This window comes from Hemitrygon akajei, chromosome 8 (assembly GCF_048418815.1).
Source record: "Hemitrygon akajei chromosome 8, sHemAka1.3, whole genome shotgun sequence".
NCBI classification, from domain to species: Eukaryota; Metazoa; Chordata; class Chondrichthyes; order Myliobatiformes; family Dasyatidae; genus Hemitrygon; species Hemitrygon akajei.
In genome coordinates this window covers 694,639-816,534 of record NC_133131.1, presented here as the reverse complement: position 1 = coordinate 816,534, position 121,896 = coordinate 694,639, and the positions used below count along the sequence as shown (strand labels likewise).

Below are 121,896 nucleotides of genomic sequence, written 5' to 3'. Positions count from 1 at the left end.
CTGGTCTGTACACACCAGCTGTGTGGTGAAAAAGGCACAACAGTAGCCTCTTTCAACTCAAACAGTTGAGGAAGTTTGGTATGCCCCCCAAATTGTAAGAACTTTCTACAGGGGCACAATTGAGAGCATCCTGACTGGCTGCATCACTGCCTGGTATGGGAACTGTACCTCCCTCAATTGCAGGACTCTGCAGAGAGTGGTGCGGACAGCCCAGCACATCTGTAGATGTGAACTTCCCACTATTCAGGACATTTACAGAGACAGGTGTGTAAAAAGGGCCCGAAGGATCATTGGGGACCCGAGTCACCCCAACCACAAACTGTTCCAGCTGCTACCATCTGGGAAACAGTACTGCAGCATAAAAACCAGGACTAACAGGCTCTGGGACAGCCCCTTCCACCAGGCCAGCAGACTAATTAATTCATGCTGACACAACTGTATTTCAGTTATATTGACTGTCCTGTTGTACGTGCTATTATGAATTACTATAAATTGCACATTCAGCTGGAGATGTAATTTATAGATTTTTATGCCTCATGTACGTGAAGGATGTAATTAATAAATTGAATTCAGGATAAAGGGCCCAAACTGCTCACAACACTACAAATGCTGCGTGCCCAATGCCATACGAAACCTCAGCGTTACCCCCTTGCTGAGAGGGGAATGGATCAGCCGTGTAGGATGGCAGAGCAGACTTAATACTAACATATGCCTTCCTTATCACTGACTCAACCTTTAGAGAAGGACTTCCCAACAACCTCTCCCGTTTGCTGGCTCATCTGGATCTAATCCAGCTGTTTGTCCCTGCAAGTGACCAAAGTGCTGCCCCTGCCCATACACCACCTCTCTCACCTCCATTCAGGGCCCCAAAGTGGGGCAAAACTTCACCTGTGAATGTGCTGGGGTCATCTATTGTATCCCTGCTCCTCTACATTGGTGAGACCTGTCATAGACTGGGAGACCGCTTTGTCGAGCACCTCTGCTCCATCCATCACAAGCAGAATCCCAGTGCCGAAATATTTTAATTCCCATTCCAATTCTGACGTACAAGTCCAAGGCCTCCTCTTGTGCCAGCTCACCCTCAGGGTGAAGGGGCAACATTATATTCTGTCTGGGTAGCCTCCACCCTGATGGCATGAACATCGATTTCCTCTTCTGGTAACCCCCCTCCCCATCTGTCCATTATCTTCTATTCCCCACTCTAACCTATTCTCATCTGCCTATCACCTCCTTCTATGGTCCTCTCTTCTCTATCAGACTCCTTCCTCTCCAGCCCTTCACCTCTCCTTCCCACCTGGGTTCCCCCTATCATCTTCCAGCCATCCTCCTTCCCCCACACCTTTTTAATTCCCCTTTCCATTCCAGTCACGATGAAGTGTCTCTGCCTTAAATGCTGTTTATTCATCTCCATAGATGCTGTCTGACCTGCTGAGTCGCTCCAGCATTGTGTGTGTTGCTCTGTAGAATCTCACGTTTATGACTTGCTTTGAAGCCATGGTTGGCTCGTCCATTGCCATTTTTATTTTATTTTGTGATACAGCATGGAACCGACCTTTCCAGTGCAAGGAGACAGACCGCCCAGCAACCCACTGATTTAACCCTAACCTAATCACGGGACAATTTACAATGACCAATTAACCTCCTGTCTGGTACATCTTTGGACTACGAGGTCACAGGGAGAACATACAAACATATTACAGAGGAGAGTGGAATTGAACTCTGACCTCCAACACCCTGAGCTGCAATAACTCACCCACCCTCAGGTTTGTCTGATCCTCATTCCGTTTATTTCCAACAGCTGTCAGGAAGAGACTCGGGGGGGGGGGGGGAGGAGACTTCCTGTGGGTTACTGTGGATGTGCCAGGAGGGGAGGGGGGGGAGGTTACTGTGCCCTGGGACACGTGAGCTCTCATTGCCCACCCCCGGCCAAACCAGAGGGCGGGCCTGAGAATACAGGTTTGTCCCTTTAAGACAGAGATGAGGAGGAATTTCTTTAGCCAGATGGTGAATCTGTGGGATTTATTTACCACAGACAGCTGTGGAGGCCAAATCATTGGGTATGTTTAAAGCAGAAGTTGATTGGTTCTCAATTAGTAAGAATGCCAAAGGTGACGGAGAAGTTGGGAGGATGGGGTTGAGGGGGATCTGGGACCAGCCATGATGGAATGGGCCGAATGGCCTTATTCTGTTCTCTGTTGTATGGTAACGAGGGCAGGTTATTCACCCAGCCAAGGCTTAATGTCACCACAATAACACTTTAACATGCACAGCCTTTATTATATACAACAGGAAACATTCCCCTCCAAATGTAGAGGAGGGAGATCTCCTCCATACAGAAGCATCTCAACATGGACCATAGCAGAGAAACACAGCTCTGTACAACGGATAAATATTTCACACGATGTTTCACTGATTCCAGGTCTCACTGTGTCAGGGATCAGCAGAGAACTCATGCCTTGAGACAAGCCAACCAAACACCTCCAATCACATCAAACTGTTGGAACAATCGAGCTGGTGCACATCAGATGGATGATCATGGTCAGGTCTTCTCTCCAAACTAGAGATGCCTGATTTGGAATGTGGGGTTATGAATGCTGAGGTCACTGGAGAGCCCAAACAGTCTCCCCACCCACAACCATTAATTCCTGCTTCGTAGTGACACCCCGGGCAGACGGAGGCCCAGTGCTCCAGACGCATTAGGCTCCCAGGTCATCTCCCAGATACAACAGGAGTCCCTTCAACTCTGCAGAGCTCGACACCACCTCAGGCACCGAATGGAGTGTCTGAAACACAAAGGCAGAGGAGATTCACTAGAACAATTCCAGGAATTAAAGATGGAAGTGTTAGTGTCGGAGGAGAGTTTAACGGCTCTGGGGCTGTTTAGAAGCATTCTGACGGGGGGGGGGGGGGGGGAGAGGAGAAGAATCTCATTGAAACCTATCGAAAGCTCTAGATATGCCTAGGTGTGGAGAAGATGATTCATGTAGGGTGGGAGTCTAGGACCAGAGGGCACAGCCTCTGAATTAGAACAGAGATGAGGAGGAATTTCTTCAGCCCAAGAGTGGTGAACCTGTGGAATTCATTGCCATAGATAGCTGTGGAGAGCAAGTCTTCGGGTATCTTTTAAAGGAGAGGTTGACAGGTACTTGATCAGTCAGGGCATCAAAGCTTACGGGGAGAAGGCAGGAGAGTGGGGTTCAGAGGGATAATAAATCAGCCATGGTGATCGTGAGCTGGGAAGTGTGATGTTGTGAATGAAAGCTGGTCTGGGGGTGTGGGGGGCAGCCTGCACCCTATTGACCCCGGTGCTGGAAGAGATGTGTGGCAGGCAGCAGCTGCACTGAAGCTGTCTGTAGATTGCACCCTCTTAATTGGATTCTAATTTTGGAATCTCACAGTGAAGTAGGCAATCAAATCATTATTCTGGGAACTCCCTAGCCCCCCTCTCACTTCTAATATCTAACAAATTTAATTTAAGTGATGTACAACTAATAATAGCGAACGCCCGACGAGGGGTCAGTGTGCGTCGATATCAGAGATTGAGCTTTGTGGCTGAACACAAGACCACCACTGTCTGCAATAGGTATCGGCTCATTATTGTCACATGTGAAAACCTGTCATGTATACTGTTTAGAATCAGATCTACTTATCAAAGTGTACACCAAAACAAAGTGAAAAGCCTGGGGGCAGCCTGCAAGTGTGTCAAACATGTCCACAATGTTCAGCAGAACAACTGTAAAACAAGCCCCTTCCCCACCCACTCACACACACACACTGACCTCCAGTCCTTGGCCCCGGACTCTATATTACACAGCAGTGAGTCAGTAACAGCGACAGAGGAAATGCACTGCAGGCAGACAACGGCTCAGTGACCACAACGAGGTCAGGAGCGAGATGCTTTCAGCCAGGGCGAGGAGAATATTTGTGAACCTCTACACAAGAGGCCACAGAGGCTCGGTCACAGTACAACGCGAGATAGGTTGGCAGGTGTCTGGTACTGTGGAGATCCCTGGTTGTGGGGCTGTACTGGAAGGGAATTGAGATTGGAGTACAGAGCAGACAGGATGGCCCGAACGGCCTCTCCCCACCACAGCCCTGGTCACCAGCGGCTGGACCCGGGAGAGCAGAGCCCTCCGAGACACGCTGGCCACAGAGGAAGGGCGGGGGAATCTATCAGCACGAGGTCTGAACTCAAGGGTTAGACAAACACAGACTCGTGAGACAGAGTCGAGACAACCACCACCATCACTCCGAGAGCTACCCTGACATTTCAGGGAAAGAAGCTTTGGGTTAGGTCGTGAGACAGAGTCGAGACAACCACCACCGTCACTCCGAGAGCTACCCTGACATTTCAGGGAAAGAAGCTTTGAGTTAGGTCGTGAGACAGAGTCGAGACAACCACCACCGTCACTCCGAGAGCTACCCTGACATTTCAGGGAAAGAAGCTTTGGGTTAGGTTGTGAGACAGAGTCGAGACAACCACCGCCATCACTCCGAGAGCTACCCTGACATTTCAGGGAAAGAAGCTTTGGGTTAGGTCGTGAGACAGAGTCGAGACAACCACCACCGTCATTCCCAGCAGCTTTGGACCCGTTATCTAAAAAGGATATGCTGGCAGGGGAGAGGGTCCAGAGGAGGTTCATGAGAATGACTACAGGAATGAAAGGGTTAACGTATGAGGAGCATTTGACTGCTCTGGGCCTGTACTCACTGGAATTCAGAAGAACTGACGGGGATCGCATTGAAATCTACCAAATACTGAAAGGCCTAGACAGAGTGGAGGTGGAAAGCATGTTTCCTACAGTGGGGAGACTAGGACTGGAGGGGACAGCCTCAGAATAGAGGGACATCCCTTTAGAACAGAACTGAGGAATTTCTTTTTGCAGAAGGTGATGAATCTATTGAATTTGTTGCCACAGATGGCTGTGGAGGCCAAGTCATTGGGTAGGTGAAATTGGATAGGTATATGGACAGGAAAGGAATGGAGGGTTATGGGCTGAGTGCGGGTCAGTGGGACTAGGTGAGAGTAAGCGTTCAGCACGGACTACAAGGGCCGAGATGGCCTGTTTCTGTGCTGTAATTGTTATATGGTTATATATTTAAGGTGGAGGTTGATAGGTTTTTGATTAGTCAGGGTGTCAGATGTTAAGGGGAGAAGGCGGGAGAGTGGAGTTGAGGGGGATAATAAATCACCTGTGATGCAATGACAGAGCAGACTTGATGGGCCGAATGGCCTAATTCTGCTGCTATGTCTAACGGAGTTTAGAAGATTGAGGGAGGATCTCATTGAAACCCATCACACATTGAAAGACCAAGATCGAGTGGTTGTGGGGGGGATGTTCTCTATAGTGGGGGAGTCTAGCATCAGAGGGAACTGACTTGGAACAGAATTGAGGAAGAATTTACTTAGTCAGAGGGAGGTGAATCTGGGGGAGTGGACTGACTGCTGGCTGGGGCTCAGCTGAACCCCTCCACACCGCGAGGGACAGCGGTTGCTGCACCGTCGAGACTGAGCACCTGGGGTGGAACAAAAAGGCTCTGGGTGTTGATAACTGCCCTCCTGCAGACCCCACCCCCCACTCCATAGGAGAGGAATGAGGCCATTGGGCCCATCAAGTCTGCTCCATAGTTTTGTCATGGCTGATCTATTATCTGTCTCAACCCCATTCTCCTGCCTTCTCCCCGTAACCTTCAACAGCCTGACTAATCAAGAACCTCCACTTTAAATATGCCCAATGACTTGGCCTCTATTTTGACGCTGTGCCCTCTGGTACTGGACTCCCCCAATTTAAGAAACATCTAGGCCTTTCAATATTTGATAGGTTTGAATGAGATCCGCCCTCATTCCTCTAAACTCCAGTGAGTACAGGCCCAGAACCATCAAACGCTCCTCACATATTAATCCTTTCATTCCTGGAATCATTTTCATGAGCCCTCTCCAACATCAGCTCACAACTGCTCAGAGAACTCCGAATGAACCTTACAAAGCTTCAGCAGCCCCACCCCCCCACCGTTCCCAGACACTTACATTCCTGACATGCTCGATCATCTGGTCCAATTTGGCCACCTCCGCCTCTGCCTTCTGATTGTTCTCCTCCAGAATGGTTCGCTAGGAGTGGGGAAAGGAGACATTACTGACCGGGAAGGCCATGTCCGTACCCCAACACACCGGAGCAATCTGCCAGCAGCCTCACCAACCCCAACTTGGGAGGGGGGCGGGGGGGTCGCAGGGCTGGCACTGCAAACTCAGCCAGCTCCATCATGGGCACCAGCCTCCCTGGCATCGAGGACACCTTCGAAAGGTGATGCCTGAAAACAGCAGCACCCATTGCAAAGGAACCTGTCACCCAGGACGTGTTCACTTCTCATTGCTACCGTTAGGGATGAGGTACAGGACCCTAAACACACTCAGCATTTGAGGAACAACTTCTCCCCCTCCACCATCAGATTTCTGAATGGACAATGAACACAGCCTCATCATTTTTGCTCTTTTTGCACAACTTATTTAATTTTTTTAATATATAATTCTTATTGCAATCTATAATTTTTATTATTTATTGCAATGTTCTGTCGCCACAAAACAACAAATTTCATGACACAGACAGGTGATGTTAAACCTGGCTCAGATTAAAGATGAGTTTTATTTGTCACATTTACATCAAAATGTACTGTATAGTGACATGTGTTGTGTTAAATCAGATCAGCGAGGAATTGTGACTGGGCCAGTTTGTAAGTGTCACCACGCTTCCAGTATCATCATAGAAAGCCACAGCTTACTAACTAACTAACCGGTACATCTTTAGAGCACCCAGAGGAACCGCACATGGTTACAGGGAGAATGGACAACGTCCCTACAGACAGCAGCAGGAATTGAACTCGCGTGTGGGTGTGGTAATGTATTATGCGAACTGCTACGGTACCGCGCTGCCCAATGATCTCACACTGAACTACAATGTGACACTATTGCAGCTCGGGGCATCAGAGTTCAATTCCTGTCACCGTCTGTAAGGAGTTTGTATGTTTTCCTCGTGACAGCCAGGGTTTCCTCCCACAGTCCAAAGACCTACCGGTTAGTAGGTTAATTGGTCATTGTAAATTATCCCATGGGTTAAATCGGTGGACTCCCGGCGGGCTGAAAGAAATACAGTACAGAATAGGCCCTAACTACATTTTAAAAAAAAGACAATTTTGCCCAAGTGGTCGGGAGGAGTTAGGACAGGTGCCTGATACTTGGAACAAAGAGAGGATTATAGAGACGAGATGCTGAGGCATTGGAGGAGTTACTTGCCCCAGCGGTATGAGAAAGGGTATCTCCCAGAGGCCAGCAGTCTGATCCACCCTCCCGGCAGTGGAGATGAGGAGGGAAGCCATGGGTTAACACCCTCGCCCAGCTGAGTGCAAGGCCAGGGAGAAGGTTTGCAAGTTGATGGGGTGAGTACGAAGGCCTCTGCGGAATTGTGGCGACCCTTGTGGGCTCCCCCAGCACATCTGGGACCATGTTGGTCATCCACGCAAATGACGTGTTTCAAAGTGAAAAATAAAACTAATTTAAATCTGTTTATCTTTAAAAACAATTTAGTTTCAATTTGGAGGTTAAAACTAACGTGATTAGGGAGATTACTGTGTGTTGTCCTTCACGAGTCAGGGGATTGAGTTCAAAAGCTGAGACGTAATGTTACAGCTCTGTAAAACTCTGGTTAGAGCACATGGAATATCCTGTCCAGTTCTGATTGCCTCATTACCGGAAGGATCTGGAAGCTTTACAGAGAGAGCAGAGGCTGATCCATTTTCCTCTCTGCTCTCCAGTCTCCCGTATCCCTTCATGCCCTGACCAGTCAAGAACCTATCAATCTCTGCATTAAATATACAGAAGGATTGGCCTCCACAGCTGCTCCAGGGCCTGTCCTGATCCCTGTTGTCTGAATAATGATGGATCCCAGTGCAGGGAGGCCGGGTTCACAGATAGAGAACAGGTTCACCACTGAACGAGCAGGATAACTCTGGGGGAACTGAGAACCAAACAGAGAGCTGGGCCACCAGCCTGACACACCAGGTAGTACGGGTTCACCACTGAACGAGCAGGACAACTCTGGGGGAACAGTACAGAGAGCTGGGACACCAGGCAATCAGACGTTACTCACGTGTCTGATCATCTTCTCCCTCAGTTGCTGCATATCGCTGTCCTTTTGCACGTAAGCCCCCCGCAGCTTCCGCACCTTAAACAGCACAATTCAAGAAGTGACACCTGTGACTTCCAGTGAGTATAGGTGGGGTGGGGGGTGGACAGCCACACCACCCTTTGAAGTCCCATATTGTTAGACCCCACCCCCTCATGTCTGCACCCTTCGGCCGCGGTCCAGAGCAGCTGAGCAACACACACAAAATGCCGGAGGAACTCGGCAGGTCGGGCAGCATCTCTGGAGGAGAACAAACAGTTGATGCTTCTGGCCAAGACCCTTCAGGACAGGAAAGGAAGGGGGGAGGGGGGAGGACAAGTTGGCAGGTGATGGGTGAGACCAGTGAGGGGGAAGGTGGGTGGGTGAAGTGAGAAGATGGGAGGGGATAGAAGGAAGGGGTAAAAGGTTGAAGAAGGGATCTGATAGGAGAGGAGAATGGATCACAGGAGAAAAGGAAGGAAGGGGGCACCAGAGCGAAGTAGTGAGCGGGTGAGGAGAAAGGAAGGGGTGAGGGGGAACCAGAATGGGGAATGGATAATGGGGGGGGGGGGGGGGAGTCAGAGAAATTGATGTTCATGCCTTCAGGTTGGAGGCCACCCGGACAGAATGAAGAAACAACACCTCATTCTGATTCTTCAGCCTGAGAGTGATGGTAGAGGCAGCCATGTCGGAATGGGAATGGGAAATCAAATTGAAATAATGGGCACGAGGAAATCCCCAAACAGATCAATTAGCCTTGATGCAGGGGAGGCCACCCCTGGAGCACCAGATACAATAGGTGACCCTGACAGACTCACAGGTGAAGTGTCGCCTCACCTGGAAGGACTGTTTGGGGCCCTGACTGCTGGTGGGGGAGGAGGTGTAGGGGTAGGTGTAGCACCTGTTCCACTTGCAGGGATAATTGCCAGGAGGGAGATCGGTGGGGGGGGGAACGAGTGGAGAAGGGAGGCGTGTAGGGAGTGATCCCTGTGGAAAATGAAGGGGAGATGATGGGGTTGGTAGTAGGATTCTGTTGACAGTGCTGAAGTATTGAGAATGGTGTGCTGGTTATGAAGGCTCTTGGGTGGTATGCAAGGACAAGGAGACCCCTCTCCCTGTTATGGCAGTGGGAGGATGGGGGTGAGAGCAGCTGCCCAGGAAACGGAGGAGATGCAGGTGAGGACAGCATCGAAGATTGTGGAAGGGAATTCTCGGCTCCTCCAGTATCTTGTGTGCGTTACTCTACATACCAGTTTCTGCAGAGCCACTTGCGTCTCCGAAGAGTCTGCTGAAGGAGCAGGAGTCCGCAGAAAGGCATAGGCTGTGAAGACCGACTCAGCCCCTGACATTTGCAAAACGGTCTCACAGTCCTCAGTCTACATGAAGAATTTCTCCTTCTGTGGGAATGGCAGTGAATGGCCACCTGGAGGGATTGCTTAGTAACCCACGGGTCAGACATCATTGGACACCCCACCCGGGAGAGATTGGCTAGTAACCCATGGATCATGAGCTGGTACATGCTGAGAACCCAGACGTTATCGGACACCCCACAAGTGTTACCTGATGTTGCAGCTCCACCTTCTCCTGAAGCCAGCCCTTGCCTGGAGCATCGCCAGGGGTCTGCAGTTTGGCAAACTCTTGCCGGAGGGTGCTGGTCTCCGTCTCCAGCTGCTGCAGCTGCCGCCTCAGCTCCACGACCTCCTGCTCCATAGCCTGATCCCAGAATGAAAGGGTTCATATTTCAGAAGCCTTTGATGGCTCTGGGCCTGAACTCACTGGAGTTTAGATGAGGGGAATCTCACTGAAACCTGTCGGATTTGAAAGGCCTCGATAGAGTGGATGTGGAGAGGATGTTTCCTATAGAGGGGGAGTCTAGGACCAGAGGGCACAGATAGAGTGGATGTGGAGAGGACGTTTTGTGTAGTGAGGGAGTTCTGGACCAGAGGACACAGATAGAGTGGATGTGGAGAGGATGTTTCCTATAGAGGGGGAGTCCTGGACCAGAGGGCACAGATAGAGTGGATGTGGAGAGGACGTTTTGTGTAGTGAGGGAGATCTGGACCAGAGGGCACAGCCTCAGAATAGGTGGCCGTCCCTTTAGGGATGAGGAGGAGGAATTTCTTTAGTGGGGGGGGGGGGGTGAATCTGAGGAATTCATTACCACAGATGACTGTGGAGGCCAGGTCATTGGGTATATTTAAAGCGGAGTTTGATAGGTTCTTGATTAGTCAGGGTGTCAATGGTTACGGGGAGAAGGTAGGAGAATGGGGCTGAGAGGGTTAATAAATCAGCCATGATGGAATGGCAGAGCAAACCCAATGGGCCAAATGGCCTCATTCTGCTCCTATGTCATATGAAAGCAGGACAGAGAAGTGTAGACTGAGTGGTTAGCTGGAGACTTTGTCCTAGGGTGGAAATGGCTCATTTTAAGGTTTTTGGAGGACAGCACAAGGGGGATGTCAGAGGAAGGTTTTATACACATGGTGGGTGTGTGGAACACACTGCCAGGGCAGTGGTGGATGCATTAGAGACATTTAAGAAACTCCAGATAGGAGTATGGACAACAGAAAAATGGAGGGTGTGTGGAACGGAGGGATAGTTTAGGTGGCCTGTACTGGGCTGAGCGGAGTGCACGTTCTCTAGAACCTTACCAGATACTGTGTGTGTTCCTCAAGATTGGAATCCAACATTTCATGAAATTTGACGATGGTCTGTTTCTGATTACTCAGAGTTTCCTCCATGTCACACTTAGTCTGCAAGGGAAGGAACACTGTCACTGGATTTTGTCAGCCCTGCTGATACGGATCTACAGGTTCTTTGCACGTCAAGAATGAGGCAAAAATACTCGCTGGTTATGACTGTTTTATTAAACATTACAAGAACAAAGAACGAATGAAAAAACAAGACTCCACCCATGCATCTACCCCAGGACCACCAGACTCAAAAACAGTGACTTTCCCCAAGCAGTGAGGCTGATCAACACCTCCACCCACTCACCCACCCCTCCAAACCCTCACCCAGCACTACTTTATCATTCACCTTATGTACAGACACTCCTGTGCCCAGCATCACTCTATGGACATACAATCAATCTGTGTATAGAAGCTATCTGATGTATTCACATTCATTGTGTTCTATATCTTATTGTGTTTATTTATTGTAACTTTTTCTCAATTCTCCTTTAGATACAGGTACTGTAAATGACATTAAACAGGAGTACTGGACACCCAGGCTGGCAAAGGCATGGGGGAATTAAAGAGACAGGGCAGAGGGGATGGCCAAGGTTAGTACTCTGTGCGTGTGCATTGTGTACACAGAGAATCCACAACTGCTGCCAAATGTGTGCACAGAAGATGCTGGTACCCCGTCAGACAGAATAGTTAACAGATGGAGGTACTTCATGTTGGATCAAACTGTTTAATTCTTAGATTAGACTGTTTAATGATTATTACCTTTGCAGTTGAACAATTATCTGCTTGTATTTTATATAATTACTTACATACAAGTAACTGCTTACTAGTGGTCACAATATGTATATGTAAGTTATACAAAGTATAATTCTAGAAAGCTCTGGAAGCTTCTTTCTTCTGCATTATTTAAATAAGAGCTACAGTATCTCACTGGTTAACTACAAATTTGAAAGGAATTTTCCTCATCTATAAAGGCGTTGCTCCATGTTGGCTGCCACCCTCTTCAATTCTTTTGCTTCTCCAGTATTTCCCTTTGCTTGGCTGACATCTATCACTGTCCACTTCATTTGTTTCTTTGTTCTATCAACTCTTAAGTGCCTTAAGGTTGTTATAGCTGGGGGTGGTAATGGGGATAAGTTCCCACTAACTATTAAATGCTCCCAATGGCGTGCACCTCAAATAGCCTCTGACAGCCAAGTCCAGTTCCCGGCCTTCATGTGTGGCTGAGCTATCAAGTCTGGCAGAACCGTTTCTACTGACAGGAGAAGGGGCAGTTTCGGGCAATTGGTGCACTAAAACCAGTTGCTTCAGGCAGATGGTTGGCAACTCACCAGGAGAAGGAAAACTCAGATCTCAAACCCTTACTGCCTTGCAGCTATACCCACTCATGGGAAAGACTTCGGGAGTAAATTCTGAGCAAAAAATCCAGAGCTGGAGTCCCTAAGGCAGCCCTACATTGAGTTCAATGCTGATGGGTAACTCCTGCGACACTGATGGTACCAGCCCTACATTGAGTTCAATGCTGATGGGTAACTCCTGCGACACTGATGGTACCAGCCCTACATTGAGTTCAATGCTGACGGGTAACTCCTGTGACCCTGCTGGCACCGAACTGTATCGGTATCTGCCGTTCCTCTGGGTTCATCAGACGTGTGGAGAGGGGGAACTTGCTACACAGCAACAGCTTGTTCTCCAGATCGTACTGCCCAGGCTTGCGTATCTAGACAGCTAGGACACAATATCCATGGTCAACTCTGACCGACGGAGGCGTCGGAATCAACTCTTAATAAAATGATCAAGAAGCAACCAGTTTTGTGCCTCTTTCCTGACGTCTGAAAGTACCCTGGATGAAAACATGAGAATCCAGCACTTGTCAGGTGGAACAGTCTAAAGATGGTGCTACCCTGTCACGAGAGGCTTCATTCTGCACCATATTTCTTGGCAGAAGGACAAGTATGTACACCTGCCCGCACCAATTCTGAGCTGGCAGACAGCTGCATCCCCCACTGAGAGGGTACATAGACGATTCTTACCTTGACGTGTGCCTGTAGATCACGGGCCAGTTGACGGTTCTCTGCCTCAAGTTCGGCCACGCGGTCCTGCAGACTGTGCAGTTCCAGCTGCTTTTGGCTGCTCCTCATGTTCTGTTGCTCTCGGCCATCAACGCTGAGGAGAAATCCAGCCAGGGAGATGTTCAATCCCCCACCCACAGAATACGGTACATACTCACATTTGTTAATGCAAATATCTAGTGTGGCAGCACCTCAATGCATAAAAGCACACAGGTATGTGTTGTTTGACCAAATATCAAAATGGGGAGGAAGTCTGATCTAAGAACTTTGACTGTGGAATGATTGTTGGAGCCAGAGTGGTTTCTGTATCTCAGAAACTGTTGATCTCCTGGGATTTTCACACACGACAGTCTCTAGAGTTTACAGAGAATGGTGTGAATAACAAACGACATCCAGTGAGAATGCCCTGTTAATGAGAGAGGTCAGAGAAGAGAGGCCAGATTGGTTCAAGCTGACTGGAAGGCAATAGTAACTTAAATAACTGTGTTACAGGAGTGATGTGCAGAAGAGCACCTCTGAATGCACAACACGTCGAACCTTGAAGTGGATGTGCTCCAGCAGCAAAAGACCACGAGCGTACACTCAGTGCCCACTTTCTTTGGTACAGAAGGTACACAACAAATGGCCACTGAGTGAATATTGCTACAGCAATCGATAGTACATTCTATGTATTGCACCAGTTTGCTGACGCAAAACAACAAATTTCACCACATATTCAGTGACAATAAACTGGATTTAGATTCTAACTTACACCCAGACCATCACAATCCAACATTCCTTCCTCCTTGCATTCTCCTTGTCCTGCAAAGTCTGTATCCTCCACTGCACAGGACCCCTGCCCTAGTCTACACCCAACACCTGGATAACTTTGCAGCCACGGTGTGAATCTGGGGGTAATTCTGTACACATATCGTGGAGAGTATGCTGACTGGCTGCATCACCGTCTGGTATGGAGGGGCCACTGCACAGGATTTTAAAAAGCTGCAGAGAGTTGTAAACTCAGCCGGCTCCAGCATGGACACTAGTCTTCCCAGCACGCAGGACACCTTCAAAAGGCGATGCCTCAAAAAGGTGGCATCCATCATTAAGGACACCCATCACCCAGGACATGCCCTCTTCTCATTGCTACCATCAGGGAGGAGGTACAGGAGCCTGAAGACACACACTCAATGATTTAGGAACAGCTTCTTCCCCTCTGCCATTGGATTTCTGAATGGACAATGAACCCATGAACACCACCTCACTATTTATCTTTTCTGCTCTTTTTGCACTAATTAATTTTTTTAATATACATACAGTGCCTATAAAAAGTATTCACCCCCTTGGAAGTTTTCATGTTTTATTGTTTTGCAATGTTGAATCACAGTGGATTTAATTTGACTTTTTTGATACTGATCAACAGAAAGAGACTCTTTCGTGTCAAAGTGAAAACAGATCTCTACAAATGATCAAAATTAATTACAAATATAAAACACAAAAGTAATTGACTGCAGAAGTATTCACCTCTTTCAAATGTGTATTTGGTAGATACACCTTTGGCAGCAATTACAGCCTCAAGTCTGTGTGGATAGGTCTCGATCAGATTTGCACATCTGGACACTGCAATTTTCCCCCTTTCTTCTTTACAAAACTGCTCAAACTCTGTCAGATTGCGTGGGAATGGTGAGTGAACAGCCCTTTTCCAGTCTGACCACATATTCTCAATTGGATTGAGGTCTGCACTCTGACTTGGCCACTCCAGGACATTAACTTTGTTGTTTTTAAGCCATTCCTGTGTAGCTTTGGCTTTATGCTTGGGGTCATTGACTTGCTGGAAAACAAATCTTCTCCCAAGTCACAGTTCTCTTACAGACTGCATCAGGTTTTCCTCCAGGATTTCCCTGTATTTTGCTGCATTTATTTTACCCTCTACCTTCACAAGCCTTCCAGGACCTGCTGCAGTGAAGCATCCCCACAGCATGATGCAGCCATCACCGTGCTTCACGGTAGGGATGGTGTGTTTTTGATGATGTGTGGAGTTTGGCTTACACCAAACATAGAGTTTAGTCTGATGGCTGAGAAGCTCAATTTTGGTTTCATCAGACCATAGAACCTTCTTCTAGCTGACTTCAGAGTCTCCCACATGCCTTCTGGCAAACTCTGGCTGAGATTTCATGTGAGATTTTTCGACAGTGGCTTTCTCTTTGCCACTCTCCCATAAAGCTGTGACTGGTGAAGCACCCGGGCAACAGTTGTTGTAGGCACAGTCTCTCCCATCTCAGCCACTGAAGCTTATAACTCCTCCAGAGTGTCACAGGTCTCTTGGTGGCCTCCCTCACTAGTCCCCTTCTTGCACGGTCACTTTTTGAAGATGGCTGCTCTAGGTAGATTTACCATTGTGCCATATTCTTTCCATTTCTTGATGACTGACTGAACTGTACTCCAAGGGATATTCAGTGGCTTGGAATTGTCTTGTATCCATCTCCTGACTTGTGCTTTTCAATAACCTTTTCATGGAGTTGCTTGGAGTGTTCTTTTGTCCTCATGGTGTAGTTTTTGCCAGGATACTGACTCACCAGCAGTTGGACCTTCCAGATACAGGTGTATTTTTACTACAATCGATTGAAACAGCTTGACTACACACAGATCTCCATTTAACTAATTCTGTGACTTCTAAAAACTTCTAAAACTGGCTGCACCAGTGATAATTTGTATCATATTAAAGGGGGGGGGGGTGAATACTTATGCAATCAGTTATTTTGTATTTTATATTGGTAATTAATTTAGATCACTTTGTAGAGATCCATTTTCACTTTGACACAAAAGTCTTTTTCTGTTGATCAGTGTCAAAAAAGCCAAATTAAAGCTACTCTGATTCAATGCTGTAAAACAATAACATGAAAACTTCCAAGGGAGTGAATACTTTCTATAGGCACAGTTTTTCTTACAGTAACTTATAGTATATTTTAACGTATTTGCGCTCTACTGCTGCTGCAAAACAAGACATTTCACAACTTATGCCAGTGAGTTAAACCGGATTCTGAGGCCACTCCTTCCTGAGTTGTGTAATGTTGGATTCACTGCCGCCTCACCCCGACACCCCCCCCACACAGACTTACATCTCCAGCCGCAGTGCCTTCACTTGCTGCTGTAAGGCACTCTCCGCCTGGCTCTGCACGTCCAGCAGTCTGCCGAGTGCTGCCCGCGCCCGGGTGACGCGCACCAGCAACGTGTCCTCTCCACCTGAGGCAGGAAAGGGCAGAGTCTGTCATAGGGTGGGGGTTTAGAGACTACTTAGCCTACCACCCCAGAGGAAACATGGTGGGGAGAAAGATCAACCTCTGGGCCAGGGGCAGCGGAACTTCGAAGTTCTTCAGGTTGCAAGACCATAGCTCCCGATTCCTGAAGGTTATTGTAGCCAGGGAGGGTGTGGTGGGGGATTTGTGGTGATGAGCTCCCACAATCTATTAAATGCTCCCAATGGCGTACATTTCAAACAACCTCTGAGAAACAAGTCCAGCTCCTGGCCTTCGTGTGTGGCTTAGCTACTAAACCAAGCGGAACAGAGGAAGGGGCAAAGGCAGCTTGCTGGCACCTTAAAACCAGTCGTTTCAGGCAGATGGGGCTCGTCAGCTCAACTAGAAGGAAAACTCTGATCTCAAACCTCTGTTGCCTCACAGCTACACCCATTCACACGGAAGGCTTCGGGAGTAAATCCCAAGGGAAAAATCCGGAGCTGGAGTCCCTAAGACAGTCGCCCACTGAACACAGACCCTACGACCCACAACGTTGTGCCAACCACGTAGCCTGCTCTAGAAACGGTCTAGAATTTCCCTAGTGCATAGCCCTCTATTTCTCTAAGCTCCAAACATTGAGTTCAACTCTGACTGGCAACTCCTGCGATGCCTCTGGTGCCAAACTGTATCGGTCTCTGTCGTTCCTTTGGACTCATCAGCTGTGTGGCGAGGGGGACGTGCTGCATGAGCAACAGCCTGCTCTCCATATCATACTGTCCCGTCTTGTTTACTGACTACTGCTTCAAGTAGACAGCTAGGATGCAATCATCCATAGTTGGTCCTGCCTATTGGAGGGCCCCTCTCTCTCCTGTTGCTCCCCCACAATGGTGACACAGGTAAAAAGGGTGAAAGAGCCCTCAGCAGACTGAGAGATTGAGCGTGAGGGTTGCCACATCATGTTCCAATGGTACGTGGGTTAGATCTGCACGCAGATCTTGTGGGCGTACTCAGTAAATCCAACAACCAGAGTAGAATCACATTCAAGAGGGCAGACAACCAGTGTGAAAAGACAACAAACTGCAAATACAAAGAGAAAGAAATAATAAATAAATAAATAAATAAATAAATAGACAATAAGTATTGAGAACATGAGATGAAGAGTCATTGAAAGTGATTGTGGGAACAGTTCAGTGATGGGGCAAGTGAAGTTGAATGAAGTTATCCCCCTTGGTTCAAGAGCCTGATGTTTGAGGGGGTAATAACTGTTCCTGAACCTGGTTGGTTGGGTCCTGAGACTCCTGTACGTCCTTCCTGATGGCAGCAGCAAGAAGAGAGCATGACCTGGGTGGTGGGGTCCCTGATGATGGATGCTGATTTCCTGCGACAACGCTCCGTGTAGGTGTGTTCAATGGTGGAACGGGAGGGCTTTACCCATGATAGATTGGGCTGCAACCACTATGTTTTGTAGGATTTTCCATTCAAGGGCATGATGTTCCCATTCCAGACTGTGATGCCACCTGTCAATATACTCTCCAACACACACCTACAGAAGTTTGGCAATGTTTTAGATGTTGTGCCGAATCTTTGCAAGCTGCCAAGGAAGTAGAGGTACTGATGTGCTTTTTTCATAATTGCCCTTACACACTGGGCCCAGAACAGTCCCCCGAAATAACAACATCAAGGAATTTAAAGTTGTTGATCGTCTCCTCCGATGAGGACTGGCTCACGGACCCCTGGTTTCCTTCTCCTGAAGTCAATCATCAGCTCCTTGGCCGTGCTGACATTGAGAGAGGTTGTTCTGACACCACTCAGCCGGATTCTCAGCCTCCCTCCTGTATGACGAATCAGCATTCGTCACCACCTTTGATTTGGCCTATGACAGTGGTGTCAGCAGCAAATTTGAATACGGCATTGGAGTTTGCTTAGCCGCACAGTTACAAGTGTAAAGCAAGTAGAGCAGGGGCCCAGCACACACCCCGTAGTGCTCCTGTGTTGGAGATTGTGGAGGAGATGTTGTTGCCTATCCAAATTGACTGTCATCTGCAAGTGGGGAAATCAAGGAGGTACTGAGGTCAAGGTCTTGGAGCTTATTGAGAGGATGATGGTATTGAATGCATGAAGATGAAGAGCATCCTGATGTTTGCTGTCCAGATGTTCCAGGGTTGAGTGAAGGCATCTGCTGTGCTGGTGGGCAAATGGGAGCGGATCCAAGTTGCTTCTGAGACAGGAGCTGAGTACGTAGGTGCTATTGAGCGACAGTCATGGAGGCAGGCATCATCGAATTCTGCCTGAAGCAAGTGGATACCTCAGCCTGCCGAAGTGAGAGGTTAAAGATGTCAGTGAACACTCCAGCAGTTGATCAGCACGGCTCTTTGGCAGCTGGCCCAGTGTGCCACCTGGTTCATCCACCCTGAAGGCTGCTTTCATGCTGGCCTCAGAGACTGAAATCACCGGATGGTCAGGGGCTGTGGGAGCTTGAGATGGTTCCTCCATTTTTTTACAGCCAAAAGTGAACATAGAATGCATTGAGCTCATCTGGAAGCGGAGCCCTGCTGTCGCCTTGTTACTTGATTTAACTATACGAGAGGTGAGAGTATTCAAGCCCTGTCACAACTGTCGAACATCCATCACTGATTCGAGTTTAGTCTGGAATTGCCAAAAGGCTTTCCGGTGATCATACCTGGACTTGTTGTAACTTCCCTGTTTTCCAGAGCTGAATGCCTCTGATCTGGCCCCGATTGTGGAGCTCCTGCTTCACCCAGGGCTCCTGATTGGGGAAGATCTGAATGATTTTGTGGGGAAACACTCGTCTGTGACTTTTTTTAAAGTCTGTAACAACCGCGGTGAATTCATTCAGATCCTCTGATGAGTCCAGTCCAGTGACTCGAAACAATCCCGTAGCCACTCCTCTGCCACCCACTTACTGTCCAAATCTCTGGACTTGCTCTGCAGGTGTGCAGGCAGGAGATGGATAGCCAAGCGATCCGATTTCCTGAAATGCAGTCGGGGCTTGGAACGGGAGGCATTCCGTATCTTAGTCTAACAGTGGTGTCGTGTGTTGGGACCTCTGATGCTGCAGGTTAAATGCTGATTGTAATTGGGCAGGGATTTCTTCACACAGACCCTGACCATGGTTAGAAATACTTCAGGGTGAACTGTTCCTTGCTTGGAGATGACATCATATAATATCTCAAACACTTGATGACTTCCCTCCATTCTTTCATTCACTACCATCCGGACTAGGACTGTCAGGGTCTTCCCTCAGACTGTCAGATGAATGAATACCCTGTCACCACCGATGTCAAAGAGCTGTTAAATGTTTACCTGTGCATTTTGAATTATACATTAAATTATTTCTGGTAATATTTTATTCTGTGCTGTGTGTGTGCACCAGGGCCCAGAGGGACATTGTTTTATTTGGTTGTATATATGTATAGACAGATGACAATAAACTTGAACTTGAGATGCCCACGGGTAGAACAGTTCTGGTTACTACACGACAGGAAGGGAGCAGTAGCAAAGGAGAGAGTGCATAACAAGTTCACCATGACGTTAACAGTTTCTCTCATCACAGGTAACGCCTGACCTCGCTGCACTGGCTGCTGTATTAATTTTCTTCAAATCCTCCCTCCACACTCAGGAACAGAGTGAGGTTCTCTTCACTCCCAGGGTCAGAGACAGAGTGAAACTCCCTCTACACCGTCCCATCACACACTCCCGGGGTCAGACAGAGAGTGAAGCTCCCTCCACACCGTCCCATCACACACTCCCGAGGTCAGACACAGAGTGAATCTCCCTCCACACCGTCCCATCACACACTCCCGGGGTCAGACACAGAGTGAAACTCCCTCCACACCGTCCCATCACACACTCCCGGGGTCAGACACAGAGTGAAACTCCTTCCACACCGTCCCATCACACACTCCCGGGGTCAGATACAGAGTGAAACTCCCTCCACACCGTCCTATCACACGCTCCCGGGGTCAGACAGAGAGTGAAACTCCCTCCACATTGTCCCGTCACACACTCCCGGGATCAGATACAGAGTGAAACTCCCTCCACACCGTCTCATCACACACTCCCGGGGTCAGACAGAGAGTGAAACTCCCTTCACACCGTCCCATCACACACTCCCGGGGTCAGATACAGAGTGAATCTCCCTCCACACCGTCCCATCACACACTCCTGGGGTCAGATACAGAGTGAAACTCCCTTCACACCGTCCCATCACTCACTCCCGGGGTCAGACACAGAGTGAATCTCCCTCCACTCCGTCCCATCACACACTCCCGGGGTCAGACACAGAGTGAATCTCCCTCCACATTGTCCCGTCACACACTCCCGGGATCAGATACAGAGTGAAACTCCCTCCACACCGTCTCATCACACACTCCCGGGGTCAGACACAGAGTGAAACTCCCTCCACACCGTCCCATCACACACTCCCGGGGTCAGACACTGAGTGAATCTCCCTCCACACTGTCCCATCACACACTCACGGGGTCAGACACAGAGTGAAACTCCCTTCACACCGTCCCATCACACACTCCCGGGGTCAGATACAGAGTGAATCTCCCTCCACACCGTCCCATCACACACTCCCGGGGTCAGATACAGAGTGAAACTCCCTTCACACCGTCCCATCACTCACTCCCGGGGTCAGACACAGAGTGAATCTCCCTCCACTCCGTCCCATCACTCACTCCCGGGGTCAGACACAGTGTGAATCTCCCTCCACTCCGTCCCATCACTCACTCCCGGGGTCAGACACAGAGTGAATCTCCCTCCACATTGTCCCGTCACACACTCCCGGGGTCAGACACAGAGTGAAACTCCCTCCACACCGTCCCATCACACACTCCCGGGGTCAGACACTGAGTGAAACTCCCTCCACACTGTCCCATCACACACTCCCGGGGTCAGACACAGAGTGAAACTCCCTCCACACTGTCCCATCACACACTCCTTGGGGTCAGACACAGAGTGAAACTCCCTCCACACTGTCCCATCACACACTCCCGGGGTCAGACACAGAGTGAAACTCCCTGTACACCGTCCTATCACACACTCCCAGGGTCAGACACAGAGTGAAACTCCCTCCACACCATCCCATAGCACATTCCTGGGGTCGGACACTGAGTGAAACTCTCTCTACTATCCCACCCCACATTTGCGGGATAGGGTTTGATACCCCCCTTTAAGTAGCAGGCAGTGGCCATGACCCTACCTGTGGTGTCCGTACTTGCAGGCTCAATCGGAGCAAAGGCACTCTGTTCACTCCTGAGGTCACTGCGAGGTGCTCCCTGATGCTCTGGACCTGACAGCCAAGGAGAGGAAGGTTAAGGCCGAGTTATGCAGTGCACTTCCTGGTGCCTCTATAGACCCTCACACCCCACTGCCTGTGTGCAGGCTCCTACGACACAGCACTACACCCAGTGGCTCAGGGTTTGAATCAGGCCGATCTCTCCCTGCACAGCCCTGGAAACAGCAGGGGGGGTCGGCTGTGGGCAAAACCACCACCGGAGACCACCGATACCAGGCACTGACATTTTGACAAGGGCCTGACCCCCAGCCCATTCACCACCTAGTGACCTGCCTCCTCACACACCCCTCCCCTTCCTCTCCCGCCACCCTCGTCCACTTTCAGTCCTCACCTATACCCCTACCCTTCCCTCCTCAGTCTTCACCCCACTCAGCCTCCTCCCCCTCCAAACCCACCCTCCCTCCTGTCCTACCATGGAAGTGATGGGCCCAGTGGTTGTTAGCTCTCTGATTTTGTGAGCACCCAGCCACCTCCAGCCCGTCCCCGGGTCTACCTGGACACGACCGGGCCTCCTCCTCTGCCGCAGCTGCCTGTTGGTCGGATTGGAGAGCTGGGGCTCGTGGTTCTGCTCTGTCTTCACCCACCATCCGAAAGAGATCCTTGGGCAAGGAAAGCAGTGGGAGTTGGTCACAGGTGGCGACATAGCACCTCGCTTCAGAAAATGGCCGTCAGCAACAGGTTGTAAGCCTCTCTGAACCTGGGACCCCACAGCACTCGGACCAAGGCAACAACGGGACCCTGACAACATTCTCATCCACGTCCCAGGACCCAGGCATTCCTAGCACTTATGGCCCATTCCTGAATTCCTTGGAACCAAGTGGCTTGCTAGAACAGTTCAGGAGAGTGACAGAGAATATAAAACCATATAGTACAGGCTCTTCAGCCCATAATGTTGCACCTACCTTTTAATCTACTGTACGATCAATCTTACCCATCCCTCCTACATAGCCCTCCATTTTTCCGTCATCGATCTGCCCATCTCAGAATCTGAGGCTCCTGTGTGTCAGCATCTCTGCTGATCTATCCTGGGGCAACATACTGATGCATTTACAGACGGGCAACACCAGCAATGGGATCAAGAGGCGGCTGAGGGGATTTGGTTTGTCAGCAAAGAAGCTCACAGATGTCTACAACTCCCGAGGAGATCACTGTGACTGACCGCATCACAGTCTGGTATGGGGGGTGAACAGGATCAAAGCAAGTTGCAGACTGTGGTAAACTCAGCCAGCACCCGCCTCAAAGTTAAACAGTTCAACAGAAGAGTCCAGCACAGTACAGGCCCTTCGGCCCACAGTGCCTGCCAAGTTTTAACCTACTCCAAGATCAATTTCCCTCCCACACAGCCTCCATTTTTCTATCATCCATGTGCCTGTCTAAGAATCTCTTAAATGTCCCTGATGTATCTGCCTCCACCCCCCCCCCCCCGCCCCAACAGTGCGTCTTCTGAATGAAATGACAATTAGTGGCTCCAGGGTCTCCACCCCAGACAAGTCAGGTGTGTGTCAGCTCCGGAGCCAGACCTACCTGTTGCCAGATCTTCAGGTAAGTCTCGGCTGTCCTGGAGGCTGCTTCCATCTGACCTTCCATGTCCAGGATGTTCACGGTGGTCTGGCTCATCTGCTCCCCCATCTCCATCAGCATCTCTCGTGCATCCATCTTAACGGTGTTCAGCTCTGACTGGAGGTGGTCACGCTGAGCCCTGTTGAGGGACGTTTTGTCACTGGCACCGTGATGACATGGGGACGGAACCGCGCCAAGTCCTGATCCCCTCTGAACAATAGCCTTTACCCTCCGAGATTAAACCCCAGCGGCAGACTGCTTAACGAGTGGCCACAGCAGGGTAGCAAACGCTCTACAGTGCCAGCGAGCCGGGTTTAATTCCCACCGCTGACTGTACGTTCTCCTCCCGACTGTGTGGGTTTCCTCCCAGCAGGCCAAAGCCAGTGTTAGTAAGCTGTGATCATTCTGTGTGGGTGCTGGAAACGTGGGGACAGTTGCGGGCTGCCCCCAGCACATCCTCAGACTGAGGCATTATTTCACCCTATTTCTCACCTCCTCCCTCACCACCACTCGCGGATTCAAACAGTCCTTCCAGGCGTGAATCTGTTGGGGGTCACCCAGTATACCCGGTCACTGGTGAGACCCAGTGCTGATTGGAGTGGGTGGGTGGGTGGGTGGGGGCCACTTTGTCGAGCACACTTGCTCTGTTAGCCACAAAAGGCAGGATTGCCCAGTCGCCACCCATCCCAATTCGGTTTCCCATTCCGACACGTCGCCCACCCATCCCAATTCGGTTTCCCATTCCGACACGTCGCCCACCCATCCCAATTCGGTTTCCCATTCCGACACGTCGCCCACCCATCCCAATTCGGTTTCCCATTCCGACACGTCGCCCACCCATCCCAATTCGGTTTCCCATTCCGACACGTCGCCCACCCATCCCAATTCGGTTTCCCATTCCGACACGTCGCCCACCCATCCCAATTCGGTTTCCCATTCCGACACGTCGCCCACCCATCCCAATTCGGTTTCCCATTCCGACACGTCGCCCACCCATCCCAATTCGGTTTCCCATTCCGACACGTCGCCCACCCATCCCAATTCGGTTTCCCATTCCGACACGTCGCCCACCCATCCCAATTCGGTTTCCCATTCCGACACGTCGCCCACCCATCCCAATTCGGTTTCCCATTCCGACACGTCGCCCACCCATCCCAATTCGGTTTCCCATTCCCATTCCGAAATGTCAACCCACGGCCTCTTCTACTGCCATGGTGAGGCCAGTCAGGTGACACCTCATATTGCGCCTGGGCCACAGCCGACGGGAGTCACGACGTGGGTCCCGCGCCTCCTGCGATTTGCACACGACCACTCACCGTAGCTCCTCACACTGCAGGTTGCGACTGTGCAGAATGCGCATCTGCTCACTGAGCTGACCCTCTGTCTCTGCCAGCTGCTCCCGGCAAATCTTCAGCTCCTGCTCCAAGAACTGGCAACAAGCAGAGAGAGGTTCAGAGATCTCCCCAGACCACCCACCCCACCCGATTCTCCTCTGGCACCAGACAGATCCTGCAGACTTCATCTACGCCCTCCCCAGCGCACAGCGACCCTTGCCTTCTGCCGTAGGGTTAAGCACCCACCCAGTGGGAGGTGAGAGGGTCTCCCATGTGAGGCCTCGTCTATGAGATATGTGTTGGCACTGGAGAAGGTCCAGAGGAGGATCACAAGAATGATTCCAGGAATTAAAGGGTTAACTATGAGGAGCATTTGATGTCCCTGGGCCTGTACTTGCTGGTGTTCAAAAGAACGAGGGGGGGATCTCATTGAAACTTACTGAACATTGAACAACATAGATAGAGTGGATGTAGGGAGGATGTTTCCTGTAGTGAGGGAGTCCAGAACCACAGGGCACAGCCTCAGAATAGAGGGACATTCATTTAGATCAGAGATGGGTGATGAATCTGTGGAATTTATTACCACAGACAGCTGTGGAGGCCAAGTCATTGGGTATATTTAAAGCAGGTTCTCGATTAGTCAGGGTGAGGCTGTCAAAGGTTACATGGAAAAGGGAGGAGAATGGGGCCTGCGACTAGCAACCCCTTCCGTAAAATCCCAGAGCCACAGAAACTCCAAAGGACTCATCCCCGGGAGAGGGAGGAGCTCTCAAGATGGGCTCCACCTGGGGACAACTTGAATGGCTGGCCCAGGTCAGAGGACACTGACGAGCTCCTGTCGGCCCCCTGTGCGCCAGTGGGGGTGATGGACAGGGGTCTCTGGTGAGCTGGTTTATGCCCCAGTGGGGGTGATGGACAGAGGTCTCTGGTGAGCTGGTCTGTGCCCCAGTGGGGGCAATGGACAGAGGTCGCTGATGAGTTCGTCGGTATCCTGTACCCCAGTGGGGGCGATGGACAGGGGTCTCTGGTGAGCTGGTTTATGCCCCCGTGGGGGTGATGGACAGGGGTCTCTGGTGAGCTGGTTTATGCCCCAGTGGGGGCGATGGACAGAGGTCGCTGATGAGTTCAAGTCGGTATCCTGTACCCCAGTGGGGGCGATGGACAGAGGTCGCTGATGAGTTCAAGTCGGTATCCTGTACCCCAGTGGGGGCGATGGACAGAGGTCGCTGATGAGTTCAAGTCGGTATCCTGTACCCCAGTAACTTCAGTAACAGGATGAAGTGCAGAGGGAAAGCAGGACAGATCAGCAGGATGGCATTAACGGACGACACCGTGTGCAGGGGCTCGCTAACACCATGAGAGGTTCAGACCCATGACCCTCAGAAACACCTTTCCCCAAACACTCAGAATTAGAGCACGGCCCAGTTTCCAGAGCGCCACAGGAATTCAGAACACCGCCCAGGAGTGTGGCTCCTAAGTAGGCCAGGCTAAAACTGGCAGCAGCCTGTCCCGTGAGGAGGGAGGGGCACGAGCTCAGAACGACCTGGGCTGATTGGAGGCTTCAGCATCCCCTGGTGGTGTGATTTTAATCAAGTGAAAAGTGCAATTTGGAACGAGACACTGGTGAAACAAGTCAGTGAGATCAGGGGGAGGAGGGCAGGGTCTCATATGTGAGGCTGGTGGGGGTGATACTTAGTGTGGGTGTACATCCTGGGGTGTGCAGGGAGGGTCTCATTGTCACACAACACTGTACAGGCCAAGTCATCGGGTATTTATAAAGTGGGGGTTGATTCGCCAGGCTGTCAAAAGGTGATGGGGAGAAGGCAGGAGAATGGATAATAAATCAGCCATGATCAAATGGCAGAGCAGACTCGATGGGCTGAATGGCCTAATTCTGATCCTATACATTATGGCCTCTCCACGGCCCGTGGTCACAATCTCATGCCTGGTTCCCAAGGCAACCGCCCAGCCATAAAAACCCTTCCTGACACCACACACGAGGCAGAGAGACAAGGATCTCCGCCCGTCGAGCCAGCTGGAGACCTCTGCCCGAAGCGACAGTGGGACACATTGACAGAGCTTCAGGAAGGAACTGGACAGGGAGGGAGCCACAGGGACCTGCTAGCACAGACTAGAGGGGCCAAAGAGCCTCCTTCTGTACTGGGGAGACTGTTTTCCATAAGAATTAGGCCACTCAGCCCATCAAGTCTGTGCCACCATTCGATCATGACTGGTTTTAGTTCAGGTTTAATTGTCATTCAATCATACATGAATACCCAGAGTACAGCCAAACGAATCAGTCCTAACAGTCATACACAGCACAAAGCAGTTAAGATAGCTGTAAAATACAGTCACACACAGAAAGTACAGTCCAAGTCCCCAACTCAGCAGTCTGCAGCCCGATCTCTGCCGAGCAAACACTGGGGGCAGCTCAGACTCCGGCATGGATACCTCACCACACGGCCTCTGGCACCCTGATGGAGCACAGCTGCTGGACGTCCCAGCTCTCCTGGGCGGCTGTGAACAGGCGAACCGTGGCTTGTGGCCTCGTCCTTGTCACGACGCTCCCCCCCACCACCCGCCAATCAGCGTTCCACGTTAGCAATGTCCAGCAAAGTCTTGCCATCACAAGAAAAATGACTAAGACAATCGTTCACGGTTAGACAGCACACCACCTTTGTACACCAACTCCTCCCTGACACTGGCAGCAGGATCCAGCTTCACCTCAGTTATCTTACTAACCCTGTCCACCCCATTCTCCCGTAATTTCCATGTAACCTTCACTCAGCAAGAACCTATCAACCTCTGCTTTAAATTACCCAATGACTTGTCGTCCGCAGCCATCTGTGAAGGATAGCTCATCTCACACTCTGCTCAGGTCATCACACAGTGCATCGGGGTAAAACAGTAACGAAGGGTAATAGTTGCAGAGAAAGGGCAGTGCAGGCAGAGAGCAAGGAGCAAGGCCCTAATGAGGTAGATTGAGGTCAAGAGTCCATCTTATGGTACTAGGGGACTGTTCAATAAACTGATAACAGCGGGGTAGAATCTGGCCTTGAACTGTGCTTTCAGGCATTTGTATCTTCTGCCTGAAAGGAGAGGGGAAGTGAGAGAATGTGCGGGATGGAAAGGGTCTTTGATTACACTGAGTGCTTTACCGAGGCAGTGAGAAGTACAGACATGGAGGGGAGTTTGGTTTCTGTGTTGTGCTGAGCTGTGTCCGTAACTCTCTGCAGTTCCTTGTGGTCACAGACAGAGCTGTTGCCGTACCAAGCTGTGGTGTATCCGGACAGGGTGCTTTCAATGGAAGTTAGTAAGGGTCGATAGGACATGCTGAATTTCTTTTGGCTCCTGAGGAAGTAGAGGAATTGGTGAGGTTTCTTGGCCATAATGGTTAGACCAGGACAGGCCGTTGGTGATGCTGTCAAGGAAGGAGTGGGAGATGTGGGTCTGCTCCTTCCCTGTGGCAATCTCTAACCGTAGACACGGACCCCACAGCCCGGTTACCTCGCAGTTGTCCGAGATCAGGGCGGCCTGTGCCCGAACGTCAGACAGGTCCTGCAGCTCCTCGTTCCTCGACTGCAGTGACTGGGTCAGGCTGAGGATGCGGTCCCGTGCCTCCGTCAGTGCTCCCTCCGCACACTCCTTCTCCCTCCTCAGACTGGGTGTGGGTATGAAGCAGCAGAGAAATCAGACATGGAGAGAGAACATTTGACCGTCACACCTGCCCACCATTCCGTACCACCGTGCTGAGCCCCGCCAGACTCACCTTCTTCAAAATGCTGGAGGAACTCAGACAAGCAGCGTCCGTGGAGAGGAATAAAGGGCTGACGTTTCTGGCCAGGACCCTTCCCATCTCGATGAAGTGTCTTGGCCTGAAACATCAGCTCTTCAATCCTCCCCACATACGCTGCCTGATCTGCCGAGTTCCTCCAGCATTTTGTGAGAGCTGCCCCGGATTTCCAGCATCTGCAGAATCTTGTGTTTTGGACTCAACACCTCTTCTGTTCCATAACAGGCAAACAGAATTAGGCCATTCAGCCCATCAAGACTGCTCTGCCATCCCATCACAACTAATTTATTACCCCTCTCATCCCCATTTTTCTGCCTTCTCCCTGTAACCTTTCATGTCCTTGTTAATCAAAAACCAATTGTCGTCCGTGTTAAATATACCTGATGGCTACTTGTCCTCCACAGCCGTCTGTGGCAATGAATTGCACAGATTCACCACCCTCTGGCTAAAGAAATGCCTCCTCATCTCCGTTCTAAATGGACAGCCCTCAATTCTGAGGCTGTGCCGTCTGGTCCAAGACTCGCCACTAATGGAAACATCTGCACATCTAGGCCTTTCAATACTCAGTAGGTTTCAGTGAGTTTCCCCTCATTCTTCAAAGCTCCAGAGCCATCAAATGCTTCTCTTTCATTATTCCCATAAATCTCCTCTGAAGCCTCTCAAAAGCCAGCAGACCCTGTCTCAGATATGTGGCCCAGAACAGCTCACAATACTTCAAATGCTGTCTTCATGACGTTACCATCAGGAGCCTCAGGACTCACACCACCACGTTCAGGAACAGTTATTACCCCTCAGCCGCCAGACTCTTGAACCTGGGGATAACCACTTACCCCATCATTGAAATGTTCCCACAACCTCTGGACTCACTTTCAAGGACTCTCACCTCATGTTCTCAATACTTATCGATTACTTATTGTTATTTTTTCTTTGTAGTTACACATTTGTTGCCTTTTGCACTTTTTTTGTCTGTGTTGGTTAAGTCATTGAGTGACAGCTGGTCAGTAACCCACCTCTCCATAAACCTCCATTCCCCATTTGTCAAACACCCTTTATCAGGGCCTCCTGCACGCCGGCTGCCTGATGCAAGCGTCTGATCAGAGGCAGCAACCCCCAGGCTCAGCAAATTTTTGCCAATCTGCCCCAGATTTACCAGCGGAGAGACCCCGGCAGCGGAACATATCCCGAAGTAACTCCAGGGTTGCACTGGAAGTAGGAAGCACGGAACACGGTTACCTTTGCACAGTTTCCTGCAGGGAGTCAATCTCCTTGTTCCGTTCCTCAGAGGCCTGCAACCTACAGAGGGGCAGGAAACAGACAAAAGGGTAGAAAATGTAGAATGTACAGTCACAGTGTGAGGGAGTGGGGTCCGGAAAGACAGGGCACAGTCATGGGAGAGGGGACAGTGGGAAGATCAGGGAGCACAGTCACAGGTGGCAGGAAGGTCAGAGGATGCAGTTACGGGAGGAGGGACAGGAAGGTCAGGACACACAGTTACGGGGGGGGAGGGACAGGAAGGTCAGGACACACAGTTACGGGGGGGGAGGGACAGGAAGGTCAGGACACACAGTTACGGGGGGAGGGACAGGAAGGTCAGGACACACAGGTACGGGGGGAGGGACAGGAAGGTCAGGACACACAGGTACGGGGGGAGGGACAGGAAGGTCAGGACACACAGGTACGGGGGGAGGGACAGGAAGGTCAGGACACACAGGTACGGGGGGACAGGAAGGTCAGGACACACAGTCACGGGGGGGCAGGAGGATTAGGACACAGTTACGGGGAGACAAGAGGATTAGGATACACAGGTACAGGGGGAGGAGTCAGGAAGATCGGGATACACAGGTACAAGAAACGTTCACTGAAACACTTCCTTTGCCACAGTGCCGTTGCAGACTCACCTCTCCTGCCTCTCAGCTAGAGTGGCCTCTGAGAGTTTGAGTGCAGCCTCTGCCGTTGCCAGCTCCACAAAGTAGCAGCTGTTTTCCTTCATCAGCCTGTCCCGGTCCTGCTCTACTTCCACCAGCTCCTTGGTCAGCGCAGCCAGGCCTGGGAAAGGAAGCAAAGGGTTAACCAGGGCCACCATCGACACAGACCGAGACTCCGGTCAGGCACTGTACACATTACAGATGTAAAGACTGGCTTTATCCATCACAAGTGAACATACAAGAAAAGCATCGTCTGCCTCAGCAACCAACAGTCAGAGGGCAGCCCGCAAGTCTCACTGCACTTGTGGCCCCGACATAGCATGCCCACATCTTACTGATCCTAACAGCAGCTTCGAGAGGAAACACACGTGATAATAGGGAAAATGTACAAATCCTTACAGACTGCTGTGGGAATTGAACCCCGATCACGATTGCTGGTGTTGTACGTCGTTGTGCTAACCACTCATCACACTACAAGAAAGGCACAGCTGCCCAGGAGACTGTGCTCAGACTCACCGGGCCTGGGATGGAAGATGGAAGCTAGAGACTGGCCTGGAGTCACTTTCATTGAAGCAGGAGACCGTGGGGTAATTCGTCCGTATGACAGGCTGGGATAGTCAATGGCAAACAGCCACTTCTCTGAGTGGAGGGTCAAATGCCCAGGGGCAGAGACACAGGGAAGGGTTACAGGAAAAAAGAGAGGGGAGGGGTGGCCTGGAACTGTCTGAAAGGGTGGGAGAGGTAAGAACCCCATCACAGCGACCACCTGTACGACCTGCAGAGTCACACAGCCAGAGCAAGAGACACGAGAGAGCAGGAACCTCTCCCTGGGGCGTGACCTGCCACACTGCCGTCAATAACTTCTTCCACTTGGTCTGTAGCTACAACCCCTTTTTTTTAAAGCAACTATAAATTTAATTTACACAACAAATACACAAAATAGAAACATTCAGTATGTACAAGAGTAAATAATTTTAATTCAAATTAAACTATGATCATTTCTGTCTATAAAACAGTCCATTCCCTCAGTGGGGGGGCCACTGCTCATTGAAATTCCCCACTGTACCCACTGTGACCACATGCTCCCTCTCCAAGGACAGCCGGGCACCAACATACCCTCAGAAGAGGGGCAGACAATGGGCCCTGGCAAAGCCCTCAACTGTCTGTTCTGAATGGCCATCTTGTCCAGACCCAGGAGCAAGCCCTGAGGAGATCCTCCTCGCCACCCGCCCCCACCCGAACCGGGTCCGTATAGGAGGATCGTGGGGCTGAAGTGATCCAGAACCCGAGCAGCCCCTTCAAACACTCAAACAGGGGCTGCAACCTCTGACACTCCGTGTACACTGACTCCCCCCGGCCACAGAACGGACAGGGGGACGGGTGTCAGTGAACCTGCTGTCCGGGACTGCCCAGTGCCACACCTTCCACCCCAGGTCCCCAGTGTGCGGGGAAGGGCCCCTGTGTACAGATACTTCCACTGGGGGCCCCCTCCGCTGCCGGATGGTAACACGGACGGTCAAGGTGAGTCCGGTCGGCAGACGGCGGCGAGGATGAAAGCTGTGCAGGAACAGCTCGTACAAGAATCGCTTTGAATCGTCACGGAACCGCACGGTGGGCATCCCCATGAGACGACTCACGTTATGCAGGACCCTCTCCCGCGAGGTATTCTGAGGCCTGGGTCCGACGAGCACTTCTGGCTGACCAGGTGTTAGTGCAGGTAGGAGCCCTCTAGTTCCCTGAGCCCCCTCCTCACCCAAGACCCACCATAATAGGATTGGGAACAGTCCCCAGCAGCCAGAGCACCCTGCCTGGAAGAGACAAGTCCTCATACCCTCAACGGTTCTTGGTAGAAGTGAGGCAGTTCCCTCAGACTAGTGTGGCTGGTGCAGGCAGGGTCCCTGGCAGAGAAAGTGTGTCTCCAGTGTGCCAGCTCGGAGGGCGGTCATTGTACGGGTATCTCTGCAGGGTCCTGAGGTGGAGAGCCGCCAGCTGGGTGCGGACACACACCAATGACTGACCACCCTCCGCGATCAGAATACTCAGCACCACAGAGAGACCCAATGCCTCCTGTTGCCCCAGAAGTCCACCGGCCTCTTCTGGATCCTGGATACAAACACCATGGACAGGACTAAAGTAATCAGCTGGTACCCTATCATGGAGGTGACCAGCTGATCGGTCACTAATGCCCTCCCTGTATGAGATCACACAAAAGAGGCCGAACAGTGTACCAGCCGGGCAGAGATCTTTGTCTCCAATTCCTCTCCTCCGTCGAGCTCAGGTAGACCCCCAAGTAGAGGAGGTGTGTGGTGCTCCACAGAAACGGCCTCAACCCCTCTGGTAGGGAGTCCACCTGCCACTGACCCACCAGGAGGCCCGAGCCCTTCTCCTGTTGGCCCTTGCAGAGGACGCAGCTGAGAAAACCCGCTGGCATTCTCACACCCACTGCAAGTCAACGGGGTCGGTGACCACGAGGAGGGTGCTGTCAGTGTAAGCCGACAGGACAACCTCCGTGTCCGGTTCACGCAGAACCAAACCCGTTAACCTCCCGCAGAATAGGCACAGGAATGGCTCCAGGCAAACAGAGATCAGCTGTCCTGACGTTGAGCACCCCTGGCACACTCCCCTCCCAAAGCACAAGGGCGCCGTCAGGGACCCGTCAACCTTAACTAGGCACTCTGCAGCGGTGGACGTCTGACGGTATTGCTGTCTGACACGACGATGCCCTCACAAACTCCAACAGCATCTGCCAGGGCTTTTACAGGGGCATTCCTACTGAACGGAGGATGCTGTACAGCGTTCTTCAAAGTCAGCAGCTCGAACGGGCGGTCCTCTTCATGAGCTGTAACCCCCAACCCCGCAGCCCCTGCATACGACTTCAGCACAGACATCTTAGAGCTGCACCGTGCCGTGAATTCAAAAGCTCAACGTTACCGCTGGGATGTTACACCATTACGCCCAGTGCAGCACCAGCAAACAGTCCAAAAAGGAAGAGTTCGGAGATGGGATGGAGTGGAGTGGACAGGCAGGGAAGTCTGCGTGTGAAACCCTCAGTGCTGTCTGTGCAGCCACAAACAATGAAGCCGTCTCCCGGGGCCAGTCTGCTGTTCCCTTGGTCACTCCAAAGTCCCGTCCTGAGCTAGGCACTCCGAACGGAAAGGGTTATCCACTGTTACAAACACAATAAATCTGTCCCCACTCCTGGCAAAGTTAGACTCTGCACTTCACCAAAACAAATCCTTCCAGCAAGGACAGCGTCTCAACCTGCTGCCCAGGTGATAGTCCACACTCCCAAAGTCTCCAAAACCACTCTTTGGCAACTTTAGGAGAGAGAACTCCAAACGTGTGAACCTCTCTCAGTACCCCCCCGCCCCAATAACACCCCTCCCTCAGTACCGTCCTCCCTCAGTCCCACCCCTCCCACAGTGCGACCCCCCCCCTCGGTATCACCCCTCACACAGTGTGACCCTCCCTCAGTACCACCTCCCAGTGTGACCCTCCCTCGATAATGTGGGCCCTCCTTGGTACCTACCAGAATTGAGCTGCTGTTTCTCCGCAGTGAGCTGCTTCACCGTGCCCACCGCCTCACGCAGCCTTCCCATGGAATTCTCCAGTTCCTGGTGCATCTGGGACAAAGGAAATGTCCAGTTTAATCTGAGGCAAGGCTGGCACCCCAACTGAGAACCCACTAAAGACTCCTGAACCTGTTTGTTTTTGATGAGGAAGTGCAGTGATGGGTTAGTACATGACACGGAGGTTGCTGGAGTTGTGGGTGGTGTAGGACGTTGTAGATTACAACAGCACAACAGAGCTGGGATGAGAAGAGGCAGTTCAATCTGGAAATGTGTGAAGTGGTGCAGACTGCAGGGTTGTTAATGTGGAGCAACGGGAACCTCGAGCTTCGTGTCCATGGATTCCTGAGTCGCAGCACAGCTTGACAGGCTGGTTGGGAAGGTGAACGGTGTGTCGGCCTTCGTTAGTTGGGGGACTGAGTTCAAGAGCTGCAGGTAACGTTGTAGCTCTATAAAACCCTGGCTGGACCACACTGGGATATTGTGCTCAGTTCTGGTTGTCTCATTATAGGAAGGATGTGGAAGCTTTAGAGAGGGTGCAGAGGAGATTGACCAGGACGCTGCCTGGATTAGAGAGGGTGCAGAGGAGATTGACCAGGATGCTGTCTGGATTAGAGAGGGTGCAGAGGAGATTGACCAGGATGCTTCCTGGATTAGAGAGGGTGTAGAGGAGATTGACCAGGATGCTGCCTGGATTAGGGAGGGTGCAGCGGAGATTGACCAGGATGCTGCCTGGATCAGAGAGGGTGCAGAGGAGATTGACCAGGATGCTGCCTGGATCAGAGAGGGTGCAGAGGAGATTGACCAGGACGCTGCCTGGATTAGAGAGGGTGCAGAGGAGATTGACCAGGATGCTGCCTGGATTAGAGAGGGTGCAGAGGAGATTGACCAGGACGCTGCCTGGATTAGAGAGGGTGCAGAGGAGATTCTCCAGGATGCTGCCTGGATTAGAGAGGGTGTAGAGGAGATTGACCAGGATGCTGCCTGGATTAGAGAGGGTGCAGAGGAGATTTACCAGGATGCTGTCTGGATTAGAGAGGGTGCAGAGGAGATTGACCAGGATGCTGTCTGGATTAGAGAGGGTGCAGAGGAGATTGACCAGGATGCTGCCTGGATCAGAGAGGGTGCAGAGGAGATTGACCAGGATGCTGCCTGGATCAGAGAGGGTGCAGAGGAGATTGACCAGGACGCTGCCTGGATTAGAGAGAGTGCAGAGGAGATTGACCAGGATGCTGCCTGGATTAGAGAGGGTGCAGAGGAGATTGACCAGGACGCTGCCTGGATTAGAGAGGGTGCAGAGGAGATTCTCCAGGATGCTGCCTGGATTAGAGAGGGTGCAGAGGAGATTGACCAGGATGCTGCCTGGATTAGAGAGGGTGCAGAGGAGATTTACCAGGATGCTGCCTGGATTAGAGAGGGTGCAGAGGAGATTGACCAGGATGCTGCCTGGATTAGAGAGGGTGTAGAGGAGATTGTCCAGGATGCTGCCTGGATTAGAGAGGGTGCAGAGGAGATTGACCAAGATGCTGCCTGGATTAGAGAGGGTGCAGAGGAGATTGACCAGGATGCTGCCTGGATTAGAGAGGGTGCAGAGGAGATTGACCAGGATGCTGCCTGGATTAGAGAGGGTGCAGAGGAGATTGACCAGGATGCTGCCTGGATTAGAGAGGGTGCAGAGGAGATTGACCAGGATGCTGCCTGGATTAGAGAGGGTGCAGAGGAGATTGACCAGGATGCTGTCTGGATTAGAGAGGATGCAGAGGAGATTGACCAGGATGCTGCCTGGATTAGAGAGGGTGCAGAGGAGATTGACCAGGGTGCTGCCTGGATTAGAGAGGGTGCAGAGGAGATTGACCAGGACGCTGCCTAGATTAGAGAGGGTGCAGAGGAGATTCTCCAGGATGCTGCCTGGATTAGAGAGGGTGCAGAGGAGATTGACCAGGATGCTGCCTGGATTAGAGAGGGTGCAGAGGAGATTTACCAGGATGCTGTCTGGATTAGAGAGGGTGCAGAGGAGATTGACCAGGATGCTGCCTGGATTAGAGAGGGTGTAGAGGAGATTGTCCAGGATGCTGCCTGGATTAGAGAGGGTGCAGAGGAGATTGACCAAGATGCTGCCTGGATTAGAGAGGGTGCAGAGGAGATTGACCAGGATGCTGCCTGGATTAGAGAGGGTGCAGAGGAGATTGACCAGGATGCTGCCTGGATTAGAGAGGGTGCAGAGGAGATTGACCAGGATGCTGCCTGGATTAGAGAGGGTGCAGAGGAGATTGACCAGGATGCTGCCTGGATTAGAGAGGTTGCAGAGGAGATTGACCAGGATGCTGTCTGGATTAGAGAGGATGCAGAGGAGATTGACCAGGATGCTGCCTGGATTAGAGAGGGTGCAGAGGAGATTGACCAGGGTGCTGCCTGGATTAGAGAGGGTGCAGAGGAGATTGACCAGGATGCTGCCTGGATTAGAGAGGGTGCAGAGGAGATTGACCAGGATGCTGCCTGGATTAGAGAGGGTGCAGAGGAGATTGACCAGGATGCTGCCTGGATTAGAGAGGGTGCAGAGGAGATTCTCCAGGATGCTGCCTGGATTAGAGAGGGTGCAGAGGAGATTGACCAGGATGCTGCCTGGATTAGAGAGGGTGCAGAGGAGATTGACCTGGATGCTGCCTGGATTAGAGAGGGTGTAGAGGAGATTGACCAGGATGCTGCCAGGATTAGAGAGGGTGCAGAGGAGATTGACCAGGATGCTGCCTGGATTAGAGAGGATGCAGAGGAGATTGACCAGGATGCTGCCTGGATTAGAGAGGGTGCAGAGGAGATTGACCAGGATGCTGCCTGGATTAGAGAGGGTGCAGAGGAGATTGACCAGGATGCTGCCTGGATTAGAGAGGGTGCAGAGGAGATTGACCAGGATGCTGCCTGGATTAGAGAGGGTGCAGAGGAGATTGACCAGGATGCTGCCTGGATTAGAGAGGGTGCAGAGGAGATTGACCAGGATGCTGCCTGGATTAGAGAGGGTGCAGAGGAGATTGACCAGGATGCTGCCTGGATTAGAGAGGGTGCAGAGGAGATTGACCAGGATGCTGCCTGGATTAGAGAGGGTGCAGAGGAGATTGACCAGGATGCTGCCTGGATTAGAGAGGGTGCAGAGGAGATTGACCAGGATGCTGCCTGGATTAGAGAGGGTGCAGAGGAGATTGACCAGGATGCTGCCTGGATTAGAGAGGGTGCAGAGGAGATTGACCAGGATGCTGCCTGGATTAGAGAGGGTGCAGAGGAGATTGACCAGGATGCTGCCTGGATTAGAGAGGGTGCAGAGGAGATTGACCAGGATGCTGCCTGGATTAGAGAGGGTGCAGAGGAGATTGACCAGGATGCTGCCTGGATTAGAGAGGGTGCAGAGGAGATTGACCAGGATGCTGCCTGGATTAGAGAGGGTGCAGAGGAGATTGACCAGGATGCTGCCTGGATTGGAGAGGGTGCAGAGGAGATTGACCAGGATTCTGCCTGGATTAGAGAGGGTGCAGAGGAGATTGACCAGGATGCTGCCTGGATTAGAGAAGGTGCAGAGGAGATTGACCAGGATGCTGCCTGGATTAGAGAGGGTGCAGAGGAGATTGACCAGGATGCTGCCTGGATTAGAGAGGGTGCAGAGGAGATTGACCAGGATGCTGCCTGGATTAGAGAGGATGCAGAGGAGATTGACCAGGATGCTGCCTGGATTAGAGAGGGTGCAGAGGAGATTGACCAGGATGCTGCCTGGATTAGAGAGGATGCAGAGGAGATTGACCAGGATGCTGCCTGGATTAGAGAGGGTGCAGAGGAGATTGACCAGGATGCTGCCTGGATTAGAGAGGGTGCAGAGGAGATTGACCAGGATGCTGCCTGGATTAGAGAGGGTGCAGAGGAGATTGACCAGGATGCTGCCTGGATTAGAGAGGGTGCAGAGGAGATTGACCAGGATGCTGCCTGGATTAGAGAGGGTGCAGAGGAGATTGACCAGGATGCTGCCTGGATTAGAGAGGGTGCAGAGGAGATTGACCAGGATGCTGCCTGGATTGGAGAGGGTGCAGAGGAGATTGACCAGGATGCTGCCTGGATTAGAGAGGCTGCAGAGGAGATTGACCAGGATGCTGCCTGGATTAGAGAAGGTGCAGAGGAGATTGACCAGGATGCTGCCTGGATTAGAGAGGGTGCAGAGGAGATTGACCAGGATTCTGCCTGGATTAGAGAGGGTGCAGAGGAGATTGACCAGGATGCTGCCTGGATTAGAGAGGGTGCAGAGGAGATTGACCAGGATGCTGCCTGGATTAGAGAGGATGCAGAGGAGATTGACCAGGATGCTGCCTGGATTAGAGAGGGTGCAGAGGAGATTGACCAGGATGCTGCCTGGATTAGAGAGGATGCAGAGGAGATTGACCAGGATGCTGCCTGGATTAGAGAGGGTGCAGAGGAGATTGACCAGGATGCTGCCTGGATTAGAGAGGATGCAGAGGAGATTGACCAGGATGCTGCCTGGATTAGAGAGGGTGTAGATGAGATTGACCAGGATGCTGCCAGGATTAGAGAGGATGCAGAGGAGATTGACCAGGATGCTGCCTGGATTAGAGAGGGTGTAGAGGAGATTGACCAGGATGCTGCCTGGATTAGAGAGGGTGCAGAGGAGATTGACCAGGATGCTGCCTGGATTAGAGAGGGTGCAGAGGAGATTGACCAGGATGCTGCCTGGATTAGAGAGGGTGCAGAGGAGATTGACCAGGATGCTGCCTGGATTGGAGAGGGTGCAGAGGAGATTGACCAGGATGCTGCCTGGATTAGAGAGGGTGCAGAGGAGATTGACCAGGATGCTGCCTGGATTGGAGAGGGTGCAGAGGAGATTGACCAGGATGCTGCCTGGATTAGAGAGGCTGCAGAGGAGATTGACCAGGATGCTGCCTGGATTAGAGAGGGTGCAGAGGGGATTGACCAGGATGCTGCCTGGATTAGAGAGGGTGCAGAGGAGATTGACCAGGATGCTGCCTGGATTAGAGAGGGTGCAGAGGAGATTGATCAGGATGCTGCCTGGATTAGAGAGGCTGCAGAGGAGATTGACCAGGACGCTGCCTGGATTAGAGAGGGTGCAGAGGAGATTGACCAGGATGCTGCCTGGATTAGAGAGGGTGCAGAGGAGATTGACCAGGATGCTGCCTGGATTAGAGAGGGTGCAGAGGAGATTGACCAGGATGCTGCCTGGATTAGAGAGGGTGCAGAGGAGATTGACCAGGATGCTGCCTGGATTAGAGAGGGTGCAGAGGAGATTGACCAGGATGCTGCCTGGATTAGAGAGGGTGCAGAGGAGATTGACCAGGATGCTGCCTGGATTAGAGAGGATGCAGAGGAGATTGACCAGGATGCTGCCTGGATTAGAGAGGATGCAGAGGAGATTGACCAGGATGCTGCCTGGATTAGAGAGGGTGCAGAGGAGATTGACCAGGATGCTGCCTGGATTAGAGAGGGTGCAGAGGAGATTGATCAGGATGCTGCCTGGATTAGAGAGGATGCAGAGGAGATTGACCAGGATGCTGCCTGGATTAGAGAGGGTGCAGAGGAGATTGACCAGGATGCTGCCTGGATTAGAGAGGGTGCAGAGGAGATTGACCAGGATGCTGCCTGGATTAGAGAGGGTGCAGAGGAGATTGACCAGGATGCTGCCTGGATTGGAGAGGGTGCAGAGGAGATTCACCAGGATGCTGCCTGGATTAGAGAGGCTGCAGAGGAGATTGACCAGGATGCTGCCTGGATTAGAGAAGGTGCAGAGTGGATTGACCAGGATGCTGCCTGGATTAGAGAGGGTGCAGAGGAGATTGATCAGGATGCTGCCTGGATTAGAGAGGATGCAGAGGAGATTGACCAGGACGCTGCCTGGATTAGAGAGGATGCAGAGGAGATTGACCAGGATGCTGCCTGGATTAGAGAGGATGCAGAGGAGATTGACCAGGACGCTGCCTGGATTAGAGAGGGTGCAGAGGAGATTGACCAGGATGCTGCCTGGATTAGAGAGGGTGCAGAGGAGATTGACCAGGATGCTGCCTGGATTAGAGAGGGTGCAGAGGAGATTGACCAGGATGCTGCCTGGATTAGAGAGGGTGCAGAGGAGATTGACCAGGATGCTGCCTGGATTAGAGAGGGTGCAGAGGAGATTGACCAGGATGCTGCCTGGATTAGAGAGGATGCAGAGGAGATTGACCAGGATGCTGCCTGGATTAGAGAGGGTGCAGAGGAGATTGACCAGGATGCTGCCTGGATTAGAGAGGGTGCAGAGGAGATTGACCAGGATGCTGCCTGGATTAGAGAGGGTGTAGAGGAGATTGTCCAGGATGCTGCCTGGATTAGAGAGGGTGCAGAGGAGATTGACCAGGATGCTGCCTGGATTAGAGAGGGTGCAGAGGAGATTGACCAGGATGCTGCCTGGATTAGAGATGGTGTCTTGTCAGGATAGGATGAGCGAGCTGGGGCTTCTCTCTCTGGAGCGAAGGATGGGAAGTGATTGACAGAGATGTACAAGGTGGTTCACAAGTCAAAGTACATTATTATTATGTATGTAGTACACAACCCTGAGATCTGTCTTTCCACAGACAGTCTGCAAACCAAGAGCCAGCCCATTCAAAGTAAATCAAACCCCTTACCGAAGATGAAAGGGGTATAAATTGAGCGGAGACCCTGAGACTTTGCCCAGGTCGGAAACGGTTAACTCAAGGGGACAATTTTAATGAGATTGGAGGAAAGAATAGGGTAGGATGTCAGAGTGGGGGTTTTTTATACACACAGAGAGAGTGGGTGCGTGGAACACGTTGCCAGGTTGGTTTTCAGCATGTCGCACCAGACAGTCAGCCATTCTCGTCTGGCGCGCAGTGTCAGGACTGATCTCCTTTCGGATTAACGGGTCACAGTATGAATGTTCCTGACTCGACCCTTGTGTTTTTCACAAGGCCGAGTGGCTGGCTCAACATTCAACCCGGCACGGATGGAAAGTGTGCTCGGGGGTGGCCCGACGTGGATCTGGCACTGGTGCCATTGTGCCACCTGCGGCCAGACTCTTAGATTGGAAGATGGATGGTAGAAAACTGGAGGGTTATGTGGGAAGGAAGGGTTGGATTGTTCACAACGACACATTTCACTAACATTTCTGTCTGGATATTCCTGAGACAAACAGAGCTAATCTCATCTGGAACAAGGGGAAGGGGACGGGGAAGGGGAAGGGGAAGGGGACGGGGACGGGGACGGGGACGGGGACGGGGACGGGGACGGGGACGGGGAAGGGGACGGGGACGGGGACGGGGACGGGGACGGGGACGGGGACGGGGACGGGGAAGGGGACGGGGAAGGGGACGGGGAAGGGGACGGGGAAGGGGACGGGGAAGGGGACGGGGAAGGGGACGGGGAAGGGGACGGGGAAGGGGACGGGGAATGCATTTTGCAACACTCAGATCTGCTGGAACGTCTGTAGAATAGGAATGGGGAAGAGATTATTGATTATTCCCTCAGTTATTGATCAATAAGCAGATAATTGTTCCAGAGCCGCCCATGAATGGATACTGTCGGCCAACTGCTTTCTCAGTCTCACACGCAATGCTGGAGGAACTCAGCAGGTCAGGCAGCGTCCACACTGACTGCTTGTTCATTCCTGACCTGCAGCATTCCGTGTGTGCTGCTCTGGATTTCCAGCCTCGTGTTAAAAGGGCTGCTACCCTTGCTGGGGAACTAGGAAGGTCATCTCTGCTCTGGGGGCTGACACAGGGCTTGCTGAGGGAGGCTGGGGAGGGGAAGGTTGCAAGAACAGGGAGCTGTGAGAGACAGGCGAGGAGCCACTTACATTCACCCTCCTCCACTCGGCCTCTGCCGCTTGGCTCTTCATGGCTGCGGCCTCCTCCCGGGCCTTGCTGGTTGCCTGGGCCATGGCTCGGAGCGTCCTGGTGCTCTCGCGGGCCAGCTGCCTGGCATCCTGCAGCTGTGACGACAGAACAGTCAGTTAGCTCGGGCTCAGAGTTCACTCCGGCATTGTTCTCCCTGTGACCGTGGGGGTTTGCTTCGGACGGTTCATCAGTTACGTGGGAGGGCATGGTCACAGGCTGGAGGTAGATCACTACCTGCAGGGTGACACGGGAGCACGGGAACGTGTTACTCATTACAAAGCCAGCTTGAAGAGCGGCTCGATTCCCAACACGGCCTGTAAGGAGTTTGTACGTTCTCCACGTGACTGCGTGGGCTTTCTCCGGGTATTCCGGTTTCCTCCCGCAGCCCAGGGGCGCCCGGATTTGGCTTACTAAGCTGTGCGGATGCGTGTGACCCGGACTGTGCTGGCTGTTGGTGGACAACGGTATTCCCACTCGTAGGTCCTCCCCCCAAACGTCTGGAGGGTCGCCAGACGCTCGGGCACCATGAACAGATGCAGGAGCGAGGACGAGGCAGCACAGCTGGCGATGGGGGAGGGGCAAACAGCTGCCGGGTGGAGTGGGGGCAGGCACCTCCTCCCTGCCCGTCACCTGCTGCATCGTGGTGCCCCAGGGGAGAGGAGAGCCATCTCGCAGGGAGCCTAGTGCTGATGGGAAGATATCCCCAGACACGCGTCCCAGTCAGGGGGGGGGTCTCTGGTCTCCATTCCCTCACCTGCTCCATCATCCGCTCTCGTTCCCTCTGCATCTCCTCACAAGCAGAGTCAGCGGCTGAAAGACTGTCCTCCACTTCCTTCTGCAGGGAGTTCTGTAGGGAATCAACAGAGTCCACTCGATCACCCAGACACTGCCCAGGCTCCCTCCCAGACCCAGAGTCCACTCAATCACCCAGACACTGCCCAGGCCCCCTCCCAGACCCAGAGTCCACTCAATCACCCAGACACTGCCCAGGCCCCCTCCCAGACCCAGAGTCCACTCAATCACCCAGACACTGCCCAGGCTCCCTCCCAGACCCACAGTCCACTCAATCACCCAGACACTGCCCAGGCCCCTTCCCAGACCCAGAGTCCACTCAATCACCCAGACACTGCCCAGGCCCCCTCCCAGACCCAGAGTCCACTCAATCACCCAGACACTGCCCAGGCCCCCTCCCAGACCCAGAGTCCACTCAATCACCCAGACACTGCCCAGGCCCCCTCCCAGACCCAGAGTCCACTCAATCACCCAGACACTGCCCAGGCCCCTTCCCAGACCCAGAGTCCACTCAATCACCCAGACACTGCCCAGGCCCCTTCCCAGACCCAGAGTCCACTCAATCACCCAGACACTGCCCAGGCCCCTTCCCAGACCCAGAGTCCACTCAATCACCCAGACACTGCCCAGGCCCCTTCCCAGACCCAGAGTCCACTCAATCACCCAGACACTGCCCAGGCCCCTTCCCAGACCCAGAGTCCACTCAATCACCCAGACACTGCCTAGGCCCCTTCCCAGACCCAGAGTCCACTCAATCACCCAGACACTGCCCAGGCCGCCTCCCAGACCCAGAGTCCACTCAATCACCCAGACACTGCCCAGCCCCCTCCCAGACCCAGAGTCCACTCAATCACCCAGACACTGCCCAGGCCCCTTCCCAGACCCAGAGTCCACTCAATCACCCAGACACTGTCCAGGCCCCTTCCCAGACCCAGAGTCCACTCAATCACCCAGACACTGCCCAGGCCCCCTCCCAGACCCAGAGTCCACTCAATCACCCAGACACTGCCCAGGCCCCTTCCCAGACCCAATCACCCAGACACTGCCCAGGCCCCTTCCCAGACCCAGAGTCCACTCAATCACCCAGACACTGCCCAGGCCCCCTCCCAGACCCAGAGTCCACTCAATCACCCAGACACTGCCCAGGCCCCCTCCCAGACCCAGAGTCCACTCAATCACCCAGACACTGCCCAGGCCCCCTCCCAGACCCAGAGTCCACTCAATCACCCAGACACTGCCCAGGCCTCCTCCCAGACCCAGAGTCCACTCAATCACCCAGACACTGCCCAGGCCCCTTCCCAGACCCAGAGTCCACTCAATCACCCAGACACTGCCCAGGCCTTCTCCCAGACCCAGAGTCCACTCAATCACCCAGACACTGCCCAGGCCCCTTCCCAGACCCAGAGTCCACTCAATCACCCAGACACTGCCCAGGCCCCCTCCCAGACCCAATCACCCAGACACTGCCCAGGCCCCCTCCCAGACCCAGAGTCCACTCAATCACCCAGACACTGCCCAGGCCCCCTCCCAGACCCAATCACCCAGACACTGCCCAGGCCCCCTCCCAGACCCAGAGTCCACTCAATCACCCAGACACTGCCCAGGCCCCCTCCCAGACCCAGAGTCCACTCAATCACCCAGACACTGCCCAGGCTCCTTCCCAGACCCACAGTCCACTCAATCACCCAGACACTGCCCAGGCCCCCTCCCAGACCCAGAGTCCACTCAATCACCCAGACACTGCCCAGGCCCCCTCCCAGACCCAATCACCCAGACACTGCCCAGGCCCCCTCCCAGACCCAGAGTCCACTCAATCACCCAGACACAGCCCAGGCCCCCTCCCAGACCCAGAGTCCACTCAATCACCCAGACACTGCCCAGGCCCCTTCCCAGACCCAGAGTCCACTCAATCACCCAGACACTGCCCAGGCCCCCTCCTAGACCCAGAGTCCACTCAATCACCCAGACACTGCCCAGGCCCCCTCCCAGACCCAGAGTCCACTCAATCACCCAGACACTGTCCAGGCCCCTTCCCAGACCCAGAGTCCACTCAATCACCCAGACACTGCCCAGGCCTCCTCCCAGACCCAGAGTCCACTCAATCACCCAGACACTGCCCAGGCCCCCTCCCAGACCCAGAGTCCACTCAATCACCCAGACACTGCCCAGGCCCCTTCCCAGACCCAGAGTCCACTCGATCACCCAGACACTGCCCAGGCCCCCTCCCAGACCCAGAGTCCACTCAATCACCCAGACAATGCCCAGGCCCCCTCCCAGACCCAATCACCCAGACACTGCCCAGGCCCCCTCCCAGACCCAGAGTCCACTCAATCACCCAGACACTGCCCAGGCCCCCTCCCAGACCCACAGTCCACTCAATCACCCAGACACTGCCTAGGCTCCCTCCCAGACCCAGAGTCCACTCAATCACCCAGACACTGCCCAGGCCCCTTCCCAGACCCAGAGTCCACTCAATCACCCAGACACTGCCCAGGCCCCCTCCCAGACCCAGAGTCCACTCGATCACCCAGACACTGCCCAGGCTCCCTCCCAGACCCAGAGTCCACTCAATCACCCAGACACTGCCCAGGCCCCCTCCCAGACCCAATCACCCAGACACTGCCCAGGCTCCCTCCCAGACCCACAGTCCACTCAATCACCCAGACACTGCCCAGGCCCCCTCCCAGACCCAGAGTCCACTCAATCACCCAGACACTGCCCAGGCCCCCTCCCAGACCCAGAGTCCACTCAATCACCCAGACACTGCCCAGGCCCCCTCCCAGACCCAGAGTCCACTCAATCACCCAGACACTGCCCAGGCCCCCTCCCAGACCCAGAGTCCACTCAATCACCCAGACACTGCCCAGGCCCCCTCCCAGACCCAGAGTCCACTCAATCACCCAGACACTGCCCAGGCCCCTTACCAGACCCAGAGTCCACTCAATCACCCAGACACTGCCCAGGCCCCCTCCCAGACCCAGAGTCCACTCAATCACCCAGACACTGTCCAGGCCCCCTCCCAGACCCAGAGTCCACTCAATCACCCAGACACTGCCCAGGCCCCCTCCCAGACCCAGAGTCCACTCAATCACCCAGACACTGTCCAGGCCCCCTCCCAGACCCAGAGTCCACTCAATCACCCAGACACTGCCCAGGCCCCCTCCCAGACCCACAGTCCACTCGATCACCTAGACACTGCCCAGGCCCCCTCCCAGACCCAGAGTCCACTCAATCACCCAGACACTGCCCAGGCCCCCTCCCAGACCCACAGTCCACTCGATCACCCAGACACTGCCCAGGCCCCCTCCCAGACCCAGAGTCCACTCAATCACCCAGACACTGCCCAGGCCCCTTCCCAGACCCAGAGTCCACTCAATCACCCAGACACTGCCCAGGCCCCCTCCCAGACCCAGAGTCCACTCAATCACCCAGACACTGCCCAGGCCCCCTCCCAGACCCAGAGTCCACTCAATCACCCAGACACTGCCCAGGCCCCTTCCCAGACCCAGAGTCCACTCAATCACCCAGACACTGCCCAGGCTCCCTCCCAGACCCAGAGTCCACTCAATCACCCAGACACTGCCCAGGCTCCCTCCCAGACCCAGAGTCCACTCAATCACCCAGACACTGCCCAGGCCCCCTCCCAGACCCAGAGTCCACTCAATCACCCAGACACTGCCCAGGCCCCTTCCCAGACCCAGAGTCCACTCAATCACCCAGACACTGCCCAGGCCCCCTCCCAGACCCACAGTCCACTCAATCACCCAGACACTGCCCAGGCCCCCTCCCAGACCCAGAGTCCACTCAATCACCCAGACACTGCCCAGGCCCCCTCCCAGACCCAGAGTCCACTCAATCACCCAGACACTGCCCAGGCCTCCTCCCAGACCCAGAGTCCACTCAATCACCCAGACACTGCCCAGGCCTCCTCCCAGACCCAGAGTCCACTCAATCACCCAGACCGGAAACTGACTCCCCAAACACAGACCCCTCCCAAACACAGACCTGAAACTGACTCCCCAAACACAGACCCCTCCCAAACACAGACATGAAACTGACTCCCCAAACACAGACCCCCTCCCAAACACAGACCTGAAACTGACTCCCCAAACACAGACCCCTCCCAAACACAGACCTGAAACTGACTCCCCAAACACAGACATGAAACTGACTCCCCAAACATAGACCCCTCCCAAACACAGACTTGAAACTGACTCCCCAAACACAGACTTGAAACTGACTCCACAAACACAGACCCACTCCCAAACACAGACCTGAAACTGACTCCCCGAACACAGACCCCCTCCCAAACACAGACCTGAAACTGACTCCCCAAACACAGACTTGAAACTGACTCCCCAAACACAGACCCCCTCCCAAACACAGACCTGAAACTGACTCCCCAAACACAGACCCCCTCCCAAACACAGACCTGAAACTGACTCCCCAAACACAGACCTGAAACTGACTCCACAAACACAGACCTGAAACTGACTCCACAAACACAGACCCCCTCCCAAACACAGACCTGAAACTGACTCCCCAAACACAGACTTGAAACTGACTCCCCAAACACAGACCTGAAACTGACTCCCCAAACACAGACTTGAAACTGACTCCCCAAACACAGACCTGAAACTGACTCCCCAAACACAGACCCCCTCCCAAACACAGACCTGAAACTGACTCCCCAAACACAGACCCCCTCCCAAACACAGACCTGAAACTGACTCCCCAAACACAGACCTGAAACTGACTCCACAAACACAGACCCCCTCCCAAACACAGACCTGAAACTGACTCCCCAAACACAGACTTGAAACTGACTCCCCAAACACAGACCTGAAACTGACTCCCCAAACACAGACCACCCAGACCCCCTCCCAAACCCAGAATCCACTCAATCACCCAGACCTGAAACTGACTCCCCAAACACAGACTTTATGCAGATCCCAGAGCAGAACATAGAAAATACAAGCAGAATTAGGCTTTTCAGCCCATCGAGTCTGCTCTGCCATTCCATCATGGCTGATTTATTATCCCTCTCAACCCGTTCTCCTGCCTTCTCCCTGTAACCTTTGATGCCCTGACTAATCGAGAACCAATCAACCTCTGCTTCAAATGTACCCAATGACTCTGCCTCCACAGCAATAAATTCCACAGATTCACCACCTTTCAGCTGAGGAAATTCCTCCTCATCTCTGTTCTAAAGGGTGTCCCTACATTTGAGTCTGTGCCCCCTGGATCTGGACCACCACACCATAGGAAACAGTTCAATGTGTTCCCCACTCTCCCAACCATTCTTCTAAACGCTAGTGAGTACAGACCCAGAACTATCAAACGCTCGTCTTCAGGTTAGTAGATTACTTGGTCACTGTAAATTGTCCTGTGATTAGGCTGGGGTTAAACTGAGGGTTGCTGGCTGGAGAGACTCAGTGGGTCAGGCAACAACGATGGAAAAGAGTACAGTTGATGTTTCATGCTGAGACCCTTCATCAGGACTCCAGGATCTCGGTCCGAAACATCGACTGTTCTCTTTTCCTAAGACGCTGCTGGTCTGCTGAGTTCCTCCAGCATTTCGTGCATGTTGCTTTGGATTTCCAGCAACTGCAGATTTTCTTGTGTTTGTGATCATTCTCGTGAGCCTCCTCTGGACCCTCTCTAACGCCATAGAACATTACAGCACAGAAACAGGCCTTTTGGCCCTTCTTGGCTGTGCCTAGTCCCACTGACCTGCACCTTGGCCCATATCCCTCCATACACCTCTCATCCATATACCCGTCCAAGTTTTTCTTAAATGTTAAAAGTGAGCCCGCATTTACCACTTCATCCGGTGCTCATTCCACACTCCCACCACTCTCTGTGTGAAGAAGCCCCCCCTAATTTTCCCTTTAAACTTTCCCCCTTCACCCTTAACCCATGTCCTCTGGTTTTTTTCTCCCCTAGCCTCAGTGGAAAAAGCCTGCTTGCATGCCAGTCCATCCATTCTTAGGTAACTCATAATATTCCAAGTGAGGTTTGACTAGTGCTTTAAGAAGCCTCAACATTACATCCTTGTTTTTATATTCTAGTCCTCTCGAAATGAATGCTAACATTGCATTTGCCTTCCTCACCACTGACTCAACCTGCAAGTTAACCTTCAATCCTGCACAGACTCCCAAGTCCCTTCGCAGCTTCAATTTCTACATTTGCTCCCTCTTTAGGAAACAGTCCATACCTCTATTCCTTCTCCCAAAGTACATGACCATACACTTCCATCTGTATTCCATCTATCATTTCTTCACCCAATCTGTCCAAATCCTTCTGCAGACCCCCACTTCCTCAACACTACCTGCCCCCCCCACCTTTCTTCATCTTGTCCACAAAGCCATTGTTCCCATCATCCAAGTCATTGGCGTACAATGTGAAAAGAAGTGTTCCTAATACCGACACTGGTCACTGGCAGCCAGCCAGGAAAGCGAGCTTTCTTCCCACCCTTCGCCGTGCCAGTCAGCCAAGCTCCTGTACTCACTAGTTTCTTTGCACGGACTGACCTGCTGATGCTGGAAGGTGCTGATGGTGGAGTGGAGCTGTCGGCACTGCTGCAGCCCGAGCTCCAGCTCCCGCAGCCTGGCCGCCTGCTCCAGATACAGCTGCTGGTAACGCTCCTCCAGCTGACGGGGAAGGCAGAAACAACAGGTGAACAGAGTTCGCACTGGAGAGCTGGGGTTCAGTCAGATCGAGGTTCTCAATATACAGTGGATTCTGGTTAATTCCGTTAATCGGGGCAGAAGGCTGCTGCCAAACAGTTTCTAACTAGTGTCAGTCGCGTGCATGTGTGGCCTTTAGACACCACACTGTGCTTAGAGTGATCAGTTTTTAAACGGAATCAGTTGCAAAAACCAGTGATTTTTGTCACTCGTAGTTGGCAAGAAATGAGTATTCAGGCTTGGAGATGCCAGAAACGGCCGGGAGTGAAAACAAAACAAACTCTCTACTTCAACAAGTTAGGAACTACAAAGAATTTGGAGGTATTGACAGTTATCTTGAATTGTTGCAATGAAAATGAAGATTTAGAGGACGCATGAAGTGTTGTATGAATACAGTCCATTATCTACACCAGGTGTCTGAGCAGATTGTTCATTTACAGTCAATCAAAAGAACATGGCAGAGTACACTGAGTGTCATCGATAAATTATTAGGAACTTACACAGCTTTATGGTATCGGTAGTGTTCTCATTTGTTCTGTATTTCATTGAATTACATAATCTGTTACTCAATTTGTGTTTTTATACCTTTTCAACTACATCCATAAAGTTGGTGGTGTTGTGGATAGTGTAGAGGATTGTCGAAGGTTGCAGAGAGACATTGATAGGATACAGAAGTGGGCTGAGCAGTGGCAGATGGAGTTCAACCCGGGGAAGTGTGAGGTGGTACACTTTGAAAGGACAAACTCCAAGGCAGAGTACAAAGTAAATGGCAGGATACTTGGGAGTGTGGAGAGCAGAGGGATCTGGGGGTACATGTCCACAGGTTCCTGAAAGTTGCCTCACAGGTAGACAGGGTAGTTAAGAAAGCTTATGGAGTGTTAGCTTTCATAAGTCGAGGGATAGAGTTTAAGAGACGCGATGTAATGATGCAGCTTTATAAAACTCTGGTTAGGCCTCACTTGGAGGTGAGAGAGTTTGGCAGGAGGGTGCAGTGGAGTGAATAGTCAGGTTGGAGGGTTAGAGAAAACGTGGATGTCCCCAGCACGATCCTGGGGAAGGGATCTCGGCCACCGGGGTGAAGCGTCTTGGATTATTTTCTCATGTAATATCCTTTTGGTCACCGAGTTACAGGAAGTATATTAATAAGGTTGAAAGAGTGCAGAAAAGGTTTACAAGGATGTTGCCAGGTCTTGAGAAACTGAGTTACAAAGAAAGATTGAATAGGTTAGGACTTTATTCCCTGAAGCGTAGAAGAATGAGGGGTGATTTGATAGAGGTGAATAAAATTATGATGGGTATAGACAGAGTGAATGCAAGCAGGCTTTTTCCACTGAGGCTAGGGGAGAAAAAAACCAGAGGACATGGGTTAAGGGTGAAGGGGAAAAGTTTAAAGGGAACATTAGGGTGACTTCTTCACACAGAGTGTGGTGGGAGTGTGGAATGAGCTGCCAGTTGAAGTTGTAAATGCGGACTCACTTTTGACATTTAAGAAAAACTTTGACAGGTACATGGATGAGAGGTGTTTGGAGGGATATAGTCCAGGTGCAGGTCAGTGGGACTAGGCAGAAAAATGGTTCGGCACAGCCAAGAAGGGCCAAAAGGCCTGTTTCTGTGCTGTAATGTTCTATGGTTCTATGTAGTTTAACTTTCCTGTTTGTGTTTATTTATGATTATCATAGAATGATTTATATAATTGTTCAGAGAATGTTCCAGTAGTTGTTGTATAGTTGATGCTGTATTTGCTAGAAGCTTCTGTTTCCCTGTAGCATCACACCATTTGAATCTGGCTACAGAAGAGGTCTTTCATTATCACTGGAGTGTTGCTACCTCAGGTCTGAGATGGGCACAGTTTCTGTTTCATTATCGGTTTTCTTGGCTCTTGTCACAGCAAATAAAACACCCAACCTCCAAGTTCTACGCCTCATTATGGACGTGCAGAGAACCTAAATGGCAGGAGGCTGCTGTACAGTTCTATGTAGATCATTCTATCCTCTGCACCAATATCACAGGCAGCAGGATCAGGATTTAAAAGTCACCACATCATGTACAAGGATCTCACCCTCACCTGTCTGGGGTGGGGTTTAAACCCGTCCAAAGGTCACGTAACAGGGGCAGCCCACACTGCCACAGTGTGTATACAACGTGGCCTAGCCAGGTTCCTCCAGGTAAACTTCACAGTGAAGTCAAAACCACAAATACTGGTTACAGTAAACTGGATCAACGCGAGCTCCCTCACGGGGTCTCCCCGGGTCGGCGCGAGCTCCCTCACGGGGTCTCCCCGGGCTCCCTCACGGGGACTCCCCGGGCTCCCTCACGGGGTCTCCCCGGGTCTCCCCGAGCTCCCTCACGGGGTCTCCCCGAGCTCCCTCACGGGGTCTCCCCAGGTCTCCCCGAGCTCCCTCACGTGGTCTCCCCGGGCTCTCTCACGGGGTCTCCCCGGGCTCCCTCACGGGGTCTCCCCAGGTCTCCCCGGGCTCCCTCACGGGGTCTCCCCAGGTCTCCCCGGGCTCCCTCACGGGGACTCCCCGGGCTCCCTCACGGGGTCTCCCCGGGTCGGCGCGAGCTCCCTCACGGGGTCTCCCCGGGCTCCTTCACGGGGTCTCCCCGGGACAGTTTATCTCCAAAGCTGAGAAGGACTGGAACAGATGCAATTACTTGGCTACTCGGCACCACAGAAGCGTAGTGTATAGTGTGACACTATTACAGCTCAGTTATTCCAGAGTTCAGAGTTCAATTCCGCCGCTGCCTGAAAGGTGGTTGTACGTTCTCCACGTGATTGTGTGGGTTTCCTCGGACAGTCCAAAGACGTACGGTCTGAAGGTAAATTGTAATTATCCTGTGATTAAGCTAGTGTTAAATAGGTGGATTGCTGGGTGGTGTGGCTAGTGGGCCGAACGAGCCTGTTCTGTGCTGAATGAATGAAAGATAGATAATGCCATACATCAGAAAAGATGGTTCTTTCCTCTCGGAAGGGAGGAAATCTGTTCCCTTCCCCAAGCAGTGAGGCTGATCAACACCTCCACCCAGTCACCCACCCCCAGTCACCACTCCTTTAACATTTCCTGTCAGTCACCTTATGTACAGACACTCCTGTGCCTGGTGTCACTTTATGGACCTACAATCAGTCTGTGTAGAGAAGCTATCTTACGTATTTATATTTATCGTGTTTTTTATTATTGTGTCTTTATCTTATTGTGTTTTTTGTGCTGCGTCGGATCTGCAGAAATAACTATTTCATTCTCCTTTACACGAGTACTGGAAATGACATGAAACAGCCTCGATCTTGTGGGAGCAGAGTGGAGCGGGGGCGCTGGGGAGTGGGAGCACAATGTACAAAGACTGGCACAGAACGGAGGGGCCGAATGGCGGGGTCCTACATGATCATCCTTTTCCACAACAAAACGTGGCCCGAGGGGTCACCACCTCGGCGCAGGTCCCCTTACCTCGGGAGCCTGGGTACAGGAGGTCTGGGTGAAGGCCTCTCTCTGGTCCGCTGGCCCCACACACCCGTGAAGCCCCTTGCTCCTGGACAGCTCGCTCATCTGGCTGGACAGAACCTCGGTGATGATCAGGGTCGTCTCCAGGCGTCGCTCCAGCTCTCCCCGGGGCACCGTCTGCAGCTTCTCCAGGTTGAAGCTGTGGGCGGCAAGGCAGTCATAGTTATGGCTCAGGAGTCAGGGTCCCTTTAGTAACGTACCCCAAGGTGCTGCAGAGTTATGGTGGAGACTGTAACCACTACATACAGCGCCAGAGATCAGAATTCAATTCCCTCCGCGGTCGGTAAGGACTTTGTACGTTCTCCCTGTGAGCGCGCGGCTTTCCTCCCACGGTCCAAAGGCGTACCGGTTAGGGTCAGGAAGTTACGTTGGCGCTAGAAGTGTGGTGACATTTGCGGTCACATCCTCGGATTGTGTTAGTCGTTGACACAATCGACACGTTTCACCGTTTCAACGTACATGTGACAATAACGGTTAAAATCTATCATCAGGACTGATTGATGCTTGGAGGACAGATCCAGCATCACACAGTCCACATTTCCAGGACAACTGTCTACCTGCCATAGTGAACCCCAGCCTCCCCTCTAGCCTGTCCCTCTAAACCAGAGTTCCCCGACCTTTCTTTATGCCGTGGAGCCTTACCATAAACGCAGGGGTCTGCAGGTGCCAGATTGGGAATCTCTGCCCTAAAATATCCTGCACACTGAATTAACAGAGGCTGCTCAGCTGTCAGTCACACTGTGTGGGAGCTGAGGACACCACCAATGCATGCTGACGCAAGAAAGGGCTGTGCTGGTTGTCAGAGGGCAGGACCCTAGGGCTCTCATTCTGCACCAGAAACCAGCGGGGGTGAAGAATACTGTTACAGATGAGGGGAAACGGGAGGAGGACCAGCCGAAGGTGACTGAGGATGTCTCCTGTGGGGTCAGCATTACTGCCCTGGGGAAGCCAGGAAGAGTGACAGCCACTCTCCTCAACAGAGGGCAGTGTGCTAACACACGAGATTCTGCAATTCCAGGACGACACACACCAAATGCTGGAGAAACTCAGCAGGTCAGGCAGCATCTACGGAGGGTAATTATCAGCTGAGAACCTTCATCAGAACCCGGACTGTCTTGGCCCAAAACATCAACAGTTTATTCCCCCGTAGACGCTGCCTGACTTGCTGAGCCCCTCCAGCATTTGGAGTGTGTTGCTTATTACAACTGGGTAGCTTCGCAGGGAACTGGCCACAGCTCGGTGGGGCTGTGAGACGGTGACAGTCCCCGGCCCCGAGAGTGGAACACTGCCCCCGCCAGGCCGCTGGACCGGACTCTGGGTGGGTGAGGAATGGCTCCTGGCACTGCCCAGCCCAACGATCCCCAACTTACTTCCAGAGCAGAGAGTCCGTCAGCACCGCACTGTCCGTCGTGCTCCTCCCAGAATCCTCCGCCAGGCTGACGGGGGTCATACAAGTGGCGACGCAGTGCGACCCCAGGGGAGTGATCCCCGTGCTGACATCGCGGCAGGTGACCCTCCTCGTGCCGAGTTGAGCCGCCAGCAGCTTCCAGGTGTCCGCAGGAGTCTGAGCGTTGGCCGGGTGGATGAGGCAGGTCAGCGCGCAGGATACAGGCAGTGGCAACGGGCTCATGCCCAGTTCCGTTCCCTCCTTGGCCCGATCCACAGCCTCCTCAGTCTGCACCTCCTCCACGTCCTCTGTCTGCACCTCCGTCACGGGCTCGGCCCGCTCCTCCACGTCCTCTGTCTGCACCGAGCCCGTCTCCTGCTCCACTTCCTCTGTCTGCACCTCCGCCACGGGCTTGGCCTGCTCCTCCACGTCCTCTGTCTGCACCGAGCCCGTCTCCTGCTCCACTTCCTCTGTCTGCACCTCCGCCACGGGCTCGGCCTGCTCCTCCACGTCCTCTGTCTGCACCGAGCCCGTCTCCTGCTCCACTTCCTCTGTCTGCACCTCCGCCACGGGCTTGGCCTGCTCCTCCACGTCCTCTGTCTGCACCGAGCCCGTCTCCTGCTCCACTTCCTCTGTCTGCACCTCCGCCACGGGCTCGGCCTGCTCCTCCACGTCCTCTGTCTGCACCGAGCCCGTCTCCTGCTCCACTTCCTCTGTCTGCACCTCCGCCACGGGCTCGGCCTGCTCCTCCACGTCCTCTGTCTGCACTGAGCCCGTCTCCTCACCCACCTCCGTCTGCACCGAGCTCTCACCCAACACCCTCCCTGTGCCAGTTTCTACCTGTGCCTCGCCCTCCTCTGTCCTCCACTCTTCCTTCTCTAGCCTCTTGGCCTCCTCCTCTGCCCTCTCCTCATCATCCTCAATCTCCACCACCCGCCCCTCACCTTCCTCCTCAACCTGTGCCCTACCCAGCTGCACCGGCTCCCTGCCCTCGACAGGTGTCACTGCTAACACTGGCTGCTCCAGGTCAGTGGGACCCGAGACACAGGGAGGAGGGGAGACTGCTCCCGTGTGTACAGCAAGGATTGCTTCTGGCTTCTCCTGTGTCTCTGCTAAACCCTCGTGCTGGGGCCACGCCGCTCCGTCCCCAGACCGGACTCCTGCCTGCTCTCCCCCCATGGGCAACTGAACACACTGCCCCCCCCTCATCAACATTCAACCCCTCCCCTTCTCCGGCCGAGCAAAGCCTCTTCCTTTTTCCTAACCTCATCCCCTCTTCATTGGCAGGTGATTCCTCCCCATCTCCCCTCACTCTAACAGACCCCGAGGGGGAGGTTGGAGCTGGATGAGGGGGTGGGTGGAGGGTGAGGGGCTCAGAGCCGGGGTTACTGTCATCGAAAGGCTCGGCCCCGGGGCCAGAGTGCGACAGGCTCACCCCAGCAGCCGGGGTCGGGGGGCACCCTGCCTCTCGTACAGCCGCGACGGTGACTGCCGTCTCTGTTCCCTGCTGCACCGGCTCCGCAGTAACCGACAGCTCAGGATCCTCCCGTGTCTCAGGGACGATAGTCCGGACAGCGTTGTTGCACGTTCCCCGAGGCAGGTTGCCGTGGCTTACCCGCGGAGATGAGGGGCCTTCGCTGGCCGCGGGTTCGGAAGCCCCAGAGGGCAGTGGGCTCGTGTCACTGAGGCTCCCAGATGACGGGGCTGCCAAAGGGATCCGGTCCCACAGCCAGGGAGTACAGACTGCCTCCTCCTCCTCCTCCTCCTCCTCCTCTTCCACAAAGATATTCCTGCAGAGGTCCTCGTAAACCAGCGTTGAGACAGGTAGGAAACCATCCTGCAAATAGCAAGCAGAGATTCAGGAGAGAAACATACCGAGACCACAAAGTCAGCAGCACACAAGCCAGACGCAACGGGAAGGCAGCAGTTCTCCCCGTGACCGCGAGGGTTTCCTCCCACAGTCCAGAGACCTACTGGTTCGGCTGAGTGAACGTGGGCGTGCTATATTGACACTGGAACTGTGGTAATACTTGTCGGCTGAAACTGTGTCAGTCAGTCAGGCAAACGATGCATTTTGTTGTATGTTTCAATGTACATATCAAAAATAAAATTAATCTTTCAATCTTCACAGACATTTTCATTTCAACTTGGAGGTCAGTATGAATTCATACTGTAGTTCAGAAGGCATACGGTGTGTTGACCTTTATTAGTCGGGGGATTGAGTTCAAGAATCCTGAGACAACATTGCTGCTCGATAAAACCCTGGTGAGACCTCGCTGGGAATACGGTGTTCAGTTCTGCTCCCCTCAGCAGAGGAAGGATGCGAGAGGGTGCAGAGGAGATTCACCTGGATTTGAGAGCCTGTCTTATAAGGAAAGGTTGTGAGAGTGAATAGCAGGAGGAGAGGTGATTTTGATAGGGGTGTACAAGATGATAAGAGGATCAGCAGAGTGGAGTCAGAGACTTTTCCCCAGAGTAGAGATGGCAAATACAAGGGGATGACTTTAAGCTAATTGGATAAAAGTATTGGGGGGGGGGGGGGGGGAAAGATGTCCGAGGCAGGTTTGTTTGGGAACCACCCCCCCGCCACACACACAGATCACGGTGGGTGTGTGGAATTGGCTGCCAGATATATGAGGGACATCGAAGAGACTCTTGCGTAGGCACAGATGATAGAAAAATGGAAGGAAGGATTAGAGTGTCTTTAGAGTAAGTTAACGAGTTGGCATAACATTTTGGGCTGAAGGGCTGCACTGTTCGGTGTTAACTGGTGGAGAATAAGGAGAGTTCGGATGCAGTCAGAAGATTTTGGAAAAGCTGAAGGTTACTGAGAGTGGAGGTGCAGTGGGCAGGAGGCAAGCGTCGGAATAAGGTCAGGTAGCAAGTTAGAGGGAAAAGCAGAGACAAGGGGTTTTACTGCCACCAGGTGAGGTGGTGCTGTGCGTGTGAGAACGCGCAATAACACTCACCGTCAGGTGCAGCCCGCGATGTGGAGCTCACAATACCACTCACACCCACCGTCAGGTGCAGCCCACGATGTGGAGATCACAATACCACTCACACACTCACCGTCAGGTGCAGCCCGCGATGTGGAGATCACAATACCACTCACACACCCACCGTCAGGTGCAGCCCGCGATGTGGAGCTCACAATACCACTCACACACCCACCATCAGGTGCAGCCCACGATGTGGAGATCACAATACCACTCACACACTCACCGTCAGGTGCAGCCCCCATGATGTGGAGCTCACAATACCACTCACACACCCACCATCAGGTGCAGCCCACGATGTGGAGATCACAATACCACTCACACACTCACCGTCAGGTGCAGCCCCCATGATGTGGAGATCACAATACCACTCACACACTCACCGTCAGGTGCAGCCCGTGATGTGGAGCTCACAATACCACTCACACACTCACCGTCAGGTGCAGCCCGTGATGTGGAGCTCACAATACCACTCACACACCCACCATCAGGTGCAGCCCGTGATGTGGAGCTCACAATACCACTCACACACTCACCGTCAGGTGCAGCCCACGATGTGGAGCTCACAATACCACTCACACACTCACCGTCAGGTGCAGCCCGTGATGTGGAGCTCACAATACCACTCACACACCCACCATCAGGTGCAGCCCGTGATGTGGAGCTCACAATACCACTCACACACTCACCGTCAGGTGCAGCCCCCATGATGTGGAGCTCACAATACCACTCACACACCCACCGTCAGGTGCAGCCCGTGATGTGGAGATCACAATACCACTCACACACTCACCGTCAGGTACAGCCCACGATGTGGAGCTCACAATACCACTCACACACTCACCGTCAGGTGCAGCCCACGATGTGGAGATCACAATACCACTCACATACCCACCGTCAGGTGCAGCCCGCGATGTGGAACTCACAATACCACTCACACCCACCGTCAGGTGCAGCCCCCGCGATGTGGAGCTCACAATACCACTCACACACTCACCGTCAAGTGCAGCCCCCACGATGTGGAGCTCACAATACCACTCACACACTCACCGTCAGGTGCAGCCCACGATGTGGAGCTCACAATACCACTCACACACTCACCGTCAGGTGCAGCCCGCGATGTGGAGCTCACAATACCACTCACACACCCACCGTCAGGTGCAGCCCCCGTGATGTGGAGCTCACAATACCACTCACACACTCACCGTCAGGTGCAGCCCACGATGTGGAGCTCACAATACCACTCACACACTCACCGTCAGGTGCAGCCCGCGATGTGGAGCTCACAATACCACTCACACACTCACCGTCAGGTGCAGCCCGCGATGTGGAGATCACAATACCACTCACACCCACCGTCAGGTGCAGCCCCCGCGATGTGGAGCTCACAATACCACTCACACACTCACCGTCAGGTGCAGCCCGCGATGTGGAGCTCACAATACCACTCACACACTCACCGTCAGGTGCAGCCCGCGATGTGGAGCTCACAATACCACTCACACACCCACCGTCAGGTGCAGCCCACGATGTGGAGCTCACAATACCACTCACACACTCACCGTCAGGTGCAGCCCACGATGTGGAACTCACAATACCACTCACACACTCACCGTCAGGTGCAGCCCGCGATGTGGAGCTCACAATACCACTCACACACTCACCGTCAGGTGCAGCCCCCGCGATGTGGAGATCACAATACCACTCACACACTCACCGTCAGGTACAGCCCACGATGTGGAGCTCACAATACCACTCACACACCCACCGTCAGGTGCAGCCCCCACGATGTGGAGCTCACAATACCACTCACACACTCACCGTCAGGTGCAGCCCACGATGTGGAGATCACAATACCACTCACACACTCACCGTCAGGTGCAGCCCACGATGTGGAGATCACAATACCACTCACACACCCACCGTCAGGTGCAGCCCCCGTGATGTGGAGCTCACAATACCACTCACACACTCACCGTCAGGTGCAGCCCCCGTGATGTGGAGCTCACAATACCACTCACACTCACCGTCAGGTGCAGCCCACGATGTGGAGATCACAATACCACTCACACACCCACCGTCAGGTGCAGCCCCCACGATGTGGAGCTCACAATACCACTCACACCCACCGTCAGGTGCAGCCCGCGATGTGGAGCTCACAATACCACTCACACTCACCGTCAGGTGCAGCCCACGATGTGGAGATCACAATACCACTCACACACCCACCGTCAGGTGCAGCCCCCACGATGTGGAGCTCACAATACCACTCACACACTCACCGTCAGGTGCAGCCCGCGATGTGGAGCTCACAATACCACTCACACTCACCGTCAGGTGCAGCCCACGATGTGGAGATCACAATACCACTCACACACCCACCGTCAGGTGCAGCCCCCACGATGTGGAGCTCACAATACCACTCACACACCCACCGTCAGGTACAGCCCCCGTGATGTGGAGCTCACAATACCACTCACACACCCACCGTCAGGTACAGCCCCCGTGATGTGGAGCTCACAATACCACTCACACACCCACCGTCAGGTGCAGCCCCCACGATGTGGAGCTCACAATACCACTCACACACTCACCGTCAGGTGCAGCCCCCGTGATGTGGAGCTCACAATACCACTCACACACTCACCGTCAGGTGCAGCCCCCGCGATGTGGAGATCACAATACCACTCACACACTCACCGTCAGGTGCAGCCCCCGTGATGTGGAGCTCACAATACCACTCACACACCCACCGTCAGGTACAGCCCGCGATGTGGAGCTCACAATACCACTCACACACCCACCGTCAGGTGCAGCCCGCGATTTGGAGATCACAATACCACTCACACACCCACCGTCAGGTGCAGCCCCCGTGATGTGGAGATCACAATACCACTCACACACCCACCGTCAGGTGCAGCCCACGATGTGGAGCTCACAATACCACTCACACACTCACCGTCAGGTGCAGCCCCCGTGATGTGGAGCTCACAATACCACTCACACACCCACCGTCAGGTGCAGCCCCCGTGATGTGGAGATCACAATACCACTCACACACCCACCGTCAGGTGCAGCCCACGATGTGGAGATCACAATACCACTCACACACCCACCGTCAGGTGCAGCCCCCGATGTGGAGATCACAATACCACTCACACACTCACCGTCAGGTGCAGCCCCCGATGTGGAGATCACAATACCACTCACACACCCACCGTCAGGTGCAGCCCGTGATGTGGAGCTCACAATACCACTCACACACTCACCGTCAGGTGCAGCCCCCGATGTGGAGATCACAATACCACTCACACACCCACCGTCAGGTGCAGCCCGCGATGTGGAGCTCACAATACCACTCACACACTCACCGTCAGGTGCAGCCCCCGATGTGGAGATCACAATACCACTCACACACCCACCGTCAGGTGCAGCCCATGATGTGGAGCTCACAATACCACTCACACACCCACCGTCAGGTGCAGCCCCCGCGATGTGGAGATCACAATACCACTCACACACCCACCGTCAGGTGCAGCCCCCGATGTGGAGATCACAATACCACTCACACACTCACCGTCAGGTGCAGCCCCCGATGTGGAGATCACAATACCACTCACACACCCACCGTCAGGTGCAGCCCGTGATGTGGAGATCACAATACCACTCACACACCCACCGTCAGGTGCAGCCCCCACGATGTGGAGCTCACAATACCACTCACACACCCACCGTCAGGTGCAGCCCACGATGTGGAGATCACAATACCACTCACACACTCACCGTCAGGTGCAGCCCGTGATGTGGAACTCACAATACCACTCACACACTCACCGTCAGGTGCAGCCCCCGTGATGTGGAACTCACAATACCACTCACACACCCACCGTCAGGTGCAGCCCACGATGTGGAGATCACAATACCACTCACACACCCACCGTTAGGTACAGCCCGCGATGTGGAGCTCACAATACCACTCACACACTCACCGTCAGGTGCAGCCCACGATGTGGAGCTCACAATACCACTCACACACTCACCGTCAGGTGCAGCCCGCGATGTGGAGATCACAATACCACTCACACACCCACCGTCAGGTGCAGCCCGTGATGTGGAGCTCACAATACCACTCACACACCCACCGTCAGGTGCAGCCCGCGATGTGGAGCTCACAATACCACTCACACACTCACCGTCAGGTGCAGCCCGCGATGTGGAGCTCACAATACCACTCACACACCCACCGTCAGGTGCAGCCCGCGATGTGGAGCTCACAATACCACTCACACACTCACCGTCAGGTGCAGCCCGCGATGTGGAGATCACAATACCACTCACACACTCACCGTCAGGTGCAGCCCGCGATGTGGAGCTCACAATACCACTCACACACTCACCGTCAGGTGCAGCCCGCGATGTGGAGCTCACAATACCACTCACACACTCACCGTCAGGTGCAGCCCGCGATGTGGAGCTCACAATACCACTCAAACACTCACCGTCAGGTGCAGCCCGCGATGTGGAACTCACAATACCACTCACACCCACCGTCAGGTGCAGCCCGTGATGTGGAGCTCACAATACCACTCACACACTCACCGTCAGGTGCAGCCCCCGTGATGTGGAGCTCACAATACCACTCACACACCCACCGTCAGGTGCAGCCCGCGATGTGGAGATCACAATACCACTCACACACTCACCGTCAGGTGCAGCCCGCGATGTGGAGATCACAATACCACTCACACACCCACCGTCAGGTGCAGCCCGCGATGTGGAGATCACAATACCACTCACACACTCACCGTCAGGTGCAGCCCGCGATGTGGAGCTCACAATACCACTCACACACCCACCGTCAGGTGCAGCCCACGATGTGGAGCTCACAATACCACTCACACACTCACCGTCAGGTGCAGCCCCCGTGATGTGGAGATCACAATACCACTCACACACCCACCGTCAGGTGCAGCCCCCACGATGTGGAGCTCACAATACCACTCACACACCCACCGTCAGGTACAGCCCCCGTGATGTGGAGATCACAATACCACTCACACACTCACCGTCAGGTGCAGCCCCCGTGATGTGGAGATCACAATACCACTCACACACCCACCGTCAGGTGCAGCCCGCGATGTGGAGCTCACAATACCACTCACACACTCACCGTCAGGTGCAGCCCGCGATGTGGAGCTCACAATACCACTCACACACCCACCGTCAGGTACAGCCCGCGATGTGGAGCTCACAATACCACTCACACACTCACCGTCAGGTGCAGCCCGCGATGTGGAGCTCACAATACCACTCACACCCACCGTCAGGTGCAGCCCGCGATGTGGAGCTCACAATACCACTCACACCCACCGTCAGGTGCTGCCCACGATGTGGAGCTCACAATACCACTCACACACTCACCGTCAGGTGCAGCCCGCGATGTGGAACTCACAATACCACTCACACACCCACCGTCAGTTGCAGCCCCCGCGATGTGGAGCTCACAATACCACTCACACACCCACCGTCAGGTGCAGCCCGCGATGTGGAGCTCACAATACCACTCACACACTCACCGTCAGGTGCAGCCCCCGTGATGTGGAGCTCACAATACCACTCACACACCCACCGTCAGGTGCAGCCCGCGATGTGGAGCTCACAATACCACTCACACACTCACCGTCAGGTGCAGCCCGCGATGTGGAGCTCACAATACCACTCACACACCCACCGTCAGGTGCAGCCCGCGATGTGGAGCTCACAATACCACTCACACACCCACCGTCAGGTGCAGCCCGTGATGTGGAGCTCACAATACCACTCACACCCACCGTCAGGTGCAGCCCGCGATGTGGAGCTCACAATACCACTCACACACTCACCGTCAGGTGCAGCCCGCGATGTGGAACTCACAATACCACTCACACACTCACCGTCAAGTGCAGCCCGCGATGTGGAGCTCACAATACCACTCACACCCACCGTCAAGTGCAGCCCGCGATGTGGAGCTCACAATACCACTCACACCCACCGTCAGGTGCAGCCCCCGTGATGTGGAGATCACAATACCACTCACACACCCACCGTCAGGTGCAGCCCGCGATGTGGAGCTCACAATACCACTCACACACTCACCGTCAGGTGCAGCCCCCGTGATGTGGAGCTCACAATACCACTCACACACCCACCGTCAGGTGCAGCCCCCGTGATGTGGAGCTCACAATACCACTCACACACCCACCGTCAGGTGCAGCCCCCGTGATGTGGAGCTCACAATACCACTCACACACTCACCGTCAGGTGCAGCCCCCGTGATGTGGAGCTCACAATACCACTCACACACTCACCGTCAGGTGCAGCCCCCGTGATGTGGAGATCACAATACCACTCACACACTCACCGTCAGGTGCAGCCCCCGTGATGTGGAGCTCACAATACCACTCACACACCCACCGTCAGGTGCAGCCCCCGCGATGTGGAGCTCACAATACCACTCACACACTCACCGTCAGGTGCAGCCCCCGTGATGTGGAGCTCACAATACCACTCACACACTCACCGTCAGGTGCAGCCCCCGTGATGTGGAGATCACAATACCACTCACACACTCACCGTCAGGTGCAGCCCGCGATGTGGAGCTCACAATACCACTCACACACTCACCGTCAGGTACAGCCCACGATGTGGAGCTCACAATACCACTCACACACTCACCGTCAGGTACAGCCCACGATGTGGAGCTCACAATACCACTCACACACTCACCGTCAGGTGCAGCCCCCGTGATGTGGAGCTCACAATACCACTCACACACCCACCGTCAGGTGCAGCCCCCGTGATGTGGAGCTCACAATACCACTCACACACTCACCGTCAGGTGCAGCCCCCGTGATGTGGAGCTCACAATACCACTCACACACTCACCGTCAGGTGCAGCCCCCGTGATGTGGAGCTCACAATACCACTCACACACTCACCGTCAGGTGCAGCCCCCGTGATGTGGAGCTCACAATACCACTCACACACTCACCGTCAGGTGCAGCCCGCGATGTGGAGCTCACAATACCACTCACACACTCACCGTCAGGTACAGACCGCGATGTGGAGCTCACAATACCACTCACACACTCACCGTCAGGTACAGACCGCGATGTGGAGCTCACAATACCACTCACACACTCACCGTCAGGTGCAGCCCGCGATGTGGAGCTCACAATACCACTCACACACTCACCGTCAGGTGCAGCCCCCGTGATGTGGAGATCACAATACCACTCACACCCACCGTCAGGTACAGCCCGTGATGTGGAGCTCACAATACCACTCACACACTCACCGTCAGGTGCAGCCCCCGATGTGGAGATCACAATACCACTCACACACTCACCGTCAGGTGCAGCCCACGATGTGGAGCTCACAATACCACTCACACACTCACCGTCAGGTGCAGCCCGCGATGTGGAGCTCACAATACCACTCACACACCCACCGTCAGGTACAGCCCGCGATGTGGAGATCACAATACCACTCACACACCCACCGTCAGGTGCAGCCCCCGTGATGTGGAGCTCACAATACCACTCACACACTCACCGTCAGGTGCAGCCCCCGCGATGTGGAGATCACAATACCACTCACACACTCACCGTCAGGTGCAGCCCGTGATGTGGAGCTCACAATACCACTCACACACCCACCGTCAGGTACAGCCCGCGATGTGGAGATCACAATACCACTCACACACTCACCGTCAGGTGCAGCCCCCGATGTGGAGATCACAATACCACTCACACACCCACCGTCAGGTACAGCCCGCGATGTGGAGCTCACAATACCACTCACACACTCACCGTCAGGTGCAGCCCGCGATGTGGAGCTCACAATACCACTCACACACTCACCGTCAGGTGCAGCCCGCGATGTGGAGCTCACAATACCACTCACACCCACCGTCAGGTACAGCCCGCGATGTGGAGCTCACAATACCACTCACACACTCACCGTCAGGTACAGCCCCCGATGTGGAGATCACAATACCACTCACACCCACCGTCAGGTACAGCCCGCGATGTGGAGCTCACAATACCACTCACACACTCACCGTCAGGTGCAGCCCGCGATGTGGAGCTCACAATACCACTCACACACTCACCGTCAGGTGCAGCCCGCGATGTGGAGCTCACAATACCACTCACACACTCACCGTCAGGTACAGCCCCCGATGTGGAGCTCACAATACCACTCACACACTCACCATCAGGTGCAGCCCGCGATGTGGAGATCACAATACCACTCACACACTCACCGTCAGGTGCAGCCCCCGTGATGTGGAGCTCACAATACCACTCACACACTCACCGTCAGGTGCAGCCCCCGATGTGGAGCTCACAATACCACTCACACACTCACCGTCAGGTGCAGCCCGCGATGTGGAGCTCACAATACCACTCACACACTCACCGTCAGGTGCAGCCCCCGTGATGTGGAGCTCACAATACCACTCACACACCCACCGTCAGGTACAGCCCCCGCGATGTGGAGATCACAATACCACTCACACACCCACCGTCAGGTACAGCCCCCGTGATGTGGAGATCACAATACCACTCACACACCCACCGTCAGGTACAGCCCCCGCGATGTGGAGATCACAATACCACTCACACACTCACCGTCAGGTACAGCCCCCGTGATGTGGAGATCACAATACCACTCACACACCCACCGTCAGGTGCAGCCCCCGTGATGTGGAGCTCACAATACCACTCACACACTCACCGTCAGGTACAGCCCCCGATGTGGAGCTCACAATACCACTCACACACTCACCGTCAGTTGCAGCCCCCGTGATGTGGAGCTCACAATACCACTCACACACTCACCATCAGGTGCAGCCCGTGATGTGGAGCTCACAATACCACTCACACACTCACCATCAGGTGCAGCCCGCGATGTGGAGCTCACAATACCACTCACACACTCACCGTCAGGTGCAGCCCGCGATGTGGAGATCACAATACCACTCACACACTCACTGTCAGGTGCAGCCCGCGATGTGGAGCTCACAATACCACTCACACACTCACTGTCAGGTGCAGCCCGCGATGTGGAGATCACAATACCACTCACACACTCACTGTCAGGTGCAGCCCGCGATGTGGAGCTCACAATACCACTCACACACTCACTGTCAGGTGCAGCCCGCGATGTGGAGCTCACAATACCACTCACACACTCACTGTCAGGTGCAGCCCGTGATGTGGAGCTCACAATACCACTCACACACTCACCGTCAGGTACAGCCCCCGATGTGGAGCTCACAATACCACTCACACACCCACCGTCAGGTGCAGCCCCCGCGATGTGGAGATCACAATACCACTCACACACCCACCGTCAGGTGCAGCCCCCGATGTGGAGCTCACAATACCACTCACACACTCACCATCAGGTGCAGCCCGCGATGTGGAGCTCACAATACCACTCATACACCCACCGTCAGGTGCAGCCCGTGATGTGGAGCTCACAATACCACTCACACACTCACCATCAGGTGCAGCCCGCGATGTGGAGCTCACAATACCACTCACACACTCACCGTCAGGTGCAGCCCCCGCGATGTGGAGATCACAATACCACTCACACACTCACCATCAGGTGCAGCCCGTGATGTGGAGCTCACAATACCACTCACACACTCACCATCAGGTGCAGCCCGCGATGTGGAGCTCACAATACCACTCACACACTCACCGTCAGGTGCAGCCCACGCGATGTGGAGCTCACAATACCACTCACACACTCACTGTCAGGTGCAGCCCGCGATGTGGAGCTCACAATACCACTCACACACTCACTGTCAGGTGCAGCCCGCGATGTGGAGCTCACAATACCACTCACACACTCACCGTCAGGTGCAGCTCCCGATGTGGAGCTCACAATACCACTCACACACTCACCGTCAGGTGCAGCCCGTGATGTGGAACTCACAATACCACTCACATACCCACCGTCAGGTGCAGCCCGCGATGTGGAGCTCACAATACCACTCACACCCACCGTCAGGTGCAGCCCCCGCGATGTGGAGCTCACAATACCACTCACACACTCACCGTCAGGTGCAGCCCGCGATGTGGAGCTCACAATACCACTCACACACTCACCGTCAAGTGCAGCCCGCGATGTGGAGCTCACAATACCACTCACACCCACCGTCAGGTGCAGCCCGCGATGTGGAGCTCACAATACCACTCACACACTCACCGTCAGGTGCAGCCCCCGTGATGTGGAGATCACAATACCACTCACACACTCACCGTCAGGTGCAGCCCGTGATGTGGAGATCACAATACCACTCACACACTCACCGTCAGGTGCAGCCCGCGATGTGGAGCTCACAATACCACTCACACACTCACCGTCAGGTGCAGCCCGCGATGTGGAGCTCACAATACCACTCACACACCCACCGTCAGGTGCAGCCCCCGTGATGTGGAGCTCACAATACCACTCACACACTCACCGTCAGGTGCAGCCCGCGATGTGGAACTCACAATACCACTCACACCCACCGTCAGGTGCAGCCCGCGATGTGGAACTCACAATACCACTCACACCCACCGTCAGGTGCAGCCCGCGATGTGGAGCTCACAATACCACTCACACCCACCGTCAGGTGCAGCCCACGATGTGGAACTCACAATACCACTCACACACTCACCGTCAGGTGCAGCCCACGATGTGGAGCTCACAATACCACTCACACACTCACCGTCAGGTACAGCCCGTGATGTGGAGATCACAATACCACTCACACACTCACCGTCAGGTGCAGCCCCCGTGATGTGGAGATCACAATACCACTCACACACCCACCGTCAGGTGCAGCCCACGATGTGGAGATCACAATACCACTCACACACCCACCGTCAGGTACAGCCCACGATGTGGAGCTCACAATACCACTCACACACTCACCGTCAAGTGCAGCCCGCGATTTGGAGCTCACAATACCACTCACACACCCACCGTCAGGTGCAGCCCACGATGTGGAGCTCACAATACCACTCACACACTCACCGTCAGGTACAGCCCGTGATGTGGAGATCACAATACCACTCACACACCCACCGTCAGGTACAGCCCACGATGTGGAGCTCACAATACCACTCACACACTCACCGTCAAGTGCAGCCCGCGATGTGGAGCTCACAATACCACTCACACCCACCGTCAGGTGCAGCCCGCGATGTGGAGCTCACAATACCACTCACACACTCACCGTCAGGTGCAGCCCGCGATGTGGAACTCACAATACCACTCACACACTCACCGTCAGGTGCAGCCCCCGTGATGTGGAGATCACAATACCACTCACACACTCACCATCAGGTGCAGCCCCCGCGATGTGGAGCTCACAATACCACTCACACACCCACCGTCAGTTGCAGCCCGTGATGTGGAGCTCACAATACCACTCACACACTCACCGTCAGGTGCAGCCCGCGATGTGGAGCTCACAATACCACTCACATACCCACCGTCAGGTGCAGCCCCCGTGATGTGGAGCTCACAATACCACTCACACACTCACCGTCAGGTGCAGCCCCCGATGTGGAGCTCACAATACCACTCACACACCCACCGTCAGGTACAGCCCCCGTGATGTGGAGCTCACAATACCACTCACACCCACCGTCAGGTGCAGCCCGCGATGTGGAGATCACAATACCACTCACACACCCACCGTCAGGTGCAGCCCGCGATGTGGAGCTCACAATACCACTCACACCCACCGTCAGGTGCAGCCCGTGATGTGGAGCTCACAATACCACTCACACACTCACCGTCAGGTACAGCCCGCGATGTGGAGCTCACAATACCACTCACACACTCACCGTCAGGTGCAGCCCCCGTGATGTGGAGCTCACAATACCACTCACACACCCACCGTCAGGTGCAGCCCGCGATGTGGAGATCACAATACCACTCACACACCCACCGTCAGGTGCAGCCCCCGCGATGTGGAGATCACAATACCACTCACACACTCACCGTCAGGTGCAGCTCACAATACCACTCACACACTCACCGTCAGGTACAGCCCGTGATGTGGAGATCACAATACCACTCACACACTCACCGTCAGGTGCAGCCCCCGTGATGTGGAGCTCACAATACCACTCACACCCACCGTCAGGTGCAGCCCACGATGTGGAGCTCACAATACCACTCACACACTCACCGTCAGGTACAGCCCACGATGTGGAGCTCACAATACCACTCACACCCACCGTCAGGTGCAGCCCGCGATGTGGAGATCACAATACCACTCACACACTCACCGTCAGGTGCAGCCCGCGATGTGGAGATCACAATACCACTCACACACTCACCGTCAGGTGCAGCCCCCGATGTGGAGATCACAATACCACTCACACCCACCGTCAGGTGCAGCCCGTGATGTGGAACTCACAATACCACTCACACCCACCGTCAGGTGCAGCCCGTGATGTGGAGCTCACAATACCACTCACACACTCACCGTCAGGTGCAGCCCCCGATGTGGAGCTCACAATACCACTCACACCCACCGTCAGGTGCAGCCCCCGATGTGGAACTCACAATACCACTCACACACTCACCATCAGGTGCAGCCCGCGATGTGGAACTCACAATACCACTCACACACTCACCGTCAGGTGCAGCCCCCGTGATGTGGAGATCACAATACCACTCACACACTCACCGTCAGGTGCAGCCCGCGATGTGGAGATCACAATACCACTCACACACTCACCGTCAGGTGCAGCCCCCGTGATGTGGAGCTCACAATACCACTCACACCCACCGTCAGGTGCAGCCCCCGTGATGTGGAACTCACAATACCACTCACACACCCACCGTCGGGTGCAGCCCGCGATGTGGAGCTCACAATACCACTCACACACTCACCGTCAGGTGCAGCCCGCGATGTGGAGCTCACAATACCACTCACACACTCACCGTCAGGTGCAGCCCGCGATGTGGAGCTCACAATACCACTCACACCCACCGTCAGGTGCAGCCCACGATGTGGAGCTCACAATACCACTCACACACTCACCGTCAGGTGCAGCCCGTGATGTGGAACTCACAATACCACTCACACACCCACCGTCAGGTGCAGCCCCCGATGTGGAACTCACAATACCACTCACACCCACCGTCAGGTGCAGCCCGCGATGTGGAGCTCACAATACCACTCACACCCACCGTCAGGTGCTGCCCACGATGTGGAGCTCACAATACCACTCACACACTCACCGTCAGGTGCAGCCCGCGATGTGGAGCTCACAATACCACTCACACCCACCGTCAGGTGCTGCCCACGATGTGGAGCTCACAATACCACTCACACACTCACCGTCAGGTGCAGCCCCCGTGATGTGGAGCTCACAATACCACTCACACACCCACCGTCAGGTACAGCCCGCGATGTGGAGCTCACAATACCACTCACACACCCACCGTCAGGTGCAGCCCCCGTGATGTGGAACTCACAATACCACTCACACCCACCGTCAGGTGCAGCCCCCGATGTGGAGATCACAATACCACTCACACACCCACCGTCAGGTACAGCCCGCGATGTGGAGCTCACAATACCACTCACACACTCACCGTCAGGTGCAGCCCGCGATGTGGAGCTCACAATACCACTCACACCCACCGTCAGGTGCTGCCCACGATGTGGAGCTCACAATACCACTCACACACCCACCGTCAGGTGCAGCCCCCGCGATGTGGAGATCACAATACCACTCACACACTCACCGTCAGGTACAGCCCACGATGTGGAGATCACAATACCACTCACACACTCACCGTCAGGTACAGCCCGTGATGTGGAGCTCACAATACCACTCACACACCCACCGTCAGGTGCAGACCCCGCGATGTGGAGCTCACAATACCACTCACACCCACCGTCAGGTGCTGCCCACGATGTGGAGCTCACAATACCACTCACACACTCACCGTCAGGTGCAGCCCGCGATGTGGAGCTCACAATACCACTCACACCCACCGTCAGGTGCTGCCCACGATGTGGAGCTCACAATACCACTCACACACTCACCGTCAGGTGCAGCCCCCGTGATGTGGAGATCACAATACCACTCACACACCCACCGTCAGGTGCAGCCCGTGATGTGGAACTCACAATACCACTCACACACTCACCGTCAGGTGCAGCCCGTGATGTGGAGCTCACAATACCACTCACACCCACCGTCAGGTGCAGCCCGCGATGTGGAGCTCACAATACCACTCAAACACCCACCGTCAGGTGCAGCCCGCGATGTGGAGCTCACAATACCACTCACACCCACCGTCAGGTGCTGCCCACGATGTGGAACTCACAATACCACTCACACACTCACCGTCAGGTACAGCCCACGATGTGGAGCTCACAATACCACTCACACACCCACCGTCAGGTGCAGCCCCCGCGATGTGGAGATCACAATACCACTCACACACTCACCGTCAGGTACAGCCCACGATGTGGAGATCACAATACCACTCACACACCCACCGTCAGGTGCAGCCCGCGATGTGGAGCTCACAATACCACTCACACACTCACCGTCAGGTGCAGCCCGCGATGTGGAGCTCACAATACCACTCACACACTCACCGTCAGGTGCAGCCCGCGATGTGGAGCTCACAATACCACTCACACACTCACCGTCAGGTACAGCCCGCGATGTGGAGATCACAATACCACTCAAACACTCACCGTCAGGTGCAGCCCGCGATGTGGAGCTCACAATACCACTCACACACTCACCGTCAGGTGCAGCCCGCGATGTGGAGCTCACAATACCACTCACACACTCACCGTCAGGTGCAGCCCGCGATGTGGAGCTCACAATACCACTCACACACTCACCGTCAGGTGCAGCCCGCGATGTGGAGATCACAATACCACTCACACACTCACCGTCAGGTGCAGCCCGCGATGTGGAGCTCACAATACCACTCACACACTCACCGTCAGGTGCAGCCCCCGCGATGTGGAGATCACAATACCACTCACACACTCACCGTCAGGTGCAGCCCGCGATGTGGAGCTCACAATACCACTCAAACACTCACCGTCAGGTGCAGCCCACGATGTGGAGCTCACAATACCACTCACACACACACCGTCAGGTGCAGCCCGCGATGTGGAGCTCACAATACCACTCACACCCACCGTCAGGTGCAGCCCCCGTGATGTGGAGCTCACAATACCACTCACACACTCACCGTCAGGTGCAGCCCGCGATTTGGAGATCACAATACCACTCACACACTCACCGTCAGGTGCAGCCCGTGATGTGGAACTCACAATACCACTCACACACTCACCGTCAGGTGCAGCCCGCGATTTGGAACTCACAATACCACTCAAACACCCACCGTCAGGTACAGCCCACGATGTGGAGCTCACAATACCACTCACACACCCACCGTCAGGTGCAGCCCGCGATGTGGAACTCACAATACCACTCACACACTCACCGTCAGGTACAGCCCCCGATGTGGAGCTCACAATACCACTCACACACCCACCGTCAGGTGCAGCCCGCGATGTGGAGCTCACAATACCACTCACACACCCACCGTCAGGTGCAGCCCGCGATGTGGAGCTCACAATACCACTCACACACTCACCGTCAGGTGCAGCCCGTGATGTGGAGCTCACAATACCACTCACACACTCACCGTCAGGTACAGCCCCCGTGATGTGGAGCTCACAATACCACTCACACACCCACCGTCAGGTGCAGCCCGCGATGTGGAGCTCACAATACCACTCACACACCCACCGTCAGGTGCAGCCCGCGATGTGGAGCTCACAATACCACTCACACACCCACCGTCAGGTGCAGCCCCCGTGATGTGGAGCTCACAATACCACTCACACCCACCGTCAGGTACAGCCCCCGATGTGGAGCTCACAATACCACTCACACCCACCGTCAGGTGCAGCCCGCGATGTGGAGCTCACAATACCACTCACACACCCACCGTCAGGTGCAGCCCCCGTGATGTGGAGCTCACAATACCACTCACACACCCACCGTCAAGTGCAGCCCCCGTGATGTGGAGCTCACAATACCACTCACACACCCACCGTCAGGTACAGCCCGCGATGTGGAGCTCACAATACCACTCACACACCCACCGTCAGGTGCAGCCCGCGATGTGGAGCTCACAATACCACTCACACACCCACCGTCAGGTGCAGCCCGCGATGTGGAGCTCACAATACCACTCACACACCCACCGTCAGGTGCAGCCCGTGATGTGGAGCTCACAATACCACTCACACACCCACCGTCAGGTGCAGCCCGCGATGTGGAGCTCACAATACCACTCACACACTCACCGTCAGGTGCAGCCCGCGATTTGGAGATCACAATACCACTCACACACCCACCGTCAGGTGCAGCCCGCGATGTGGAGCTCACAATACCACTCACACACTCACCGTCAGGTGCAGCCCCCGTGATGTGGAGCTCACAATACCACTCACACACCCACCGTCAGGTGCAGCCCCCGTGATGTGGAACTCACAATACCACTCACACTCCCACCGTCAGGTGCAGCCCGCGATTTGGAGATCACAATACCACTCACACACCCACCGTCAGGTGCAGCCCGCGATGTGGAGCTCACAATACCACTCACACACTCACCGTCAGGTGCAGCCCGTGATGTGGAACTCACAATACCACTCACACACTCACCGTCAGGTGCAGCCCACGATGTGGAGCTCACAATACCACTCACACACTCACCGTCAGGTGCAGCCCGCGATGTGGAGCTCACAATACCACTCACACACACACCGTCAGGTGCAGCCCCCGTGATGTGGAACTCACAATACCACTCACACACTCACCGTCAGGTGCAGCCCGCGATGTGGAGCTCACAATACCACTCACACACACACCGTCAGGTGCAGCCCCCGTGATGTGGAACTCACAATACCACTCACACACTCACCGTCAGGTGCAGCCCGCGATGTGGAGCTCACAATACCACTCACACACCCACCGTCAGGTACAGCCCACGATGTGGAGCTCACAATACCACTCACACACCCACCGTCAGGTACAGCCCACGATGTGGAGATCACAATACCACTCACACACCCACCGTCAGGTACAGCCCGTGATGTGGAGCTCACAATACCACTCACACACTCACCGTCAGGTGCAGCCCGCGATGTGGAGATCACAATACCACTCACACACTCACCGTCAGGTGCAGCCCGCGATGTGGAGCTCACAATACCACTCACACACTCACCGTCAGGTGCAGCCCGCGATGTGGAGATCACAATACCACTCACACACTCACCGTCAGGTGCAGCCCGCGATGTGGAGCTCACAATACCACTCACACCCACCGTCAGGTGCAGCCCGCGATGTGGAACTCACAATACCACTCACACACCCACCGTCAGGTGCAGCCCGTGATGTGGAGCTCACAATACCACTCACACCCACCGTCAGGTGCAGCCCGTGATGTGGAGATCACAATACCACTCACACACCCACCGTCAGGTACAGCCCACGATGTGGAGCTCACAATACCACTCACACCCACCGTCAGGTGCAGCCCACGATGTGGAGCTCACAATACCACTCACACTCACCGTCAGGTACAGCCCGTGATGTGGAGCTCACAATACCACTCACACCCACCGTCAAGTGCAGCCCCCGTGATGTGGAGATCACAATACCACTCACACACTCACCGTCAGGTGCAGCCCGCGATGTGGAGATCACAATACCACTCACACTCACCGTCAGGTACAGCCCGCGATGTGGAACTCACAATACCACTCACACACTCACCGTCAGGTGCAGCCCCCGTGATGTGGAGCTCACAATACCACTCACACACTCACCGTCAGGTGCAGCCCGCGATGTGGAGCTCACAATACCACTCACACACCCACCGTCAGGTACAGCCCGCGATGTGGAGCTCACAATACCACTCACACACCCACCGTCAGGTACAGCCCACGATGTGGAGCTCACAATACCACTCACACACTCACTGTCAGGTGCAGCCCGCGATGTGGAGCTCACAATACCACTCACACACTCACCGTCAGGTACAGCCCGTGATGTGGAGCTCACAATACCACTCACACACCCACCGTCAGGTACAGCCCACGATGTGGAGCTCACAATACCACTCACACACTCACCGTCAGGTACAGCCCGCGATGTGGAGCTCACAATACCACTCACACACTCACCGTCAGGTGCAGCCCGCGATGTGGAGATCACAATACCACTCACACACTCACCATCAGGTGCAGCCCGCGATGTGGAGATCACAATACCACTCACACACTCACCGTCAGGTGCAGCCCGCGATGTGGAGATCACAATACCACTCACACACTCACCGTCAGGTGCAGCCCGCGATGTGGAGATCACAATACCACTCACACACTCACCGTCAGGTGCAGCCCGCGATGTGGAGCTCACAATACCACTCACACACTCACCGTCAGGTGCAGCCCGCGATGTGGAGCTCACAATACCACTCACACACCCACCGTCAGGTACAGCCCCCGTGATGTGGAACTCACAATACCACTCACACACTCACCGTCAGGTGCAGCCCCCGCGATGTGGAGCTCACAATACCACTCACACACTCACCGTCAGGTGCAGCCCCCGTGATGTGGAGCTCACAATACCACTCACACACTCACCGTCAGGTGCAGCCCGCGATGTGGAGATCACAATACCACTCACACACTCACCGTCAGGTGCAGCCCGCGATGTGGAGATCACAATACCACTCACACACCCACCGTCAGGTACAGCCCGTGATGTGGAGATCACAATACCACTCACACCCACCGTCAGGTGCAGCCCATGATGTGGAGATCACAATACCACTCACACCCACCGTCAGGTACAGCCCACGATGTGGAGATCACAATACCACTCACACACCCACCGTCAGGTGCAGCCCCCGCGATGTGGAGCTCACAATACCACTCACACACTCACCGTCAGGTACAGCCCACGATGTGGAGATCACAATACCACTCACACACCCACCGTCAGGTACAGCCCACGATGTGGAGATCACAATACCACTCACACACCCACCGTCAGGTGCAGCCCCCGCGATGTGGAGATCACAATACCACTCACACACTCACCATCAGGTGCAGCCCCCGCGATGTGGAGCTCACAATACCACTCACACACCCACCGTCAGGTACAGCCCGTGATGTGGAGCTCACAATACCACTCACACACCCACCGTCAGGTGCAGCCCCCGCGATGTGGAGCTCACAATACCACTCACACACCCACCGTCAGGTACAGCCCGCGATGTGGAGCTCACAATACCACTCACACACCCACCGTCAGGTGCAGCCCCCGCGATGTGGAGCTCACAATACCACTCACACACCCACCGTCAGGTGCAGCCCCCGATGTGGAGCTCACAATACCACTCACACCCACCGTCAGGTACAGCCCCCGCGATGTGGAGCTCACAATACCACTCACACACCCACCGTCAGGTGCAGCCCCCGCGATGTGGAGCTCACAATACCACTCACACACCCACCGTCAGGTACAGCCCGCGATGTGGAGCTCACAATACCACTCACACACCCACCGTCAGGTGCAGCCCACGATGTGGAGCTCACAATACCACTCACACACCCACCGTCAGGTGCAGCCCGCGATGTGGAGCTCACAATACCACTCACACCCACCGTCAGGTACAGCCCGTGATGTGGAGCTCACAATACCACTCACACACCCACCGTCAGGTGCAGCCCCCGTGATGTGGAGCTCACAATACCACTCACACACCCACCGTCAGGTACAGCCCGCGATGTGGAGCTCACAATACCACTCACACACTCACCGTCAGGTGCAGCCCCCGCGATGTGGAGATCACAATACCACTCACACACTCACCGTCAGGTGCAGCCCGCGATGTGGAACTCACAATACCACTCACACCCACCGTCAGGTGCAGCCCGCGATGTGGAGCTCACAATACCACTCACACACCCACCGTCAGGTGCAGCCCCCGCGATGTGGAGATCACAATACCACTCACACACTCACCGTCAGGTGCAGCCCGCGATGTGGAACTCACAATACCACTCACACACCCACCGTCAGGTGCAGCCCCCGCGATGTGGAGATCACAATACCACTCACACACTCACCGTCAGGTGCAGCCCGCGATGTGGAACTCACAATACCACTCACACACTCACCGTCAGGTGCAGCCCCCGCGATGTGGAGATCACAATACCACTCACACACCCACCGTCAGGTGCAGCCCGCGATGTGGAGATCACAATACCACTCACACCCACCGTCAGGTGCAGCCCGTGATGTGGAGCTCACAATACCACTCACACACCCACCGTCAGGTGCAGCCCCCGCGATGTGGAGATCACAATACCACTCACACACTCACCGTCAGGTGCAGCCCGCGATGTGGAACTCACAATACCACTCACACACCCACCGTCAGGTGCAGCCCACGATGTGGAGCTCACAATACCACTCACACACCCACCTTCAGGTGCAGCCCACGATGTGGAGCTCACAATACCACTCACACACCCACCGTCAGGTGCAGCCCCCGCGATGTGGAGATCACAATACCACTCACACACCCACCGTCAGGTGCAGCCCCCGCGATGTGGAGATCACAATACCACTCACACACCCACCGTCAGGTGCAGCCCCCGCGATGTGGAGATCACAATACCACTCACACACCCACCTTCAGGTACAGCCCCCGCGATTTGGAGATCACAATACCACTCACACACTCACCGTCAGGTACAGCCCCCGTGATGTGGAGATCACAATACCACTCACACACTCACCGTCAGGTGCAGCCCCCGTGATGTGGAGCTCACAATACCACTCACACACCCACCGTCAGGTGCAGCCCGTGATGTGGAGCTCACAATACCACTCACACACCCACCGTCAGGTGCAGCCCGTGATGTGGAGCTCACAATACCACTCACACACCCACCGTCAGGTGCAGCCCGTGATGTGGAGCTCACAATACCACTCACACACCCACCTCCAGGTGCAGCCCGTGATGTGGAGCTCACAATACCACTCACACACCCACCGTCAGGTGCAGCCCGTGATGTGGAGCTCACAATACCACTCACACACCCACCTCCAGGTGCAGCCCGTGATGTGGAGCTCACAATACCACTCACACACCCACCGTCAGGTGCAGCCCGTGATGTGGAGCTCACAATACCACTCACACACCCACCTCCAGGTGCAGCCCGTGATGTGGAGCTCACAATACCACTCACACACCCACCGTCAGGTGCAGCCCGTGATGTGGAGCTCACAATACCACTCACACACCCACCTCCAGGTGCAGCCCGTGATGTGGAGCTCACAATACCACTCACACACCCACCGTCAGGTGCAGCCCCCGTGATGTGGAGCTCACAATACCACTCACACACCCACCGTCAGGTGCAGCCCGTGATGTGGAGCTCACAATACCACTCACACACCCACCTCCAGGTGCAGCCCGTGATGTGGAGCTCACAATACCACTCACACACCCACCGTCAGGTGCAGCCCCCGTGATGTGGAGATCACAATACCACTCACACACTCACCGTCAGGTGCAGCCCGCGATGTGGAGATCACAATACCACTCACACACCCACCGTCAGGTGCAGCCCCCGTGATGTGGAGATCACAATACCACTCACACACCCACCGTCAGGTGCAGCCCGTGATGTGGAGCTCACAATACCACTCACACACCCACCGTCAGGTACAGCCCGCGATGTGGAGATCACAATACCACTCACACACCCACCGTCAGGTGCAGCCCCCGATGTGGAGCTCACAATACCACTCACACACCCACCGTCAGGTGCAGCCCGCGATGTGGAGATCACAATACCACTCACACCCACCGTCAGGTGCAGCCCGCGATGTGGAGCTCACAATACCACTCACACACCCACCGTCAGGTGCAGCCCGTGATGTGGAGCTCACAATACCACTCACACACCCACCGTCAGGTGCAGCCCGCGATGTGGAGCTCACAATACCACTCACACACCCACCGTCAGGTGCAGCCCGTGATGTGGAGCTCACAATACCACTCACACACCCACCGTCAGGTGCAGCCCGCGATGTGGAGATCACAATACCACTCACACCCACCGTCAGGTGCAGCCCGCGATGTGGAGCTCACAATACCACTCACACACCCACCGTCAGGTGCAGCCCGCGATGTGGAGCTCACAATACCACTCACACACCCACCGTCAGGTGCAGCCCGCGATGTGGAGCTCACAATACCACTCACACACTCACCGTCAGGTGCAGCCCGCGATGTGGAGATCACAATACCACTCACACCCACCGTCAGGTGCAGCCCCCGATGTGGAGATCACAATACCACTCACACCCACCGTCAGGTGCAGCCCCCGATGTGGAGATCACAATACCACTCAAACACTCACCGTCAGGTGCAGCCCGCGATGTGGAGATCACAATACCACTCACACACTCACCGTCAGGTGCAGCCCCCGTGATGTGGAGATCACAATACCACTCACACACCCACCGTCAGGTGCAGCCCGCGATGTGGAGATCACAATACCACTCAAACACTCACCGTCAGGTGCAGCCCACGATGTGGAGATCACAATACCACTCAAACACTCACCGTCAGGTGCAGCCCGCGATGTGGAGATCACAATACCACTCAAACACTCACCGTCAGGTGCAGCCCGCGATGTGGAGATCACAATACCACTCAAACACTCACCGTCAGGTGCAGCCCGCGATGTGGAGATCACAATACCACTCAAACACTCACCGTCAGGTGCAGCCCGCGATGTGGAGATCACAATACCACTCAAACACTCACCGTCAGGTGCAGCCCGCGATGTGGAGCTCACAATACCACTCACACACCCACCGTCAGGTGCAGCCCGCGATGTGGAGATCACAATACCACTCAAACACTCACCGTCAGGTGCAGCCCGCGATGTGGAGCTCACACTACCACTCACATACCCACCTCCAGGTGCAGCCCACGCAGCAGTGGGGTCAAGCTGCTTCCCACTCGGCTGGAACTCCGTATGTCTCGCTGGGCACTGCATTGCGGCAGCACCTCCTGCAACGGGACCCGGCCGCATTTCCTGCTCGGCTGCGGGAGGAGATAAGGGAACAGTCAGCGCCAGTCGGACAGGACACAGCACTGCAGGAACTCAGCAGGTCAGGCAGCATCCATGAGGGCATGAAGAGAGAGTCAACAATTGGGATCAAGACCCCTCATCAGCACCAAGCATTAGATTCAAGCAACAGGTCTGACAAAGGTCTGGAGACCAAAGAGTTAACTGTTCCTCTCCCTACACACACTGCCAAACCTGATGGGTCTCTCCAGAATTTCTAGTTCCAGTTTATCGACACTCAACCACACACACGTACAGAGTTAAACGAAACATCAGTGCTCGGCTGTGCGTGAACGTGTGACTGTGCTCCCTGATTGCACTGTCTGTATGTACGTACAGTCACGCAGACACTCAATATTAGCAGAGTGACATGAGCTGAAGATTGACGGTGAGGCACATGCTTGTGTGAGACAGGATAATGTTACAGACACTATTATAATAAAACAAGCAGTTGTATAAACTTGTGGAACAACAGCAATAAAAGTTGAAAAGTGACGAGTGCAGGATGAGAGCGGGGAGTGAAGGGGGGCAGCAGGGCATTCTGACGGCATTACGTCAAAGAGATTGTGGGGCTGAGGGGAGGGGTCTCTGACAATGCTGCAGGCACTGTGAACGCAGCAGTTCTGATACGTGCCTTAAATAGGAGAAGAGACTGTCAGCTCCTGCACCAAGATGTGTTAACTGGTCAGTCTCCTTAGACAGGTAGACATCAGAATGTCACTCCGCTCAATCTAATTCCCCTTGTCTGAGAAAAACACAAAGATCTGCCTCTACCCCCCTTTGAGGGGGGCAGTTCCACCACCCCAACAGGAAATAAATTACCTCATTAGGTGCCCCCTAACACTTAAAGTGACCCTCCAATTTGAGGTTCTTCCACAAGAGGAAACAGCAAATAAGATTGAAAAAGTAGAGGGAAAGTTTATAAGGGTGTTCACTAAAGGTTTTTAAGATTATGAGAGACATAGACAGCAAAGACAGACAGCATCTTTTATCCAGGGTTGAAACGTCCAATACCAGAGGGCATGCATTAAGGTGAGAGGGGGTAATTTCAAAGGAGACGTGAGGGGCATGTTTGTTACACAGAGAGGAGGGTGCCTAAAATGTGCTGCCTGGGGTGGTGGAAGAGGCTGATACATCAGGGACTAGAGAAAGTATTCACCCCACCCCACCCCGCCAGAAGTTTTCATGTTTTATTGTTTTACAACTTTGAATCACAAAGGATTCAATTTGCCTTCTTGTTTTTTTTACACTGATCAGTAGAAAAAGACTTCCACATCAAAGTGAAAACAGATCTCTTCACTTTGACACGAGTCTTTTCCTGTTGACCAGCGTTAAAAAAAGGCAAATTAAACCCACTGTGATTCAATGTTGAAAAACAATAAAACATGAAAATTTCCAAGGGGGTTGAATACTTTTTCTAGGCTCTGTATGTTAGGGACATTTAGATAAGCACATGAATGTGCAGGAAATGGAAGGATATGTGTGGGCAGAAGGAATTTGTTGGCCATTTGATTACTCATTTAATTGGATGGCACCACATTGTGGGCTGAAGGGCTTACCCCTGTGCTGTTGCTGGGATGTGAGGGCCTGAGTTACAGGGAAAGATTGAATAGGTTAGGACTTTATTGCCTACAGCACAGGAGAATGAGGGGAGTTTCGACTGAGGTTTACCAGATTGAGGAATGCAAACAGGTTTGTCCACTGGTGAGTCTAGAACTAGAGGTTACACGTTAAGGGTAAAAAATGAAATGTTTTAGGAGAATTTCTTCACTCAAAGGGTGGTGAGAGCGTGGAACGAGCTGCCAGCACAAGTGGTGAATGTGGGCTTGATAGCAAAGTTCGAGAGAAGTTTGGAGAGGTACATGGATGGGAGGGGTTTGGAGGGTCCAAGTCAATGGGACTAGGCAGAATAACAGATCAGCATGGACTAGATGGGCCAAAGGATCCATTTCAGAGCTGTGATGCTCTATGACCATCTTCTTCACATCAACCCTGTCAAAATTCCTACAGATTTTTTGTTTCAGTCTTCTCCTCTCACTCCAGCCCACAGAACACAACAGCACAGTCAGACTCTTTGACCAAGGGTGTTGCAACATCTTTTTAAATCTACTCCAAGATTAATCTAATCCTTTCTTCCTACATAGTCTACAATCTTTCTTTCACTTACGTGCCTAAGAGTCTCTTAAATATTCCTAATGTATCTGCCTCTACCACATACTGGCAGTGCATTCCACACACCCACCACTGTGCAATAAAAACTCTCCACTGACATCCCCACTACACATTCCAGCAAACCCATTAAAATTATGCCTCCCCCCATATTGGCCATTTTAACCCTGGGGTAAAAAGTTTCTGGCTGTTCACTTTTACCATCTTGTACACCTCTATCAAATCACCTCACATCTACCTTCAAAGAGAAAAGCCCTGGCTCACTCAACCTTTCCTCATAAACCACGCTCTCTAATCCAGGCAGCATCCTGGTCAATCTCCTCTGCACCCTCTCTAATCCAGGCAGCATCCTGGTCAATCTCCTCTGCACCCTCTCTAATCCAGGCAGCATCCTGGTAAATCTCCTCTGCACCCTCTCTAATCCAGGCAGCATCCTGGTCAATCTCCTCTGCACCCTCTCTAATCCAGGCAGCATCCTGGTCAATCTCCTCTGCACCCTCTCTAATCCAGACAGCATCCTGGTCAATCTCCTCTGCACCCTCTCTAATCCAGACAGCATCCTGGTCAATCTCCTCTGCACCCTCTCTAATCCAGGCAGCATCTTGGTCAATCTCCTCTGCACCCTCTCTGATCCAGGCAGCGTCCTGGTCAATCTCCTCTGCACCCTCTCTAATCCAGGCAGCGTCCTGGTCAATCTCCTCTGCACCCTCTCTAATCCAGGCAGCGTCCTGGTCAATCTCCTCTGCACCCTCTCTAATCCAGGCAGCGTCCTGGTCAATCTCCTCTGCACCCTCTCTAATCCAGGCAGCGTCCTGGTCAATCTCCTCTGCACCCTCTCTAATCCAGGCAGCATCCTGGTCAATCTCCTCTGCACCCTCTCTAATCCAGGCAGCATCCTGGTCAATCTCCTCTGCACCCTCTCTAATCCAGGCAGCATCCTGGTCAATCTCCTCTGCACCCTCTCTAATCCAGGCAGCATCCTGGTCAATCTCCTCTGCACCCTCTCTAATCCAGACAGCATCCTGGTCAATCTCCTCTGCACCCTCTCTAATCCAGACAGCATCCTGGTCAATCTCCTCTGCACCCTCTCTAATCCAGGCAGCATCTTGGTCAATCTCCTCTGCACCCTCTCTGATCCAGGCAGCATCCTGGTCAATCTCCTCTGCACCCTCTCTAATCCAGGCAGCATCCTGGTCAATCTCCTCTGCACCCTCTCTAATCCAGGCAGCATCCTGGTGAATCTCCTCTGCACCCTCTCTAAACCAGGCAGCATCCTGGTCAATCTCCTCTGCACCCTCTCTAATCCAGGCAGCATCCTGGTCAATCTCCTCTGCACCCTCTCTAATCCAGGCAGCATCCTGGTCAATCTCCTCTGCACCCTCTCTGATCCAGGCAGCATCCTGGTAAATCTCCTCTGCACCCTCTCTAATCCAGGCAGCATCTTGGTCAATCTCCTCTGCACCCTCTCTAATCCAGGCAGCATCCTGGTCAATCTCCTCTGCACCCTCTCTAATCCAGGCAGCGTCCTGGTCAATCTCCTCTGCACCCTCTCTAATCCAGGCAGCGTCCTGGTCAATCTCCTCTGCACCCTCTCTAATCCAGGCAGCGTCCTGGTCAATCTCCTCTGCACCCTCTCTAATCCAGGCAGCATCCTGGTCAATCTCCTCTGCACCCTCTCTAATCCAGGCAGCATCCTGGTCAATCTCCTCTGCACCCTCTCTAATCCAGGCAGCATCCTGGTCAATCTCCTCTGCACCCTCTCTGATCCAGGCAGCATCCTGGTAAATCTCCTCTGCACCCTCTCTAATCCAGGCAGCATCCTGGTCAATCTCCTCTGCACCCTCTCTAATCCAGGCAGCACCCTGGTCAATCTCCTCTGCACCTCTCTAATCCAGGCAGCATCCTGGTCAATCTCCTCTGCACCCTCTCTAATCCAGGCAGCATCCTGGTCAATCTCCTCTGCACCCTCTCTGATCCAGGCAGCATCCTGGTGATTCTCCTCTGCACCCTCTCTAATTCAGGCAGCACCCTGGTCAATCAACTCTGCTAATGCCATACCAGGTAACAGTGTGACAAACCTGCTCTGACACCCCCACTTCATCACCACCCTTCCTTCCACAAGGAGGTGCAGCCGGTACTCTGTATTCCACACACCGGCTGTGTTTGACGTTGAGCTCGACGAAGAGGAGAGCCAGTGAACCCAAACTAACGCTACCCAGAAACCGAACCCCTGGCCTGAAGGGACCTGCCCAGACACAACACAGGCCACACATTCCTCCCGCATTCAAGGTCAGCATGATCACCGCCGGTAAAGCTGGTGTCTACCGAGGATAAAGGAGGCCGCTCCCTCGCCTGCCTACCGTGCTCGGCAGCTGGCCATCATTCTCCACGGACGAGGACTTCACCGACTGCCGCTCGCCGAACATTTCCCCTCAGCTGGGGAGGCGCGCAGGGGCAAGGCCTGCTGAGAGATGCGGGGAGTAGGACCGATCCCCTCCCGACCTCCGTTACTTCGGTTCCGCCAATTTCAAATCCACCGCCCCTTCACTCATTGGCTGCTCCGCCAACGGGAACCGGTGACGACATCACGCCGGTCGCCAAGAACGAGGTGGATGAAGTGGATCCAAGAGGAGACGGGTCGCTGCAGCGCCGCCACCGATCGGAGGCCAAGGCGGCCGTGCAGCAATCTCGCCCCAATACGCCACCGACCTCCTCCCTCCATAGACGCTGCTCGACCCGCTGAGTTTCTCCAGCGCTGTGTGTGCGTGTTTGTTGCTGCTTCCCCCTCAGCCTTCCTTTTCACATCCTGTCCTAGCTACAAAATCACAGAGTTTTACAGCGTGGGAACTGGTCAATGCTGACCACAATATCCTCCCAATTGCCCATATTTGACCCAAAACTCTTCAAGCCCCTCTCTTCTATGTACTATGCAAATGCCTCTTCAATATTGCGATTGTACCCACTTTAACTACTTCCACTGTTCCTCTGAGTGAAGACAAGGTGACTGAATGGACGAGGTCCTCTCCTCATTCTGGGGCTCGACTGAACTCCCCAACTCCTAACCCATCCACACCTTCATCCACCTGCATCAGATTCCTTCACAACATAGAACAGTACAGCCCTTTAGCCCACAATATTGTCCCGAATCTATTAAATTAGTAATCAAATACCCAACTAATCACTTCTGCCTACACACCCTTCCATTTTCCTCACATTTGTGCCAATTTCAATGTCCCTTAAAAGTCCCTAATATATCTGCATCTACCACCCCCAGGCAGCACCCACCACTCTCTGTGTACAAAAAAAAATTGCCCCTCACATCTGAAATGACCCCATCTCACCTTAAATGCATGCTGTCTGGTATTAGACATTTCAACTCATGAAACATATTAGTTTTTGTCTGTTCGATCTGTGCCTCTCATAATCTTATAAACCTCTATCAGCTCTCCCCTCAGCCTCCGTCACTCCAGAGCAAAACAACCCAAGTTTGTCCAACCTCTCATTATAGCACGTGCCCTCTAATCCAGGCAGCATCCTGGTGAACCTCTTCTGCACCGTCTCTTGAATCTTGATACCCTTCCTGCAGTGGGCTGACCAGATCTGTAAGCATTACTACAGATGAGGCCTAACTAGAGTTTCGAGGGCTTTGACCTGAACTCTGCTGTTACTTTATATTTGAAACCGTTGTATTTCTTTTACTACTTCCCCTGTTCCATCTTCTCTGATCTGTGTCCACGCCAGGAACATCCCACCAAATCTCTTCTGCACCTCTTTACAAGTTCCCTAAAGCTAGGGATCCAGAACTGCTCTCCAGCTGAGTTTCATTGCCCTTACACACACACACAGGCACACACACATTGCCCTTACACACACACACATACATACACACACATTGCCCTTACACACACACACATACATACACACACATTGCCCTTACACACACACACAGGCACACACACATTGCCCTTACATACACACACATTGCCCTTACACACATTCATAGATCACGACAGTAAGGACCCGGGCACATTTCACAGGCAATCCTGAGCCTGTAATTCCTCATCTGACTCTGACCTATTGGTCTGGGGTCTCCTGTACCATCACCATGAGCAAAGCACCTCTCCCTCCATCTGGTCATACAGTCACAGAACTGAAACACGCCATTCAGTCCATCTAGTCTCAGTTGAACTGTTACTCTGGATAGACCCATCAAAGCTCATAGACCAGAGCTTCCTATACCTCTCCCATCTGTGTACATATCTAAACTCTTCAATTGCCTCCTATCTGAATTCCTCCTCACCTCCCATGTCCCTCCCAGAGGGTACATATCTAAACTCTTCAATTGCCTCCTATTTGAATTCCTCCTCACCTCCCATGTCCCTCCAAGAGGGTACATATCTAAACTCTTCAATTGCCTCCTATTTGAATTCCTCCTCACCTCCCATGTCCCTCCAAGAGGGTACATATCTAAACTCTTCAATTGCCTCCTATTTGAATTCCTCCTCACCTCCCATGTCCCTCCAAGAGGGTACATATCTAAACTCTTCAATTGCCTCCTATTTGAATTCCTCCTCACCTCCCATGTCCCTCCCAGAGGGTACATATCTAAACTCTTCAATTGCCTCCTATTTGAATTCCTCCTCACCTCCCATGTCCCTCCCAGAGGGTACATATCTAAACTCTTCAATTGCCTCCTATTTGAATTCCTCCTCACCTCCCATGTCCCTCCCAGAGGGTACATATCTAAACTCCTCTTCACTTGGTCCCTCTATTTATAACGTTTTGTGTAAAATATCCCTGGTCTGTCAGTTTCAATGTGCATGGTCGACAGTCTTTGTTTGTGTAGAGCTTTTCGTAAATTTGGTAGTATTTATTTATTTTCCTGTGAATGCCCACAAGAAAATGAATCTCAAGGTGACGTATATGTAGTTAAATTTACTTTGACTGTGACATTCACGGGAAAGCAGCATCCATCTCCAGGGGCCCCACCACCCAGGCCGTGCTCTCCTCTCGCTGCAGGAGCCTCAGGAGTCACACCACCAGGCTCAGGAAAAGTTATACCCTTCAACCACCAGTCTCCCAAACCAGCGTGGATAATTCACTCACCACAACTCTGAACCGTTTCCACATCCTATAGACTCACTTTCAAAGACTCTACAACTCATGTTGTCAATATTTATTACTTATTTATTATGACTATTATTTTTCTTTCTTATATTTGCACAGTCTTTTACACGCTGGCTGGTTGTTCATCTTGGTGTGTGCGGTCTTTTATTGATTCTGCTGTGTTTCTGTGTATTTACTGTATTTCACTGTGAAAATGAATCTTAGGTTTGTATACAGGATGTACAGATACATAGATAATAAAGTTACTTTGAACTTGAGTTCCCAAAAGCTCACGCTGCTGAGCCAGGGAACGCCTCCTTCTTAGAATTTGAGATGGCTGTTAAATGCCACAGATGGATCCGTTTTCTGGTGGTCCCTCTGCCTAATGGGAATTAAGTAGGAATATATCCCTCTGCCTAATGGGAATTAAGTAGGAATATATCCCTCTGCCTAATGGGAATTAAGTAGGAATATATCCCTCTGCCTAATGGGAATAAAGTAGGAATATATCCCTCTGCCTAATGGGAATAAAGTAGGAATATATCCCTCTACTTTATGGGAATTAAGTAGGAATATATCCCTCTGCCTAATGGGAATAAAGTAGGAATATATCCCTCTGCCTAATGGGAATAAAGTAGGAATATATCCCTCTACTTTATGGGAATTAAGTAGGAATATATCCCTCTGCTTTATGGGAATAAAGTAGGAATATATCCCTCTGCCTAATGGGAATTAAGTAGGAATATATCCCTCTGCCTAATGGGAATAAAGTAGGAATATATCCCTCTGCTTTATGTGAATAAAGTAGGAATATATCCCTCTGCCTAATGGGAATTAAGTAGGAATATATCCCTCTGCCTAATGGGAATTAAGTAGGAATATATCTCTCTGCTTTATGGGAATTAAGTAGGAATATATCCCTCTGCTTTATGGGAATAAAGTAGGAATATATCCCTCTGCCTAATGGGAATTAAGTAGGAATATATCCCTCTGCCTAATGGGAATAAAGTAGGAATATATCCCTCTGCCTAATGGGAATAAAGTAGGAATATATCCCTCTGCCTAATGGGAATTAAGTAGGAATATATCCCTCTGCCTAATGGGAATAAAGTAGGAATATATCCCTCTGCTTTATGGGAATAAAGTAGGAATATATCCCTCTGCCTAATGGGAATTAAGTAGGAATATATCCCTCTGCCTAATGGGAATTAAGTAGGAATATATCTCTCTGCTTTATGGGAATTAAGTAGGAATATATCCCTCTGCTTTATGGGAATAAAGTAGGAATATATCCCTCTGCCTAATGGGAATAAAGTAGGAATATATCCCTCTGCCTAATGGGAATTAAGTAGGAATATATCCCTCTGCCTAATGGGAATTAAGTAGGAATATATCCCTCTGCCTAATGAGAATAAAGTAGGAATATATCCCTCTGCTTTATGGGAATAAAGTAGGAATATATCCCTCTGCCTAATGGGAATTAAGTAGGAATATATCCCTCTGCCTAATGGGAATTAAGTAGGAATATATCCCTCTGCCTAATGGGAATTAAGTAGGAATATATCCCTCTGCTTTATGGGAATAAAGTAGGAATATATCCCTCTGCCTAATGGGAATTAAGTAGGAATATATCCCTCTGCCTAATGGGAATAAAGTAGGAATATATCCCTCTGCCTAATGGGAATTAAGTAGGAATATATCTCTCTGCTTTATGGGAATTAAGTAGGAATATATCCCTCTGCTTTATGGGAATAAAGTAGGAATATATCCCTCTGCCTAATGGGAATTAAGTAGGAATATATCCCTCTGCCTAATGGGAATAAAGTAGGAATATATCCCTCTGCCTAATGGGAATTAAGTAGGAATATATCCCTCTGCCTAATGGGAATAAAGTAGGAATATATCCCTCTGCCTAATGGGAATTAAGTAGGAATATATCCCTCTGCCTAATGGGAATTAAGTAGGAATATATCCCTCTGCCTAATGGGAATTAAGTAGGAATATATCCCTCTGCTTTATGGGAATTAAGTAGGAATATATCCCTCTGCTTTATGGGAATAAAGTAGGAATATATCCCTCTGCCTAATGGGAATTAAGTAGGAATATATCCCTCTGCCTAATGGGAATAAAGTAGGAATATATCCCTCTGCCTAATGGGAATAAAGTAGGAATATATCTCTCTGCTTTATGGGAATTAAGTAGGAATATATCCCTCTGCTTTATGGGAATAAAGTAGGAATATATCCCTCTGCCTAATGGGAATAAAGTAGGAATATATCCCTCTGCCTAATGGGAATTAAGTAGGAATATATCTCTCTGCTTTATGGGAATTAAGTAGGAATATATCCCTCTGCTTTATGGGAATAAAGTAGGAATATATCCCTCTGCCTAATGGGAATTAAGTAGGAATATATCCCTCTGCCTAATGGGAATAAAGTAGGAATATATCCCTCTGCCTAATGGGAATTAAGTAGGAATATATCCCTCTGCCTAATGGGAATAAAGTAGGAATATATCCCTCTGCCTAATGGGAATTAAGTAGGAATATATCCCTCTGCCTAATGGGAATTAAGTAGGAATATATCCCTCTGCCTAATGGGAATTAAGTAGGAATATATCCCTCTGCTTTATGGGAATTAAGTAGGAATATATCCCTCTGCTTTATGGGAATAAAGTAGGAATATATCCCTCTGCCTAATGGGAATTAAGTAGGAATATATCCCTCTGCCTAATGGGAATAAAGTAGGAATATATCCCTCTGCCTAATGGGAATAAAGTAGGAATATATCCCTCTGCCTAATGGGAATAAAGTAGGAATATATCCCTCTGCTTTATGGGAATAAAGTAGGAATATATCCCTCTGCCTAATGGGAATTAAGTAGGAATATATCCCTCTGCTTTAAGGGAATAACATTTCCCGCAGATCCACAGCAATTGCTTTGAGGGCCAGCCTCAGCCGACCGCTGATGATTCTCTGAACGATGAACGTGGTGCTGGGTATGGATACAAATGGCCACTGTGACCACTCTGACCACTGTGTTCCACCGGGTAGGTCAGTATTAGTTTAATTCTTCAGACCCGAGGACACGTGGGTGGGAGTGGGCAGAGCACACTATAAGATTGTTGATGTCATTAAGACCCAGGAATGGATTGTGGACTTCAGGAAAGAGAAGTCGGTGGAGCACACACCAGCCCCTATCAAGTGGTCAGCAGTGGAAAGCAAGCAGTTTCAATTCTGGTGTGTCAACATCTCCGAGGATCTGTCCTGGGCCCGACATGTCGAAGCAATCACAAAGACATGGGCTATATTTCACTAGAGTCTGAGGAGATTTGGTTGGTCACCGAAGACTCTGCAGGTTTCCACTGATGTACCGTGGAGAGCGTTCTGACACTGACACTGCACAGCACGGGATCGGAAAAACTGCAGGAGGTTGTAAACTCAGATAGCTCCATGATAATGACCAGCTTCTCCACCATAACGACCAGTTCATCCACCATGATGACCAGTTATAGACAATAGACAGTAGGTGCAGGAGTAGGCCATTCGGCCCTTCTAGCCAGCACCGCCATTCACTGTGATCATGGCTGATCATACACAATCAGTGCCCCGTTCCTGCCCTCTCCCCATATCCCTTGACCCCGCTATCTATAAGAGCTCTATCTAACTCTCTCTTGAAAGCATCCAGAGACTTGGCCTCCACTGCCTTCTGGGGCAGAGCATTCCACATATCCACCACTCTCTGGTTCTGGACTCACCCATCAGCGGGAACATGCTTCCTGCCTCCAGTGTGTCCAATCCCTTAATAATCTTATATGTTTCAATCAGATCCCCTCTCATCCTTCTAAATTCCAGTGTATACAAGCCCAGTCGCTCCAATCTTTCAACATATGACAGTCCCGCCATCCTGGGAATTAAACTCGTGAACCTATGCTGCACTCCCTCAATAGCAAGAATGTCCTTCCTCAAATTTGGAGACCAAAACTGCACACAATACTCCAGGTGTGGTCTCACCAGGGCCCTGTACAACTGCAGAAGGACCTCTTTACTCCTATACTCAATTCCTCTTGTTATAAAAGCCAGCATGCCATTAGCTTTCTTCACTGCCTGCTGTACCTGCATGCTTGCTTTCATTGACTGATGTACAAGAACACCTAGATCTCGTCGTTCCTCCGCCATGGAGGACAGCGTCAAAATGCAATGTGTCAGGAAGACAACATCCATTAAAGACCCACATTACCCGGGACGGGCCCTCTCCTCACTGCTACCATCCTGAAGACACACTCAGCGATTCAGGAACAGCTTCTTCCCCTCTGCAGTCAGATGTCTGAATGGACAGTGACCTCACTACTTCTGTCTCTCTTTTTGCACGACCTGTTTAATTGTGTATGTTTCTTATTGTACCTTATAGATGTTACTTCCTGTATTGCGCTGTACTGCTGCCACAAAGCAACACATTTCTCGACGTGATTCTCAGCCAGGGAACCGTGTTTCAGGGAGTTTCCTCGCGTGGCCTGCAGCTGGGGACCGTGGACCACACCAGTCACCGGCAAACCGGGAACGTGGGCTGAAGCCCGGACACTGGACGCGCCGTTTGGCCGGCACGCCATCGCAGTGGTTGGCGCGACGCTGTTACGGCGCCAGCGATCGGCGTTCAATTCCCGCCGTGTCCGTGTGGCTTTCCCCCGGGAGCCCCGGTTTCGTCCCGCGCATTGCAGAGCCGAGCCGGGCGGGTCGGGCAGCATGGACACGCCTCACCGCACGCGTGACAAATACGGCTGGTTGTTGTGATAATCACGTGTTCGTTTCACTCACAGGACACCTGACACGTCACTGATGCAAACGTTCAACCGACCAATGCACAGTGCGATCCCACACACAGTAGCGCGGTGTGGGTGTGCGTGCAGATGTCCATTTCCGATGCTGGCATCACAACCCTACCCGCATTTGCCGCACATCCCTCACTCCCTCTTTGGGACCCTGGGGGTGATCTGCCTTCTTTAGACCCGGGGCAAGGTGAGACATTCCCCGGCAGAACGGTATGTGATGTGGAACGGTCTCCGACCCCTGACCCTTCAACTGTTGGGCGATGTGAAAGAGATCATGTACATAATGTGTGTGTATATACACCTTATTGAGGTTCTGTCGTGTGTCCTGTCCCCGGTGTACACGCAGGGTATGGGCAGGTACAGCGTTCCCAGACCCAGGCTGTGTTGACCCTCCTTGTGACGGTCTGGGCTGTTCGATGAGCAGCAGAGCGACCTCCAGCTGAGCTGCATCTATGTTCCTGTCAGAGTGTGACAAGATTAATTACCGAGACTATTCAGTGAGGAATAAGACAAGGTTGACTCACCAATTAAAGCAATTATCCAGAAATAGCAGAAACGTGTTCTGTTCCTGCTCAGAACCCCCACAGCCCGAACCGCGAGCTCCCGCTGTGGACTGGACCAGGGAGGAAACGCACACAGACACGGGGAGAGCATGCAAACTCCTCACAGACAGCATAAGGGAGTTGAACCCCAATTACTGGCGCTGTAAAGCGTTACACCAGGATGCCATCCCCAGCAAAAAAAACTTAAATTCTGGCATTTTAAAAACCATCTGGTTGTATTTCAGGAAACACTCGACAGTTTAGAGATATCATTCCACCGACAGGGATAAAGATAATCTGCTTGTCAACGCAGCCCAGAATCTGTCTGGCAACTCGCTCACCCGGGCCACAGCTGTGTCACGAGCCTTCCACAAGGACTGTGGCACAAGGACTTGGATTTGGAAATATTCCCAAGGGCAAACGGGGGTGGAAAGTAAATCCTGGCCTAGTAACTATTTACTTATTTAGAGATCACGTGGAACAGGCCTTCCTGGCCCACTGAGCTACACTGCCATCCTAGCCCAAATAACAGGACAATTTACAATGACCAATTAACCTACCAATCGGTACGTCTTTGGACTGTGGGAGGAAACCAGAGCACCCGGAGGAAACCCACGCAGTCACGGAGAGAACATACAGACTCCTTACAGAGGATGCTGGAATCGAACTCTGGACTCCGGCAGCACGAGGTGTAATAGCGACACACTAACCGCTGTGCTGCCGGACTTCAAAAATAAACCCGGAAGTCAGGCGGGGTGAGGATGTAGTGGGCTCCCTCCGCGGGCAGGACGTGTCCAGGTGAAGCCCTATCTTCCTCCCAGGTGCACGAGGACAAACAGAAGGCCTCGGGGCCCAACATTTATCTAATAGTGGGTGGTCCTCTTCAAACCAGCTTCTGTGTCCACTCAGCCTTTCATTCAACCAATGAAGGTGGCATTGTGGTTGGCATAACGCTTTATAGTGCCAGTGATCTGGGTTCAATTCCCACTGATGTCCGTAAGGAGTTGTACGTTCTCCCCGTGACAGCGCAGGTTTCCTCCCACAGTCCGAATCCGTACGGGTTAGGGTTAGTAAGTTGTGGGCGTGCTGCGTTTCCACCAGAAACAGTGATACTTACAGGTTGACCCCTGAAAGTGTTGATTGTGGACACAAACTGTGTGGGGAACAGGGCTTTAGATTCTTAGACCACTGGCATCTGTTTTGGGGTAGGGATGAATTGTACAAAAGGCACAGGTTGCACCTTAATAGGCGGGGGACCAGCATTCTGGCAGACAGGTTTGCCACTGCAACACGTTTGAGTTTAAACTAAGTAGTGGGGGGGGGGGGGGGGAAGAGCAGAAGAACTGGAAATATAAGGATGGTGTTAAAGGGAAAGAGAATAAGAAAAGTTGAGAAAGACAACAGAATTGACAGGGCTGAAAGCTCAGGAAGGGATCGGAGAGTATGGCCAAGTGCTATAGGGATCGATGTGAGAAGCGAGGGAAGTAATGGGTTAAAAGTATTATATGTGAATGCACGGATATACGAAATAAAGTGGATGAGCTTGAGGCTCAGTTGGAAATTGGCAAGTATGATGTTGTGGGAATAACAGAGACACGGCTGCAAGAGGACCAGGGCTGGGAAATGAATATTCAAGGGTATACGTCCTATCGAAAGGACAGACAGGTGGGCGGAGGGGGTGGGGTGGGTCTGTTGGTGAGGAATGAAATTCAGTCCCTTGCGAGGGGTGACACAGAATCAGTATGGATAGAACTGAGAAATTGTAAGGGCAAAAGGACCCTAATGGGAGTTACCTACAGGCCCCAAACAGTAGCCTGGATATAGGGTGCAAGTTTAATCAAGAGTTAAAATTGGCATGTCGCAAAGGAAATACTACGGTTGTAATGGGGGATTTCAACATGCAGGTAGACTGGGAAAATCAGGTTGGTACTGGACTCCAAGAAAGGGAGTTTGTGGAGTGCCTCCGAGATGGATGCTTAGAGCAGCTTGTACTGGAGCCTACCAGGGAGAAGGCAATTCTGGATCTAGTATTGTGTAATGAAATGGATTTGATAAGGGAACTCGAAACGAGCCATTAGGAAGTAGTGACCATAATACAATAAGTTTTAATCTACAATTTGAGAGGGAGAAGAAAATTGGAAGTGTCATTATTGCAGTTGAACAAAGGGGACTATGGAGCCATGAGAGAGGAGTTGGCCAAAGTTGACTGGAAGGATACCCTAGCAGGGATGACAGTGGAACAACAATGGCAGGTATTTCTGGGAATAATGCAGAAAGTGCAGGATCAGTTTACTCCAAAGAGGAAGAAAGATTCTAAGGGGAGTAGGGGGCGACCGTGGTTGACAAGAGAAGTCAAGGACAGTACAAAAATAAAAGAGAAGAGGGATAACATAGCAAAGATGAGCGGGAAGCCAGAGGATTGGGAAACTTTTAAAGAGCAACAGAAGATAACTTAAAAGGAAATAAGGGGAGAAAAGATGAGGTACGAAGGTAAGATAGCCAAGAATATAAAGGAGGATAGTAAATGCTTCTTTAGGTATGTGAAGAGGAAAAAATTAGTTAAGACCAAAGTTGGGCCCTTGAAGACAGAAACAGGTGAATTTATTATGGGGAACAAGGAAATGGCAGATGAGTTGAACAGGTACTTTGGATCTGTCTTCACTAGGGAAGACACAAACAATCTCCCAGATGTAACAGTGGCCAGAGGACCTAGGGTAACGGAAGAACTGAAGGAAATTCACATTAGGCAGAAAATGGTGTTGGATAGACTGATGGGACTGAAGGCTGATAAATCCCCATGGCCTGATGGTCTGCATCCCAGGATACTTAAGGAGGTGGCTCTAGAAATCGTGGACACATTGGTAATCATTTTCCAATGTTCTATAGGTTCAGGATCAGTTCCTGAGGATTGGAGGGTAGCTAATGTTATCCCACTTTTTAAGAAAGGAGGGAGAGAGAAAACAGGGAATTATAGACCAGTTAGCCTGACGTCAGTGGTGGGAAAGATGCTGGAATCAATTATAAAAGATGAAATAACGGCACATTTGGATAGCAGTAACAGGATCAGTCCGAGTCAGCATGGATTTATGAAGGGGAAATCACGCGACTAATCTTCTGGAATTTTTTGAGGATGTAACTTGAAAATGGACAAGGGAGAGCCAGTGGATGTAGTGTACCTGGACTTTCAGAAAACCTTTGATAAGGTCCCACATAGGAGATTATTGGGCAAAATTAGAGCACATGGTATTGGGGGCAGAATACCGACATGGATAGAAAATTGGTTGTCAGACAGGAAACAAAGAGTAGCAATTAACAGGTCCCTTTTGGAATGGCAGACTGTGACCAGTGGGGTACCGCAAGGTTTGGTGCTGGAACCGCAGCTGTTTACAATATACATTAATGATTTAGATGAAGGGATTAAAAGTAACATTAGCAAATTTGCTGCTGACACAAAGCTGGGTGGCAGTGTGAAATGTGAGGAGGATGTTATGAGAATGCAGGGTGACTTGGACAGGTTGGGTGAGTGGGCAAATGTATGGCAGATGCAGTTTAATGTGGATTAATGTGAGGTTATCCACTTTGGTGGCAAGAACAGGAAGGCAGATTACTATCTAAATGGAGTCAAGTTAGGAAAAGGGGAAGTACAATGAGATCTAGGTGTTCTTGTACATCAGTCACTGGAAGCAAGCATGCAGGTACAGCAGGCAGTGAAGAAAGCTAATGGTATGTTGGTCTTCATAACAAGGTGAGTTGAGTATAGGAGCAAAAAGGTCCTTCTGCAGTTGTACAGGGCCCTGGTGAGACCACACCTGGAGTATTGTGTTCAGTGTTGGTCTCCAAGTTTGAGGAAGGACATTCTTGCTATTGAGGGAGTGCAGCGTAGGTTCACGAGGTTGGTTCCTGGGATGGCGGGACTGTCATATGTTGAAAGATTGGAGCGTCTGGGCTTATATACACTGGAATTTAGAAAGATGAGAGGGGATCTGATTGAAACATATAAGTTTATTAAGGGATTGGACACGCTAGAGGCAGGAAACATGTTCCCGATGCTGGGGGAGTCCAGAACCAGAGGCTATAGTTTAAGAATAAGGGGTAGGCCATTTAGAACAGAGATGAGGAAAAACTTTTTCACCCAGAGAGTTGTGGATCTATGGAATGCTCTGCAATTCTCTGGATGCTTTCAAGAAAGAGTTAGATAGAGCTCTTAAAGATAGCGGGGTCAAGGGATATGGGGAGAGGGCAGGAACGGGGTACTGATTGTGGATGATCAGCCATGATCATAGTGAATGGAGGTGCTGGCTCAAAGGGCCGAATGGCCTACTCCCGCACCTATTGTCTATTGTCAAACTTATTTCACTGTGTTTTAATGTTTAGATGCAAACGTGACAAATACAACTAATCTTTAAATAAATTATGCTGTCAACACAGATACCCCTAGCTCGAATTACCGGAGGCTCATCCCATCACACTCCCACCGCCAGGCACTAGGTGGCGCTCCCTCCACACCGTCCCATCACACACTCCCGGGGTCAGACACAGAGTGAATCTCCCTCCACACCGTCCCATCACACACTCCCGGGGTCAGACACAGAGTGAAACTCCCTCCACACCGTCCCATCACACACTCCCGGGGTCAGACACAGAGTGAATCTCCCTCCTCACCGTCCCATCACACACTCCCGGGGTCAGACACAGAGTGAAGCTCACTCTACACCGTCCCATCACACACTCCCGGGGTCAGACACAGAGTGAATCTCCCTCCACACCGTCCCATCACACACTCCCGGGGTCAGACACAGAGTGAAACTCCCTCCACACCGTCCCATCACACGCTCCCGGGATCAGACACAGAGTGAAACTCCCTCCACACCGTCCCATCACACACTCCCGGGGTCAGACACAGAGTGAAACTCCCTCCACACCGTCCCATCACATGTTCCCGGGATCAGACACAGAGTGAATCTCCCTCCACACCGTCCCATCACACACTCCTGGGGTCAGACATAGAGTGAATCTTCCTCCACACTGTCCCATCACACACTCCCGGGGTCAGACACAGAGTGAAACTCCCTCCACACCGTCCCATCACACGCTCCCGGGGTCAGACACAGAGTGAATTTCCCTCCACACCGTCCCATCACACACTCCCGGGGTCAGACACAGAGTGAAACTCCCTCCACAATGTCCCATCACACACTCCCGGGGTCAGACACAGAGTGAAACTCCCTCCACACCATCCCATCACACACTCCCGGGGTCAGACACTGAGTGAAACTCCCTCCACATTGTCCCATCACACACTCCCGGGGTCAGACACTGAGTGAAACTCCCTCCACATTGTCCCATCACACACTCCTGGGGTCAGACACAGAGTGAAACTCCCTCCACACCGTCCCATCACACGCTCCCGGGGTCAGACACAGAGTTAAACTCCCTCCACACCGTCCCATCACACGCTCCCGGGATCAGACACAGAGTGAATCTCCCTCCACACCGTCCCATCACACGCTCCCGGGGTCAGACACAGAGTGAATCTCCCTCCACACTGTCCCATCACACGCTCCCGGGGTCAGACACAGAGTGAATCTCCCTCCACACTGTCCCATCACACACTCCCGGGGTCAGACACAGAGTGAATCTCCCTCCACACCGTCCCATCACACACTCCCGGGGTCAGACACAGAGTGAATCTCCCTCCACACCGTCCCATCACACACTCCCGGGGTCAGACACAGAGTGAAACTCCCTCCACACCGTCCCATCACACACTCCCGGGGTCAGACACAGAGTGAATTTCCCTCCACAATGTCCCATCACACACTCCCGGGGTCAGACACAGAGTGAAACTCCCTCCACACCATCCCATCACACACTCCCGGAGTCAGACACTGAGTGAAACTCCCTCCACATTGTCCCATCACACACTCCTGGGGTCAGACACAGAGTGAAGCTCCCTCCACACCGTCCCATCACACACTTCCGGGGTCTGACACAGAGTGAATCTCCCTCCACACCGTCCCATCACACACTCCCGGGGTCAGACACAGAGTGAATCTCTCTCCACACTGTCCCATCAGGTAGGAGATACAGGAGCCTGAAGGCACACACTCAGCGATTCAGGAACAGCCTCTTCCCCTCTGCCATCTGATTTCCGAATGGACATTTAACCGATGAATCACTACTTTTTAAAATTTCTGATTTTGCACTATTTTTAATTTAACTATTTAATAAACATATGCTTACTGTAACTGATTTACTTGTTTTTTCTATATTACCATGTATTGCAATGTACTGCAGCCGCTACATTAACAAATTTCACAACAAATGCCGGTGATATTAAACCTGATTCTGAAATGCTGGAGGAACTCAGCAGGTCGGGCAGCGTCTGTGGAGGAGAACCAACAGTCAACGTTTCAGGCCGAGACCCTCCATCGGGACTGCCGACCATTTCCAGCTGTTGCTGGGGGCTGCTGATGGTGAGTCAGAGAAACCCAGGGCAGGTGAATCTCCAGCCAGCAGCTGGGTGGGGAGATGCAAACCTTGCCCTGCCCTGCAGAAGCAGGAGGGGGGCAGACCAGTGGCTCTCTCTGTGGCCGTCACGGTTGGGAAGGGCCGAACAGAGGAGGGTGCTGAGGCGAACCATGAACAGGAGTGAGTATGTGTGGATCCTGTACAAAGAGGCTGAGTGAGGCATGTGGGGTAATGGCTCGGGGTAGTTCCGTACCAGCTCACTGGGAGGGTCAGGTTTGGGGCAACTGAGCAACCGTCCACTTTGGTGAGGACCATTTCTCAGCTGTGGACAGCACCCCCACACCACAAGGAACCATGACGTCCAGCCAGCTGCCTGGCTGACCAAAGGGGCCAGTCCACTGCACAGGCGGTGTGGGCTCTGCTCGTCACGGTACGTCAGACAGCGGCGTGCGTCTGACCGCCAGCGCGGGTGTCCGAGACCGTGACAGGGAACACCAGACAGACAGACCCGTGGGGGGACGGAGACGCAAAGAGCCCAGTAGTCATTGTCCTGTGACCGGTGTGGACTCGCCCCTCCACGTCCCATCACTTAACTGCCCAGGGAGTCCATTTCCAGCACAGTGAGGGTGGCTGCCGTGGCTCGAGAGCAGACGGGCCACGGTCAGGGAAGACACAAAGAACAGCACCTGGGGCCGGCGTGGCCCGGAGTGTATCAGCGAGGAAGGCTGGCCGCACCTAAACCAGGGGCCCATCTGACCTGAGGGCTCTGGTCAGAGGAGACTGCTGCCCAACCCTGACCCACAGGGCCAATGCCTCCGACACCCAATGGTCGACATTCCACCACAGGCCCGCGCACGTCACGTGTGTTCCACCTCCCCCATGGCCCCCTCTTCCTCAGATTCTTCTGCGCCGCCGGCAGCCATGTCCAGCAGAGGCTCCTGGGCCGGCGCCATGCCCTCGCCCGCTGGCTCACCCCCCTGGCTCTCCGCGAATTCCAAGATGGTGGGCAGGCTCCCGTGCTTGGGGCAACGCCTCCGCAGGCCGACCAGGAAGGGCTGAGGCAGCGAGTAGATATCCACGTTGTTGCCGAGGTCGATCCAACTGATGCTGGGGAACTTGTCCAGGTCTTTGAGGGCGTCGGTCAGCTGGCGCAGGATGGCGCGGGTCAGCTTGTTGCCGTTGAGGGACAGGGTGCAGAGGTTGGGCAGCGAGGCCAGGGTGGGCAGAAGCTGCAGGAACCCCTCGTCCGTCAGCTCAGTGAAACCCAACTCCACCGTGCACACCATCTCCCAGCTGCGCTGCAGGTACAGGGCGACACGAGGCAGGTCTCGCGGGGTCAGCGCAATTCCCGACAGGTCCACGGCGGTGCTCGGTGGGCTCCCGGACAGGGCAGCTTTCAGACTGCGAAAGGAACGGTCACAAAGTTAGCACTGATTTCACGAGGATTAGAATGTAAAAGCAAAGGTGTAACATTGAGGCTTGGAGGGGCATTGGTCAGACTGCACGGGGCAGGTTTGGGCTCCAAAGGTTCATGGGAATGATTCTGGAGTGAAAGGGTTAACATCAGGAGCATTTGATGGTTCTGGTTGGCCATTCACTCAAGTTTAGAAGAATGGGGGAGGGGTGATCTTATTGAAACCTCCTGAATATTGAAGGGCCTGGACAGAATGGATGTGGAGAGGTCTCCAACAGTGAGAAATCCAGGACCAGAGGGCACAGCCTCAAAATAGAAGGACGTCCCTTTGGACGGAGATGATTTCTTTAGCCGGAGGGTGGAGAATCTGTGGAATTCACCGCCATGGATGACTATGGAGGCCAAGATTAGGAGAACGGCCAAAGAAGTGGCAGATGGGACATCGTGTAGGGAAGAGTACGGTCAGGCGCTTTGGCTTTTTTCTAAATGAGCGGCAAATTCAGAAATGATACAAGTACAAAAAGGGGGGGGGGGGTGTCCTAAAGTGAGAATTTAGAGAGCGAGGGAGACAGCTGAGAAGCTGGACCTCCAGAGTAGTAATCTCTGGATTGCTGCCTGTGCCACGTGCCAGTGAGGGTAAGAACAGGATGATTTGCCCGAGGGATGTGTGGTTGAGGAACTGGTGCAGGGGGCAGTGCTTCAGATTTCAGGATCATTGGGATCTCTTCGGGGGGAGGTGTGACCTGTACAAAAGGAATGGGTTACACCTGAACCCGAGGGGGTCCGATATTTTTGCAGGCAGGTTTGGGGGGTGGGGGTTAAGCTGTTTTGGCCAGGGGGCGGGAACTGTACTGATAGGCCTGGGGATGGGGCAGGTGGTTTACAAGCAGAGGCAGTGTGTAGTGAGACTCAGACAGTTAGGGCAAAATTGCAGCAAGTGAGCTGAGCTGCAGGGGGGCAATACTGAAAAGGGTGCTGACTTTGGTTCACTGTGGGAATGGGACGACTGGCCAGTATTCGGCATACCAAGTGCTCAGCCCAGAAGATTAACTCGTCTTCAGAGTTCCGGGATCTCCTGGCTCTGGAGGGGGCGGACCGAAGGTCGGTGTCTCTGCAGGAATCCGGTGTGTCGTCGTGGGAGACGGAAGATCCTTGGCTGTGTGCCCAGAGACCCGAGTTCTTTGGGCCCAGAGCTCGGAAAAAGTGACGCAATGGACTTTTAACATCGTAAATCAGCGAGTTGTTTGCTATGTCTCCCGTCTCACTGTGAAACAGAGACACCCCTTTCTCCATATTAGGGAGAGAGAGAGCTTGGGGTATGTGGAGTTGACTTTGGGGTACTGTAAGTCTGTGTCATTGATGTTTTGCTGCACACGAGTGCTTGGTGGGGGGGGCACCAATGCTTTTTTGCTGCTGCTTACGCATGGGAGGGGGCAGCTGGGGGGGCTTTGGGGTTCTAACACTTAACTGTCATTCATTCTTTGGGGCACTCCTCTGTTTTTGTGGATGGTTGTGAAGAAAAAGCATTTCAGGATGTATATTGTATACATTTCTCCGACATTAAATGTACCTTTGAAACCTTTGATGAGGGCATTACAGTTGAATGCACGCAGTACACGGAATAAGGCAGGTGATCTTGTAGTTCAGTTACAGATTGTCAGGTATGGCTTGTAGGAATCACTGAGTCGTGGCTGGGAGCTTAACATTCAAGGATACACCTTGTATCAAAAGGACAAACAAGTAAGGCAGAGGGGGTGGGGAGGCTCTGTTGGTAAAAATAATATCAAATCCTTAGAAAGAGATGACATAGGATCAGAAGGTGTAGAATCCCTGCGGGGGGAGTTAAGGAACTGCAGGGGTAAAAAGATCCTGATGTGAGTTACATGCAGGCCTTCAAACTAGCCAGGATGTGGGGTACAAATTACAATGGGGGATGGAAAATACACGTCAAAGGGGCAATGTTATAGTCATGAGGGATTTCAGTTTGCAGGGAGATTGGGAAAATCAATTAGTGCTTATTTTCAATCCCAAGAGAGGGAATTTGCAGAATGGCTATGAGATGGCTTTTTAAAGCAGCTTGCGTTTGAGCCCATGAAGGGATCGCGTATTGTGTAATGAACTAGATTTGATAAAGGAGCTTCTGGTAAAGGAACCCTTAGGAGGCAGTGATTATAATATGACAGATTTAACCCTGCAGTTTGAGAGGGAGAAGCTAAAGCCAGATGTATCAACATTGCGGTGGAGTAAAGGGAATTACAAAGCGCAGGAGAGGAGATGGCCAGAGTTGATTGGAAGGAGACATCAGCAGAGACGATGGCATAGCAGCAAAGGCTGGATTTCCGGGAGCAATTCCGAAGGTGCAGGATAGACACATCTCAAAGTGTTCAAAGGCAGGGTGACGCAACTGCGCAGACAAGAGAAGCCAACATAGAACATAGTAAACTTTAGTGGGAAGCTAGTGCATAGGAAGCTTAAAGAAAACAAAAGAAGTAAAGCCATAGGGAGGGAAAAGATGAAATACGAAAGTAAGCTGGCCCAAAATATCAAAGAGGATACTAAAAGCTTTTCCTGAATATATAGAGAGAGGAGTGGATATCGGACCGCTGGAAAATGACGCTGGAGAGGTAGTAATGGGGTCAAGGAAATGGTGGACAAACTGATTAAGTATTTTGCATCAGTTTTCACTGGGCAAGACACCGGCAGTATGCCAGAAGTGCGAGAGTCTCGGGATGGGGGGGGCAGAAGTGAGCGTGGTTGCTATTACTCGGGAGAAAGTGTTCGGGAAGCTGAAAGATCTGAAGGTAGATAAGTCACCTGGACAGACGGACGACACCCCAGGGTTCTGAAAGAGGTGGCTGAAGAGATTGTGGATGCATTAGTAATGATCTTTCATGAACTAAGAGATTCTGGAAGATTGCAAATGTCACTTCACTCTTCAAGAAGGGAAGGAGACAGAAGGAAAATCAATTATTGGCCAGTTAGTCTGACCTCAGCGGTTGGGAAGATGTTGGGAGTCGATTACTAATGATGAGGTTTCAGGGAAACTGAGGCACATGATAAAATAGGCCAAAGTCAGCATGGTTTCCTCAGGGGAAGATCTTGCCTGACAGATCTGTTGGAATTCTTTAAGGAAATAACAAACAGGATAGACAAAGAAGAACTAGAGGATGTTGTGTACCTGGATTTTCAGAAGGCCTTTGACAAGATGCTGCACGTGGGATCGCTTACCAAGAACCCAGGGTATGACAGGAAAGATTCCAGCATGGATAACGCAGTGGCTGATTGGCAGGAGGCAAAGAGTGGGGATAAAGGGAGCCTTTTCTGATTGGCTGCTGGTAACTAGTGGTGTTCCACAGGGGTCTGTGTTGGGATTGGTTCTTTTTACATTATATGTTAATGATTTAGATGATGGAATTGACAGCTTTGTGGCCAACAATACGAAGACAGGTGGAGGGGCAGGTAGTTTTGAGGAAGCAGAGAGGCTGCAGAAGGGGCAACAAAGTGCCAGATGGAGCAATGTCAGGAAGTGTAGGTCATGCACTTCAGTAGAAGGAATAAAGGCACAGACTACTTAGGGAGAAAATTTAAAAATTCAGGGCACAAAAGGACTTGGGATTCCCTGAACGTTAACTTGCAGGTTGAGTCTGTGGTGAGGAAGGCAAATGCAACGTTAGCATTCATTTCAAGAGGACTAGAATATAAAAGCAAGACGTAATGTTGAGGCTTTATAAGGCTTCGGCCACACTGTACTTGGAGTATTGGGAGCAGTTTTGCATCCATTATCGAAGGAAAGGATTTGCCGGCATTAAAGTGAAAGTTATCCCAAAAATAAAAGTGTTAACTCGTGGGGAATCTTTGATGGCTCTGGGCCTGTACTCACTGGAGATCAGAAGAACGGGGAGAGTGGGAAATCTAGTGACTATTGGAAAGCCTAGATAGACTGGATGTGGAGAGGGTGTTTCCTGCAATGGGTGAATCTCAGAATAGAGGGGCATCCATTCAGAACAGAGATGAGGAAGAATTTTTCCAGTTACAAGGTGGTGAATCTGTGGTATTAATTACCACAGACAGCTGTGGAGGCCAGGTTATTGTGTATATTTAAAGTGAAGGTTGAAAGCTTCTTGAGTTGGGCGTGAAGGGTTCTGGAGAGGAGGGTTGAGAAGGATCATAAATCACCCATGATGGGATGGTAGAGCAGACGATGGGCTGAATGGCCGGGTTCTGTTCTGATGGAAGGTAGGTGCGAGCGGTGGGGATTACCAGGCCTGGGGCTTGCGCTTGAGGAACCCCTGGCGTCTGTACTGCGAGTGTGGGCTCAGGTGGTGGGTCAGCTGCCGGCCGATCCTCTCCAGGCCTCCCGACGAGTCCCCCTCCTGTAAACAATCACACGGTGCAGCAGTCACTCACTGTCCACTGCCAGGAACAGACCACCAGATATAGGCCATTCAGCCCATCAAGTCTGCTCCACTATTCAATCATGGGCTGATTCAATTCTTCCAGTCATCCCCACTCCCCTGCCTTCTCCCCATACCCTTTGATGCCCCGGTTAATAAAAGAACCTATCTATCTCTGCCTTAAATACACCCAATGACTTGGCCTCCACAGCTGCTCGTGGCAAATTCCACCGATTTACCCTCTGACTAAAGTAATTTCTCCGCTTCTCTGTTCTAAAAGGATGTCCTTCAATCCTGAAGTCGTGCCCTCTTGTCCTAGACTCCCCTACCATGGGAAATAACTTTGCCATATCTAATCTGTTCAGGCCTTTTAACATTCGGAATGTTTCTAAGAGATACCCCCCATTCTCCTGAACTCCAGGGAATACAGCCCAAGAGCTGCCAGACGTTCCTCATATGGTAACCCTTTCACCCCTGGGGCAGTGGGCTTGAGGTTCCAGGGAATAAGTACTGGATATGACCCAGTCCATCACGGTTAAAGATCTCCCACCACTGAGCACATCTGCATGGAGCACTGTTACAGGAAAGCAGCATCTATCATCGGGGACCCCCACCGCCCAGAACATACCCTGCTTTCACTGCTGCCGTCAGGGAGGACGGTCCCACACCACCAGGTCAGGAACAGTTACTGCCCCGTGAGCTACGGTGGGTAACTTCACTCACCCCATCACTGAACTGTTCCCACAACCTATGGACTCCTTCCTCAGGGTGGTACAGCTCGTGTTCTCAGTGTTTACTGGCATTTATTTATCAATATTTGTTTCTTGAGTTTTTGTATCTGCACAGTTTGCACGTGGGAGTTTGTCCATCTTGTTGTGTGGTCTTTCATGGCGTGTTTCTTTGCACTTACTGTGAATACTCACAAGAAAATTAACCTCAGGGTTGTGTATGGCGACATATCCAGTTTGATTATGAATTTCCTTTGAACTTTGAGGCCAACAAACCAGAGCTCCAGGAACGAGACCAGTTCCAATGGGGATCCCAGCTGATTAGATCCAGGAACGAGACCAGTTCCAATGGGGACCCCAGCTGATTAGATCCAGGATTGAGACCAGTTCCAATGGGTATCCCAGCTGATTAGATCCAGGATTGAGACCAGTTCCAATGGGGATCCCAGCTGATTAGATCCAGGAACGAGACCAGTTCCAATGGGTATCCCAGCTGATTAGATCCAGGATTGAGACCAATTCCAGTGGAGATCCCAGCTGATTAGATCCAGGAACGAGACCAGTTCCAATGGGGATCCCAGCTGATTAGATCCAGGATTGAGACCAGTTCCAATGGGGATCCCAGCTGATTAGATCCAGGAACGAGACCAGTTCCAATGGGGACCCCAGCTGATTAGATCCAGGATTGAGACCAGTTCCAATGGGTATCCCAGCTGATTAGATCCAGGATTGAGACCAATTCCAGTGGAGATCCCAGCTGATTAGATCCAGGAATGAGACCAGTTCCAATGGGGATCCCAGTTGATTAGATCCAGGATTGAGACCAATTCCAGTGGAGATCCCAGCTGATTAGATCCAGAATTGAGACCAGTTCCAATGGGGATCCCAGTTGATTAGATCCAGGATTGAGACCAATTCCAATGGGGATCCCAGCAGATTAGATCCAGGATTGAGACCAGTTCCAATGGGGATCCCAGTTGATTAGATCCAGGATTGAGACCAATTCCAGTGGAGATCCCAGCTGATTAGATCCAGGATTGAGACCAGTTCCAATGGGGATCCCAGCTGATTAGATCCAGGATTGAGACCAGTTCCAATGGGGATCCCAGCTGATTAGATCCAGGATTGAGACCAGTTCCAGTGGAGATCCCAGTTGATCTGCATTTCCTTCCCCCACCCCCTCAGCCCAATGTACAGAGGTTGGGAGTTGCAGTTACAGAGTATTGTGTTCAGCTTCGTACACCCAGCTACAGGAAAGATGTAGTACAGAAACCGTTTGGGGGATGTTGCCAGCACTTGAGGGACTGTGTTAAAGAGAAAAGTTTGGCAATGAGCACAAACGCCGTCGCTGCAGCAGTGATCCAGGTTCCGATCCTGGTCAGTCTGCGAGGAGTTGGTACATTCTCCCCCTGACAATGTGGGTTTCCTCCCACAGTCCAAAGACCTATGGTTATTCGGGTGCAATTGGGCAGCGTGGGCTCAGAGAGCCAGAAGGGCCTTACCACGCTGTATCTCTGAACAAACACATCTGTCCCAGCTGCATCTCCTATTGGCTGCCTTCACTCTGTATCCCCTCTCCTCGTGTGCCCACCCATGTCCCCTTGCTTCATTCAAAACCCTCTCAAAGCTTCCACACCCTCCACAGTGTCGTCAGTGTAGACCAGGTCAAGAGGGTGGTTAAGATGGCGTATGGAATATTTGCCTTTATTAGTCGAGGCACTGCGTTCAAAAGTCAGGAAGTTATGTTGCGGTTTTATAAAACTCTAGTTAGGCTGCATCGGGAGTACTTCACACAGTTCTGGTTACCTCACTATAGGACGGATGTCGAGGCTTTGGAGAGGGTGCAGACGAGGTTCACCAGGATGCTGGCTGGTTCAGAGGGCACGTGCTATAATGAGAGGTTGGACAAACTTGGGTTGTTTGCTCTGGAGTGACGGAGGCTGAGGGGAGATCTGATAGAGATTTATAAATTATGAGAGGCAGAGATAGAACAGACAAAAACTAGTATGTTCCATGAGTTGATGAGAAAGGGAAATTGATATTGGGTGATAAGGAAATGGCTGAGGCATTAAACGACTATTTTGTGTCAGTTTTCGTGGTGGAGGACACGTCTAATATGCCAAAGAAGGATGTTATGGACGAAATGGGAGAGAAGAACCTCAATAAAATCACTGTCACTAAAGAGATAGTGATGAACAAACTAGAGGGCCTAAAGGCAGATAAGTCCCCTGGCCCTGATGGGATGCATCCCAGGGTGCTGAGGGAATTGGCGGAGGTTATAGTAGACGCGTTGGTAATCGTTTATCAAAACTCTCTACACTCTGGGCAGGTCCTGGCGGACTGGAAGACGGCAAATGTCACGCCACTTTTTAAAAAAAAGTTGTAGGCAAAAGACGAGCAACTATAAGCCAGTTAGCTTAACGTCTGTAGTCCGGAAAATGCTTGAAGCTGTCATTAAGGAAGAAATAGCAAAACATTTAGAAAGGAGTGGTTCCATTAGACAGACACAGCATGAATTCAGAAAGGGCAGGTCCTGTTTGACAAACTTACTTAAGTTCTTTGAGGACATAATGAGTGCAGTGGATAGAGTGAGTTGTGTACTTGGATTTCCAGAAGACATTCGATAAGGTGCCGCACAAGAGACTTATGAATAAGATACAAATGCATGGAGTCGGAGAGAGTGTACTGACATGGATAGTGGATTAGTTAACCAATAGAAGGCAGGGAGTTGGTATAAATGGGTGTTTCTCTGGTTGGCAGTCAGTGGTGAGTGGGGTGGCACAGGGGTCGGTGCTGGGCCCGCAGCTGTTTACCATTTACATTGATGATTTGGAAGAGGGGACTGAGTGTAGCGTAACAAAATCTGCTGATGACACTAAACTGAGTGGAAAAGCAAATTGTACAGAGGATGTGGAGAGTCTGCAGAGGGATATAGATAGGTTAAGTGAGTGGGCCAAGGTTTGGCAGATGGAACACAATGTTGGTAAATGCGAGATCATCCACTTTGGAAGGAATAATAAAAGAGCAGATTATTATTTAAATGGTGAAAGATTACAGCATGCTGCTGTGCAGAGGGACTTGGGAGTGCTTGTGCATGAATCGCAAAAAGTTGGCTTGCAGGTACAACAGGTTATTAAGAAGGCAAATGGAATGTTGGCCTTCATTGTTAGAGGGATTGAATTCAAGAGCAGGAAGATCATGCTGCAACTATACAGGGTACTGGTGAGACCGCACCTAGAGTACTGTGTGCGGTTCTGGTCTCCATACTTGAGGAAGGATATACTAGCTTTGGAGGCAGTGCAGAGGAGTTTCACCAGGTTGATTCCAGGGATGAAAAGGTTAACCTATGAGGAGAGATTGAGTCACCTGGGACTATACTCTCTGGAGTTCAGAAGAATGAGAGGGGATCTTATAGAAACATACAAAATTTTGAAAGGGATAGATAAGCTAGAAGTAGGAAAGTTGTTTCCATTGGTAGGTGAGACTAGAACTAGGGGACATTGCCTCAAGATTCAGGGGAGAAGATTTAGGACGGAGATGAGGAGAAGCTGTTTTTCCCAGAGAGTGGTGAATCTGTGGAATTCTCTGCCCAGGGAAGCAGTTGAGGCTTCTTCACTAAATATATTTAAGAAACAGTTAGATAGGTTTTTACCTAGTAGGGGAATTGAGGGTTATGGGGGAAAGGCAGGTAGATGGAGCTGAGTTTACAGACAGATCAGCCATGATCTTACTGAATGGTGGGGCATGCTCGATGGGCCGATGGCCGACTCCTGCTGTATTTCTAATGTTCTTATTGAAATGTCTAATACCAGAGGACATGCATTTAAGGTGAGGTGGGGTCATTTCAAAGGAGATGTGAGGAGCAAGATGCTTTTTAAAAACAGAGTGGCAGGTGCCTGGGATGGTGGTAGACAGACACATTAGGGACTTCTAGGAGACGTTTAGATTGGCACATGACTGTGAGGAAAATGGAAGGACATGGATATTGTGTATGCAGAAGGGATTAGTTCAGTCATTTAATTACTAATTTAATTGGTTCAGCACAACATTGTGGGCCGAAGGGCCTGTTTCTGTGTTGAACTATTCCATTCTGTAAACCACTCACTCTGTGGGCGGGGGGTGGGTAAGAGCCACTCTGCTTCGTTACTGGGGCAGTCAGACTGCAGTACAACTGCCCCCATCCCCTCAGCTTCCAGCCACAGGCTGCTCCCTACCCCATGCCTCATTCTGTTCCACGATTCCAGATGCCCGAACCTGGCACTGCCAGGCTCTCGCTGCAAACTCTCACGCTCACCAACTGAACCCAGCAGTGTAGCAATCAGTGTGACACTTCACGGTGCCCGAAATCGGGCTCGAGTCCTGCCGGATCTGTCAGGAGTTTGAATGCACTCTCTGTGACGGCCTAGTTTCCTCCCTCACACTGAAGACAGACCGGTTAGGGCGAGGGCAAGCAAACTGCGGGCCTGCTGTGCTGGCACCGGACACTTCCCAACACAATCCTTGGACAGTGCTGATCCTGCCAACAGTGAACACCACACCTCCTCCTCGCTGGCAGGCGAGTCTCCACTATGCCACTGGGGGCTAAACACAGACTGATAAAATCCCTCAATCCTCCAACTCCGGATGTCCCAGCCCTGCCCCGAGGGTCCCAGCAGCGCGCACACACACACTACAGCACGCCCTCATTCACACCAACTGCGAGCCATGAATTCAGTGCAGTCTCACAGACCACTGCCAGGAGTAACAGCACCAATCAGCAACACCAACTTCCCTTCATACCATCAGCCTCATGCTAGCTCTCTTAACCTTGATCAAAAATACCTAACCCATAGCTACAAACATTTATCATCTGTACAAGGCCTGAATTTCAGCCTCAGTTCCCTGTAGTGCAGGTGTAGTTGGTGCAAGAAAGCAGCCTTCATCAGAGACCCCCACAACCCAGGCCACGCTCTCTTCTCACTGCGGCCATCGGGAAGATGGCACAAGAGCCTCAGGACCCACACCACCCAGTTCAGGAACAGTTATTACCCCTCAACCATCAGGCTCCTGAACAGAGCCGTTAACTTCACTCACCCTATCTGCTCCCATAACCTATGGACTCAGTTTTAAAGACTCTTCATCTCATGTTCTCAGTACTTATTGTTTATTATTATTATTATTTTCCTTTTTTCCCTTCATTTTTGTATTTGCACATTTGGCTGCCTTTTGCATTCTGGATTTCATCCGTCCTGTTAGTGGGGTCTTTCACTGATCAGTTGATTAATTGAGTATGCCTGCATGAAAATGAATCCCAGGGTTGTTTATGGTGACATATATGTACTTCGAACTTTTGAACTTGGAGTTTAATGTGGATCAAAAGGCAGATTATTATCCAAATATTTCAATAAATAGCTGACAATGCCACCTGATAACTGAACCATGTGAAGCCATGGATTTAACCTCAGGGCATAGAATCCACAGCTGAGAGAGAGATGAGGTCAGATCTCACTACGGCCAAGTTTAATGGATTTCTGACAGAAGTTGAAGAAATTATTTAGGGACCTCAGTTAAACTAGGGAAAAATTATCCGATTTTAAAAGGAGTGCATTATTGAAACAGCAAGTGATTTGTCCAATGTCGAGACACTCTAGAATCAGCACACAGGAGGGAGATGGGAAATCTAGTTGAATGGTACTACAACAAAATCTCACAAAGTCCACAAAAGCAAAGAGCTGATTATTGATTACAGGAGGAAGAAATTGGGGGTCCTTAAACCAGTCCTCATTAGGGGATGGGAGATGGGGAGAGTCAGTGAGTTTAAATTTATTGGAGTTAACATATCCAAGATCAGTCCTGGCATGAGTCATAACAGCTATCACAGAGGAAGTACAACATGCCTCTGCTTTCTTGAGATTTGCACAGATTTGGCATGTCACCGAAAACTGTGACGAACTTCCACAGATGCACAGTGGAGAGTATCCCGACTGGTTTCATCACGGCCTGGTGTGGAAACACCAAAGCCCAGGAACAGAACGGGCTGCAGAAAGTGGTAGATACAGCCCAGTCCATCACAGGCAAATCCCTCCCCACCACTGAGCAGACCTACAACAAATACTGACACCAGAAGGCAGCCTCCACGGGCAAGGATTCCGATTTCAAAGAAGCTCAGCTAATTCAGCATAACCCACTAAATTCCAGATGAAAGTTAGATAAGGAAGTAACACACTCAAAACGCTGGAGGGACTCAGCAGGCCAGGCAGCACCATTGCAAAAGAGTAAACAGTCGACGTTTCAGGACGTAAGTAAGGAGAGAGGACATGGAATAGAGAGGTGTAGAGGGTCACGGGTCCAAATGCAAGCACATGCCACTCGTTCCCTGGGCTACGGTCAGCGCGGGGCGGTCGGGCTACGGTCAGCGTGGAACGGTCGGGCTACGGTCAGCGTGGAATGGTCGGGCTAAGGTCAGCACCGGGCGGTCAGACTTAAGGGCCTGAGTCCATGCTAAACGACTGTCTTCAGTCCAGGGAAATCTTCCTACTCCCTGGGACAACAGAATGATCCCAACAGGAATCTCCTATGGTGGCCCAAGGCAGAGAAAGCCTTTAATCCAGTCGAGTCCACTGTCAGGGCAGGAATACAAAGTGTGGGGCGGAGTGGAACAGGATCAGTCCTGGGGTGTCCAGTGACAGGGATGTGCCAGAAACTGATAGAGGGGTCCGAGGAGGACGGGGGAGCCCAGGTGCTGGGAAGTGGTTGATGGGCAGAACAGCCGGGAGTCAGGAGCCCACAGCACTGCTCCCAGACAGCTGTCAGCCGCATTATTGCTGGTTCCAGCTGGCCTCTCGCTCCCTGGGCACGGGGAGGGGCTCAGAATGCGCTCGTCCCAGATTACTCACGCAGCCCGGGATAGGGCCAGAGCGAGGTCACTCACCAGCTGACGGCCTTAAACTGTCTGACTTAACTGCAATCCCTGTACTGTACTGCAGGAGGCGCTGTGTGTACACCACACATCAGCTGCTGAGAGTCGCTGGACATACACCCCCTAATGTGAGATGCCTTTCTATTAGTTTCTATTTAAGCTCCCGACCCTCTTCCCCTCCCCCTCCGATTTCCCCACATTCCCTGGCAGTTGAGGGGCTTAAAGATAATACTTTCCCAGCAGAGCCCACACATGCAGACCTGACTCAGCCAACCTCCACCCACACCCCTGACCCCCGACCTGTGACCCCAACAGGCCAAAGCCCACCCACCACCTCTCAGGGGAGCAGAGGCAGTGGTAAAACAACCAGGCACAGCAGGGTCCTACAGCACTCCCTGCTTGCTTTCTGAATGGTGAACACATTATTTTATGGGAGAGGGCCATTCGGCCCCTTGAAGGCCTGCTAGCCAGGGCAGGGGATGGTTTTCCACCTCGAGATGTTCCAGCATTCAGTCTGCCCAGCTCAGAGACATCCCACGTCCTAGCCCGCATTTCTGAGGCCAGATACCCCATCAGGGTGGCTGATGTAGGGGGAAGGCTCCAGTGAACGGCCTGGGTTCAACACTGACGTCCCAGCCCCAACTAAACCGATATATTGAAAACTCAACTTTCCTGGTCGATGCAACCAACCGCTCAACTCAAAATGCAAGGTGAGGAGTACTGGGTTAACAGAGACGAGATTTTGGAAATGCTGCAAGTCTTCAGCCACACACACACACACAAATTTCAGGTCAGGCAGCATCTATGGAGGGGAATAAACAGTCAATGTTTCAGGCTATCGGGACAGGAAAGGAAGAGTGCCTTTCCCTTCCAACTCACTGAGTCCTGATGAAGGGTCTCAGAGGGCTTTTTCCCTCCATTTTTAAACAAAAATGTATTCAACAGTGAAATACTAAATAATAATCAGGGCTTGATAACTTAATTAGTGTCATATTAAAGTACAATTACTACTATCTACAATCACTCCAGCCCAAGGACCTCACTTTTCCCAGATACCTTTCTTCCCATCGATACTGCCTACTCCTCCTCTATAGATGCTGCCTGACTTGCTGAGTTCCTCCAGCATTTTGTGGGTGTTGCTACCGGGTAATGCTTCCTCTGAAGGACTGTAGCAGTTGTCTCAACAACTGCACCGCATCCAGGCCAGCAGCACACGGCCCTGGGACCCTGGAAGTGTGGCAAATCTGTGGTGTAGGGGTATTAGAGTGTCAGAGACCCGAGTTCGATTCCGCCACTGTCTGTACGGAGTTTGTACGTTCTCCCTGTGACTGCGTGGGTTTCCTCCGGGTGCTCCGGTTTCCTCTCACATTCTGAAGCCATACACGCTAGTGTTAGTAAGTTGTGGACGTTAAGTTGGCGCCGGAAACGTGGTGACCCTTGCGGGCTGCCCCCAGCACATCATCAGACTGTGTTGGTCATCGACACAAACCACACATCTCATAGAACATAAACGATATAGCATCACACAGGCTCTTGGCCCACAGTGCCGTGTCAATCTTTTAACCTACTCCAAGATCAATCTAACCCTTCCTTCCTCATAGGCTCCATTTTTCTATCATCCACAGTCTCTTAAATCTCCCCACTGCCTCTCCCACCACCCCTGGCAGGGCATTCCACACACCCGCCACTCTGTAAAACACCAATCTCTGACATCCCCCCCGACACTTTCCACCAACCACCTTCAAATTATGCCCCTTGGTATTATCCATTTCCAACCCAGGAAAAACCCTCTGGCTGACGAAGGGTCTCAGCCTGAAACGTCAACTGTTGATTCCTCTCCATAGACGCTGCCCAACCTGCTGAGTTCCTCCGGTATTTTGTGAGAGTTGCTCTGGGTTTTCAGCATCTGTAGAACCTCCTGAGCTTTTGATTTGCGTCTTACCCGAGACTCCCTACCTCGTCACCTCTCAGCGCACGTACGCGTGAGAAATCGGTTGCTTACCGGTTTGGGGCAGTGGATGTAACGGGCCAAACTGATGATCAGCTCGTGGGTGATGGGATCCACCAGGTTTCGGAAGCTGGCGTATCTGCACAGGACATTGTCTAGCGAGGTCGACTCCATCCCTAGGTCCTGTGGGAGAAAAATCAGCAGCAAATCAGACCCGGAACCTCACAGGGAGACATCAGCAGGCCACTTGGCCCATCAAACCTATCCCACCATGACTGATCTGTCTGAGACCCTCTGCCATACATGCTAAGATCCCAAGGTTCACCCGTCCCATCCCCAGTATGGGAGTCTATAGGGAAAGGAGGGGAAGGTTCACCCATCCCATCCCCAGTATGGGAGTCTATAGGGAAAGGGGGGAGGTTCACTCTGTTCAGTCCCCAGTATGGGAGTCTATAGGGGAAGGGGGGAGGTTCACTCTGTTCAGTCCCCAGTATGGGAGTCTATAGGGGAAGGGGGGAGGTTCACCCTGTCCCATCCCCAGTATGGGAGTCTATAGGGGAAGGGGGGAGGTTCACTCTGTTCAGTCCCCAGTATGGGAGTCTATAGGGAAAAGACCCACATGTATCCCAGTCTCCAGGACTGAAGGGCTCCCAAATTCCGTGGCCAAAATCAAACTTCTGGTCAAGCTGGTGCTGCACTGGGACTTCCATCCAGCCTGCGGCTCAGACTTCGTTGGAATTTGGGTTTTGGGAACAGTATGGGAAGCTCGGGGTTAGGTACAGGGGTAAGGAGATGTTAGAGGTCAATAAATGAAGTCAGAGGCAGGAGCCAGTGGTACCCCCTCCCCCTCAGGTTAATGTGTTCCCCTGAGTTGCAGGGTCAAAAGTCCTTGTGAGTTCAGAGGCTAAAGCTCAGAGGTCAAAGTCCCATAGCTGGCAAATTCTGGTGTCGATACCCAGAGGTCAAAGCCCAAAGGTCAAAGATGGTAAATCCAGAGTTTGAAGCCCAAAGATCGAAGCCCCTAGGTCTGCAGTCCAGGCCAGTGATTGGAGGTTGGAGGCCTGGTCTGCGAGTCTGGGGCCAAGAACTGGTGACTGGAGGCTTGTCTGTGTGGGTGGCTGAGTGGGTGAGTGGAAGAAAAAGGGTTTGTTTTACTTTTTTTCTGTTGTTTGTTCAAGATTTAAGATTGTTTAATTTCACTTCCAGTACAGGAGTACAAAGGAGAACAAAATAATTGTCACTCTGGATCTGATGCAGCACAAAAATAAACAAGATAAAGACAAAAAATAATTTTTAAGACACAGTAAATTACTTAAGATAACTTGCATAGATTGATTGTTATGTCTATAAATTGACACTAGGACAGGTGTGTCTGACAGGAAAATTTTTAGACCATAAGATATAGGAGCATAATTAGGCCATTTGGCCCATCCAGTCTGCTCTACCATTTCATCATGTCTAATCCAATTTTCCTCTCAGTCCCAGTCTCCTGCCTTCTCCCCGTATCCCTCATGCCCTGACTTATCCAGAATCTATCAACCTCCACCTTAAATATAGAGACCTGGCCCCCATAGCTGCCTGTGGCAAAAAATTTGCACAGATTCACCACTGAATGGGTGGCTTTGATAAATCTCACAGTACTTTTCTCAAGCAGCAAGACTCTTTTCACCCTCTCCCCATCCACCTACCCTCCACCTTCACAGGCACCCACATCCGGGGCATCCCTCCCTGGCCACTCTCCTATAGATCAAAAACTATGTCCCCAGTCCTCACCCCTCAACTAATGGAACAACCCTAATCCCCCTCCCCTTATTCTCCACCTTTGTCAAATTCAGTCCCAGCCCTGTTTGTTCTTGAAGGATTTCTTCAGATCCTGAAACGCAGGTCCAAAGCTTGCTGCCTTCACCCTCCCGGGATCCTGCCCACTCGGACAACCAGTAGCCAGACTGAAGCTCAGAATCCCAATTAATATCACTGACATGTCGTGAAATGTGTTGTTTTGTGGCAGCAGTACACAAATTACAGCAATTATAAACCATTATAAATATAAATTGTAAATTTTATTATAAAACAATTACAATGAGATACATTTGTGTATACGTATATAGTTATATATAAATAATATATAAAATTTTCCAGCTGGTGGCGTAGTGGCATCAGCACTGGACTTCGGGGTGAGAGGTCCGGAGTTCGAATCCGGCCGGCTCTCCATCCGTGCCTGGGGTTGAGCAATTTGACCTCGTGGGAGTGAAGCCTGGAGAGGGATGGGCCCCACCAGGTTACAGATGCCCAGGACATACCGTTCGATGAGCAATCACCAAAAATAAATCAGTGCAAAGAGCTCGTCATGACATCGCCCCGACGACTCCACCAGGAGTTCAGGGCACACACACACACACACACACACACGTGTATAAAATATATCATCTATCTCCATAGAGAGGTAAGGTGCCTAAGACTTTTGCACAGTACTAAAGTAATGTTATGTATTGCACTGTACTGCTGATACAAAATAACCTAATTTCATGACATGTGAGTGATGATAAACCTGATTCTGATATGGGTCTCTATTGTGGACTGAGAGTGGGAAGGAGGCAGGGAGAGGGGAATCATGGTTGGGAAAAGGGGAATGGGGGGGGAGGGGAAGAGGGGAGGGAGCGGGAAGCACCAGACAGACATTCTGTAATGATCAATAAAGCAATTGTTTGGAATCAAATGACCTTTCAGTGTGAGGAGTGGAGTGCCCAGCTGAGTGCTGGCTCCGATGGGATCTGATGGAAAAGAATAGCCTGCTCCTGTCCCCAGTCAACACACACAAAATACTGGAGGAACTCAGCAGGTCGGGCAGCAGGGAAAGAAACAGTCGATGTTTCAGGCTGAGACCCGTCATCAGGACTTGAAGCCAGAATAAGGTGGTTGGGGGGGGGGGGGGGGTGTTCAGGAGTCAGAGTACAAGCTGGCAGGTGATAGGTCAGACCAGGTGAGGGGGAAAGGTGACTGGGTGGTGGGGGATAAGTAAGAAGCTGGCAGGTGATAGGTCAGACCAGGTGAGGGGGAAAGGTGACTGGGTGGTGGGGGATAAGTAAGAAGCTGGCAGGTGATAGGTCAGACCAGGTGAGGGGGAAAGGTGACTGGGTGGTGGGGGATAAGTAAGAAGCTGGCAGGTGATAGGTCAGACCAGGTGAGGGGGAAAGGTGACTGGGTGGTGGGGGATAAGTAAGAAGCTGGCAGGTGATAGGTCAGACCAGGTGAGGGGGAAAGGTGACTGGGTGGTGGGGGATAAGTAAGAAGCTGGCAGGTGATAGGTCAGACCAGGTGAGGGGGAAAGGTGACTGGGTGGTGGGGGATAAGTAAGAAGCTGGCAGGTGATAGGTCAGACCAGGTGAGGGGGAAAGGTGACTGGGTGGTGGGGGATAAGTAAGAAGCTGGCAGGTGATAGGTCAGACCAGGTGAGGGGGAAAGGTGACTGGGTGGTGGGGGATAAGTAAGAAGCTGGCAGGTGATAGGTCAGACCAGGTGAGGGGGAAAGGTGACTGGGTGGTGGGGGATAAGTAAGAAGCTGGAAGGTGATTGGTGGAAGAGGTGAAGGACTGAAGGAGGAGGAATCTGATAGGAGAGGAGAGTGGACCTTGGGAGGAAGGGAAACGGGGAGGTGATGGGCAAGTGAGAAGAGAGGGATCCAGAATGGGAAGTGGAAAAGAGAGTGGGAAGGTGGGAGAAATACCGCAAGTTAGAGAAATCAATGTTCATGCCATTAGGCTTCAGGCTGCCCAGATGGAATATGAGGTGTGGTCTCATCATGGAGGTAGGCCATGGAATAACATGTCGAAGTGGCCTCTGCCTGTCGTGGCAGACGGAACAGAGGGGCACTGAGACGCTGAGCGATAATCGGCCGACTTCCCGCATCAGGTCTCACGGGAATGGACAAAACATTGCACGATGAATGCCCACCTCACGCTGTCTGAGGTCAGCCGGAGATTCGGGAGCTTGTTTCGAGGAGTGGGTTAATTGTCAGGGAGCAGGGAGGTGACAAATTGATGATTTTTAAGCCTCGCCCCTCAGTGGCTTGAGAGAATAAATTCACAAAGATACAACCAATGGTGAAACCCAGATCTTCTCGCTGACTTTCAGGGGTCTCTTCATCCGGTACCCCTGCACACCAGGTTGCTTACGCAGGTATCTGATCTGCCTATCCCACGGCAGCAGCTCAACGCCCAAGATGCAGAGCGCGCCTGAACCGCCTTCCTGGCTCAACTCACCCGGGTATGAAACCATCGGCAACCCTCACCTGCCTATCGAAGTACACACAACAAATAAAGTTAATCTTTCATCTTCTGAAAATGTCCTGCTTTTATTTCCATCTTCCTCTCCTTTTCCCTTTCCTTCTCCCTCCCTCCTCAGTGATTTGATGCGATGCAAACAAGTATGGCTCCCTGTACATGTTCAAACTACTATCTCCTCTCATGTCACCTTTCAACAGCTGGGGGTGGTTGGGGAGAGTGGGGAGAGAAATCACAAGCAGTTTCAACCAAACATCAAGAAGTTAGACAGGGAAGAGGAAAGAGGCACTAAGAGGTCAGAGGCAGGAAGCAGGAAACTAGACAGAAAGCTGACTGGACAGCAGCAGAGACACAGGAGAAGCATTCCAGTGGAGGTTGAAAATCAGCTATTCAGTGGCACAGACGCAGGAGATGTGTTCCCGCTCAGGTCCAGAGTGGAGCTTGAAAAACTGTCTCCACAAGAAAGGCATCATCCAGCAGAGCGGTCATCCTGGGAGTGGCTGAGTCAGAGTGGTAAGGCTTTGGCTCAACAGACTTTGGCAAGAACATGAGAATGCAAGGCAGAGGTAAGTGTATTTCTTAATCAACTCTAGAGAGAATAGGGAGTATGGCTACGGTGCCAGTGTTCTGTTCTGGGTATCAGATGTGGGATTTCCAGGAGATTCCCAGCCTCCCCGATGGCCACATCTGCACCAGGTGCATCGAGATGCAGCTCCTTAGAGACCGCGTTGGGGAACTGCAGCTGCAGTTTGATGATCTTCGACTTCTTGGGGAAAGTGAAGCAGTGATAGACAGGAGCTACAGGAGACAGATAAATGGGTAACTGTCAGGAGAAGGAAGGGAGAACATGAACGTCAGATAGCGGAGAGTGCCCCCGTGTCTGTCCCCCTCAACAATAAGTACTCCATTTTGAGTACTGTTGGGGGGGAGGGGTACACAGCACCTGTACCTCTGGCACCGTGACTCAGAAGGTAGGAAAATGAAGAGGACAGCAGCAGAAATAGGGGGGACTCTATAGTCGGGGGGGGGGCAAACAGTTAATTCTGTGGGTGCGAAAAGGAAACACAGATTGTATATTGCCTCCCAGATACCAGGGTCCATGCCATTTCTGAACACATCCACTATACCCTGAAAAAGGAGGGTGAGCAGCCAGAAGCTGTGGTGCATATTGGTACCAACGACATGGGTTAGTAAAAGGGCGGAGGTCCTGAAAACACAATACAGGGTGTTAGGAAGGAAGCTGAGAAGCAGGACCTCAAGGGTAGTAATCTCAGGATTACTGCCTGTGCCACACAACAGTGAGGACAGGAATAGAGTGAGGGGACAGATAAATGTCTGGCTGAAGAATTGGAGCGGGGGCAGGGATTCAGATTTTTGGATAATTGGGACCTCTTCTGGGGCAGGTGGGACCTGTACAAGAGGGAGGGGTTGCACTTGAATCCAAGGGAGACCAATATTCTTGCAGGCAGATTTACTAGAACTGTTGGGAGTGGTTTAAACTATCAGGGGGATAGGAACTAGGATGATAGAGCTGATGATAGAGCTGAGGATGAGCCAGAAGGTTTACGAGTAGATGATGAGTATAAGATGAATGTAAGGAAGATCAAGCCAATGATTGGGTACAAATGCAGACAGAGCAAAGAGTTAAATTGTACCAAGAGACAAAATTCAAAAGGGCAAAGAATGCAGGACTGAAGTTGTATTTAAATGTGCGTAGTGTTTGGAATAAGGTGGACGAACTCGTGGCGCAATTATAGATTGGTCAATAGGACAGTGCGGGCATCACTGAGTCGTGGCTGAAAGGCAGCCATAGTTGGCAGCTTAACATCAATGGATCTACTTTGTATCAAAAGGACAGGCAGGAAGACATAGGCAGTGGTGTGGTTCAGTTGATAAGAGATGGAATTACATCTTTAGAAATAGGTGACATAGGGTCAGAGAATGTTGAATCTTTGTGGGTGGAGTTAAGAAATTGCAAGGGTAAAAAAAACATTATGGGAATCATATATAGGCCTCCAAATAGCAGCCAAGATGTGGGTTTGAGATTGCAAAAGGAGCTGGAAAAGGCACGTAATGAGGGTAATGACACAATTGTAACAGAGGACTTTAATATGTAAGGGGATTGGGAAAATTGGGTTGGTGTCAGAATGTGAGAGGGGGAAATTGCTGGCTTTTTAGAGCAGCTTGTGCTTCAGCCTGCTCGGGGAAAGGCTTCTTAGACTGGGCGTTGTGTAATAACCCAGATCTTATCAGGGAGCTCAATGTAAAGGAATCCTTAGTAACCAGTGATCATAATATGACTGATTTCATACTGCAATTTGAGGGGGAGAAGTACATCAGTATCCCAGTGGAATAAAGGGAATTGTAGAGACATGAGAGAGGAGCTTGCCCAGGTGGATTCTGGTGGAATAGTTCACAAGGTGCAGGTTAGACATTCCCCACAGAAGTTGTTCTCCAGCGGCAGGACTTGGCAACTGTGGCTGACAAGGGAAGTTAAGGACCGCATAAAGGCAAAGAAAGGACATATAATCTAGCAAAAGTGAGTGGGAAGTTGTATGATTGGGAAGCTTTTAAAATCCCACAAAAGGCAACTTAAAGTCAAAAAGGAAAAGATTAAATATGAGGGCAAACTAGCCAATAATATGCAGCAAGATACTAAAAGTTTTCTTCAGTTATATAAAGAGTAAAAGGGAGGTGAGAGTTGATATTGGACCACTGGAAAATGATGCTGGTGAGGTGGTAATGGGGGGTGAACTTAATGGGTACTTTGCACCTGCCTTCACTGTGGAAGACACGAGCAGTGTGCCAGAGGTCTGTGTGTGTCAGGGAGCAGGAGTGAGGGCCATTGATATTACAAAGGAAACTCCGTCTCCTGAGAGAAGTTGCTGATAATTGATGCATTGGTCATGTTCTTTCAAGAATCACTTGATCCTGGCATGGTCCCA

The 121,896-nt window shown here is 52.3% G+C and overlaps 2 protein-coding genes across 2 annotated transcripts in view; both read right to left on the bottom strand.

Annotated features, from left to right (window-relative positions):
* Positions 1-2,236: 2,236 nt before the first annotated feature.
* Positions 2,237-84,880, bottom strand: spag5 (sperm associated antigen 5). Its single transcript, XM_073053001.1, has 22 exons — positions 84,704-84,880; positions 80,021-80,149; positions 53,875-55,728; positions 52,451-52,643; positions 48,852-48,971; positions 42,281-42,373; positions 41,487-41,621; positions 33,598-33,691; positions 30,042-30,189; positions 29,377-29,436; positions 27,858-28,011; positions 24,333-24,445; positions 22,981-23,155; positions 21,950-22,055; positions 21,361-21,450; positions 16,017-16,140; positions 12,880-13,012; positions 10,808-10,909; positions 9,717-9,869; positions 8,142-8,216; positions 6,029-6,109; positions 2,237-2,783 (listed from the first exon to the last, which is right to left on the bottom strand). Exons 3-22 carry the CDS (start codon positions 55,104-55,106, stop codon positions 2,697-2,699), a joined length of 3,468 nt encoding a protein of 1,155 aa, XP_072909102.1. The 5' UTR covers positions 55,107-55,728; positions 80,021-80,149; positions 84,704-84,880; the 3' UTR covers positions 2,237-2,696.
* A 14,129-nt stretch (positions 84,881-99,009) lies between these two features.
* The window catches only part of lrrc75a (leucine rich repeat containing 75A), a 48,058-nt gene continuing 25,171 nt past the window's right edge, over positions 99,010-121,896 (bottom strand). Inside the window, exons 2-4 of the mRNA XM_073052999.1 lie at positions 114,726-114,854; positions 104,964-105,076; positions 99,010-100,690 (exon numbers count right to left, since the gene is read on the bottom strand). Of these exons, the coding sequence (XP_072909100.1) occupies positions 100,147-100,690; positions 104,964-105,076; positions 114,726-114,854 (786 nt within the window). The 3' untranslated portion in view covers positions 99,010-100,146. The remainder of the gene's footprint in view (positions 100,691-104,963; positions 105,077-114,725; positions 114,855-121,896) is intronic.

Bases quoted from the DNA above. Each gene is read 5' to 3' on its own strand.
- spag5 (XM_073053001.1), bottom strand. From the start codon at position 55,106: ATGTTGATGAGGGGGGGGCAGTGTGTTCAGTTGCCCATGGGGGGAGAG. The intron at 41,622-42,280 runs GTGAGGGAATGG...CTGTCGTCACAG, and splicing joins GAGAGCGGATGATGGAGCAG to CTGCAGGATGCCAGGCAGCT. The intron at 33,692-41,486 runs GTAAGTGGCTCC...CCTTTGTCCCAG, and splicing joins CCGAGTGGAGGAGGGTGAAT to ATGCACCAGGAACTGGAGAA.